General features: G+C 39.9%; 1 protein-coding gene, 1 long non-coding RNA gene and 1 other non-coding gene across 3 annotated transcripts; 2 read left to right on the top strand and 1 right to left on the bottom strand.

Moving 5' to 3' along the window:
- Positions 1-23,966: 23,966 nt before the first annotated feature.
- On the bottom strand, positions 23,967-75,254 carry LOC105479391 (uncharacterized). The gene is made up of 3 exons (XR_985866.3): positions 75,174-75,254; positions 26,111-26,216; positions 23,967-25,361 (listed from the first exon to the last, which is right to left on the bottom strand). It is a non-coding gene; the product is annotated as an uncharacterized lncRNA (long non-coding RNA).
- Positions 74,620-87,748, top strand: LOC105479390 (arrestin domain containing 4). Its single transcript, XM_011737327.2, has 8 exons — positions 74,620-75,086; positions 79,538-79,604; positions 79,832-79,979; positions 81,963-82,065; positions 83,071-83,327; positions 83,812-83,974; positions 84,513-84,667; positions 85,057-87,748. Exons 1-8 carry the CDS (start codon positions 74,780-74,782, stop codon positions 85,111-85,113), a joined length of 1,257 nt encoding a protein of 418 aa, XP_011735629.2. The 5' UTR covers positions 74,620-74,779; the 3' UTR covers positions 85,114-87,748.
- Positions 87,749-140,350: 52,602 nt separating this feature from the next.
- On the top strand, positions 140,351-140,456 carry LOC112426272 (U6 spliceosomal RNA). Its single transcript, XR_003017547.2, has one exon. It is a non-coding gene; the product is annotated as a U6 spliceosomal RNA (small nuclear RNA).
- The last annotated feature ends 3,723 nt before the right edge of the window (positions 140,457-144,179 follow it).

Raw genomic sequence — 144,179 nt, 5'->3', positions numbered from 1 at the left:
TTCCAGCTCATTGTATTGAATTTACACATTTGTTACATATACTATGGGCCTACCATATACAAAGTAGCCATCAGAATCAGTGTTACAAGTGAAAACTAAACTATCTGATTTTGGATAAGCAAGCCAATTGTTTGGCATTAGCATAGATGCATCAATTCTTTTTAATGGCTTGGATTTGTGACTTTTCTGTATGTCACCTCACCACCACCCACAAACACTCATTAATACATGGGTCAAATTACCCTTGTTTTATTTCTATCAGGGTATTTCACTACAGATGTCTTCTGAAAACCTATTGGTTAACCAGAATTCCTCACTCATATTCACACTGTCTCCGCCCCTCCCGCCTGATTTCAGTACACTTCCAATTTGTTTGGCATTCGTCTTCTCCAAATTTCTGAAGTTAGTCCTGGCTTTCTCCAGATGAAAAAGCCTCAAATACTTAGTTTCACTTATTAATAACAAAGTTTGATTCATTCAATCAACTGGTGCATAATCATTTACACAGTGAAAAGTATTAGCCTGACTGCTTATAGTACAGCTGATACTGTTTGACCCTGTTCAAGATAAAACCCTTTGCAGGTATGACATCTACCATAGACTTAGCTCATTTGCCAGGTAATCAAATGGCTATTAATTTTTCTATTAACTGAATTTAATACCAGAGGGACACTGTAATGAGACCTAGCAAATAATTTGGGAACATTAGGATCCCACGGATGCTACTAATAAAAGCTGTGATTTCTCTACTCTTGGTACTGCTTTTCCTTACTAGGAAATTGTAACACAATAAAATTTTAAATTCTGTGTTTATTTCATTCACGGTGAGTTGGACCCTGATCTTGCCAACCCATTGGGGACCATTTGGCCTTAGTGCTTGGCTTGAGATTAAAATTTTCTCAAAACTGAGGAATCAGATTTTTCATATGTATCATGGTGAATTTTTTTTAAAGCACATTATTTTCCAGAAGACTAAAAGTTGTGTGGAAATAACCAAAGACCACCAAAACAAGAACATGCAAACACTATTTTTTCAGAGCTTGCTACAACAAGAGCATCAGCCACCATCATTCATGTTTGGCAGAGACTCAAGGGCAGGTACAGGGGTGAGAAAGCTCATAGCGGAAGGAAAGGGGGAGGCTTTGATGTGCCCTGAATGGAAGCTGTGGTCGTGTAGGAAGCTGGAAACAGGCTCGCTAGAAGTCAGATATCCTATAGGATTGGTTAGGAATGAGGAGTTGGGTTTCTCCAGTTGGCCCTAAATTGGAAGGCGGGACAAATATTAAGAAAGCACTATTATTGGTTAAACCCTGGCCATCTTGGACTAATGACTATAGGGGTTTATATTTGGCTTCATGAACTGGCTGCTTCAGGTTGTAGGTTAGAGTTCTATTTTTATACACGATCTGGCCATTGTCTGTTTGTATATTCAGTCTCTCAACTGATACACACTGAAAAGTCTCACTTAAAGGAAATGTCTGTGCAATACTAAAAATAGCACTGCCATCCAATTTGCTGGTTTGGCATTTCTTTTCTGTGACTAGAAAGTAAAACCTAGTTAGTGTATGTTATTTGGAGAAAGAAAAACACACACACACACACACACACACAAATAAAACAATCACCAAATATCTCACCATGTTTAAAAGATAGCCCTGATAACATTTTGGAATATACATATATTCACTGCTCTTTCTGTATACAAAATTTACAAAACCAGTATAGAACTGAGCATAATCATTTCTAAACCATTCTCTAAACCAACAATAAGCCAACAATCATGAACATTCTCTGCCTGATCATTTAGCAACTTTCCCTGTCATGATTTTAATGACTATATTATTTTAATGACTTCACATGTTAAAAGTTCCTATAATAGATGCAACACTCTGCTCTTTGGGGATATTCATGGTGTTTCTTATTTTTATTACAATACAAAAATATTGCACTGAGCATTCTTTCAGGTAACTCTTAGCACACAGCTCTGAACTCTAGATGCTAAAGAAAAAAAATGGAAAAGGGATGGTGTTGAGTACTAACCAAGAGGCAACAGAATAGGGTAGGAAGACCGATGGGGGGCTGGTAGGTGTTTTTGGTTATACTGGTTCCACCATCACTCACTTTTTTTTCTTTTTTTTCTTTTTTTTTCTTTTTTTTTTTTTTTTTTTTTGAGGCAGGGTCTCTCTCTGTCACACAGGCTGGAGTGCAATGACACGATCTTGGCTCACTGAGACCTCTGCCTCCCAGGTTCAAGCAATTCTCCTGCCTCAGCCTCCTAAGTAGCTGGCATTACAGGCATGCACCATCACACCCAGCTAATTTTCGTATTTTTAGTAGAGATGAAGCTTCACCATGTTGTCCAGGCTGGCCTCAAACTCCTGACTTCAGATGATCCACTCACCTTGGCCTCCCAAAGAGCTGGTGGGATTACAGAAGTGAGCCACCGCACCTGGCCCCACCATCACTTCTTCTGTCACTAAACCCCTTATTTCTTTTCCTGGGCCTGAGTTTTCTCAGGAGAGAAAAGAGAAAGGGCCGTCAAGGATGCAGCAACAACATTTTGCAATTCTGCCCACCTGCTTCTGCTCTTCACGAGATCATGACAGCTGGTGACTTGGGCAGAGGCTCGCAGGACTTTCTCCTAGATGGGGCAGGCAGAGCCCTTCAGCCTGGGAGGTCTGGATATCCTGGTGAGGGTGGGACAGTGGCTGCCCTTATGCTGCCTGGTTTTCACTGGTATCTTGCTGATGATGTTACAAAGCTCTCAAAAGCCCTATTTCTGGGCCTCTTTAAACTTCAAAGGGTGCCATGCCACAGCCTGCCTTTAAGCCCTGGGGCGATGCAAGCGACCCTAGAACAGGTGGACTGATTGGCACAGGTTAACTTCCTGCTGTGTATAGCAGTCTCTCTCTCTGGGTAACCCCCATTTTCATGTTGTTAACTGTCAAGTTCAAACATTTGAACCAAATCATAAAATGTGTATGAGACACAAAGTTGTCCAGACAGAAACGAGCTCTGCTTCAGTGGTACAGAAACAAGCACATTTAAACACTGTGACCAGAGTTAGATCCAGCTGGAGGCCCTGAAGCTTATACAATTTGGGGGTGCCCTGTAAGAAAGAGAATAAAAAGTTACAGTATAACACTAGCTACAGAGCCTTGGAAGGGGCCTTGCATAGGAGAGTAGTGAGGCTCAAGTTTGTTCTAAAATTCCCTGGGGGCTTGGTCAACCCTAGATGCTGACATCATTCCCAGAGCTTCAGTTCAAGTGAGCATGACGAGGGACTGGGAAATTTCTAACAAGTTGTTGGGCAGCAACAAAGCTGCTGGTCCACACAGAGCACCCATACCTTGAGAACCACAGATTTATACAAAGGTGGGTCACGGTCTCTTTAGGAAAAAGAATACACATTCTTTTTCACATTTTACAAAATCTTCTTAGTATCCCACATTTTACCAAAAATACACAGGATAGCATGACAGTCTCTCCCAGGGCTGTCGAAAGGCCCCAGGGAGTGAGAAACACAGAGGCCGAAGCTTCACTTGCTTTGCAGACAGGCCATGGCTGGGGAGGCCACTTCACCATTCAGCAGAACCCTAAGAGATCGCATTTCTGTGATGAAACCACTGTGTCAACTCTCCTCGAAACAGAACACTATGTCTTGCCTGGATGACCAGATGCTGGTTATCTGTATTGCTACCAGAGTAGGACAGTGTGTAATATCTGTTACTGTAAAGCTAGATTAAAGAATTCAAATCATGGACTTGCCATGGACTGTGTGTCCTTAATCAAGTTACTAATCTTTCTGTGCATCAGTTTCCTTGTCTCAAAAGTGGAGATGGTAATGGTACCTCCTTCACAGTATAGTTACGAGGATTCAGCACTCAGTAAATGACTAGCTGGTAGCAGCAGCAGCAGTGTAATGTGGCTTATGGCATTGACTCTAGAAGCTGACAGTGTGGATTCAAATCCTGGCCCCATCGCTCCAGAGCAGCACAACCATAAGTAAGGAAATAATCTCCCTGAGCCTTTATTTCTTCATCTATGAAACAGAAATAATCATAACATTTATCTAGCTAGAGTTCTTTAAGAGTTAAATGAGATAATGCATACAAACATGCTCCATGCCCAGCACATAGTAAGGTTCCACAACTGTCAGCTGCTGCTAATGTTGTTACTATTGTCTCCACATTTGATGATCTTATGTTAATCCTTATTGGCTCAGAAAGCACAGAGGAAGTCCCCGGACCCTCTTGTTCCATTGCTGAGCACATGGTAAGAAGTCAACACATGTCTTCTGTATTGAAACCAAAAATGGAATTGAATGCCTTTGTCTCATCATCATCAACATCAACATCAGAATGTATCATTCATTTTGACATGAGTTAGTAAAAGTAATTCTATGCAAATCAAGGTGCAATTGGTCTGGTGGTGGAGGGGATGTAGAAGCTGGTTTCTTAGGAGTAAACCAAATTTCCCTTTTGGGTTGAATAATTGATTGGTCTACTCATATCTATTGAGAGCTCAGTGATTTAATTGTTTGTGTGGCTGACTTTGAATATACAGAACATTAAAACTATCAGGAGTAGAAGAAAGGCGCAGTTCTGGGGACTGTCATTTCATTGGCTCCCAGGAAAAATGACTATGGTGGAGTTTCTAAGGCCACTCCGCAGACAGTGGACTATTGCCAGTGGGCCTGTTGGGGGCCATCTGTAAAGGGGCTTCAACTACAAAATGTAAAGGTTGAGAGACAATGAAGAACCCTGGCCAGAAAGCCTAGAACCAGCAGCAGAGACCACCCTTTGGTGAAGAAAAAGAGGCTAATTCTACCCTTATCCTTCCTTCCCTGCCTAAGCTCCTCCAAGAGGGGACTGGTGAGAGAGCAATGCTGAAATCCTCAATTGGAGGCTTTAGTTAAATGATGTTGTGGCTGTATTCCACTATCAGGTGTCGGAACCTATCATTTATACAGAAAATGAGCAAAAATATGATGACTCACTAAAGCTTTCCAAAATGCTGATTCATTCATTCAAAAGCATGTACAGCATCTATTGTGAACCATAACGTGGTTTCAACACCAGGATAGGAAGTAAAGTGTCTATTCATCATTTCTATGATCACGCCAGTTCCAGATGCCATAGAAACTTGTGTTCCCTATCGTGCAAGGCTTATAGTCCATATTCAATTAACTCTGGTTCAATTAAAATACACAAGGGAATAGGCTTCTGGTATCACAGATTAGAACTATATAGTCTGCAAACATCATCATGTTTACCACGGAAGATATGATACCCTGTTGTGTGCCTCCTCCTATATGAGTACGTCCTGTCTGTACAAGGAGACAACCAGAAATGCCTCTAAGAGAGGGGTCATGTAGTAACCAGCATGTGCCCTGCTAGCACCTGTCACAGGGCCTGTCTTTGCTAATGAAAGTGGTCATCAACAACCTCCATATAGCAGCAATTGTTTATTGTGCACCAATCATTTTTCCTGTAAAGCATGCCCAGCTTATGTGGGCAAAGTGTCCTGGGAACACAGCATAGGGAGCCTGCTTTCTGCTGAGAATTTCCAGGAAGGCATCTCAAAGAACAGACGTTAAATTCAGTCAGTCCTTGAGATATGAATAGGACTTTGGTGGTGGTGACAGTAGGGAATGGGAGAAAGAATATTTCAAGTAGAATGAACAAATAGCATATAGACTATATAGGACATTCAGGCCAGCAGCTATGGCTCACGCCTGTAATCCCAGCACTTTTGGAGGCCGAGGCGGGTGGATCACCCGAGGTCAGGAGTTTGAGATCAGTCTGGCCAACATGGTGAAACCCCATCTCTATTAAAAATACAAAAATTAGCTGGGCATGGTGGCATGCGCCTATAATCCCATCTACTCAAGAGGCTGAAGCAAGAAAGTCACTTGAACCCAGGAAGTGGAGATTGCAGTGAGCCGAGATCGTGCCATTGCACTCCATCTGGGGCAACACTACAAGACTCCATCTCAAAAAAAAAAAAAAAAAAATATATATATATATATATATATATGTATATATATATATAGAGAGAGAGAGAGAGAGAACATTCAAAGTAGGAGGGATGGAAGGAAATGCAAATCAGAGTATACTTTCAAAAGAATTGAGGCACTCAAACATATCTGAGGATCCATGTTCATAGCAGCATTATTCAAATTGTCAAAAGGTAGATGCAACTCAAGTGTCCATAGACAGATGAATGCATAAATAAGGCACTTTATAGATAAATAATGGACTATCATTCAGCCTTAGAAAACAAGAGAATTCTGGCACGTGCTACAACATGCATGAACCTTGAGGACATTATGCTAAGTGAAATAAACTGGTCACACACACAAAAAAAAACCCTAAATACTGCATGATTCCACTTACATGAGATACCTAGAGGAGTATATTCATAGAGACAGAAAGTAGAATGATAGTTGCCAGGGGTTGAGAGGAGGGAGGAATTGAGAGGTATCATTTAACGGGTACAGAGTTTCAGTTTTACTAGATGAAAGATCTGGAGATGGATGGCAGTTATGGTTGCACAACCATGTGAATGGTGAATGTACTTAATGCCACTGAGCTGTACCTTGAAAAATGGTTAAGATAAATTTTGTATTATGTGTATTTTACCACAATGAAAAAAGTCTTTAAAAGAAAAAGGGAAAAACCAACAATCATTACAATTGTGCCCTGAGTGAAAAGTTCAACTTCTAAATACTTAGATACTTGTACCCTCAAAAGTACTATGCATTTACATTTTATGCAAATTTCTAATGTGCAAATTTGAGATAGACACAATTAAAATATTCATAAATATCACATTTTACCAAAAAAGAGAAACATGAATCTTTTCCTAAACTTTTTTACTTAACCAAGAAGCATATAATTGTAGTGATCTAAAGCCAGGTGAATTGTAAACTGTGTTTAAGAAAAGGTACATGGAAGCTTTAACTGAAACAGCAAAAATTTCTGTCATCCTTGCCAGTGACTTCTGAACTGCACAGCACAAGATTTTAGTGAATATTGAGTTATGATGTTTAAATACACTCCAATAAACTTAAATTTTCCCCTATGCTATTGTTCTTGAAATTCAAGCTCTTCTATGGCAGTACTACCACGAACACTGAAAAAACACAATGGAAAAGAACGAACTTGGGCCGGGCGCGGTGGCTCAAGCCTGTAATCCCAGCACTTTGGGAGGCCGAGACGGGCGGATCACGAGGTCAGGAGATCAAGACCATCCTGGCTAACACGGTGAAACCCCGTCTCTACTAAAAAATACAAAAAACTAGCCGGGCGAGGTGGCGGGCGCCTGTAGTCCCAGCTACTCGGGAGGCTGAGGCAGGAGAATGGAGGGAACCCGGGAGGCGGAGCTTGCAGTGAGCCGAGATCCCGCCACTGCACTCCAGCCCGGGCGACAGAGCGAGACTCCGTCTCACAAAAAAAAAAAAAAAGAACGAACTTTGGAACACGAGTTAGAAATGCCAGAATCTTAAAGAGCAAGTCAATCATTGATTAATAATCCTTAGGCTAAAAGGCATATTTAAATTGTTCTTAAATGTCCCTATATTCTTCCACTTGTGTGTTCTGAGAACACATCCTCACAACTCAAAATTACGTACGTCTATACAAATGCATTTTGCACACGAAATGCAAATGCTTTGTGTAATGGAAGTCCAATTTTCCTTTGGAAATGCTGGACTGTCAGCAAATGTCTAGTGTCTGCTGGCCTGCAGTCCTCCTTTGCTACCCCATGATTGCAATAATCCCATTGCCACACTCTGCTTCTGCAGAATCTGCTTCCAGGCACTGAGCCCCATTTGCTCAAAGCTGTCCATGCATGTGAGAAGCAGACCTGAAGGCAGCCGCAGGCCAGCATGTGCACTTGTCTGGCTCCCCAGCACCTAAATCTCAGAGGCCTTTCCTTAATGGGGAGAGGCTGCCTCTCAAATGGTGGGAAACCATCTCAACTCCTGCACAGATTTTCACCTAAAGCCAGTCCTGAAAACTTGTAGCGTGGGACCTCTGGTCATCTGAAGCTCCAAAAAGTATCAGAATAATTCAATAATTTTCCCACTAAATAATGGAATAACTTGAACTCATAAGCATATATGGTCCTAACTGAAGATATGAGTGTGAGAGGATATATATATATATGAGATAAAACATCTCAGGACACACAGGTCTGTCAAATTATAAGAAAACTGTAGGTTGGAAAAATATCACCAAACATATTGGAGCCCCATAAAACATTAAGCCTCTTATCGAATACACGTTTTTGTTCTGTGATCCTTCCAACAGGGACAGGCAGTCTGTCTTTATACCCAGGCCAAAGTTCATCTGTGAAAACGCAGCTGTAACAGAGGGAAGTTCCCTACCACCCTTTTAAAACCTAAAAAGAGGCCAACTGTGATGTGAGGAAGGAAACATCTAGTGGGGTTGTCACTTTTGTCACCACCTCCAAGTCCAGCTCGCAGCCCCCGATGGCAGTATTAAAGGGCCTCCTTATCCTGAATGTACAGGAATTTGGTTTTCTGAAAGGTAGCTTCACATTTCAGCCCAAGTCTCTAGGGTAATAGGTATACAGGCAGCTGCAGGGAACCATTCAGGTGTCACACCCTCACATCCCTGAGAAAAGACTCTCAGTCAGTGCTCAAAGGCTTATCCCTTTCCCCCAACACACACACACACACACACACACATAGAGACCCACACACAGAGACACACACACACAGACACACAGAGACACACACAGACACACAGAGACACACAGAGACACACACACACAGATGCACTCACACACACACACACACACACACACACAGAGGTAACCTTCCCAGCAAGGATAGGATGGCAAGAATTAAATGGAGTAAAATTGGAATGTTAAAGAAGCCCTTCTGCAATGAAGGTATATCCGAAAATCAATCCAAAGAATCTGCCGAGATTTCTGCTCCCTGAGGTGGTTGTAGTGGAGGCTAAACAGTGGAATATCTGGATCTTGACTGTAATTGATAGAAAGAAAGAAAAAAATACATTGTGTTTCTAACTCAGTTCTTCTAAGATTTTATTTTTGATGCCGGGTCTCCTTTTCTATTTTTCAATCACACAACATGGTACTTATTAATAAGCTCTCAAATTACATAAAGAGAGATCTGAAGCACAGGAACACTAATATGCCCCGTGGCATTGTGGCTTTGAGTGCAGAACGGCATTTGTGTGCAATTGAGGAGGACTGGCCGCAGCTATGGAAACTAGAGCCAGACAAGAAGGAAGATGGCGCCTGCAACACGAGGTGTGAGCTGCAAAAAGGAGAAAACCCCAGAAAGGGAGACACATGGCATCGCTAAACACACACACACACAGTCCCAGGTACTGGTACCTTAAGTGATGCAACTCTCATATCCCAATCATCTTTTATAAAATATATATATATATATAATATACATATTTTATAGTTCTAGCTTACCAAATAAAATCAAGTATTTCTGCAAGATATAAAAGTGCGGATTCTTCAGTCCATTAAGATCATCCTCTGTATGTTCCGCCTCCAGTCCAGATGGGACCAATTAAGAGTAAGACCCCCAGTCCTAACAGATGTTAACCAAATAAGCCAAATCTGAAGCTTTAATGAATGAAGTCAGTCACATTTACTATACCCAAGAGAAGCAAAAATAAATATAATGTATACGGTAGGCCACCTGGGTTAACTTTAGATGACTAGGGCTTTGACCCATGGCTGTGATTAGTTTCAACTTTTCCCACGTATTTGTAATTAGCATATCAGAGGCCGCGATGGTGTTTAACACAACCCGAACCTTGGAATTCTTTACCTCGACTTACCTTTCCTTAATATTGTTTGAAGAGGCAATTTCCACTTCTAAAATACTTTTCATTGCTTCTATTGAAATGGGAAGCAAGGCTTTGTAACATTCTAAATCAATAATGATTAGTAACTCAGTGTGCAGCTTGTTCTGTGTCAATAAAATATGTCGCTTTCCAGCTCTCTCCGCTAGCTGTGACAGGCTTGGCTGGCATCACTTCTGTAACTTGTGCCTCACTGAATTCCATGTAGGATGGCGTGCAGACTAGAGACGCACCTCAGGCAGGCCGACCATCTCCCGGGGCCCGGTCCGAGCCCTAATATTTTCCTGAACAACAGGTGGCGGTAAAGAGACATTCCGCAGAAGCTCATTAAAGAGGTTTTCTGTTTCAGGCCGGGTTGTAGAAAGGCTGCTTAAGAGAAAGGATTGGGTAGTAAAAAACAAAACCTGATTCAAGTTTCTCTGCGCACAATGTTCTGTTCCTACATATGTCACACCTAGCTCGGAGATTCTCCGCCCACCACCCCCGTCTTTAAATAACTCACCTTGTGATATAAATACTTTCCTTATTGTGGAGACCTCAGCTTTTTAATGAACAGACCTCTAACCACTGACTCCCCTCACAACCCCCCCCACACACACACGCACGCACACACACGCTGACACATCTAAAAGAGCTTGAGCTTTCAAAAGCACAGATTCCAAAGCAGCAAAGCCAAGGGGTGCTTTGCGAGAAAGCTGCCATATTATGGGAACATTTGGTTTCTGAACTGCCTTAAAACAGTGACCTTTTTTCTATTGCCAAATAAACATTCTGCAAGCTGCACTGGTGTAGAACAAAAGTATCATCCAATAGTTGATCATGCTGATCAAAGAGTTGCCTTTTAGGTTCTTTTGTCATTTTGACCAGAAAAGGGATTTGTTTGAATTCTGAGCAGAAACCGGCCCACTTTGCTTTAAATGTACATGAACAAAAAATTTGCAGGAGCACACAGCACACAGCTCTCCTCTGAAAAGACAGAGAGAGAGAAATTGAGAGACTGATTTAATAAAACATTAAGTCTCAGGGAATCTACATGACTAATTTTGTATTAAAAGATCCTGAAGATGTCTGTCCCAGTGGGAGCTGTCCCCAACAATCAGTAATTGCAAACATTAGTCACAGAGGCATGGGAAATACAATCTGTAGCTCATCTAGTACATTTTGCCCAAAAATACAATCTATGGAGCTGGGTATTACCCATTTTGTTGCAGCATGCCGTCCAATGATGCAGTCCAATTCACAAGGCTAATCTGCCAAGTTTTACTGATTCATTCCATTGGCTGGGCAACTCTCTGGAAGCAGCCACTGCCACACCAAGCAGGATCATATGGCCGGCCCTCTTTTTCCTATACTCCCTGTATTTAGCCTGTCAGCTCATGGGTACCCTTTGCTTAGGATACCATGGATTCCAACAAAAGAAAAGGAAAGCTTTAAAGGGCCATACTGGACTTGTGAGTTACTTAATAACTCAGCCCCCAACCCCTACTCTTTTGTTTCTTGTTTCCTGGAAACTAGAGGTGACTATTTTTCATTGATCAATGTCAAATCTCCCAAGAGATGTTCACAGAGAATAAACATATTGAAGTGTTCCCAACATCCATCATGACCTAGTCCTTCAATTCTTCCAAAAGTGGCTACTTTGAAGATCCAGACCTAAATAGCCACCTGGGTACAGCGAGTCATGTGCCACGTAAGAAATCTAGGACTCAACTTAAATTCCTGCCTCTACCTTTTCCCAGCAAATCAAATAATGACCAGTGAGTCTTGCCTCACCCTTCTAAATATATCATCTGGCTAAGTAATATCTCCAGATGTAGGATTTATTTTAAATGCAGGAGAGGGAGGGAGGTTTTGTCCCTCCCACCCTCTCTACCCTGCACCTAAGTTAAACCCTACATCTGTGTCTGTGTATTTTCACAATCCCCTGTGCCCAATTCTATCAGGGCAAAGTCAAAATTTAAGATAATTGTCTCGTTACATGCTTGTTTTCTCTAGGAGACTATGAGTTCCTTGAAGAATATAACTATCTTTGCTCACTCTCTTCTCAATATATGCCTGACCCGGGTGTTTAGCAGATGGATGAAGGAATGCATGTGTGGGTGGAGGATCAGTGAGGAGCACTCCTGAGAGGAGAACCCTACCTTGCCCTTGCCTGCAGGTTCACTGTGGACACAAGTTCAAATCACCTCAATCAGAAGGAAATTCTTAGCCTCATTACTTAAGATGGTTCTTAAGAACAAACTATTTTTAAAGAAAAATCAATTTACATTCAAAGACAGTAAGTCCCTAAACACTAACTTTGGGAGGAAACCTCAAAGAAACAGCTCTAAATAATGAAAGGCTTGTCTTAGAGATTTTGGAATTGTTTAAATTCCAAATCAAACAGGCGGCTATCCCGACCCTATTTCCATTTCTTTATGCGGCCACAATGTAGCTCTGCTACAGACTAAAAGGCCTGGTTTCAATTCTTCCAGGTGGAATATGCCTGCCTAAATAATTAAAGGCACTTGATCTACCAAGATTAAAGCCTCTTTTTGAACCTGGAAAAATGTAAGTCCCAAGAAAAGGCGGTAAACTTTCACCGGCAGAAATCCTCTGTATCTCATCACACTCTCCTGAACACATAAAATACCAGCTATCAATTCAGGTTGCTGACTTACACAGGATCCAGGGAGATTTACCACATAAAACACAGGCTACACAGTTAAATTTATTTCAGACAAACCATAACTAATTTTTGTATTTGTATGCCCATGAAATATCTGGGACATACTTATTCTGAAAAATGTCCATTATTTATCTAAAATCCAAATTTCACTGAATCTCCTATATTTTATTTACTGTCTCTGGCAACCATAATTCCAGGGTGCAGGGCCAAGTGATTCTGATTCTCAGATTCATCTGAGATTCTTGTGAAAGTAGATAGTTCACTGTGAGTTAAAATAAAAGTTCTATCCTTTGGCTGGATACTGCCATGTGGAAAATACTTGCTTTTAGTGCTCAGTCCAAGCTGGTCATCCCTAATGGAGCTACAGCTCTTCCTGCCCTCCTAGCCCCATTCCAAAGCCGGCTTGAGCTCATAAAATCAGAACGTGTTGCCGATGTATTCTCCAGGAATTCTCTCAACTCTGTCGATCAGATAATTACTAAAATAGAAAATCGTAACACTGATCCCATGCACAGCAATGCGAATGGAGAAACCCCAGGAGAATGAAGGCATTGTCCAGAGGAGCCTTTCCTTTTCTAGAATCATCTTGGGGCTTGTGACAGCAGTTCCAGCAGTCACACATCAGTTTCTAGACATCTTTCATGCTTATTTCCTTCTCTTTGGCTCCAGGTGCAAATAGGCAGGGTGTGCAGGAGAGTGAGGCGAAAGATACACCCGGGCTGCAAAGTTTCCAGAGACTTGAAGTCTCAGAGCAGAGCAAACATGCAGTCAGCACCTAAGAGAAAGTGTTGCATCCCAGGTGCCTCATTCCCCTCACCTTAGTCCTGGCCCTGCAAAAACAGGTTATTTCCTTTTCAACCAGAATGGTTTGTGAGACAAGAGTTTGGCCTTTCTAACTGGTTTCATATCATTTCTGGGTGGAAACAATTCAGATTTATGAGGAAAGAGATTGCAATCTTTTAGCAAATGCATAACACAGTCCCTCACAGACAGAGGATAGTCATCACTGTGATGTCCTTAGCACATGAGTCTGACTCTGTCCTCATCAACTTGGCAAGCCAGTAGAGCATGCACTCATTTCCTAGGGTGTTGTAATAAAGCACTGCAGGCTGGGTGGGTTAAACACAGGAATTTGGCGTCTCACAATTTTGGAGCCTAGTAGTCTAAAAGCACGGTGTGTCAGCAGGGATGGTTCCTTCTTAAGGGCTATGAGGGAGAATCTGCTCCAGGTCTCTCTCCTGGTGGGTCACTGGCCATCTTTGCTGTTCCCCGGCTGGCAAATGCCTGCCTTCATCTCCACGTGGTGTTCTCCCTGTGTGCATGTTTTTATCCACATTTCCCTTTATTAGGATGCTAGTCAGATTGGATTAAAGCCCACACTAATGGCCTCGTTTTAATTTAATTACCTTTGTAAAGATCCTACGTCCAAATAGGGTCACATTTTGAGGTACTAGGGGTTAGGAATTCCACACATGGAATTTGGAGGAACACAATTCAACCCGTAATAGAGCACCTCTACACTGACTGGAGAGGGACACGCTTGTGGACTCTCAAGGCCCCCTGGACAGGTGACTGTTTCCCTCCAATTTCATTTCTGTAAGTGCATATCTTTTTGCCCTCCCTCTAACCAATCCTGGTTCTGATGTCCACACTGGTAAGTCACGCTGGACAAAACTCTTAAACACTCTGGCTCCCCGCTTATTATCCTGCACTGCCAGAACTAAGTGGACTTCAAAGACCCTTCCTGCTCTACATTATTATTTTTCTACTTGCTTCATTAAAAGCATCACTATGGGGGAAAATGGCATTAAAGGACTAAAGCATTGCAAATTTCAGGAGGGTTCTTTATTTCTCATAAGCAATAAGCTACAGGTCACAGGTGGAGAATGATGGAAATCGGTGCCTGCAATTGGTTGGGGCCTATCAAGGAGACTAAGGAGAGTGGTTGGGGGCTGAGGCAGTAGTCTGAATGGGTCAACTGGGGTTCCTTCCCAACAATGCACCATGTGGCATCTAAAGCAGGAGCATCTACAGGAGAGCAGGACAAGATGTAAAGGTGGGAGGAGGAAATGAAATGGTGGCGGAGCGGGGGAAGGATGCAGGGGGGCACATTGGACTCCTGAAAAACACCATTGTACTGAGGAATCAGCCAGTAATAAGTTTGAGATCTTGTTCTTTTTAGAACTGCTGTGTGACCTTGGGCAAAATCCTTAACCTATCTGAACCTCATTTTCCCCCATTTAAAAATGGGATCATGATACCTGCCTCACAAGCCTGTTGGAAGATTAAACACGTAATGCGCCACAACCTGGCACACCTACCCTATCCGAGAGAAGTGGATTCTCACTGTCAATTTCCTTTCTGGCTTCCCGGAAGAACTTTTAAAATGTGACTCCATCCTGGCAGAAGTGTCCAGGCAGAGCCAGCAGAGAGACAGTGGGAGGACTGAGGGGAGGAAAGCGCTGCAGTTAGGCGCGGCAGTTCAGCTGGTCCCAGGCTGCTGTCCATGGTCGTGATGGTCTTGGGACTGCAGGAAGAAGAAACTGAATAAAGGTGGCCTGTCGGTTCAACGAGGACTCAGGGGCCAAGATACGAGATGCTCACTCAGGGACCCTTTCCAGAGAGGTCAGGAACTGTGGACAATTAAGACCAAGGATGCTGAGAAGAGCTCTCTGGTTTCTGGCAACAGACGTCACCCAGACCCGGTGATTTCCTAAACCCCCAGGAAACGAGGCACTGAGCAAGCCAGACACCCGGCCCTGCCGACGCGAGGTGGCGCCGCACAGCCAGAAAGCCCGAGGCGGCGTCTGGGCTCCCAGAGCCTGGCAGTGGGAGGTTTCCACCGGACCTCATCCCAGGCAGCCGGCTCTGCTCAGCCCATAGGTTCTTTCTGCCTTCCTATTCGCGTTTGCTGAGTAACACACCACCTTTTATTTTTTCACACTCACACCCCTCAGAGATGTATAGGCACGTTTTGATGACAAGACTATTTGACGCCTCTATTAGTTTTTCCTTAGTTAAAAGGGGTTTGAAGGACTGGTAAGGAGGAACCTGAAGAAACAAAATTATTCTAAACCTTGTGGCTCGCGCCCACGGGTGAGGTCTGAGTTCAACAACGAGCATTTACAAAGTGATCATGTAGAAAGAGAGGAGGAGGAGGAGGGCTAGCTAAAAACAAAACAAAACAAACAAAAAATCCCATAAGACAGTTTCTAATGAAATTCAGCACACTCCACCCAGTGACATGGAAATTCCACTGTTAGGAAGGAGTGCTGACCGCCACAACACGTGCACAAGAATGCTCAAAGCAGCTTTATTCCTAATCGCCCCAAACTGGAAACAATCCAAATGTTTATAAATAGGAAAACGGATGGACAAACTGTGGTATATTCACACTATGGAATTGCTTTCAGCAATTAAAAGGAATGAGTTGCTGGCCCGGCAGGGTGGTTCGCGCCTGTAATCTCAGCAAATTGAGAGGCCAAGGCAGGCGGATCACTTGAGGTCAGGAGTTCGAGACCAGCCTGGCCAACATGGTGAAACCTCCTCTCTACTAGAAATACAAAAATTAGCTAGGCGGTGGCAAGTGCCTGTAATCTCAGCTACTTGGGAGGCTGAGGCAGGAGAATGGCTTGAACATGGGAGGCAGAGGTTGCAGTGAGCCGAGATTGTGCCACTGCACTCCAGCCTGGGCGACACAGTGAGACTGTCTAGAATAAATAAATAAATAAATAAATAAATAAATAAATAAATAAAATCAAGGGAATGAGCTGCTGAAAAGAGCAACAGCATGGCTTTTGGTTAAATGAAAGCTGCTGATACAAAAGACTACGCTATGCACTGTGTTATTCGGGTTCCATTTGGATGAAGTTCTGGGACAGGCAAATGAAGAGCGACAGAAAATAGCTCAGTGGTTGCCTCTGGGGTGCTGATTGCCTGGAAAGGGACACGGGGAACTTTCTGGAGTAATGGAAATGTGTTCATTCTTAATTTGCATGGTGGCTGCACATGTGTGTGCAGATGTAAAAATTCATGGAGCTGTACGTTTAGATTGGCAAAACTAGTTGAGCTTCTAGTGTTCCACGATAGTACCGTAGATTTCAAACCATTCTAACTTTCTGTTCTTATATCCTTTTGAAAGATTTCTCTTAGCAAGGTTTTTTCCGCTAATGTGAAGAATATGACCTATTTCTGGCGTCTGTCTCTCCTGTTCATTTTTTTTGTTTTGTTTTGTTTGGAAAATGTAGCTAAAGACTTCATTAGCTTTTTTAAATGCTTAGGCTTCCAACTAATGAATTGTCCAAATCCTCATCATAAGACTTCAGTTTCACTCATTAGAACCTTAATTGTCAAGCAGCGGAAATGATTCTTATTGTTTATCCTAATTGCTGTTAGGAAGGAGTACCGGAATTATTTGTAATTTATTAGTCACATAAAAATAATGAGGAATAAATAAAGTTATTTTCCCTGAAGTTATTTTCAAGGTACAGATGCAAGGAGGGGCATGTTTAAGGAAATCCATACCAGGCTTCTCTGGGAGGGAGCAGAAGTCTGTCTCTGGGAATCTACTTGCTGTGCTAATCCTCAGAATCACTCCTTTTCAACCCTGTTCAAGCACTTGGGGTCTTGAAGAGTGATTCCGAGGATAAACACAGCAAGTAGAGATTCCCAGATCCTTGGCGCCTCGAGGGATTGCTTCCTCTTGCCCCCATCAGAACCCACTCTTGGAAAAGATCTTGTGCTGGTCAATTTCACCGCCTTCCCAATGGGACACACACTTGTTACTTGTCCTTCCTGGTGTCAGGGACCCAAGCACTGGAGAGATGGAGTTGCCATATTCCAGGACCAGGAGCCAGGAATCTGGAGGACATGATCAATGACTTCTGATTGGCAATGGTGTGCAAGGGGTGCACTGAACAAGATGCCTGGCTGAAGGGACACATGGGGGCCAACTCCAAAGCCACAGACCCTAGAGTCTAGGGTACCTTTTCCTTCACCTAGAGGGAGAGCATTTCCTTTTGCCTGTCACATACATCCAGAGGGACCATCTATTTGTAATAAGCACAATTCACCAATGAGGTTAACAGTGGCCCTAAATTTATCTTCTAGAAAACCAAATTGCCATTATGATCGATGTGCCTATTTTCACACCCAGTTATGAAGAATACAGAAAGGATGTGGACCTCCCACAAAGAATTTACATGCTAACCAAGAAGTGGAAAATGATGACAGGAAGCTAGACCTCCTTCCCCATCCTACCCTCTTCACTTAGCCCATTCCTGTTTGGTCTTTCCTCCCCTCTTTGATTCTCTTAGTTTGAGTTGAGTGTCATGGCCAGGTGCTTCAGGACACCAGCACTTAAATCAATTCTCATCACCATTACAAATGGCGTCAGAGATGGGGCACAGTAGCTCACACCTGTAATTCCAGCACTTTGGGAGGCCAAGGCAGGTGGATCGCTTGAGCCCAGGAGTTTGAGACCAGCCTAGGCAATGTGGCAAAACCCAATCTCTCCAAAAAAACTACAAAAATGAGCTGGGCATGGTGGTGTGTGCTTGTAGTCCCAGCTACTTGGGAAGCTGAGGTGGGAGGATTACCTGAGCCCAAAGAGGTCAAGGCTGCAGTGAGCCATGATTGTGCCACTGTACTCCAGCCCGGGTGACAAAGTGAGACCATGTCTAAAAAAAACAAAACAAAAACAAAAAACAAAACAAAACAAAACAAAAAACATGGTGCCAGAATTTACACACACACATTCATTATATATATATATATATATATATATCTCCTCACAATGACTTACTAAGGTCATAGCCTGTTTCCTTGTCTATATAATGGAGATAACAAAGGTCCCTACCTCCAAGGATTGCTGCAAAGATTAAACAGAAAAATGCACTCTTTTATTTGTTTAATGCCCCTGTGATATTCCACTGATAGCTGAGGAACTGAGGCAGGACTTCCACAGGTGCACACTAATAACTGGGGAGCTCTAGAAAGAGAGGGAAGCACCCAGACGTCAGGCCAGTCACCAGCCTATCTTCTTTCCTATCTTCCTTCCCAATAATAGAGCCTGTTTTAGTTGGGGTGGTATTGTTTCCAGGACTATTTCCTGGCCTAGCTTTCAGCTAGGTACATCCACAAAACTAAGTTCTCACTGATGAGATATAAGCTGACATTATTGGAGAGGGTTATGAGAAATCTCTTTAAAAGGTTGAAGAATGGCTGTGCAAACTCCTTTTGTCCTTCTCTTCTTCATTTTTCTGTCTGGATCATGGATGTAATGTCTTGAGCTCTGGCAGCTGTCTTGGACCATGAGGCAACCTTAAGGATGAAAGCCAAGTGATAAGAATGCAGAGCAGCAACATAGAGGAAGCCTGGTTTTCCAGTGAACTTTTGGAGCCCTCACACCAGCTCTGACATGTTTTCCTCTAGACTGTGATATGTGAGAAAAACATCCTTTCATCACATTCTGTTTAGTTTCTGCTCTTAGTAGTCAAACACAATGTCTAACAGATATAGCAGACATGACCAAGATACCCTCATCTTTACAGAGCTTGCAATCTCATTGGTTGGAACCAACACAATATGAGAAATTTGGGATACTGGATTACAGGAGACATAAATTCAGGAAACCTGGAAGATGCAGGAAAATTTCCCCAGAGAAGACAAACCTAGGATTGGCATTAAGGATTGGTCAAATTTAGCCCCATAGAGAAGAGAGAGAAGCGTGTTCCAAGAGAACAGCATGCAGAAGGGCCCAGAAGCAGCAGAGGAAGCACAGCCTGCTTATGTTAATAAATATGAATTTGATTACAAGAGTTACAGAGACTACCAAAGGCTTTTATGCAAAAACAAAAAAACAAAAAAAAAAAGTCATAGAAAAAAAAAATTCCAGGGCCAGACATGGTGGCTTACTCTTGTAATCCTAGCACTTTGTGAAGCTGAGATGGGAGGATCGCTTAAGACCAGGCATTCAAAACCATTCTGGGCAGCACAGTGAGACCCTGTCTCTACCAAAAAGAAAAGTAAATTAGCCTGGCGTGGTGGGACACCTATAGTCCCAGTTACTTGAGAGGCTGAGTCAAGAGGAGCACTTGAGCCCAGGAGTTCAAGGCTGCAGTGAGCTACAATCACTCTACTGCACTCCAGCCTGGGAAACAGAACAAGACTCTTCCATTTACTAAAAAATAAAAAATAAATACTTCTCACTTCTAAGCAGAGAAGAGACTAAAAAGTAAGTCTGAAAGCTTACTTTCAGATAGGTGAAAGTAGAGATAGGTGGAGGCTCATGCAGAAATCGAGGTAAGATACCAATGCACCTAGAACTGGCAGGGTGCTGGCAGTGGGAGGAGGGATGGATGGATTTGAGTGATACTTGACAAATAGAATTGGTAGGACATGGAAAGTAAGGGAATACGGTCAAGAGAGGCTCTCAATGTGTGCTGGCTTGAACAAATTTCAAAACAGGAGAATGAGCTCAGCCTGCCACATTGCACCAACACCACTGCAGAAAAGTCTCGTTTTGTAGCAAGAGATTGGTTCTCTAGCCTCCCTTGTGGACATGTCTATGGGTCAGCCCCAGCCCAGCCATTCATTACTACTGGAAATATGTAAGAAAAACTGTTTTCATTTACAAAGTAACATTATATATAAGATTAAAATGCGACAGGTATTAACTTGCAGAGAAATATTTCAAAGTTTCGTGTGAACGTAAAAAGTGGTAGGTAGTTTTTTATATAGATAAGTGCATGACAACTAGCTTACAGAAAAATGATCCCAACTATTCTTAGAGTACAAATTCTATGGTTCTTTTACAACAATGTCGTCAGTCTCAACTCTCACAGATGACTTGGGGAAGGGTTCTGAGATTTAGTATATGAAAATGCGGGGCATCAAGAAAGAACGTCCTAGGAATAAAGAGAAACCAACTCACTTCAAAGAGAGCAGTCTCTCATTGAATCGCCCAGTACAGTTCCGAGGACCAACATTAACAGGGTAGAAGTAACCATGCAGGTGCAGTTAAAGTGACTGCCATAGGAGGGCAGCCTAACACGGTTCCTGCAGGAATCGGGGCTGCTCAAGGCTGAGATGTATAGATTGCCTAGGGCTTCAATGTGACCAACACAATCCCACTTAGAGAATTCTCTCATTGTAGAAGTAGTGCAAAATATGGGGTGAAGGAACACATCCTTAAGAAAAGTGATTTCAGTGTAATAAGTAGGAGAGGAAAACTGGAAGCAACCTGAATATCTAACACTAAAGAAATGGCCAAGGAAATTATGATATATGCAGAATATCATGCTTTTTTCATCAAAAATGATAAGGAATGAAACAATAATGTTGCATTTTCAATGAAAGAAACAATGTGCTAGATATGAAAATGAAACATATTTAAATATACTATTAAAAGCTAAATTACTATGGGAAATATGAGCAGGAAAGGGTAAATGTTATAATAAGCCTTGATAATATTTTTTAAAAGACTTAATCATCAAACAAGAAGTGTAAGTCAGGAAAGACGTATAAATTAGAAAGGAAAAAGTCAACCATCTAGAAAATTCTAAACTGTCTCTTAAGTAATTCTTGTTTTGTTTTTTAAGTCAGAACAGCAAGAAAAAATGTGTTTTTTAGACTCATGGCATTAAAACCTACATAATTAAATAAGAAAAAGTTAATGACTTAAACATTCAATTCAAAATGTTAAGTAAAACAAAAATAAAATAAACTCACATAACACATGGAAGAAGATAATAAAGGTGAGGACAGGAATGAAAGAAATACAAAACAGAAAAAAAGTAGAGCATTTTCAAGGAAAATACAAGGTACAAAATTGACCCCAGAAGAGGGAGAAAACATAAATAAAACAAGAAAAGTGAAAAAAATCAAAAAGAAATAGTAAATAGCAGTAGCATTCATGAATAGAGTTGCTTCCCTACAATAGAAAACGTTATTTATTAAAAGGATAAAGGTCCTTAGAATCAGCTGATATTAAGGTAACTTTTTTTAAAAGGAAAATGCAAGATTTAGCATAGCAGGTATTCTGTGACCTCCTTGTGTAATATGTATGTATGTATGTAGACAGAGTTTTTGCTCTGTTGCCCAGGCTGGAGTGCAATGGCACGATCTCAGCTCACTGCATCATCTGCCTCCTGGGTTCAAGTGATTCTCCTGCCTCAGCCTCCCGAGTAGCTGGGATTACAGGTGCCCACCACCACGCCTGGCTAATTTTTTTATTTTGAGTAGAGACGGGGTTTCACCATGTCGGCCAGGCTGGTCTCAAACTCTTGACCTCAAGTGATCCACCCACCTCTGCCTCCCAAAGTGCTAGGATTACAGGGATAAGCCACTATGTCTAGCCCCTTGTGTGATATTTAAAGATCCATGTAGACATATGGTATTAGATAAGTTTGTGATATTAAGGACCTATTGTAATCGGGGCAGCATTGTGCACTAGGTAATACTGAGAATCAGGAGCCAGATTCTCTGGATTTGAATCCCGGCTTTACCACTTTCTAGCTGTGTGATTGTCAACAGTCTCCTTAGCTTCTCTGTGCCTTAGCTTTTTCATCAGTGAAATGGTAACAACAATAGACCCTAACTCATAGAGCTGTGGGAATTAAATGGGCTAATTCTTACAAAGTAATTTAGAACAGTGTCTGATAGTAACATAATAAATGCCTACTAAATATTAGCTGTGGTGAATATATATATACACACACACGCTGTTTTCCCCCCTAAAAGCATTACTAGCAACTGTCCTCAGGAAATTGGGTGAAGGGTGCTTAGAGGCAAAATGAGCAAAGTCTCCATTTTTCTCTATTCCTTTCTGAACTTCTTGCATTTCCTAGGCATCCACATTATTAAATAGGACTGTGCGGACACTGGAATTATGGGATACTTTGGTTTTCCTCTTCATCTTTTTCTATATTTATTTTATATACATATATATACACTTATCTGTATTCAAATATAATTATATATAATATTTTAAATGTTGTGTTTGTGCTTAGCACAACTATGTAAAAATAGAAACAAATGGAAAATTATTAGAAGGAAAACCTTAAAAATCATAGGACTTTTGTTAGTATAAGAAAATTCAGAATCTTATTTCCCCCTTCATTTTAAACAAGTCTTTTATTTATTTATTTATTTATTTATTTATTTTTGAGATGAAATCTGGCTTTGTCGCCCAGGCTGGAGTGCATTGGCACAATCTTGGCTCACTGCAAGCTCTGCCTCCTGGGTTCACACCATTCTCCTGCCTCAGCCTCCTGAGTAGCTGGGACTACAGGCGCCCACCACCACACCCAGCACATTTATTTTTAAATACACTAGCTTCAGATGATATATTTTGTAAAATATTTAAGTGTAAGTCAAAAATACTTCCTGGCCTTTTCCATGCCTAGCCCCTCCAGGGTGGGCATCTTCTCTCTGCATTAACATAGACACATACATAGTTGTAAAAATGTGTAATTGTGTTGTTTTCAGCAATATAAATGCTGTCATACTTCATGTATTGTGCTGCAACTTGCTTTTTTCAATGAAAAATATGTCTTGGAAAAAGGAATTTCTATGCCAATATACAAATATCTACCTATTTAATAGCTGCATAGATTTCTGTGATGTGTTTGTGGCAACAGTTTATGTAACTGTTTCACTATTGATGAGTGTTTAGTTTGTTCCCAAATTTTACCTCTTGCCATCAGAATTGCAACACACATACTTCTGCACACCTATTTCTCTAATTTTTTCTATTTTATATACCTTTATGACATATTGCTTTTATAATTTTCAAACTAATAAGAGTATGGATAAGAGGAATATTAGTTTGCTTTCCAAACCCAAGAATGTTCACTGTGATCTCTTACTTTTTGAGACAGAGTCTCACTCTGTCACCCAGGCTGGAGTGAAATGGTACAATCTCTGCTCACTGCACCCTCCGCCTCCCAGGTTCAAGAGATTCTCCTGCCTCAGACTCCTGAGTAGCTGGGATTACAGGTGCCCACCACCATGCCCAGTTAATTTTTGTACTTTTGGTAGAGACGGGGTTTCACCATGTTGGCCAGGCTGGTCTCAAACTCCTGACCTCAGGTGATCTGCCAACCTCAGCCTCCAAAGTGCTGGGATCCAGACATAGGCCACTGTGTATGATCTCTATGATCCTAAGTATGATCCATTTCTTAAAGCTTAGCATACCAGGGAGAATCAGAACATCTATAAGTGTATAGTAAAGCCAGACAAAACCCCACAAACAATAAAAAATGTGTCATTTTCCTCAGGAGGTAGTAGAAATTACAAACATAAACCTGCAGTTGAGCAAATGCATAGGTGTTACAGCATTAATTGTTCAGTGGGATGTTTAGGGATAAACAACTTTTAATGGAAACATCGTGAAGACCAATCACGTCTCCTGGTGCAAGTGCCAATGACAGGCTACTGGACTAGATGGATCAAGAGCCAGCCTGATGTGATCAATCCTGTGTCCTTACGGTCACCATTACCAACCAATGACAAGCCTTTGCAAAGATCTTTCCATAATTTATTATCTTGTCTCTCTTCTAATAGGTTTACTGTTTCATGAGAAAAGGCCCACAAATCAATTAAGTAAAGCTGATTATTTTAGATAAGGAAAGTGAAATATCCTCTTTCTACTTCCCATTTTTCTTTCTCTGAATTTGCATGTAAGGTACAACAAGCTTATGTCATTTATCACAGCCAAGCCCCATTGCAGCAACAGAAATCGCTGGGAACAAAAAAAGAAAAAAAAAATGTGACAGACCCTCTCGAGACCTCTCAAAGGGGGAAAAATGTTCCTCAGTAAGCTCTCTTGTCAGTGAAGCAGAGAGACGGTGAGGCTGAGCTTCGCCCTGTTAAATATCGGAGCAGAACGTGTTATTTTGTTTAATAGAACCACAACGTGCTCCTCTTCAGAACAGACAGTTTGATTTAGGAGAAAAAAGAAAGAAAGAAAGCAATTTGGCCAGTCTTGTTCAAATTGACACACTCACTGAAGAAGAAAATAAAATAATGTGTTCTGCTTAACCCCGTGGTTGCAGGGTAAAAATCTCAATATGAATATTTGGGAAAGAAAAAAAAGTACAAGCACAAATTCAAAAAGAAAAGTTTATGAACTTTATACAAGACTATTTGGGAAAGTGTTAAGACCAAAAGGAAAGGTCAACTAAATTTCAAATCATTACTCCATTTGATCTGAGTTTTCAGGTGGTCTGGAAAAGAAACAATAATATTGCATTGTTCTAGCAGATTAATCTTAAAATCACATTTTAACATGTGACCCTTTTATCAAAATGCATGTGATTCCACTGCTCACATCAGGAGGTTTTTAGTTTCTTTCTGCCTTCCAAGTCCTCCCTCCCTCCCTCCCCGCTACCTTCCTGCACAGTATACATGGATCGCTCATGAGTGCCTTCCTTTTTTCCCATATTCTCATCTGATTTCTGTGCCTTCTCTTACCACATTTGTTTTGTTGATTTCACTATGTGTGCCATTAAAAATTAAAGCACAAGATGATAAGGATGCGTGATGATTTATGAAGCTCTTCTTTGAAAAGCAGTTGCCAAATTAAAGCTTAATTTATGGTTTTATGTCACACTAAAGCAAGTTTCTTTCTAAAGTGTTAGTCTTTGTTCCTCCTGCACCAGAAGACCTTGTGATGAAGAGTTTCTGCTTGAACACAGCTGAATGGTCAAGTCCTTCCACAAGCATAAGCACTCAGCATGCTGTTAGCCTTTGGCGGATGGCAGATTCAAAATCCAATCCAATCTCCTTTCCTTTTCCATTTACTACTACAGTGTCTGCAAAAAAAAAAAAAAAAAAAAATCAACACCCCTACCTTTGCTACAGATAGGAATTGCCAGGTGACTCAGTTCTGACCTATGAGATATAAAGGAATGCTGCTTGTCTCTTCAGAACCCTATTCCTATCTGCCTGGAATGCAGAGAAAGGCTGGCTGGGCAGCTACCACCTTGTGACCAAGACGGCAATGCCAAGACAATTTTGGAGATTTAGTCTAGGCATTGCTGAGCTGCTGAACCAATGACTTCAGCTGCCTCCTAACCAAAGCTTCTTATGATGTAAGGGAAGCAAACTCCCTGGTAAAGTTACCTTAAGGCAGATTTCTGTTGCTTACAGGCAAATGCATCCCTAAACTAGATGATATGGGCTATAGAGATGACAGTCTAGATCTAAAGAGTTTGTAAAATCTTAAGAGAGAAAGGTATCCAACTAATTAACTAAAACATTAAACAATATGAAAATCAGTAAGTTGAGGTAAGCAAAGTTCCACAACACGGAAGCAAAAAGAGAATTTTTTTGTTACCACTGTGACATGGGAAGCCCTCACAGAAAAGATGGAGAAGACATTGGAGCCAAGATTTGCAAAATGAGATTTCTCCCAGCCAAGAAGGGCTGAAAACCCCACATTAAGGATACAGCAAGAAGAAATGAATGATGGCCAAAGACATCTGCGATTAGTGGACTGTGCTTAGTGAGTTGGTCTCATGCCTGATCTTGATGCATTACAGAACGGTTTTCTCAGCCTTACCTTCTCCTAAACCATTTCCCACTCCCATCATTTCTGTACTCAGTATCAGTCTCCATCACATACATCTTCACAACAAGAAACTAGGTACAAAGCACTGGCTGCTACCCTGCAAAAAGAAAAAAAATAAAACCATAGTTTCCAACAGTTGATAATACGAAAATCTAATGATTCCTTTTATACAAGTGGTACTCAACCAAAAGTGATCTTCTTCCTGGGGGACATTTGGCAATTTCTAAAGGCATTTTGGATTTTCACAATTTCAGGGGAGGGTTGCCACTGGAATCTAGTAAGTAGAGGCCGGGGATGCTGCTAAACATCCCAGAGTGCACATAGGGTACAGCCAGCGCCCTACAGCAAAGAAGTATCTGGTCTAAAGTGGCAATAGTGCTGAGCTTGAAAAACCCTGTTCTTTTATTATTTGATGTGGGCCGGTGACTTCCTATGTGTGGCTTCATATCACCAGATAAGCTCATCAGAGAGAAATGAGTAAAGGTCAGCATTGCCTTAAGAAAAGACAAGTGAATTGTTGTGCTATGTGCTATTATGTTTTCTTTTTAATACTGAGCAAAACTACATTGACTGAAGCAACATCATAATGTCATTTAATACTTTTAGATTCCCTTATACATGGAAATTCCTCTAACAGAATGCTTGGTAATAAACATTTGTTTACTAGATGAATGCAGAAACAAAGGCCCATCTCACAGAATTCAAAATATACTTCTTTTACAGTGAGGCTTTCTGGGAGGGTGCTAGAACAAGGGTCTAGTTTATTAGCTGTTCAGAATGTTAAGCCCTTGCATGCAATAACAACAACAACAACAAATCATTAGAACAGTTGTAAAAGCCATATTTACTATTTCATTCAAAAGATACTCCATGCCAAGAATAATAGTATGTTACAAAAGTAGTTTTCTTAGAAAAACTTTTTTAAAAATCATATTGAACTACAATGGGATTCAGCCTTTGCTAAGAACTGTGTTCAGATCACAGATGGAATATTGAGAACTGTGCTAAATCACAGATGGTATATTTTTTCCTATATTTCACAAAACAGGCCATTTCTACCACTTTTTTTTCTTTTACATTTTGCTCTTGGTAATCCTGTAGCTTGAAAAAAAAACGAAACTAAAAAGAAACACGGAAACATTTACTTTTAGTGCGGTTTATAATCTTACTCTTTAGTGGATGGATACATCACTGAATATTCTGTGGCATAATTTACTAAAAAAAAAAAACTTAGTGTGTAATTCATTTTAGGTGAGCAATTTGTTTTATGAGCCGTGTATGTTTATTTGGGGTTGTGCTGTTCTTTTATTGAGTGCAATAAAGACACTTCTTATCAATTGATTTGTTGTATCAGCAATGGGCTTCTTTCCAGATTGAAACATGGCAGCTTTTCTGAGGACATTATCCAGCATATAATTTCACCACAGATATGAATCTGGGTTCATTAGGGCCCACTTGCACTGCCTGTTATGACCTAATTTCTAGGATTCCTGCTTGATGCTGGCATTATCCTTCTCTGCACACAGTGCATAACATGGTTGTCAAATGGGTTCTTCCTCTTTGATGGTTCATCACATACACAAACTTTTAATTTTGCCAACTTTTATACCAACTGATAAAATCAGAAGTTCAAAAGTTCACTTCCAATTCCATATGACATAGAAACTTTAAGTATTATAAAGCTTACACCTCTTGTGAATAATTAATTGCAATGCAGGGCAGAAACTAGAGGTATTACATTACTATTTTGATGGTGTCAATACACTACCAGGAAGTAATTCTTAAGCCAGATGTGGATAAGCACATTTCAGTGGTACATGATGCAAGCCACCAACCTTCTATCTAGCCTGGGTGTGATGAACACTGTTCTTTTGGGCGCCATTGACTTACCACGACTCTCAGACCACGGGACACCTTGCAAGACCTGTTATTAGCACTCTCATGTCGACACATGATCCAATTTATTTGCACCTTTCGAGAGTGAGAAAATCATGCCTTGAGAACAAAATTACGCCGATGCAGATATCACACAAGTACGTATCACAATGTCCTGGGGAACACTCCTTTGCACTTCAGTAATGTCATGCATGAAGCAGAACATAAGTGATATACACCCATAGAAAGTAGAGCCAAGAGATTTAACAGCTGTGCAAACGGGCTTGAGAACGTAAAATCAGGAAGCTATGTCTTTAGAAAAGTATTTTTTTAATCCCCAAATATCACATCTGGTTGCATTAAGTTGTCATTATGACATAGTATTTAAGATGATTTAATGGGTTATTGCAGAATAAGAATCTTGGAGTTTATTTAACTACTGTGCATTAACAGAATGTAGCTATTTAAATGATGTTCTGACAAAGCAGATGAAAAGCTGTTCTTGATGGTGAATGACTTTATTATATACTTTTTTACTGTAGTCGTATAAATATAGATATTCAAACATAAGCACAATATATAGAAATACAAGAGTGGAAGTGGGACTTTGTGATAGAAATTCAGATCAAGCAGTGCATACTAAAATGTAGGCAACTATTCACCCTAGATTTATGAGGTGCATTGGCCATGTGCACGAATATGGGGGTGTCACAATACAAATGTATCACTTCTTGGCTGTTTCTTATTTGTCAATCCCCTGACTGGGCATCTGCAAGCGAACAGGCCAGTCCTCAAATTGACAGCTGGGTATCTCGGATCTGGAAACCTCCTGACCTGTTCTCACTCATGTCCTCACCATCTTCCACCTTCCCCTGTTGACCTAAACCTCTTACCACCTCTTGTCAGACATATACATCGTTTTTAATAGAAAATTGAGGTTCTATGTAGTTAGAACAATTTCAAATAACTTATTAGGGCCTAAACTAAAATCTGGCTTCCCAGTTTCCCAATATGTTGCTCTGTCACATCATCCCATCCTTGCTGCCACTTACGGGACATCAACATTGCAAGCTTTTCCAACCTGGCAAAGTATACAAAAGTCTTTCTAATGCCTCCCTATCCCTAAAGTGAATGTGTTTTGTTTTGGCTTCCTCCTAATCTGCTAAGAATTTCTAACGAGGAGGGTTAAATAAACAAAGCATTATGGCAAACGGCAAACTTCCAGCAGATTGCAATGGCTATATAACGGTGTCCTAAACAAATAGAAGGTTAATCAGGGGCTAGAACAGAGCCCTGCTCAATAATATTTTCAAGGACATAAGCTCCTCCAGCTTACTGTTTCATCATTCTCATGGCAGGTCCATGTTCCAGGCAGCAGAATTCAGGAAAAGAACAAGAGGAAGAGCAGCAAACAGCTTACACCAATTGCCTCCTAAGAATGATTTGCAGAAATTTCCACACAACACTACAGTTTACATCCCACTGGCCAAAACTTATACTTAGTGGCTATATCCAGCCGCAAAAAAATAAAAAATAAAAATAAAAATTAAAAATAAAAATAAATAAAAAAACAGACCAAAAAGTTTAGTTTGATTGTGAGGAACCAGGTATCCAGGCAAAACTTCACTATTATGAAAGAAGAGAACAATATGGTTGCTGATGGTGACATGAGCATTTGCCCATGGACATTAAACCATTTACAAGACTGTTTTTTACGCACTGCTTCTTCCATCAGTTCAAGACTCTAAAGTAAAGCACTAAAGTAGCATATAGGTTTTAAAGCCAACACTGATTAATCGGCAATGACTGCTTGAGAAGGCCATTTCAGACAAAGTGTGGTCTCAGGGACAAAGATCTCAACAATCTATTAGTGATGTCTGTAATGGATACAGGAAAAGAGAGTGGGGGTGAAGATGCTTTCTTTTATATTTCTATTCTCGCACTCTCATTTGACATTGACTTTCAAATTAAAGTAAGGGTTCTACAAGTCCAGCAGCATAATAATAATGAAAGCTGCTAACACATCTATGATACATTACCCGAAACAATCTATGCATGCAGACACTATTTCCATCCTGACAGTTCTATCATGAGATAATTACGTATTTTTATAATCCCCAATTTGGAGATGAAGAGGTTAAGTTTTAAGCAGAGCAATGTGTTTCCACTAAGGTCACCTAATCATAAGTGGCAGATCCAGAATCTGAATTTAATTCTTTCAGCAACATCAGATGTTCTTTCCACTCCCTGTAGAATAATACTATTCCAAAAAGAAAAAGAAAAGAAAAGAAAGAAAGAATTAAGTTGTTCTCCTGGTAGATTTTCTTGGATCTTTAAACTATTTTGGTCCAATATATTAAAAGTGGAAAGAAACAGAGCAATTATATATTATCTACTGATATTATCCCTTAAAGTTTTGGGTCTTCTCTGCTAATGAATTTCCTGTGGTACTCAACAAGACCAACTGAAATAGTCATTCAACAAACACAAAATTCAAACAAAAACCTTACTGAAACAAAGCCTATTAGGAACTGGGCAAGAGATACTCATGAAAAAGTAGTTTCTAATGGCCTTTAGCCCACAGATGTGCAAACAAATGAACTGCGGTGTGCTAAGAGCTGTAATAAAGGCAAGCACAAGGACCCATGGTGGCACAAAGGAGCCAACTGCTGCCATTCCAGGTGTGGACAAGCAGTTGGTATGTCAGAGCCACTTCACAGAAGGAGAGATGGGTGAGTCCCAAAGGGTGGGTGGGTAATCACCAAGCACACACAGGGAACACCTAATCATTCAGGGAGGAGCAGATGCCAGGACTGGATGTGCAGAATGGCATGGCCAGTTCAGAATGGCATGGCCAGTTTAGAAAAGCTGGGCACAGTATGTGCATGGCTGGAATAACCAGAATGAAGTGGGGAACCAGCAGGGGAGGTGGTCAAGAGGCTAACCTTGAGAGGGGCACCTGGACGAGGCTGTGCTTTATGGATTTTAGCGTGTACGCACAGAAAAGCCAGTGAAAGATTCTCTTGTCGATCTTTGAAAGAGAATCACATCGATCTTTGAAAGAGACCCCTAATGAAGTTGGGCTGCCATTACCAAAGCCACAGGCAGTGAAATCTGGTAAGAAACGAGCAGAGCTGAAACTGAGAGTACTTCCCCTGGAACCCACACATTTTGAAGGGTTTTTGAAAGGCCTGGAATGATACGATCCAAATGTAGGACTACGTATTTCTCTGAGGAAAAGCTCTGTGCCTTTCCCAGGTTCTCAGTGAAGCCCACAAGCAGAGGGACAATAACAACCTATAGGTTAAAAATGTGTGACCTAAGCTCAGACCACTGCAATGGAACAAAAAACAGTTATATCGGAGTAGTATATAAAATGAATAGGAATGAAATGCATGTATTTGCATTTAATTTTTAAAAAACAAAAGAGCAAAATTCTTAACAATGGGCTGACTATCTTTTGTTTATATTTCATATACACAAAGTTAAGGAATTCAGGTGTATATGTACACAGGGGCCTTGCCACAGACATCCCAGGATGGACCACGTTGTCAACATCCCATCTTCTTACACCTTGTTGATATTACAGGTACTCTTTTACTTGTTGGACTATATATCCCAAAGTTTGGTTGAAAAGTAAATTATCTAAAAAATCAAGCTCCTGAGAAGGTGGTCATACTTCTAATAGCTTTTGCGGGGAGAGGGCAATGTTGAGAGGCATTAAATCTCAAAGTTCTTGCTACAGAAACTTAAGCAGAAATGGAGCCATTGCCAGGCAACAAAGTAATTACGTGGGAAAAATCTAGATCAGTTGTTCTTAATTATTTTTGGTGTCACAGAACCTTTGAGATGTTGCTGAGCTATATAAACATTCTCAAAAAGATTCATAAATGTGTCTTCTTACAAAATTTTACATAAATTTCCAGAGGTTTATAAAACTCTCAGAGTCCAAAAACATTGAGGTGACACTGGATGGCATGTCAAGAACCTTTAGTTTCAAAAATTCTCCTTTCTCTCAACAAAAATTTATAGATTTTCATCTAAATTAGCCTCACTAATATTTTCTTTATCTCATTTTTACGGATACTATTTGCTCTGCAATTAATTTCACCTTTCTCGCATGCATATACTCTCCATCAGTGGTAAAATCACAAAGTCTGAGAAAAGGAGAGTGATTCCAGTTTTCACTATATTGAACTGTTGCCCAAATGACAAACTCCCAAATGTATCTACAAACCTAGATTAGAAAACACTGTGCTATGCTTTCACTCCCCAAAAATTGCCTTCCCCTCTCAATGCTAGTATCTGTCTTAAAACCAGGTATTTGAATTCTGGTCTACTACATTGTTGCGTATATATTCTTTAACATTCATTCTACTACAAACATCAATACCTTTATTTGAAAATTATATTAACTTTCTTCCAGAATAAATAGAAACCCAGCAATGGTCTTATTTTCTTAATGGGCTACAGAGCAGAATAATTTTAAGGGGGAAAAAAAATACCACAAATTCTATAGTATTCCTTCTTTCTCCCACATTGCAATTACTTCAAACCTTTGATTAGCCCTCTAAAAAAGACCACACATTCCATAATTTGAAGCAAAAGGTTAATGGTGTTATTACAACTAATATCTCTTTTAAAATCATTATCCTTTTTTTTTATGGCTATATTACCTTCACCTTTCCATGAACCCACTTTACCAGCTGTTTCCCTCTGTCATAAACTTTGCTGAACATCATCATAGAAATAGGATAAATGCCATGTTTTATCAATCAAGCCTAAGGGGATTTGAGGATTCTTATAACTACAACTGTAAAGGGAGTTTATTGCAAGTTTCTGTTTTGATTTGTAAATTGTCCTTAAGTAAAAAACACACCTGATGCAAACGTCGAGGATGTTAAAATGCAAGACGGTATGCTACAAAAATCTGCATCATAAAATTTGCTAGGTTGACAAATGAGAAAACTAAAGACTATTGAGAAACACATGCAGGTGTGTTTCCTGTGTGAGTTGACACCTGCTGGCACTGCCATCCGTACCCATACCTAAGTTCCATCACTCCTAACTCCACCCACCTCGGCACTCCAGCACTCCAAGGAATATGTGGAACATAGGAAAGGTGCTTTTAACTTACACAGACTACTTAGAAAGTCTCAACACAATTCAAAAATTAATTAAATTAACTTCATAGTAATATTGCAATAAAATTTAAAATTTACAATAAAAGTCCCAAAATATCATCATATGTTGGAGACTAATAAACACACTTCTAAATTATAAGACATCGTGAAATATTTATAACTAAATCACAGAAACTATTAAAACTTTTAAGTTACAGCTAAACTAGTACTTTAGGAAATTTTGCAGCTTTAATAAAAATTTTTTAGGATTGAAAATGAATGAAATATTTAACTGAAGTAGACATAAAAAAAGAGCAAGAAAAATCTAAATTAGGTAGTGGAAAAGAAACAACTAAAAGAATAGCATTGAATACATTTAAAAAATAGAAATGAACAACAAAATCAAACTCTAGTTTCTTAAAAAGATGAGTACTATTTATAAATTTCTGACGAAAGTGATCAAGAGAAAAGCAGGAAAGCCACAAATCAGCATAATTAGAAATGAAAAAAAAATGTAACTATAGATAAGTTACAACTTATGTTAATACTATGAACAATCTTTCCAATACATTTGAAAACATGTGAAATGTAAGATCTTCTAAAAAAAAAAGTTTAATTACCAAAATGACTAAAAATCAAACACATTCTGAATAGACAGGCAACCATTAAATAATTTCAATCAGCAGTCAAAAAAATCTTTCCCAACCAACTACACAGAATAATTGTATTAAATTCACAAAACCCCGATCTCTATTTTTAACAAATATTTTTCATGAAAAAAATTAAGAAAAGCATTCCTTCTTACAACATCATTAGAACGATATGCCAAATCAGTCTGATAGTGCAAAAGTAATTTTAAAATCTAACTCATTTATAAGCATAAATGCAAGCACAATAATATAGTAGTAAATCAAATCCAATACTGTATAAAAATAATTCATCATGAATGAGTTGGATTTATATTAGTAAGACAAAGATATTTCAAAATTATAAAATTGATCAACACTAAGAATAAAGGTCAAAATGGTGATTCTCTATGGGGCAAAACAGTTTAAATAATACTTTTATTATAAAAGCATTTGGCCACGTTGTAATAAAGATAAATTTTCTTGACCTAAAGATGACATCATTCTTAACATTAAAATTTGTAATGAATCCCAATAAATCCTGGAAAAAGGCAAGAATCCTCACTATTGGCACCACTGTATAATACTATACTAGAAATCCTAGCCTATGAAATATGATAAGAAAAAGAATCAAGAGGCTTGCTTAATGGATGGCTTTAAAACAAAAATAATAAAATTATTATTTACATCAAGTCTCTGCAAAATAAGACTCATGGGCCAAATAAGGTCCTATTGTAGGCCAAATTCAGCTACCCCCATTTTTGTTTTACATGCTGTCTATGGCTGCTTTTATCTTAAAAGTCAGAGTCGAGTAGTTGCAACAGACCCTCAAAGAAAAAAAACATTTACCACCTAGCCTGCTCCCAAAAAATGTTTGAATACCTCTGTTCTACATAATAGGCCAAACAGAATCCATAAACAAACAAGTTGAATGAATAAAAGGACTTAGCAGTTTGTGGTCACAGGATCAATGTAAAATAAAAGTCAAGAACTTTATACAGCAGTGTAATCTACTAGAGAGCTATGTTAAAAACACAGCTACAATTGACAATTAATAAACTATAAGGCATTTAAAAATATACCACACCTTCACAAAACAATTTTTGAATGAAATAAAAAATGGAATAAAATGGAATATACCATTTACTAGATGTGAAGGTACAATACTCCATTAGCAGAGGATGGTTATGATTCATCAACAAAGATACAATACCATGTAAAACAACATCAGCAACAACAACTGTATCTAGTACTTATTGTATGCTAGAGTCTACTCAAAGATAGATGGATAGACAGATAAAGAGATAGATAATATCCAAAATATATTTTAATAAGAAGAATGATGTAGAAAGCCTTTTCTTGCCAAAAACTGATATATGTTAAAAAGGTATTATAATTATGACAATGTGGACTTGGTCCAATAATAGATAATTAGACAAAGGAACTAGAATACAGCACTTAGACACACAAATACCTGGAAATTTCATATATGGTAAATGTGATAGTAAAGATCAGTAGGAAGAGGATAGAAAATTCTGAAATAGTGCTGGTATAATTAGTTATCTGTCATGCTGGTTATTTATTACTGCCTCTTAAATCCAAATTCATTCTTTTTGCCCACTCTGCAAAAAAAGATCTGGGCCTGTTAAATATTTTTGCTGTCAGATGGCACAATATTAAGTTTTGTCAGTAGACGTCACACAAGAGAAATTGCAAGAAGAAGAAGTTTTGGTTTCTGGTCCCAGAGTGTCCACTGGGTATGCTCCAAGGGCTTGACTTCTCTATCACCAGGTACCTGCAGCAAAGGCAGCTTCCCAGTGCACAGTCTCTTGTACTGTTTGGAAATAAATGCCTATAAACCAGGGAAATCAATAAACAAATGTTGGCTTAGGCATACTATGCATTATTCTACAATTGTTAAAATGAATGAATGAACTATTTCTGTGTGTATCAACAAGAATAAGTCTTACAGTGTTAGAAAAATAATTGTGTAATAATAGTGTGTATACAGAATAATGACTTATGTACATTTAATGGAATTACGTATGTATATACATATACACACATATTGTTATATATGTGTGAAATAGAAGGGTATATAACTTTTTAAAATTTGTTTTTCATTAAAATTTTTATTGAGGTAATTATAGATTCACATACATTTGTAAGACTTAATACAGAGAGATTCCTGTGTGTTTTCTGAGTATATCCTTTCTGGTAAATCCTTTCCAGCAGGCTTTCAGTTCATTTTACCCAGATTCTTCAGAAGAATCACTCTCTATGGTAGCTATGACCATATAGCATATATTTCTTAAATAATAAGACTTTGAAGTTGAAATTACTTCTTGATCCATGGGCTGAAGAATGGAAGTTGTGTACTTCTATACACATGCCCACATGTACAAGAGAAACTGGGGGATCTGAATAAATTTTGTACAATTTATTACGTGTGTAGGTTAACGTATCTACCACCAGAGTCAAAATGCTCAACAGGTCCAAACTCACAAGGATTCCTGGTATTGCCCTTTTAGAAACACACTCATTTCTCTTTCACTCCTGTCTCTTCATTCTGAAGCCCTGGTAACCACTAATCTGTTCTACTTTTCTAAAAATCTGTATTTTTCAAAAGTGTTGTACAAAGGAACTATACAGTACTTAATCTTTAGAGACTGGCTTTTTTGTCACTCAGCATAATTTCTTATGCTTATTATATATATCAATACTTTTTATAAACTTTTTACAAAACTTATGACATATATCAATAATTTATTTCTTTTCATTGCAGAATAGTACTCCATGGTATTTGTGTGACAATTTGTTAATCATTCATTGCTTGAAGGACACTGGAACTATTCCTAGTTTGGGGCTATTACAAAAAACAACTGCCACAAACATTTATGTACAGGTTTTTGTGTGACCATAAGTTTACCCTTCTCTGGAATATACACCCAAGAGTGTATTGGTAGGTAGTACAGTAATTACACATTTTGTTTTAGAAGAAACTGCCAAACTGTTTTTAAGAGTACTTACATCATTTTGCATTCCCACCCACAATGTACAAATAACCTAGTTTCTACACATCTTCACGAGCATTTGTTGTTGTCACTACTTTTAATTTTAGCCATTCTGTTAAGTGTATGGTAGTATCTCATTGTGTCTTTATTTGGATTTTCCTAATGGCAATAATATTAAACATCTTTTCATATACTTATGATCATCTACATATCATTTTCATTAAAACATCTGTGTAACTTCTTGTCTATTTTTTAATTGGAATATATCACAATAAAGTGAGTGACACAAAATTTTATTATTTCACATAGCATATAAAATTATGTTTATACTATACTGTAGTATATTAAGTGTGCAGTTCCATCATGTCTAAAACTGCATATACTTTAATTTAAAATATTTTATGGCTAAAAATGCAAACAATCATCTCAGCCTTCAGCCTTTTTTGTTGGTGCAGTGTCTTCCCTCCATGTTGATGGCTGCAGACTGATTAGGATAATAATTCCTGAAGGTTCAGGTGGCTGTGGCAATTTCTTAAAATAAGACAACAATGAAGTTTGCATCATCAATTGACTCTTTCTTTTGTGAAAAATTTACCTGCAGCATGTGATGTTGTTTGGCAGCATTTTACCCACAGCAGAACTTCTTTCAAATGTGGAGTCGATCCTCTCAGAATCTGCCAATGCTTTGTCAACTACATTTATCTAATATTCTAAATCCTTTGTTGTCCTGTCAACAATGTTTATAGCATCCTCACAAGGAGTAGGCTCCTTTTGAAAAAAAATACTTTTTTTTCATCCTTAAGGAGAAACTTCATCCATTCAGGTTTTATCATGAGGTGGCATCAATTCAGCCACATCTTCAAGTTCCATTTCTAATTCTAGTTCTCTTGCTATTTCCAAACATCTGTAGTTACTTCCTCCACTAACATCTTGAACCTCTCTAAGTCATTCATAAGGGTTAGATTCAACTTCTTCCAAACGCCTGTCAATATTGTGTCTTCCTCCCATGAATCATAAATGTTCTTAATGGCATTCAGATAGAATGATAAATCCTTTCCAGCAGGTTTTCAGTTCCTTTTACCCAGATCCATTCAGAAGAATCACTATCTATGGTAGCTATGACCTTATGGCATATATTTCTTAAATAATAAGACTTTGAATTTGAAATTACTTCTGGATCCATGCACCGAAGAGTGGAAATTGTGTTATCAGACATGAAAACAGCATTAATCTCCTTGTACATGTCCATCAGAGCTCTTGGGTGACTAAGTACATTGTCAATAAGCAGTAATACTTTTAAAGGAATCTTTTTTCTGAGCAGTAGGTCTTAACGATGGGCTTAAAATGTTCAGCAAACCATGATGTAACAGATGTACTGTCATTCAGACTTTGTTGTTTCATTTATAGAGTACAGGGAGAAAAGATTTCACATAATTCTTAAGGGACCTAGAAATTTCAGAACAGTAAATGAGCATTGACTTCAATAAAGTCACCAGATGAATTAGCTCCTAACAAGAGAGTCAATTTGCCCTTTGAATCCAGGCATCAACTTCTCCTCTCTAGCTATGAAAGTTCTAGATGGCATCTTCTTCCAATAGAAAGCTGTAGTGTCTACATGAAAAATCTGCTGTTTAGTGTAGCCACCTCCATCAGGTATCTTAGCTAGATTTTTCTGAATACTTGCTGTAGCTTCTACGTCAGCACTTGCTGCCTTGTCTTGCACTTTTATGTCATGGAAACAGCTTCTTTCCTTAAACCTCATAAACTAATTTCTGCTGTCTTTAAACTTTCCTTCTACAGCTTTTTCACCTCTTTCAACCTTCACAGAATTGAAAAGAGTTAGGGCCTTCCTCTGGATTAAGCTATGACTTAATGGAACGTTGTGACTGGTTTCATCTTCTATGAGAACACTCACAGCTTATCCATATCAGCAACAAAGATGTTTTGCTTTCACACCACTTGTGTGTTTACTTTTAATGTTCCTGAATAACTTTTCCTTTATATTCACAACTTGGCTAACTGTTCTGTGTAGGAAGCCTTGGGTTCATCCTATCTCAGCTTTCAACATGCCTTCCTCACTAAACTTAATCATTTCTAGTTTTTGCTTTAAATTGAGAGACATGTGGTTTTTTTTTTTTTTAACTTGAACACTGAGGGGCCATTGTAGGATTATTAATATTAATTGTAATCCTATAATTAGGTCACTGATTTCAATATTGTTTTGTCCCGGGGAATAGGGAAGCCCAAAGAGAGGGAGAAAGATGGGAAAATGACTAGTCAGTTCAACAGTCAGAACATATGTGTTTATTGATTGAGTTTGCCATATTATAGGGACACAGTTCATGGCACCCCAAAGCAATTAAACAATGATCACTAATCACAGATCACCATGAAAATATCATAATAATGAAAAAGTTTGAAATACTGTAAGAATTACCAAAAGAAACGCAGAGGCACCAAGTGAGCCCTTGCTGTTGGAAAAATGGTGCTGACTTGCTCGACACAGGGTTGCCATAAACCTTGAATTTGTACAAAGCACAGTATCTGTAAAGTGCAATAAAGTGAAGCACAAAAAACGCAAGGTGTGCCAGTAAATATTTTTCTCTTAATGTCTTTGTCTAATATGAATACAGTCATTCCAATCTTCTTATGCTTACTGTTGTATGGTATTTGTTTTGTCTACCTATTTATTTTGAGTTATCCATGTTCTTATACTTAAAGCATGCCTATTGTATACAAAATATAATTAGGCCTCACTTTTTTATCCAATCTGACAATCTCTGTCTTTTAATTGCAGTGTTTCAACCACTTACATTTAAACAATGAATATTTTTAATTTAGTCTTTCATTTTACATTTTTTCCTGTTTGTTACTTCTATTTTTGTTTCTTTGTTCTTCTGGTTCCTCCTTTTTGCTGCATTTTCAATTGTCTGCTTTACAATAATTTCATTTTAATCTCTGTATTGACTTTCAAATTTCAGATCATTCCCAACTTATAGTGATTGAACTTTTAATGGTCCAACTTCATGATGAGTTTACTGGGGCATAACTCCATCATAAATTGAGGAGCTCCTTTTGATGTATGCTGAGGTTATGGTTTCTTTTAAATGCATGTAACTTTCTGTTTGTTTGTTTGTTTGTTTGTTTGAGACAGGGTCTCACTCTGTTGCCCAAGATGGAGTTCAATAGTGCAATTGTAGCCACTGCAACTGGAACTCCTGGGCTCAAGTAATCCTCTCACCTCAGCCTTCCAAGTAGCTGGCACTATAGGCACATGCCACTATGTGTGGCTAATTTTTTTTATTTTTAGTAGAGACAAGGCCACTCTATGTTGCCTAGACTGGTCTCAATCTTCTGGACTCAAGTGATCATCACACTTCCTAAAGTCCTGGGATTATAGACACAAGCCACTGTGTCTGGTGCATGTAATATTTGCACCATCTTAAAGTAAAAAAATCTTAAGTTGCATCATTAGAATTAAGAAACTATGCTGTTTTGCAAGCATTAAATGTATTTTCAGCTTACAATATTTTTGACTTATTATGGATTTATCAGAATGTAACCCCATCATAAGTCAAGGAACATCTCTCTATATTTTTGCTTTTCTAGTAGTTGTTATAGAAATGAAAATAGATATCCTTAACACTTCAGTCTGTTAGAGTTAATGTTGTTCCACTTCACATAAAATGTACAAAGCTTGCCACAGAATAGGTCCTCTCATCCCCTTCTCTATCCATTATGCTATAGGTTTTATATGTATTATATCTGCATATATTTTGAACCCCAAAAGACAATTTTTGCCTCACAGTGATATATATTTTTAAACATAAGAACAAAAACAGTCTTATATTCATTCTCACATATCTGGTGCTCTTTATTCTTTCCCAATTATTTAAGTTTCCAATTTCCCCCCTTCAGTCATAAGACCTTTCTTGAATGTTTCATGTATAGGTCTGCTGGTGAAAAGCTTTCATATATTTTTTTTCTCTTAAAAGAATTCTTAAACAAAGCTGAATATAGAATTCTGAGTTAACAGGTTTTTTTTTTTCTTCCCCAAGTGCTTTAATGACATTTTTCCATTGTCTTCTGCTCTCCACTGTTTATAATGAAAAGTCAGGTGTCATGCCCACCATTGTTCTCCTGTGTATAGTGGATCTTTTATCTCTGAATGCTTTCAAGCTTTTTATCTTTGATCTTAAACATGCTACTTTGTGAGCCTAGGCTGATTTGCTTGAATATGTAGGTCTATATCTTTCATTAAATATGTGGAAAGATTTAAGTTATTATTTATTCAAATATTTTTGTGCCTTTATTTTCTCTTACTCTCCTAGGACTCCAATTACATGGATGTTAGATCATTTCCATTCCCCACATATCTATAAAGATTTGTCCTTTTCCCACTAATCCTTTTTCTCCTTTATTCTTCACATTGAATAGTTTCTGTTAGTTTATTTACAAGTCAACCAACTATTTCTCCTGTCTCCTTCTTTCTACTATTAATCCCATTCACTACTTTTTCCAGAAAATCTATTTTTCAGTTCTAAAACTTTTTAAGTATTTTCCATTTCTCTGCTGAGACTTCCTATCTTTTCATTGACTATAACTAGTTATATATAACTATTGATTATATACAAGCACAATTACAATAGCTGCTTTTAAACTCTTGTTTGCTATTAAAATCTTTGTTTGATAATTAAATATTCTGATAAAAAAATTTGAAATGTTCCAGAAATTCTGAATGATACATATTAGAGGGTATGGATTCCAATATATTTATCCAGAAAACATCTTTGTTTTTTTTGTTTTATCTAACTGTTAATGTAACTAAGCTGAAACTACAAACTCTGTCTTCTCTGCATTGTTCAGCAACTGAAATCTCAGTCCATTTTTTTAGCCTCATTTGAACTGCTTAGAATCAACCCTAGGCGTGTGTGGCTCAGGGGTGAGCCAAAGATCAAAAAGGTTATAAGTTTATATACAGAATTTGGAGCTCCTTCTCTCTATTTTTTCTCCTTTCCTGGATTTCTACCTCAATTGCTAGCTTCTGAGTTTGCCCCTAGGCATGTGCCCTGATTACTCAAGACAATTGAACTATGAGTTTTCTTTCCAGATTTTGAAAAGCTCTCCAACATGTCCCAAACTGGAACCTACCCTCAAACTAGACAGGGCAAAAACATGGAATACTCACTTAGTGCCTTTCTGTTCTTCTACATGTCAATTCTGCTAAAGTTTTTGCATGCTTGTATGATCTCTCCAGAGTCTGCACAGAGTTTTTAAAACATTTTATTGAGAATTTATAGTTGTGTTCTACAGGATGATTCACATAATAAAAGTTACATCCCACCTTGCCACTATCAGAAAGAGAATTTCCATAAAACAAAATATAACCTAAACTCATTTGGTGATTAATCTGACCTATATTCCTATAAGACTTTCATAGTCTTTACCACTATATCTCAATAAATAAATATTAATGGTTTTGATAATAAAATATTTCCCTAAACCTCAATAGAAGTGTTTGGTGATAATCAGCACATTCATGGTATGATACTATTTAAAATATGGAGAATCAACAACTATGAATCACATCTGTGCCCAAGTGATAAACAGACAAGTAACTGAAAAATTATACCTGTCTCATAGAACATATTTAGAAAAAATAACATATATAAAAAGGAATAACCTAGTATATAATTTACAAAAGGTACACAGTAAGCCATAATGTTCTTACCCCATTTGAAAATGATCAGGAAGGCAATGATACCAGTTGGAACAAGACAAATACAGTGTATGTTTATTCTTCTTATCAGATTAAAATGTTTGTTTCTTTGTCAGACTGTCCAATCACAACATATTCATTAATTGTTGAGTCTCAGATTGTTAAATTTCCATTGCTAAGCTGCCCAGTGACTATTTTGGTTATTTATGTATTTCCCAACGTAATTTTATATAGATAATAATAGATTTGTTGGATGTTATTATATTCAGCATGTACAGAACAAATAAAGGGTGAAAAGTGGAAAGGTGAGAAAGAAAGCAAATTCAACAACCATATTTTAATTTATTATGATAGTCATCAAAACATTTACTAAATTTAAATTTAAAATTACTGAATATCTATAATATGCTATACTCTGAAATAGGAATGTAATGTGCCTGTATTTTTCACTACAATCTTATGAGGAAGATATAATTATTATTTTAAATTTATTAAATATATATGGAGAAACTGAGCCTTGGAGAGGTTGGTGCCTTTCACAAATTACACAGCTAAGCATTAGGTGCAGATCCCAACTCAGGCAATTTATTGCCAGAGCCTGCTCTCTTAATCCTCACCCCCGTGAAATAGATATTATTTTTCTCATTACTACACATATTATTATTATCCTCATTATCCAAAGATGTGAAAACAGAAGCTTGGGGCTATTAAGTGACTTGACTAAATCCATAAGCCTAAGAAGTGGTGAAGTTAGTATTCAAATTAGGATGTTGTTAAAGTTCCTATCATTGCTACTACACCAACTATGATCCAAAACTTGAGTGATGCCAGTAGTGGGAAATAAAAAAAGCTTTAAAAATTAATTATTCTGCAAAAAAAATATGATTTTGGGTGGAACAAACCTTCATAAATGTCAATAGACTATACATTATTAATTAATGTGTCAAAGTCAAAATTTCAAATATTTAAACATTTCTACTATTGAAACGTTAAGTACCAACTACCACAATCACTAAAATTATTGAAAATACATTAAATTTCTACTCCTCACTAATAAAGTATGGTCTCAGTTGATCCAGTTCTAATAATTTTATATAGAAAAACAGGTTGGGAGATCTCTAGAGAGATGTTACAAGCAAAGGGGCTATCCAGGTTACTGATCGTTAATATATGAAGTTTCTTCCTCCACCTGTTGCATTATTTTTGAGTATCCTTGCATTCTGTTGAGATAAAATTTAATTCTTGGCAATAATAGTTCAAAGTAAGTATTGGCCTCCTATTTGCTTTAAAAGATAATACATTTGTATTGTATATTTTTTAAAAAGAGAGATAATACTTTGACAATACTAACATCCCTAGGTAGCTATTCTTGACCATGGAGTACATTTTAAAAATTGAAACAATTCTCCAACAACTGCTATAAAATTGCCTCAGTCAGGAGACTTGTTTGGACCTCAGCAATGCGCCATCAAATAATCTGGCATTTTGTTTGGAAAAGGCTGAGTTGAAATGTAGAAAGAAAATTTGACCTCCAAAGATAGTAATTAGCAATTCGAATTACTATGTATAAATCTTATATCCAATGTCCAATGGGACCAATTCAAAGAGCAAGGTCAGAGTTTCCAAAGCTTCTGGCCTGGGTTCAAAGCCAAAAAATGGAGTTGTCTGCTCAAGTGATTGTAGAGATTATGACATAATCCCAGGCAGCTGATGGAAATACTAGGACAGATCTGAAGCCTCCAGAGAAAGGTATCTATCAAGGGTTGGTAGTAGATTTTGGGCACTGTTCTAGCAGGTGAAATTTCAAAGCCAGCTCCAGGCAAGGATTAATCACATATACACCCAGTTATTGGTATATTACCACTGAAAGCTCAGTGAAGAACCTGAATTTCAAGACTCACCCAAAACTTGAGGGAGGAAAGTAACTCTTGAATATGTCAAATGGTCTGGTCTCATTCAGAGTTCTGATCTAGCCAGCGTTGGATCTCTAGGCTCAGTAACTGGGTAGGACTGAAACTGCAGGTTGAATATTCTTTGCACTTTGAGATGAGCAATACTAACACAAATAATAAGATCCCGTTGACACATGGTAAGTAGTGGGAATGACTCAGCTTTGCTGTATTTCCAAATTCTCAAAGTTGTTTATCAAGTAAGCAGGGATGTTTAATCAGACAGGTTAAGGTTGCCTCAGTAGGAGTTGGTTAAAAACCGATCACTGAGCTTCTCATTCAATATGGTAAACAACACGCTTAGAAAGTTATCAGTTTATCGCCGGGCACGGTGGCTCACGCCTGTAATCCCAGCGCTTTGGGAGGCCGAGGCGGGCGGATCACGAGGTCAGGAGATCGCGACCATCCTGGCTAACACGGTGAAACCCCATCTCTACTAAAAATACAAAAAATTAGCCGGGCGAGGTGGCGGGCGCCTGTAGTCCCAGCTACTCGGGAGGCTGAGGCAGGAGAATGGCGTGAACCCGGGAGGCGGAGCTTGCAGTGAGCCGAGATCGCGCCACTGCACTCCAGCCTGGGCGACAGAGCGAGACTCCGTCTCAAAAAAAAAAAAAAAAAGAAAGAAAGAAAGTTATCAGTTTATCCCACAAAAATTCCACTGAGATGACAAGAGCAAAATTATTAGTAATTTGATGAAAGCACTGGAAACACAAGAAGTTTTCCACCATAAGACAAGAAACATTATAAACGTCTACAGGACGTAAAACAGGTAGGACAGGACTGAAGTTGACATCACACTGAGTTGTTACTTGATCCAGGCAAACAAGGAGGTGGTTGAAAGAATGAATAATAAATTTTGCAAGACAGTCTCCCAAATCTTTAAATACAGAGTCAGCAGGTTCAGGTAGCAGGAGCAGGCTATGGGTTTGTGGTGGACTCTTGGCATGGGAATTAGAGCCAGAAAGAGAAGCTGAGCTGTTTCCAGGCAACTTCAGGCATGCACAGCAGATGTGAGCCTCTGTACCTTAAAATAAGATGTTGCCATGCACATGTATGTTTATTGCAGCACTATTCACAATAGCAAAGACTTGGAATCAACCCAAATGTCCATCAGTGACAGACTGGATTAAGAAAATGTGGTACATATACACCATGGAATACTATGCAGCCATAAAAAAGGATGAGTTCATGTCCTTTGTAGGGACATGGATGCAGCTGGAAACCATCATTCTCAGCAAACTATCGCAAAAACAGAAAACTAAACACCGCATGTTCTCACTCATAGGTGGGAATTGAACAAAGAGATCACTTGGACACAGGAAGGGGAACATCACACACGGGGTCCTATTGTGGGGAGGGGGGAGAAGGGAGGGATAGCATTAGGAGATATACCTAATGTAAATGACAAGTTAATGGGTGCAGCACACCAACATGGCACATGTATACATATGTAACAAACCTGCACGTTGTGCACATGTACCCTAGAATTTAAAGCATAAAAAAAAAAAAAAATTGGCAACACCCCCAGCTGTCCTATAGAGGCCTCCAATTGGCTACATCCTATTGTCCCACGACCAATCAGAGGCTGAAGTGGAGGCAGCTCGTGGCCAATCAGAGGCTGAAGTGGAGACAGTCTTGTTATTTCAGGAGGCAGGCTGTGGCCTGAGTGCTGCCTGATCCTGCCCAGAACTGGCTGCACCTGCTGTTCTTTTACTTCTGCCTTATCCCTTGCTTACCGTCATTCCCTATTCTCCTGCCTCTCATGGGCCTCTTTTCCTCATCTTTAAAGTGGGGATAATAATAGTGCCTACCTCACCAGATTGTCAGGAGACCGCAATCAAGTAGGTTGGCATATGTAATATACATACGTTTGGTACACAAGACATGCCTAGTTATTATGACTACCTGTGCATTCTAAAATAGAAGAGAATCTTCATTCTTTACCTTTCAGCAATAAAGAATACAGAATCATTAATGCAAAAAAATTAAAAGTAAAAATAAGATGTTTCAAATCGTCTCATCCTACTAAGACTCTACAGACAACACTTCCATTCATGGCTAGGGGAAGAGGGACCCACCATTGCTGAGTAGCTCTTTATCAGCTACTCATGCTGACTACTCTAGATATTAATATATAAACAATATAGAAAGAGATGAATAAAAATCACCAGGCATTTAAAGAAAACAGCATGGAAGATAGAAGGCACCCTATACAAGCAAAACAAATGCTTTCCCAGGGAAGCAACATGAACGCAAGGAAGAGAAGAAAATGTTGCCAAAAACCTGAGTATCTTTTGCAATATTGAAAGTAATGCTGCATATGTATAAATGCATGCTGGTAAAAATGGATAGCCAGAAACTTTTAAAAATTCTTAGAAAAGTAAAATATCCCTACTATAATATAAAATTCAATGAGAGACAATTTTAAAAGTTCATGCATGCAACTACCAAAGCAGTCATTTTGAAAGTCCAATTTGAGAAAGTAAAGCAAAAAACAAATAGGATGTATTTGAGAAGTGCTATTTGAGAAATACTTGAATTTTCAGAATAAAAGTGCCACCTAAGCACTAAAAAGGAAAACTAAAATAAGAAATTAGTATACATATATCCTGGTATTTCTAAATTCAAAGGTTAATCGTAAAAAATATTGAGAACTTCTGGAATGCTTAAACAAGTTCATTAAAAAGGAAAGAGAAACAAATATATGCTGAATTTGTTGTACAAAATGCTAAGAACTAGAACTTGATGAAGATATATCTATATTGTTCTAAAAAGAATACAGTGAAGCTTTAATGCTTTAACAAGCCAAATTATCATTCATACATGAAGTCAAACTAAGCATTTCTTAAGTTGCTCAAGGATTCAGAAAATATACTGGCAAAATTATAACTTTTATAAAAATATTAATCATATACTCCACTCAAATAAAACAAGTATATGTGTATATCTAAAAAGGAGGTAGACCTTAGCCATAAAACACACTGGAGAAAAGCAACAGATAAAAACCAAGAACTGCATCAAAATAAGGGTGACAGTATACTTCTAGAGTGTAATGCAACTGTTCAGAATAGATACTTTTAAAAACAAGAGACACAAGGAACTTTTAAAATCACATTTTTAAAAATTTGTAACCAAAATGTAAGAATTACAGATATTATCAAAACCCAGGTCTTGTAGCACAGAAGAGGATGAATACAAATGTTTAGAAAAGCTAAAGTTTTTATTTTCTTTATGGATTATACATACTGATGAAATAGAAAGTAGAGGCTCAAAAATGCTTATCGAGATTTAGGGCTATCTTTGAGGAAGGAACAGCAACTGAAGAACAAGAGGAAGTCTTCTAGGGTACTGATTACATAGTGTGCACACTTTCTAAAAATTCCTCATGCTATAGAATTTTGATGTGAGCAATTTTCTTTAAGTATGTTATACTTCAATTTCAAACTTCTTAAGTATGATCTTAGTGACTGGAAACAAGATTAGAAACTCTAAATTGTTGTAGATAAAAGAGAACAAACAAAATTTTGTCAACCAATCAAAAGTGGAGAAAGAATTTAACTAAACAATAGAAAGATGTAATTAGTGTATTAGTGCATTCTCACACTGCTATGAAGAAATGCCCGAGACTGGGTAATTTATGAAGGAAAGAGGTTTAGTTTACTCACAGTTTGCACTGCTGGGGAGGCCAGCAATCAAGGCAGAAGGCAAAGGAGAAGCAGGCACCTTCTTCACAGGTGACAGGACGGAGTGAGTGCAAGCAGGGGAAATGCCAGACGCTTATAAAACCATCAGATCTCATGAGACTCACTCACTATCATGGGAACAGCATGGGGGAACCCACTCCCATGATCCAATCACTTCACACCGAGTCCCTCCCACTACATGTGGGGATTATGGGAACTACAATTCAAGATGAGATTTGAGTGAGGACACAGCCAAACCATATCATTCCACCCATGGTCCCTCCCAAATCTCATGTCCTCATATTTCAAAACACAGTCATGCCTTCCCAGCAGTCCCCCAAAGTCTTAACTCATTCCAGCATGAACTCAAAAGTCCAAGTCCAAAGTCTCATCTGAGACAAGGCAAGTCCCTTCCATCTATGAGCTGGTAAAATCAAACACAAGTTCATTCCTTCCAAGATACAATGGAGGTACAGGCATTGGGTAAATACACCTATTCCAAGTAGAAAAAAATGCCCCAAAAAAAAGGAAGCTACAGGCCCTATGCAAATCAAAAATCCAACAGGGCAGTCATTAAATCTTAAAACTCCCAAATAATCTCATTTGACTCCATGTCTCAAATTCAGGTCATGTTAATGCAGAAAATGGGCTCCCATGGCCTTGGCAGCTCTGCCCCTGTGGCTTTGCAGGGTACAGCTCCCTTCCCAGATTCTTTCATGGACTGGCATTTAGTGTCTGTGACTTTTCCAGGTACACAGTGCAAGTGTCAGTGGATCTACCATTCTGGAGTCTGGAGGATGGTGTCCCTCTCCTTACAACTCCATGAAGCAGTGCCCCAGTGGGGACTCTGTGTGGGAGCTCTGACCCCACATTTCCCTTCCACACTGCTCTAGCACAGGTTCTACATGGGAGCCCCGCCCCTGCAGCACACCTCTGCCTGGACATCCAGGTGTTTCCATACATATTCTGAAATCTAAGTGAGAGTTCCCAAACCTCAATTATTGACATCTGTGCACCTGCTGTCCCAACACCACTTTTAAGCCCCCAGTACTTGGAGCTTGCACCCTCTGAAGCAATGGTCTGAGCTGTACATTAGCCCCTTTTAGCCATGGCTAGGACACAGGGCACCAAGTCCTGTGACGGCAAAAAGAAGCAAGTCCCAGGACCCAGCCTATGCAAACATTTATTCCTCCTAGGCCTCTGGGCCTGTGAAGTTAGAAGCTGCCAGGAAGACCTCTGACATTCCCTGGAGACATTTTGTCCATTGTCTTGGTTATTAACATTTGGCTCCTTGTTACTTATGCAAATTTCTGCAGCCATCTTGAATTCCTCCTTAGAAAATGGGTTTTTCTTTTCTATCACATTGATAGGCTGCAAATTTTCCAAACTTTTATGCTCTGTCACCTCTTGAATGCTTTGCTGCTTAGAAGTTTCTTCTCCCAGATACCCAAATTCATCTCTCTCAAGTTAAACATTCCACAGATCTCTAGGGCAGAGGCAAAATGCCACTAGTTTCTTTGCTAAAACATACCAAGAATGACCTTCACTCCGGTTCCCAACAAGTTCCTCATCTCCATCTGAGACCACCTCAGCATGGACTCCATTGTCCATGTAACTATCAACATTTTGGTTAAAGCCATTCGACAAGTCTCTAGGTAGTTCCAAACTTGCCCACCTTTTTCTCTCTTCTTCTAAGCCCTCCAAACTGTTCCAACCTCTGCCTGTTACCCAGTTCCAAAGTTGCCTCCACATTTTCAGATATCTTTACAGCAGCACCCCACCTTGGTATACCTTGGTACCAATGTACTGTATTAGTACATTCTCAAACTGCTATGAAGAAATACCTGAGACTGGGTAATTTATTTTTTTAAAAAAAGCCTTAATTGAGTCACATTCTGCATTGTTGGGGAGGCCTCAGGAAACTTACAATCATGGCAGAAGGCAAAGGAGAAGCAGGCACCTTCTTCACAGGGTGGCAGGATGGAGTGACTGCAAGCAAGATAAATGCCAGACACTTATAAAACCATCAGATGTTGTGAAACTCACTCACTATCACAAGAAAAGCACAGAGGAAACTGCCTCCATGATTCAATCACTTCCCAATGAGTCCCTCTGACAACACAAGGGGATTATGGGAACTACAATTCAAGATGAGATTTGGGTGGGGACACAGTCAAAGAGTATCAATTAGAAAGTCATGAGATTAAAAGGTAATCACAATAAATGCAAAAGGATTAACATGACCTTTTAAAAAGTAAAAAATCCTCTCCAATTAAGCAAAATTTAAAACCAAATGCTATGGTATTCAAGAAAAGCACTAAAACAAAAGAGGCTTAACACTTGAAAATAAAGAATAGATGAAGATATGCCAGAATATGACCCAAAAAAGGCAAAATCAATATCAGACTATGTCAGCAAGCAAGAGATGGTGTTTTATCTAGGGTCTAAGTAGGAAAACAGAAATTAGTTCAAGTATTTTTAGTAGAGGAAATTTAATGCAGAGAACTATTTACAGATATGGAGAAACTGACTTAACAAAAACAGTAAAGGATGAGGTGATGCTAAGCTAGAGAGACAAAAGAATAAGGTACATCTCTGGTGTCCGGGGTGACAGGGTCGCTGAAATCACTGTAGGCCTGTAGTTGGGGGGCAGTTATAAGGAGATGCACCCAGAGAGAAGGATGAAAGGAAGGAGGAATAAGTACCCTGAGTTTCCCACTCCTCCTACTATTAACCCCTTTCACAAGTGCCCCTACTGACCCACCTGAAAGCCGACAAGGGAGCCCAGAATCCTGAAAACACACATGCACATGTCACCCTCCCCATAATACAGTGCAGAACAGAGGTGGACAAGGAATGAATATGGGACAAACAGGCCAAAAACAGACAAAGAAAATTGAAAAGGAATGCATTTAATATTGATAAATGGTATGACTACCAATGTCATATAATAATCATGAATCTCTTTGCACTAAACAATATAGCTCTAAAAATTATAAAGTGAGAACCAATAATGGGACAAGTGGGAAGAAACTTTGGGGGACAGAAACATTTAATACAAAATTTCAATGTAAACCCTTCTTCCACGCCCCCATGCCCGTATAGAATCATAAGTCTAATGTTCATTAGTACTTTTGTGTGACTCCTCTCTTTGAAGGGAACCCCCAAAAATATTGAACTTCACATTGGGTCAATATAGAAGAGTAGAGAGGCATGCAGTAAAGTCATAAGACCTAGAGCAGGAAGACACATAAAAGAGTGGGTCCAAAGTATTAAAAAGATTCCTGGAAAGGTTTGAGGCTTCCACAAGCCATAGAATGATATACTCAAGGCTATGTAGATTGCACAGTGTGTGTGTCCGCATATTTGCATGCATACATGGTTCTAAAAGCAAGGTAAAAATCTATTGAAGGATTCAGAGCAAACTCCTGACAGAGGTTACCTTGTGGAAGCAGTATAAATGGATGTGTGACATCAGTCAGGGAACAGTTTGATGACAGATATGCAATAGGTATTTTAAGGAATTTAATATGAAAATGTATTAACTAAGTATAAGGTTGTTAACTAGGTACTTGAGGGGGAAAAAAGACAATTGTGAGGTATTAGAGAGGAGCAACTTGCAGGAAACAGCTCAGAGATAGGGCCTCATGGGCCTGGGACCCAGACATTTCAGAAGAAAAGCTGACAGATAGTGATTTTGAGGATGCCACGAAGTTTGTTTTGCACACATCAGAAAAAAAAAAAAAAGCAAACTAATCAACTGCTACTTCTAGAGTGGAAAAAGGAACCAGATACAAATCCAGAGGAGTAAAATGAAGGAACCAGTGAAGTCTCCCTCTATCAGCCTTGCAGGCTGCCTCCAGGACCCCAGACTGGCAGAAGCTCAGCATGAAGGCAGCTAGTATAAAAGGAATGTAATTTGTAGAGTCCCAGTCCTGACATCACAAAGCAAGAGTATAGACAGCTGAATACTCACAATTAAACTTGAAAAATGTTTTCTTATTTGAATACAGTCAAACTATTATACTTTTCAATATTATTTAGATTTCTGCTTTTATAGATGTAAGCTGTCTTATCTATAATTTATTTTTATTTTAGTTACCCAAATTATCACAATTTTTCCAGTGGAAGTCATGTTTAATATGGTTTCTGAAAATTTTCTCTACCATCTCTAAACATGTAAAAGTATTTTTACTTTTGTGGACAAAAAATGTCCCAGGCTCACCTTGTAAACTTACTACTTCTTTCTAAGCAATCAGATAGCTTATAGTGAGAAGAGTATTAGAACCCAAACCTGAGGCTAAGGATGTAAATAGCATTGTTCGTTTGCAGTACATGTGACATATACCCATCTAGTGACAAAAGATGCAAATGATATGTAAATTTTAAATTGTGAGTTCAAACTGATATTTTAAATATACTGTAAAACATTTTCCTATTGCATGCCACTTTGAATTTTTAACTCCTTACTTAACATATTCCAAACTGGTAACTAAAATCTCAATTAAAACAAATACATTTATTTCTCAAACAACAAAATATGTCAAAAATTTACTAATTTAACACTTTGATATGTGAGATTTAACACTAAAGCATTCATGACAATGTGAACAATCATCTCAATTTTCGTGACAATTTTTAAATTTCCCTAATGTTTTAAAACAAACAATTTATTTTGCCATTATTTGTAAAAATTTGTCTTCCACTGAACTTATTTAAAAAAACAAATGCATACTTTCATCCAACAACTTAAGTTCATTTTAAACACAACTCTTGGTCTTCTAATGATTGATAGTTTTGGCTTTGGAAAATATTCACTCACCTTTTGTTTATTTAATAAATATTTATTGAGCTATTAGTGATACAGCAATAAATATAACAAAAATCCATGTCTTCCAGAAAGTCACATTCTGTTTTGCAGACAAACAACAACAAAAGATAAGTGAAATAAATAGTATGTCAGATGACCATAAGTGACATTGAGGTAATATTAAGACCGCTAGTAAGATGTTAGGGGAGGGATAACTAATAATTTTGATGGGGTGACTAGGGAAGATACCAAGGACAAGTTGATAGGGAGGGAATAAGAATGAGATGAAGATGCTATTCCAAAGAATATCCACAGAATGAGAGCATTCCAGGCAAAGGTGACAAGAAAGACTTAGGCAAAGCATGCCCGACATAAGAGAAGGTTAAGTTGCTTTTCTCAATTCAAAACCATCACTTCTTCAATTCACAATTTTTTTTTTCTCAAATGTTAGCTTTGGGAAAGTCTTGCATGTAAAACATACACTGAATACATACATACACACACTCACACCAAATTTGTTTAATTTTATATCTTATTATTATAGGAGTAAGTACACTTTTTGCCATTTTGTCTCTTTTATCAATATAGAGGTTATTTTAGTTTTATTTTTAAATATAATGTTACGGTTATTATAGAAACAAAATTAATGATTAAATTATAATTGCATTTTAATGTAACTGTTAGGAATTTATCTTTAATAATGATTATAACTTTCATTTTCAAAAGACACATGTTAATTAATTCAAACAGATTTTAAATAAGTTGATTGTGTTTACACTTTTTGCCAATGTAAGTTTAATATTTTCTTTTTTTTTTTTTTTAGACGGAGTCTCGCTCTGTCACCCAGGCTGGAATGCAGTGACCAGATCTCAGCTCACTGCAAGCTCCGCCTCCCGGGTTCACGCCATTCTCCTGCCTCAGCCTCCCGAGTAGCTGGGACTACAGGCGCCCGCCACCTCGCCCGGCTAATTTTTTGTATTTTTAGTAGAGATGGGGTTTCACCGTGTTAGCCAGGATGGTCGCGATCTCCTGACCTCGTGATCCGCCCGTCTCGGCCTCCCAAAGTGCTGGGATTACAGGCGTGAGGCACCGCGCCCGGCAAGTTTAATATTTTCAATTAAATATTTTAACTGGTTGCTCATAAGGTACCTTTTCAAAAGAACTTGCGATCTCCAAACACCATCTTAAAATTCAATTAGTTTATAATACATTTGAATAAATTATAGTTTTCAAGACAGCTCTTTCAGAAGGCCAAATAAGATAAACAATTAAAATACTGTTACTCTATATTGCCAATGTGAATACAAACTTTTTTTATTATTATGAAATATTTCAGTGTCCTATAGAATGTAACTAATACAGAGCTATAGGGTATAAAAATAATTTTTAAAGTACTCATTAACGTTTCCAAAGACAAATAGAACATCAGCATTACTGTTGAAGCCTCCATGTGTTGTACCTCCTTTCCTCTGTGTACCAGGCACCTTCCACCTACCTAAAGTTAATTAGTCTTCTAAAACTTGTGTTCATTTTCTTGCTTACAGTCATAGTGTGTGAATCCTAGACAATATATTATTTATATATTAAATGCCATTGAGTTGCACTTAAGTGGTACTATGTTGTATGGTTTTACTGCAACTTGTTATTTTACTTAACACTACGTTCATGAGACTTATCTATATTGAAATTTACAAAGTTATAGTAAACTCTTTTTCACTGCTAAACAGGATTCTGTTGTATTAATATGCCACAATCCATTTATTCTTCTACCAATGGATTTTTTGTTTATTTTTAAAATTTTACTATCAGAAATATAGCTACTATGAAGACTCTTGAACAAATCTCAGGGCATTAGGAATATCCTTAAGGATGGGTTGTAAAGTATATGCATCTTAATTTTTAAAAAATAATAACAAATTGGTTTATAATATTGTTGCATGAACTTATACTTTCAGCAGCAATGTGTATAATTATGGTCGCTTGATCTTTTTCATAATATTTTGACAAAATGATCGATTTTGCCCAAATTTTTAACGCAGTGAAGCAACATTTTTAAAGTAATGAAAGAAAAATCTCTCAACCCAGAACTCTGTAACTAATAAAGATACATTCCAAAAATTGAAGGCAAATTTTCTTTAAAAATCAACCTAGAATTTTATATCCAATAAAAATATCTTTCAAACACTGAATGCAAAATCAGGACTTTGTCAACTTTGCAAAAGATAAAAGAATTCATCACTGAAAGACCCTTTCTACAGAATATGCAAAGGGAAGTCCTTCAAGAAGGGGGAAAATAATGGATTCAATCTATTGCTATTTTGCCCTTCCACCTTCTGCCATGTGAGAACACAGCAACAAGGCCCTCAGCAGATCAGATGGACTGATCTTGGACTTGCCAGCCTCCAGACTAAGTTTCTGTTTATTATAAACTGCCCAGTCTCGGATATTTTGTTATAGCAGCACAGATTAAGACAGATATCTTAACTTGGTGGGTAAGAAAGACCATTACCTAACTCAAGAGAGTATGTTGAAAATGAGAAGGAATTGAATAATAATTTTTTTATAAGCCTCTCTGTATGGTTTGACCACTCATTTTCTAATTAAATATTTTCTAGAGAGAAAAAAAAAAAAAAAAAAAAAAAAAAACAGGCCAGGCGTGGTGACTCACATCTGTCATCCCAGCACTTTGGGAGGCCAAGGTGAGTGGATCACTTGAGTCCAGGAGTTAGAGACTATCCTGGGCAACATGATGAAACTTTGTCTCTACAAAAAATACAAAAATTAGCCAGGCATGATGGCATACACTTGTAGTTCTGGCTACTCAGGAGGCTGAGGTGGGAGGATCACCTAGGCCTGGGAGGCAGAGGCTGCAGTGAGCCATGATTGTGCCACAGCACTCCAGCCTGGGTGGCAGAGTGAGACCCTGTCTCAAAATAAAAAGAAGAAAAACAATAAAGTTTCTTTCATGACTAGTCTCTGCGAACAGAGAAGAAAAAAGTATAGTTAATTCATACAACTTTTTCAAATAATGACAGTGTCATTAAACTTCCTAATTTGTGTCTTTAGCAAAACAAATTCCTGTTCATATTAAAAATTAAGTTTACATTTCAGAGGGCCATGGGAAAATTAAAATATAATCTGCAGAAAACTGACTAAGAAGGCATTTGTAAAAGTCTTGCCTTGCCAATCATCCATGAAATTAATTTCCATGATTCTTACTTCTTTCCAATTTATTCTGAACTCAAAAACAGTTGCATTTTTCATTGTTCATTATATAGCAAAAAATTCCAGTTGTTGACAAACTGGATATTGGTTCTTCTGATTGTGGCACAGGATTAAACCTGCATATGGTTTAATTTGTTTAATTTATTGTCTAAGCCAAGACTTTCTGATTGAAAAGGAACCCTATTAATAATAGTCTTCCCTTCTCCGTAGTCTGGTTTTCCACTAGTGTTTCCTTAGACCTCAGGTCCTAAGAATTCCAAATTATTGACAGTCTTTAATATATGCCATGCTGCTCATACCTTCAAGGCTTTGCACATTCAAAGACTTCAGGATAGAATTCCACTGAGTACTTCAGAAACTCTTCTTGGGCTTTTCAAACTCACCTTAGGGGGTTAGGCATCTCTTAGGAGAATCCAGTGCTAATGTCCTTCACATCTTGACCATTCTCTTCATTTATAAAGGATTCTGCCACTGACCACATGTACAGTGCCCTATGCCACAGAGCTACTAAAGATAAACATGCCCTTTATGCTCTGGGAGCTTAACATCTGTGAAAACTCTGAACCTTGAAAATGCTTCTATTGTAATTATTTTACTGTATTACAACTACCTGTCCCATCCCCTTACAGAGCTGCTAGCCCCCTGAAGACAGACATTTTAGCTGACCACCGTATCTGACAGTGCCCTGACTCTGTTCTGGAGAATTAGCCCTCCAGCATTGCACAATCTTACTAGGTGTATAAATTAACTATTGCTGCTTAACAAACCATACTAAAACCGTGTGGCTTAAAACATTCATTGGGCTCATGGATCTTCAGGCGATCTGGGAAGTTTTGCTGCTGTGGACTGGCCTGGTTGATCTTGGGGCTTATATATACACCTATCGTCACCTGGAGGCTTGACTGGAGGCTGGCTCATTGTAGTGGTTTAAAAATGTCTGAAAATTTTATTGCATTCCTCCTTTCAGACAGTGAGGGAAATTTTTAAAAAGAGACAAAAAGTAGAGCCTAAATCCCCTGCCCTTGATTGCAAGCCAAACTTGGTGACTCATTTCTAATAAAATAAAACATGGCAGGCTAGCTGCAATGGCTCACACTTGTGATCCCAGCACTTTGAGAGGCCAAGGTGAATGGATCACTTGAGGTCAGGAGTTCAAAACCAGCCTCGCCAAGTGGAGAAACCCAGTCCCTGCTAAAAATACAATAATTAGCCGGGTGTGGGGTTGCATGCTTGTAGTCCCAGCTACTTTGGAGGCTGAGGCAGGAGAATCACTTGAATGCAGGAGGCAGAGGAAAAGAAAAAAAAATAGAACATGGCAGAGAGGCATTTCCATTTTCCACTTGCTCTCTTAAATTGCTTGCTTTGTGGGAGTTAGCATCATGCTGAAGCAGCCTGTAGAGAAGAGCCCTCATAGAGAATAACTGAAACCTCCAGCCAATCACCAACTTGTCAGTCTTGAAAGTGAATCCTACCACCTCAGAATATTACAGCCTGGCCAACATCTTCTCAGAAACCTCATAAGAGGCCCCAAGTCAGAACCTCTCAGCTAAAACTACAATGGATTTCTGATCTTCAAAAACTGTGTGAGATAAGAAATTTTATTATTATTTTAAGTTACTACATTTTTGCAGCAATCTGACATGCATAATGAATGATGGATACACTGCCTATGATAACCTCAGCTGAAATAACTCATCACTGCTCTACACAGCCTCTGATCTTCCATCATGCTAGTCCAGATCTGTTCTCAGGGCTTTACAAGTGTTTTGGTCAGGGCTCTCCAGAGAAACAGACCCAATGGGATACATATGTGCTAGGGTTTGGACGTTTCCCCTAAAAAGCATGTATTGGAAACTGAATCCTCAATGCAACAGTGTTGGGATATGGGGCCTAATGAGAGGTGATGAGGCCATGAGGGTGAAGTACATGAATCTATGATGTTATTGCCAGAGTGAGTTTCCCATAATAGGAGTATGGACCTCTTTACTCTTTCTTTCATCCCCTTTTCCCTTTTGCCTTGGAATGACACTGCAAGAAGGCACTCACCAGATGCCAGCCCCTCAATATTAGATGTCACAGCTTCCATAACTGTGAGTCAATAAATTTCTATTCATTATAAGTTGCCCAGGCTTACATATTCTGTGATAGCAGAACAAAAGGGACTAAGACAGGTGCATATGTATTTGTGTGTGTATACAGAGAGAGAGAAAGAAGGAAGGGAAGAAATTTACTATAGAAACAGGCTCATGTGATTAGAGAGGCTGAGAAGTTCCCACAGTCTTTTCTGGAGACCCAGGAAAACTGGTGATGTAATTCATTCCACACCTCAATGTCCAAGAACCAGGGTAGTCAATGATATAACTCCCAGTCTAAGACCAAAGGCCTGAGAACATAAAGGCAGGGGCAGTGGTGGCAATATGAGCCCCAAAGTCTGAAGGCCTGAGAACCAGGGACTCCAGTCTCCAAGGGCAGGAGAAGATGGATATCCTAGGTCAAAAAAAGGAAGTGAATTCACCCTTCCTCTGCCTTGTTGTTCTATTGGGGCCCTCAACAGATTGGATGATGTCTGATCACATTGGTAAGGCCTGATCTTCTTCACTCAGTCAACAGATTCAAATACTGAACTCCTTCAAAACACCCACACAGACACATCCAGAAATAATGTTTTACCAGCTATTTGGGCATCCTTTAGCCCAGTGAAGTTGAAATATAAAATTAACCATCACAACAAGGTTTAGTGAAAGCATATGATTACAGGGCACCCTGAGACCCATGCTCAGAAATGGCATGTCACCTATACCATTGGCTAAAGTGAGCACCAGTCCAGCCCCAGTTCAAGGATGGGGAGATAAATGCCTCCCCTTGAGGGGAAAAGCTTCAAAGTCACATGCCAAGGAGCAAGGATTACAAGAGGAAAATATCTGAGGTCACTTTTGTAATCCATCTACCACAGTTGAGTTTTTCAATCAAAGTGTTTCCTCTCCTTTGTCCCAAGGGTGGGTTTTCCATCCAAGCAAGGGCAGCCAAGTGCTCTCTACCTCAGGAGTCTGGGATGGAGGACCTCAAGGGGGAAAATGAATGGTTTTATCCTGATGATGAGCGGTTTGAAGAGGTGGAGCATTTGTTCTTGCTGCTACATTTCTGTAGCTGTCCTACTTTCTGTTCTGTATGGTTCTTTAGCTAGTCCTTTCTGTAAACTGCCATGTGCTTTCCAACAAACACCACTCTTTTCTAGTCAAGTTAGCCAGAGTCAGTTTCTGTGACTTGCCACCAAAGAAACCTACATTCCCAGTCACTATCCCTGTGCCTGAGACCTTGGCAGCACAGAGCATGTGTCTGCATGATTTCCTTAGGAAGTACTTCTAATAAGCACCAGTGTCCTTTACAAAAGGTACAAGCCAGAAAAGTCATAAATAAAACACTGAGAAATCCCTGAGAACATTACTGGCATTTAAAAAATAGCTTTTAGAACTCTTTAAACTTCCTTAAGGACAAACATAATACAAATGCGAAGCAATAGCAATGAATGCGACAACAACTACCCTGAAATGTTATTTTCCGCAAAGGCTGCATTGTCTAGCAGCACTTCCATGTGGCACTGCTGCTGTCTGCCATGGTTATTGCATTCCAGAGGAGGCCAAAGATTTTGGCAATTGCACCAAATATCCATATTTAGGCTATGAAGGCAACTGTCTGCTGCCTCCTGCTTTCCACTGACATATGGCAGCTTCAGGCCGCTGTTCTATTTGCTTGTCTATAGCAATTGAGTTTTACAATCTCTCCAGGCATGAAATACTTAATAAATTCTGCTTTCCACTGGTCACGTTCCCTTACTATACTACATGGTCATGTTTTCCACTGCACCAATTGGGGATGACAGAAGGTATCAACTCCCTTTTCGGGTATTTAAACTTTGAGCAGTCATCTGTATTCAGAAAGAGTGCCCATGAACTTCTGAGAGCTTGGCTTATGCAGACCTGAGAGTGTGAATGATGCACAATCAGATCCTCCCAAAGATATTTCCCAGTCTACGATCAGCAGCTTCTAAAATAAACTCATCAGTACATCTTTCGGCTGGATTGTTCATCAGGGATGGGCTTGGGGACCTGACAATAGAGACAGTGTGTCCTAGTGATTAAGGGCACAGCCTTTTAGCCCCAAAACCATGAGTTCCTGTCCGGGCTCTACTTCTTACTATCTGAGCAATCTTGGACAAACTACTTAACCCTTCTCTGGGCCTCAGTTGCCTCATGGGGAAAACTGTGTCAAAAATAGAAGCTGCCTCATCATGTTCTTCTGATAATTAATGTAACAATATATGTAATCCACTTAGCACAGAGCTTGGAACATAGGAAGCACTCAAATGGAATTGCTACTGCTTTTATTATTATAATTACTAATACTGCTACTGCTAATAATAATTTAACATGCCAGCAGCTTCCAGACTGGAACAGCAAGACAAGGTACATTTGACTCACCAAGCCTCAGCAGCAGACTAGTGCTAGGATCCACTAGGATCCACCCAGGATTCGCATCAGTCCCCAAGCGCAGCCACCTGAGAAGGTAGGGCTGGAGCTCAGAGTCTGAGGTCAACACCAGATGCTGTCAGCATTTCACCTCCACACTCTATCCAGGTTAGACCAAGAGTGTCAGTAGAGTCAGAGCTCAGAAGAAAGGTGAAAATACATCTAAGTTTCAGAGCTGGGCTCCAATCTCAGCAGAGAACTGAAGTAGATGCCTGGACTTTTGCTGCGGGCTGATGTCCATCGAACACCCAGAGCTCTGTTTATGATGTGCTGGCTTGGACAGTGGGAACTCTCCACACCCATTCCATCAGCAGAAAGGAGAAGCTTCTGCAGTGCTGCCAAGACTGGCTCTCCATCAGACTGAAGGCAGTGCCTTAATGTGAGCTGGTCCTTGTGTGTAGGGATAATACCATCTCACTCTCTGAGCTGAAGGAAGAAATACACCTGACAAGGAAAGGGAAAAACAGAGAGCCCACAGTGATGGCACATCTGACACAAACACTGAGTGCTCCAGGAGAGAGCAGGGCTGATTACCTAAAACAGGAGGCAGTAACTGGCATGTCAGATACCTAAGGCTTCAAGGCTAATCTGTCCCCTCTTCAAAAAACCCCAGCGCTGCTGCAGGCTGCCAGCTGCACAGACATTCCCAACAGATCCTCTAGGATTATCTAGAGGATTCTTCACGATTATCATGAAGCCTATAAAAATACTAATAGAAGCCGAGTTTAACCAACACCTGTCAGTAAGTTATGAATCTTTGCCTCTGCCCCTCCCCACCATGTACAAAGGTCACTCACAAGCAGGGTGGGGAAAGCCTCTGACCACTCCCACAATGCCTTCCCGTGCTTGTGCTTGTGAAGCTGCAGGTGAGTCACTTGGTGTTTAGTAATCAGATGCCCACCCATAAGTTCACTTCTGACCTTTATGCGCACATCACTTACAGGCATTTTAAGAGGAAATGGGTTTTTCCAGTCAACCCTTGAAGTAAGTTACTTCTTTGAAAATCACTGGGCAATGTATTTATTGGATATTGGATATTGATGGATACTGGATATTGGCAACAAAGGAGATACATCATTTAACTGGCAGTCTTAAAGCTCAACTTGGAAAACAATTCATTACTTCTCATGGCTTCTTTACCAAAAATGCTCCTAGCTTTTTTCAAGGACAGAATGAATGCTTGCCACATCTTGGTGAGTGGTTAATATCTGGCTTCTCTTCTAGCATGTTCAAATCAGCCTCTGCTTGGGTACACAACCTATCAGGATATGATGCTTTGGAAAAAAACAAAAAGTGTTGCAGCAAAGAGGTTTTCCTTCAATAAAATGTTTGTTGTTACACTACAACACACCGTGTCCAATTGTAAAGAACTTCTAGTTCAGACTCTAAGTTATGATAATCAATTAATCTTCTTTATTAACAATAATTTAAACGCCTCTCCTACCCCAGCCTAAATGCAATGACCAAACGAGAAGGATTATTTCTATCTTGCTAGTAAGAGCAAAGGAATATTTGGCCTAATACAACTGATATATCTCCATTGTTTCGCTAAGTAATCCATAGTCTTGGGGCTTGAAGCAAGAAATCAAGGCTTTTCCCTTGACTTTTAAGTTCAGGGGTATATGTGCTTTTTGGATATGGATCTTGTATCTCAGCAGTTAGTGGTCTACATCTGTTAGAAGACAGGGCTTGGACACAAAGTTTCCTAAGGTCCTAGTAGATCACAGGCTAATGGGGAAAATAAGGCATTAAAATGATATGGTATTAAAATGATAAATCCACTCGTAACTTCTAAATTTTAGCTTCCCTTTCTCCTCTGAACCGTTTGGCTTTACACGTGAACAGTATCAGGCTCAACAGATACATGTTGTTACATAGGTAAATTTGTGTCATGGGGGTTTGTTGTACAGATGGTTTTGTCACCTAGATATTAAGCCTGGTACTCCTTAGTTGTTTTTTCCTGATCCTTTCCCTCCTCCCAACCTCCACCCTTCGATAGGCCCCAGTGTGTGTTGTTCTCCTCCGTGTGTCCATGTGTTCTCATTTAGCTCCCACTTAATAGGAACAATATGCAGTATTTGGTTTTCTCTTCCTGCTTTAGTTTGTTAAGGATAATGACCTCTAGCTCCATCCGTGTTCCTGCAAAGGACATGATCTTGTTCTTTTTTATGGCTACATAGTGTTCCATGATGTATATGTATCACATTTTCTTTATCCAGAGTACCATTAATGGGCATGTAGATTGATTCCATGTCTTTGCTATTGTGAGTAGTGCAGCAATGAGCGTACATATGCACAAGTCTTTATAATAGAATGATTCAAATTCCTTTGGGTATATGCCCAGTAATGGGATTGCTGGATCAAATGGCATTTCTGTTTTTAGGTCTTTGAATAGCCACACTGTCTTCCACAATGGTTGAACTAATTTACACTCCCATCAACAGTGTATGTGTTCCTTTTTCTGTGCAACTTCACCAGAATCTGTTACATTTTGACTTTTTAATAATAGCCATTCTAACTTGTGTGAGATGGTATCTCATTATGGTTTTCATTGCATTTCTCTAATGATCAGTAATGTTGAGCTTTTTTTATATGCTTGTTGGCTGCATGTATGTGTTCTTTTGAAAAGTGTCTGTTCATGTCCTTTGTCCACTTTTTAGATGGTGTTATTTGTTTCAGGCTTGCAAATTCGTTTATGTCCCCTGTAGATGCTGGATATTAGACCTTTGTCAGATGCACAGATTGCAAAAATTTCCTCCTACTATGTAGGTTGTCTGTTCACTCTGTTGATAGTTTTCTTTTTCATACAGAAGTTCTTTAGTTTAATTAGATCCCATTTGTCAATTTGCTTTTGTTGAAATTGCTTTTGAAACCACGGCTTTAAGTCAAAGTCTCATATGTCTTTGAAAAGCAGTGTTCCAGGATGTTCAGTTTCATGAGAGAAGTGAGACACCTGGTTTTGAGTGAATGCTTGGTTGATTACCTGGTATCCTTATTACATATCTTTATGGAAAATAGCCTAGCTGAGAACATCCTTAAAATGCACACTAATCCAGTAACTCAAAATCCTGAAATTTTTCACAGGATGCAAATGATATCTGAGGCTCCTTTTACATGTTGTGATTACAAAATGTGCTTTTAATGTGAGCTAATAGAATACATTTCTTCTCTCTATCTCAATGAAGACATCTTTTCTTATGCAGAGAAAGAAAGCAGACAGCCAGAAATGACATGATTACCAGCTACAGTTACATGAAATATACATACATGGACATACATGTTTTTACTTAATAATTTATGACCAGCCCGACTTTGAGGAAACTGAGGCTTAAAGAATTCAAGTGGCTTGTCCCAGGTCACGCCGTCAGGAAGTGGTAGAGCTCTGACTCCAGATCAGACCTGTCAGACTCAAAGTCCACCTCAGCCATGATCACCTTGTCAACAACAACAAAGACCTCAATTTATTGAGCATTTTCTGTTGACCAGGCATCTTCTATGTAATATTTCACTTACCATAATAGGCCCACAATAAAGACGTCGTTAACATCTGAAGCCTAGAAAGTTCGTCCCTCCTCAATTTTATACAGCAAGTGCTAAAAATAAGGCTTGCACCCAGGAACCAAAGCCCCTGATCTTTTTACTGTCTCTGGGCTTTCATATGCAGCACAGACCTACCTGCCTTCCACATACCTCTAAACCTCACGCAACATACCATGCTCAACAGCATGTAGTTCCGTAGCTGATGCTAAAGGCTAACAGTGTCTCCAGCCTGTCAAGGAACAAGGGAAGCTGGAAGGTTCTCTGTCGAGCCTGATACTGTTCACTTGTAAAGCCAAACAGTTCCGAAGACACAGGAAAGTTAAAATTTATAAGATAGAAGTGGGTTTATCATTTTAACACTATATCATTTTAACACCTTATTTCCCCATTAGCTTGTGATCTACTAGAACCTTAGGAAACTTTATGTCCAAGCCCTGTATTCTAACAGATATAGTCCCCCAAGTGCTGAGGTACAAGATCCATATCCCAAAAGCCACAGGTTTCCTCTGCACTAGCAATCACCAACCCAAAAATGTCAAGGAGAAAAAAAAAATCCCGTTCATGTAAAACAGTGGGGAAAACGCTTATTATAAAATAAATCTAACCAAAAATGTGCAAGACTTATATGAAGAAAAATGTAAAATGTCACTGAAGAACACATAAATAAATTCCTGGATGAGAAAACTCATTTAAAAATGCTCATTCTCTGTAATTTAATGAATAAATTCAATATTTTCCCAATGCTATTTCACTCTACCAGACTTTTTATAAAAATCTAGCAAGTGAGTCCTACCTTCTTTTCTGAATGACAAAATATTTTTAAATAGCCAAAATAAAAAGTGTAAAGAAAAGAATTCTGGTAGTCCTTGCCCTACTAGTTATCAAAACATACTACAAAGAAACCTGCAATGAACAAAAAATATTGTTTTGTTGCAGAAACAGACAGTAGATCTGTTCAAGAGAAAATAAACATAGACTGATGGATTTATATCAATTAATTATGTAATAAAATGAATATTCCATTCAATGGATAAAAAGATTATTCAATAAATTACTTTAGAGGAATTTACTATCTTTGTGGTGGAAAATGACTAAACATTTTTCTTTTCTTTTCTTAAGAGACAAAGAGTTTCGCTTTTGTTGCCCAGGCTGGAGAGCACTGGCATGATCTCAGCTCACTGCAACCTCTGCCTCCGGGGTTCAAGCGATTCTCCTGCCTCAGACTCCCAAGTAGCTGGGATTACAGGCGCTCGCCACCACACACAGCTAAATTTTGTGCTTTTTTTTTTTTAGTGGAGATGGGGTTTCACCATATTGGCCAAGCTAGTCTCAAAATCTTGACCTCAGGAGATCTGCCTGCCTCGGCCTCCCAAAGTGCTGGGATTACAGATGTGAGCCACTGTGCCCAGCCACTAAATATTTTTCTTGACAAACTACTCAGCTTATGATTTTAAAAAATCACAAAAGTACTAGAAGAAAATATAGGTAAAGTCTTTATAATCCTTGGGGAGAGAAGACCTTCCTATGATTTTTTAAAATGATTCCGTAATGGAAATGATTGATAAACATGACTATATTAAATGAATGTATATTTAATTCAACTTAAATTAAAAGCATCTGCAAGATAAAAGGCTGAATGATGAGAACACATGGACACATGGTAGGGAACAAAACACACTTGGGCTTGTTGGAAAGGGAGGTTGGAGGAGTGAGAGCATCAGGAATAATAGCTAATGGATGTTGGGCTTCACAACTAGGTGATGGGATGATCTATGCAGCAAACCACCATGGCACATGTTTACCTATGTAACAAACCTGCACATCATGCACACGTACCCCTGAATTTACAACAAAAGTTGGAAATAAAAAAGAACAAAAATGTACAAGATGAGAGAAAATGTTTTTAGTATATAACACCAAGTTTTAATATCCAGAATACATTTAAAAATGTATAAATCAGTGAGAAAAAGGAAAAATAACACAATGGAAAAAAGAGCAAGAAAGATAAATTGCCATTTCTTAGAAGAAACATGCCATTATGAATGTATTCTCAACTTCAATAATATTCTCTCATATTCTTAAAAAAGTAAACTTAAGCTGGGGGCGGTGGCTCATGCCTGTAATCCCAGCACTTTGGGAGGCTGAGGCAGGTGGATTGCTTGAGGTCAGGAGTTTGAGACCAACCTGACCAACATAGTGAAATCCCATCTCTACTACAAATACAAAAATTAGCTGGGCATGGTGGCGGGCACCTATAATCCCAATTACTCGGGAGGCTGAGGTAGGAGAATTGCTTGAACCTGGGAGGCAGAGGTTGTAGTGAGCCAAGACTGTGCCATTGCAGTCTAGCCTGGGAGACAGAGCAAGACTCCATCTCAAAAACAAACAACAACAACAACAACAACAACAAACAAAAGTAAATTTAAACCACAATGAAATACCATTTTTTATCAATTTAACTAGCAAAAATCTCAGACTAGTTATATCCAATGCTGGCAATTAAAAAACAATCTCACTCACTGCACTTGAGAATGAAATCTTTGAGAGGGCAGATATACCATTAGGTTCCTATGCTAGGGGAAACAGATATATGCAAGGGTGTTCAGCATTATTATTATTAATAACCCTAAATCTAAAGTAACATAAATGCCTATTAGTGAGGCTAAGATTTTTTTTTTTTTTTTGAGATGATGTCTCACTGTCACCCAGGCTGGAGTGCAGTGGCATGAACTCAGCTCACTGCAACCTCTGCTTCCCAGGTTCAAGCAATCCTCCTTCCTCCCTCCTGAGTAGCTGAGACTACAGGTGCTTACCACTGTGCCCAACTAATTCTTGTCTTTTTAGTAGAGACAGAGTTTCATCATGTTGTTCAGGCTGGTCTTGAACTCCTGACCTTAAGTGATCCATCCACCACTGCCTCCCAAAGTGTTGGGATTACAAGCGTGAGCCACCGCACCAGCCAAGGCTAAGATTATATAAAGAATGGTGCAGTCACACAATGGAATCCTATGTTACTCATGAAAACTGTGAAGCAGACCACAGAGTTTGAAATGAAGAAAAGCAAGGTGCAGTTTCCTCAAGAAAGGTGTGATTTTCAGTGTGTGTGCATGTGTATGTAAGGCAAATATATACAGCTATATAAGATAGGTTTTATGTCACATAAAAAATATGTCCGTATGTTCCTAAATGCACATGTGTTTGCAACTGCATATACAAAGTGAATATTGCTTCAGACCAGGGGAGAAGTGTGCTGGTAGTGGAAGGGTCTGCACAGGACCAAAACACTAGCATGGGTCTCACTCACACTCACATACTCTTTGCCATGAGTCTGTTGGAAAACACAGTGTCTTAATTCTCTGGACTTCAGTTCAAAACGTAATTTTTTTAAAGCTGTTATAATTTCCACCATTTTCATAATCATTTTATTATTTAATTCAATTAGAATACTTCACGAGCCACTAAATATTTACAAGCAGGTTTTTTTTTTAAATCAATCATAGTCAGTTATCGCAGGGCAATTTCAATTGGAACTGACCTTCTTGGGGGAAAAGAGATATTAAAGGGCAATCATGTAGAACAAATAATGTTTCGTCACAGATGAGCTTTTCCCATTGATTCTGTATTCAATATAAATCTAATTATATTTATTGAAAACCCGCAATTATTACTCATCTTATGTGTCTTGATTTCATACTTGCTTGCTCGGTTTTAGTAATGGCAATGCAATCTACTATTAGTTCATTCATGGAAACTCTTTCCTCATTCTGTTCATTCTGTTGTAATTGCAACACAACTACATTATGTATGTGTAAACCATGACATAAGAAGGCAGGACCTTTTCTGCTATTCAGAGTAAGATACCTTTAGCAAAAGGATCCTGAGTCCTTATAGTAACCTGTCTCTTCATCAAAATAAGAACTGAAACAAAAACTGTCTTCAATGCTTTCATATTTTTTTGTTTTGTTTGTTTGTTTGTTTTATTGTCCTGTTCTTAGTTGTCTTCTTCCCCACACCCTTTTTTCCTTCAAACTTTCCTTCAAGTAAAAAAGCTCTGTTATTTCTTCCTCAGCTGCCAGAGTCATTTTGGGGAGATGGGGGAGAGTAAATTTAGGCATGAGGATACATGGAGTGCTCTAGTACAGGGATAACCATTTCCAGTAAAGTATTAGTAACTCAGAGGACAGTACCTCAGTGTCAACAGTGCAAATAACCATGATGGCAAAGAACTCACACAGGAACTGGTGAACATCTGTCCTGTCTACTGATTAAAATAAGTCCATCTTCTTCCCTTCCTCCTTTTCCTTCCATCCTTCTTCCCTTCCTTCTGTTTTCTTTCCCCTTTAACCTCGAAGGCAGTATAGTGAAAACAAGACAGGTAGCCTTTGGTTTGTGGAAAATGACTTACTGGCTGTGGAAAATGAAGCAAGACACATGGCCCATCTTTCTGAACCTTGGGAGCCTTGTCTGTTAATTCACACCTCTATCCCAAGATGCACTTCCAGAGCTTTTTACGAGTTGGAATAGGATTGTTTATGTTGAACATCTGAACTGGAGTTCAGTGGGTGCTTAATAAAGATTAGGTCTTCTCCTTTCTACAGATATTTTCTTTGCAAACTATCTCCAACTGTGAAATTGTGAAACTGGAATTTGGGCCATAATGAATTTCCAACATCGATAAGCATACAGATATAGTCCCCCAATTAAAACTGAAGTGTGTGCGAACACAAATTTACAAGATAAAAAAAAATCTAAGCAATAGTAAGATGAATGCATGCACCACGCAAAAAGATAATGAATAAGCATTGGTATAATACTTATGCTGTGATTCAATTACCTTCATAAAATCTCAAGGGTCTGAAAAGATAAACTGGAACTTCTGGTATTGGAAAATACAGAGTTAAAACATTACAGTCTATCTCTCCTAGTGATCATAACCAGGATTCTGAAAATAATAATCATAAAAGCAATTATCTCAGCACCAATAACATTAGCAGGTGGTTTGGGGAGGGAGGTCAAAATCTGAAGTGCAAACTGTAACAAGAGTAAATGTTGTGTAGGGTTTTCTCTTTTATTACCTCCTGGCTTTGAACCAAGGGCGGTCCCAGTGGGGAACTACCAGAGGGCACAAGCAGCAAAAGCTTAGAGACAAATCTATCTTTCATCCAGAGTAAGAGGAAAAAATGGTATCTACAAGCAGGAGAGTTTGGGGAAGTAGGTCTGATTGTTGTTTAATAAATTTTACCTTGGAAAAATTTTATATTTTCAGAAAAGTTGCAAAGATAGTACAGAGAGATCTTGTACACATTCACTCAGTTTCCCCCATTATTTACATCTTACATTACCATAGTTCGTGTGTTGAAGCTAAGAGACCTATATGGGTACATTACTGATATGGATTGGCTGTGTCCTCACCCAAATCTCATCTTGAATTGTAGCTCCCATAATTTCCTCATGTTGTGGGAGGGCCATAATTGAAGATAATTGAATCATGGGGTGGTTTCTTCCATACTGTTCTTGTGGTAGTGAATAAGTCTCATGAGATCTGAGGGTTTTATAAGGAGTTTCCCCTTTTGCTTGGCTCTCATTCTCTCTTGACTGCTGCCATGTAAGACATGCCTTTCTCCTTCCATCATAGTTTTGAGGCCTCCTCAGCCACGTGGAACTGTGAGTCCATTAAATCTCTTTTTCTTCATAAATTACTCAGTCTCAGGTATATCTTTATCAGCAATGTGAAACAGACTAATACCAATAACTGTTAACTAAACTAGGCTTTATTTGGATTCACTAGTTTTTCCACTGAAGTTCTTATTCTGTTCCAGGATCCAATCTAGGATGCCATAGTGCATTTAGTCATCACATCAGCTTAGTCTTTTCTGCTCAATGGCAGTTTCTCAGTCTTTCCTTATTTTCCACGCCCTTGAGAATTTTGAGGCGTATGCATTGAATATTTTGTAGAATGTCCTTCAAATTGGATTTTTCTGATGTTTTGCTCATGCTTAGACTGGACTTACGGTTTGAGGGTAAAATATCAAAGAAGTGAAGTGCCCTTTACCTAACATCATATGAGAGGTACACGCTATCAACAGAACTTATCACTGGTGATGTTAGTCTTCATCACCTGGTCCAAAGAGTGTTTGTTGGGTTGAAAGCAAGTCACTAGGTCTAGCACCCACTCAAAGTGAGTAGGAGGTGAATCTATATAAATTACTTGGGATTCTGCTGTAAGGAAGATTTGTCTCTTTTCCCCCATGTTTATGTTTATGCCTTGAGAGTAGCATAAACATAAAATGTAAAATTGTCTGGTGGGTTTTCTGAGGTTCGTACAAATGTAAATTTTAATGTATGTGGATATAATACACATGACAGCTATAGCATAAAAGGGGAAGGGCAGTCATTCCTACAGCAACTGCTAAAAATATATATTAAGTAAAAAAAAAAGATAAATTTAAACGGATTACTAAAAGATGTTCAAACAATCAAAATGAAGGCACGAAAAAAAGAATAAAAAAACACAGACACACCGATGAAGTCACAACCAAAGCAAATAATAAAATGACACATATAAAACCAACTGTCTTAGTCTGTTCAGGCTGTTATAACAAAATGCCATAAAACAAGGTGCCTTATAAACAACAAATATTTATTTCTCATAGTTTAGAGACTACAGAGTCAAAAGATCAAGGCACCAGAAGATCTGGTGTCCCATGAGGACCTGTGTTTTCATCTGGCGGTGATTGTTGTTTTGTTTTGTTTTGAGATAGTGTGTCACTTTGTGACCAAGGCTGGAGTACAGTGCCACAATCTTGGCTCACTGCAGCCTCGACCTCCTGGGTTCAAGCAGTCCTCCTACCTCAGCTTCCCAAGTGGCTGGGACTACAGGCACATGCCACCATGCCTGGCTAGTTTTTACATCTTTTGTAGAGACAGGGTTTTGTCATATTGCCCATGCTGGTCTCCAACTCCTGAGCTCAAGCAATCTGCCCACCTTGGCCTCCCAGTGTGATGAGATTACAGGCATGAGCCACCACACCCAGGGTCTTAGTCTATTTAGTGCTGCTAAATAAACAGAATCCCTGAGGCTAGGTTTTATATATATATATATATATATATATAAAATATATATGTATAGAGGTTAATTTAACTCACGATTCTGGTGGCCAAAAAGTTTTAAGATTGGGCAGCTGCATCTGGTAAGGAACTCAGACCGCTTCCACTCACCACAGAAAGCAGAAGGGGAGCAGGCATGCACAAAGAGATCATATGTGGAAAGAAGAAATAAGAGAGAAATAGATGACACTCATTTTACCAACCTGCTCGAGTGAGAACCAGTCCAGTCCCATGAGGGCAAGAACTCACTCACTCTTGCCAGAGGGTGTTAAGCTATTCATGAGGGATCCACTCCAATGACCCAAACACCTTCCACTAGGTCCCACCTCCCAACTCTGCCACATTGGGTATCAAATCTCAATATGAGTTTTGGTGTGGACAAACCATATATAAGCCACAGCAGCCTGCGTCTTCATAGATGGTGCCTTCTACATCCTCACATGGTGGAAGGAGCGAGGGTTCTCTCTCCGGCCTCTTGTAAGGGCACTAATCCCACTCATGAGGGCCCTGGCATTCACGGCCTAATCACCTCCCAAAGGCCCTACATCCTAATACCATCATCTTGGGCGTTAGGATTTCAGCATATAAATTTTGGGAACACAAGTTGTAGCACCAACGTTGTTAAAGATCACATTACATGTAAATGGTAAACATGCCAATTAAAAGAGATTGTCAGATCGGATTTTTTTAACTGTCATATGCTGCTATATTAATAATAGCTGAACTTGAATATTCATTGTAATGTATACACAACAAAAATGGAATTTTATCTGTGAATGAGTTGAGTCACCATATAAATTACCTTCTCTCTGGTTATAGAAGATTTTTTATTTAAATATCCTCTTAAGGTCTGGCTGGGGCAGCTCTGCTCTATAGCAAATTTGGCCAGACCCACTTAAGCCACTCGAATGGCTCGACAATGTTGACTGCTCGACAGCCATTTGCCCCTCTTCCTTGTTAACAGAGCTCTGATTGTGTTCAGCACCCAGAGAAGAATCACTGGCCTAAGTGAATTGTAAATATCCTATTTATTTTCGCCAGTCAATAATCTATAGGTGTACATATGACTCAGTTTTGGCCAATGAATCTAGGATATAAATATATCTTCTTTCTGAGAGAAGAGAGAATTTTTGTTTGTTTGCAGATCCTCCCTTGCTTTATGTCTTGAACTCTGTTGTTAAGGAAGAGAAGGAGACACTTAGAGTTGTGGTAATTCTCTACTACCATGAAGGCAGCAGAGTACGTCAAGGAGAAAGATAAAAGGATTCTGATGAATCAGCCCGAAGGGTCCATACTCTACTATTGATCTTTTCGTCTAGTAAACAAGAAATATTTTTAAAGGCAGAATGTGTGGTTTTTTTTGTTTGTTTGAGACGGAGTCTCACTTTCTCACCCAGGATGGAGTGCAGTGGTGCAATCTCGACTCACTGCAACCTCTGCCTCCCGGGTTCAAGAGATTCTCCTGCCTCAGCCTCCCAAGTAGCTGGGACTACAGGTGCCAGCCACCATACCCAGCTAATTTTTGTATTTTTAGTAGAGACGGGGCTTCACCATGTTGGCCAGGGTGGTCTCGATCTCTTGACCTCGTGCTCTGCCCACCTCGGCCTCCCGAAGTGCTGGCATTACAGGCGTGAGCCACCGCGCCTGGCCAGCCAAAACTGTTATTAACTGAAATGAGAACAATGAGTCTGGTCTTTCCCAATACGGAATGCAAAATCTGCCATTTTGTCCTTTCGTCACTGTTAGGGCCATTGTCCTTTTCTCCCTCTCCCAGCCACTTAATTTGGAGGGAACCATTGGCTGGAGACAGTGAAAGTTTAGTAGAATAAGAGGCAGAGCACTATTCATGTATTGCAGAGCCAATAATACTACAAGGTTCGGATACATCATTCAATCCAAGTTCTGTGTTTCAAATGAGTGGAATGGATAATACACAGATAAATATGTAAGGTCAGGTTCTGTTATTTAAAAAAGTAGGCAGAGTAAGAGCATGTTGGGAGTTATTCTAGATGAAATGGTCAGAGAAGAACCACTATTTCAGAACTTTATACAGAGCCTAATTTGGGACTTTTTCACTTTCTCTGAGAGGTAATAAGGAAATTTTGAACTTATAGAACTTTATTAAAGCTCCACATTAATAATCTAAACTCAACGAGGGTAGTAGAGCAACCTTTAAACCTTTGAGGTTTTTTTGCTTTAGGAAAATTGTTAAATTTCATTGTGAGATTAATCAATACATAACAGCTCACAAACGTGGCATGTCAATAAGGGGACAACTTAAAAGTTAAGAAAATGATGGCCAGCTAATGACAAGCTATGCAAGATGGTAAAAAACAGAACAGAGAAAAAAACTGTAAAGTTAAAAAGGGAAATGTAACAGGACAAGCCAGAGGAACCGCGGGCGTGGGGAACAAGTCATCAAGGCAATTGGAAATTTTTGTGGATATGATACTGATGTCAGGAAACTTTGGGTGGGGCAGAAACTTGAGTGACAGATGTTGTTCAAAAACAATGTGATTCATGACCTTATTTACAGCAGGAAGAATCAGAGTTCCAGCTATTCCTAACAGCGATACTGCGGAGCTTAGGAAGAGAACTCCTTAGGGGACATATCAGGTTTAAAACCACAACCCTCATTTTTCTTATCTATGGCTCTTACGTAGTCTGGGAATTCTGAAACCTGGGAGAGGCGGGGATCAAAAATCTGGAGGTTAGAAGATTCCGAGTCATTCATTAAAGTCCCGATGCGGCCGGCCCCCAAGATCTCAAAAGGAAATATTGCCGAGTTCCATTTCGCAGAGCATCTATTTCCTCTTGAGTATTGCAGATGTAATCATAAACACAAGCCAGTTACAGCCACAACTTCATGCTCTAGGGAGAACCCAGTGGCTCCTCCAAAGTCCTTACGCTGCTAGAAACCCCGCCCCCATTCGTAACCATGGGAACGGCTGACACGCTGAGAGCCGGAGATAACCCTGTTCCGCCCCCTCCCTGACAGATATTGTTTCCCACTGTCTGTCCACATGGGCGCACCGCCTCGCTATTGGCCTGGGCTCCAGGACTGTGCCTGGCCTCAGCCAGTAAACGGCCTGTACACGTGCACGCCGGAGCCTCCCGATTGGCCAACACTGCTTGATCACGCACGGCCTTCCTGCGCCAACCCACGCGTGGGAGCGCCAATGAAATGACTCAGTGACCATCTACAACAAATCAGCAAGAAGCAGGGCTCGCAACTGACCTATGGCCGCCCGCCGGGGGTGGGCTGTCCCGGCCCTTTTCCAGCCCCAACTGGGTTTGTTAAAGCGACAGGCCCCTCGGCGAGCCGGTGCTCCATCGGGTACCGCACGGCTGCTGCGGCGGCCTGAGTCTGCCGCGAGCGCCTGTGACAGCGGTGCCGCTGTGCTCGCGACCCCGGCTCCGGGTCTCTGCCGACCTCAGGGGCAGGGACGAGTCGCCCGGCGGGATGGGCGGCGAGGCTGGGTGCGCGGCGGCCGTGGGTGCCGAGGGCCGCGTAAAGAGCCTGGGTCTGGTGTTCGAGGACGAGCGCAAGGGCTGCTACTCCAGTGGCGAGACGGTGGCCGGGCACGTGCTGCTGGAGGCGTCCGAGCCGGTGGCCCTGCACGCGCTGCGCCTGGAGGCCCAGGGCCGCGCCACCGCCGCCTGGGGCCCGAGCGCCGGCCCCCGCGCCTCGGCCAGCGCCTCAGCCCTGGCTGTCTTCTCGGAGGTGGAGTACCTGAACGTGCGCCTCAGCCTGCGGGAGCCCCCGGCCGGTAAGCGCAGGCGAGCGCCTGGGGTTCCCCCGCCAGGCTACGGGGCCGGGGAGGGGCCGGGAGGCCGCGTGCCGGCGGGATGCCCACCTGGAAGGTGAGATCAGGGCGGGCTTCCGGGGGTGGGGTCCGGCCTAGCCTCGCGGGTAAGGAGAGACCGCACGTCCTGGGTGCGCAGCTCTACCTGGCGCCCCGCCCCTTGCCCGCCGGGCCAGACCGGGACCAGTGGCTCGGGATTTTCTAGGACCGCGAGAGGAGGGGGCCATTGGGTGCGGTGGGAACCTGTGATTGGACAGTGGGGGATCCAAAAATCTGGGTCCTGTTCTTAGTGGTCGAGGAAGGGACGGTGGAACCGGCGGCTATGAGGTTACATTCTGCGGTGCCCGTGTCTTATGGCTTCCACTCCTCCCTATCCTGGACACGTTCTTGGTTCATGATGAATTAGCAGAAATTTGGTGTTGGGAATAGGGAAGTAGTTCCTGAGGGGTAGGAGTTCAAAGAAGTGTTTTCTAGACTTGACCATCATGCTTGGTTTCCCTCTTCTGGGGAGCAGGGCCACTTAGTAAGAGTTGTGCCTGTACCTGATACTGCTGCTGTTTCTTCTGCATCCTCTTCCTCCCCATCCTCCTCCTCCCTTCCTACCCACTTCTTCCCCTCTCCTCCACTTCTCTCCACTCAAAATGCCTTTAGAGACAAGGCCATCTGGGCATGTCTGGATTTCCCTTCCTGCTCACTTTGGTGAGGTCCAGTTCATAGTGTAGACTTTTCCAGAAGTACCCATGTGGGGACACATTACATGAGTGTTTTATTAATATTAGATACCAAAAATTGGATCCCTTTAGTCATGAAAATACTAAGAACCATGAGTCTTACTCGTATTTCATGGATGAAAACTAGTTTAAACTTTTACCTTTATGCCACGAACTTTTATCTATCAAGTAAAACGATAGTATGTACCTCCTCTCCTTGAAGAGCGAACGCATTATATTTATATACTATGTCTTATACAAAATATAATAGAATATGTGGTTTTGCCTTATCCTACTGTGGACACAGCGAAGTCCTCAAGGTAAATGATCATCTGAGTGATCCCAAAATTGTAGTGAGGAAAACCGTATTTGGAATCAAAACTGCCTTTTGGATCAATGGCGACAGTGTGTTAGTGCTAGTTCTTACTCCTTCATGCCCTTTCCTCAGTATTGCTTCCAGGATCAACCCAGGCCCCAGTGGAAGCAGACAACACAATTTGCAAGATGGCTGAATGGAGTCAAGGACATTGGGAGAGAGATATACATTCATTTTTGTCCGGGACTTTGGACTCTATCCCTGGGCCTGTAACTGCTGAGTAAATAGATGTAAAATTAAAAACAGTTGAACCTGGGATTAGCAATAAAAAACTGCTTTGGTAAAATCTGGGCTAACAAATAGTTTTTAATTCACAAGTCAGATGTTTATTCCTCACATGCACGCACATATATACATATGGAACAGAATGTAAAAGCTAGACAATTTGAAAATCTTAAACTTGTTTTAGAATGTATCATAGCACATATTGGCACAATTACATTTTGCTTAAGACCATAGTACAAGCTGAGGAAAAAAAATAAGTCACCCCTAATATCTTTAGCTTGGAAGAAGTTAGCATCTTGACACAGTCTGTATTCTGGGGTCATTTCATTACAAAACCTGGCTGTGTTTCAATCACCTAAGGAGATTTTTAGAAATCCATGTTATGTAGCACTGGGATCTGTTTTCACAAATGCTCTCCAGATAATTATTTGACATCCTTAATCTAATTCAACTACTTGCTATCATTGTGATTGCTTTTGTTCATATTTTTGTTGAGAAATTGTAGTAGAAAGACAAGACAGTATCAGAGAGTTGGTTTCAGTTCTCCGTCACCCACCAGCAGTGTGACGTTATGCAAGTCGCTCTTCCTGAGCCCCAGTCTCTGCCTCTGTAATGGTCTTCTGCATCCCACGGCTCACCAAAACCTTTAATTATGAGCTTTGGCTGTAAGACCACTAGTGATTGAAACATCTTTCTGTGACTTTGTAGGGCTCAGTAAACAAGACAGAAATAATGAGCGGTTGGTGCAGAGCAGAAATGGGCACATGGTTCAACTTGTGAACCTTTTACATTAAAAAAAAAAAAAATTGAGAAAGAGGAAAAGAAAACAAAGATTGAATTCCAAATATTATAACCCATTTTTATCAGTTTTTCCATTTCTTTTTCCTGTTTATGTTTTGAGATAGTTGAAAGTCTCATTTTAAATGATATGTCTCCTATGTCGATTTGTTTCTTAATGAAAGGGGAACTTCATCTCTCATTCTCTTCAGCATCCTGGGTAACTCTGTTCCCCACACATGCCTGCTATGCTCTTCCTCATGCTATTCTTTATCTAAATTTCCCTTCCTACCTGTCTCCATTCCAGCCCTCAGGTCCTGAAGATGTTGGGCCCACCCCTGTTCCTTTGTAAATGCTCTAGGTTCTAGCACTCTATAGTAATTACTTGTGTACAAGCATGTAATCTCCTTTCCTCCCCTAGTCTATTTGAGGATTATCCACAGTGCCTGAAATCTAAGCACTATGCATTTTAAACTTAAATGAAATACATACTTCAAAACATTTGTAAATACTTGGTCATGTTCTGTACTCTAATAATTTCAAATTAGAACTTCAGCCCAGCTCCTTTAGGAGCACTGGGGTTGCCTTGAGCCTTTCACTCCACAGCCATCAGGTTGAGATGCTTCCCTGGTCCCTGGTACTGTAGCTCTGCTGCAACCTTCCTGAGCACACCTCAGCCACTGGGACTCGCCCTGCCACTGAATTTAACATGATCTCATGCCCCTGTGACTTGTTCTTCACTTTGCCTCCACTCACCCACCTGTGGAGTATTCAAATTGACTTAAGTGGCAGGTGTGTCACTTTTTTATCGCCCTTGATGTCAACACATTAAAAATTGGGCATAGATTCAGAAGACTTAATGGGTCAGTAATGTGTTCCTGTTTTCCAAAAGTACAAAGTTGAAATGTCAGCTGACTTGGTTAAGGTCATAAAATAAAACTCTGTTTTTTTATTTAAGGGATAAAAAATTCCCATTTCACTACTGATTTCTTTAATTTTTTTTTTAGTGAATGGATAAAGTAGAAATCTTCATTTTAGTGTCAGATGACCAGGCAAATCTCAGAGTTCTCTCTGTTCCCATTTCTTCATCTTATTTATCCTACCCACAATAAGGGAGTTCAATATTAAATCTGAGCATGAAATGAAAGGAGAGTGTATAAGTCTTTCAAGAGAGCCTCCTGACCAACCGTGAAAGCCACGAAGTCTACTTTGGATCTGAATTAAACAGATTGTCTTGGTACCTTCATCACAGGTTTCAGTGTTGCCTCTGGCCTTACAAAGTCCCTCCACACCCTGCATTTTGGCCTTCTCACAATCCAATGATAAGCTTCTTCATGAAATAAAATGGAGCTGGTAACCCAAAGCTGAGAAAAGGGCCCTGGCCATGCTTGGTAAAGCCCTTTCTGTGTTCACAAGTTAGCCACCAAGAAACTCTTTGTTAGTCAGGAGAGCTCAAGGATACATACATGACTTGCTTAATAGCTTGTCTTGTTGGTTTGGCTGTTTTGTGTTATACCCAATATTAACAATATTCATAAAGTTTTCACTCCCTTTTCCATTTCTGCTCAAAGAATACTCAATGTGATGTTTCTGGTATACCCAGAATAAATCTGTCTTGCTAAATTCGTTTTTGGTCCAATTTAATATTGGTATTTCCCATTAGTATAATAGAATGGGGGTAAGCAGTTGTGATTTTTACATATACACACACACACACACACAAATATACATATCCATATACACATATATATGTATGTTGGAGTTCTAAGCCTTAGCACTTTAGTAATTGGCCTATTTGAGAATGGAATATATGTGTGTATGTACGTGTGAGTGTTATGGTACTTGGTAAAAACTGGCCAAGTACAGTAGCTCACCCCTATAAGCTTAGTGCTTTGGGAGTCCTAGGTAGGAGAATCATTTGAGGCCAGGAGTTTGAGACCAGCTTGGGCAATATAGCAAGACCCCATCTCTGGAAAGAATTACTAAAAATTAGTCAAGAACCATGGCACATGCCTGTAGTCCCAGCTCCTTGGGAGTCTGAGGCAGGAAGATTGCTTAAGCCCAGGAGTTCAAGGCCATAGCACTCTGGCCTGGGCAATAAGCAAGACCCCGTCGCTCAAACACATACACACACATACACACACATACACACACACACACACACACACACACACTCAAATTTAATTCTGTACATTTGTTTAATAAACTTTTGGAGTATGGTGCATTTTGTAGCAAGAAAAACTTCCTTCAAAAAATTATTTACATTGTGAAAACTCTTGATCTAATACTAACCATCCTTCATTAAAGTAAAATACAATCTCTTATAGGTGAAGGCATCATTTTATTACAGCCTGGAAAACATGAATTTCCATTTCGCTTTCAACTTCCATCTGAGTAAGTGAAACTGTATAATTTTGTGGTTATCTTTCTCTGCAATATGTCCATCCGAATGTATCACTGCTAGGTATCTTCTGATTCTCAAGTATGCATGTTTATACTGAATAGTCCCTAAATAGACTTACTCATTTTTTATTTCCAACCTAAAACATTTTAAACCATGCTTTTTTTGGCTATGTTTAACTGAAAGTAAACTCATAATTAATGTCTTTGGTTGGTTTCAGACCTTTGGTCACCTCGTTTACTGGGAAATATGGAAGCATTCAGTACTGTGTCCGGGCAGTGTTGGAACGACCCAAGGTACCTGATCAGAGTGTAAAGAGGGAACTGCAGGTTGTTAGTCATGTCGATGTCAACACACCAGCATTACTAGTAAGTTCTTCCTTTTTCTCTTCCTCCTTCTCTTCCTCCTTCCCTCCCTTCCTCCTTCCTTTCAACAGTGGGATCTATATTTAGCCAGTTTACTGGTAGTCGGTCCTGTCACTTTCTGATGGCTTGGAAAACACAATCTTGTAACCCAAAGGCATTCACTATAAATATATGATTCTAGGTTGGACAAATTACAAATTGTGTGTGTTAATACTATTGATTATGTCCCTGCTGTTCAGGGCTTCTTTTGCCAAAAAGTTACACAGGCTTGAAATGCATTAATAAGGCTTAATAACAATAATGCACACATAGAGAGTAGTTACTTTTACCAGAGTGGTCACATTTACAGGACTGGGGTATTCTAAACTCCTCAATAATAGCAGGTTGAGGAACAGTAATTATGGAAGAGTATTAATCATGCTCAGCCTGTTATTGAAGCTCAGGCCATTATGCTATGTATCCTTCCATTTTGCATGTCATTTTCTAACATTAAGTAAGTGCATGCAGCTGCCGCCGAGATCCTTTCACTTATCATTTCCTTATGACAGATTTGGCCACATTAAAGCATTGAACTTCTAATAATCACCAGAAATACTGTAGACTGATAAGAAAGATCAGGCTATAAGTAACAACAGAATAGGCAAGATGGGAGCTAATGAGCTAGATTCTTTTATCTAAACCCATATTATCAAAATAATATAAAATTATACCTTGTACTTTCATGATAGCTACTAGGACCTAATGGTTCTTCATTTAAATATGAATGAATGATTTTTTTTACTTCATAGAAAATACTGAGATAATTTAAACTTTCCATCACGATACTGATGTGACAAAGATGTATTTTTCGTGTTGGAGGTTTTTCTAGCCTGTGTTTTTGAAAGACAAGGAAAAAGCTAGCAGTTAAAAAGTTGTTGTTTAAGTCTTATTTTCGCATGAAAGAGAAATAGAATTTAATGTTCACCTTTAGATTATGAAAAGATAGCAGATATGCCGTGGTTACATGGCCTCTTGTGGTCAGAATCATAAAATAGCCGGCACCCAGCTGGCCTGGCTTATAGCTATGACTTTTAACAGCTGCTTTAAAACCATTTTTGAAAATTGGTGATGCTAAGTAACTTGTATTTTTTAAAACTACTTAGAATTGGCAGGTTAAATATTCTTAAAGTTTTTATGACCATTGCAGGAATTGATTTAAAGGGATTTATCTTTGCTAAAAACAGACACTGTTGATCCCTTACTATTCTTTGTATAAATAAAGAAAAAATATTGCAAGTAACTGGGTTTTACAGAAAGCTTTGGTGTGTGTAACTTGTAAACTGAACATTGTAAATCTTGTGGTAACTTCTCTTGACACTATAGAATAGCATACTATCGTGAGATAGTATATTTAATAAGCTTTTCAGATCTGTTAACACTACACGTCATTGCACTATTACACAAAACCCCAAAACCATTCCAAATTAAGAACACATGAAATTTCTGCCTGATAATGCATTTTGAAGTAAGTGATGGGAAAAGGCTGTTTGATTATTCCACTTATTAAATGCCAAAATAAATATAATGTTCTGATTATTTTTTATTTTTATTTTTTATTTTTATATCATTTGTCCTTCCACCTGACTTTTGTATATAAAGTCTTAAAAATAATTCTGTCATGTTTATAAGTACTAATACAGCTTTTGATTTTTTTAAAAAAACATGGTATATTATTTCCTGGAAACATAATTACTTCAGGGTAAAATAAAATGGTGTCATGCTAATTTTTGAATCTGAAAATTCACTGTGATTTTCCTAAAAGGGGGAGTCTTAACACCCTGTGTTTTTGTGCATATTTGGCCTAATATGTTACATAAGGATAAGAAAGTTTTATTCATTTTTTGGTGTCTCTTTACTACCATTCTGTGAAGAAAGACATAATTTTAAGTTATATGAGTTCTCTAGAGTGGCCTAATTAAGGTTGTTTTATTGTTTGAAATTTTCAAGACCCCTGTATTGAAAACTCAAGAGAAAATGGTTGGCTGTTGGTTTTTCACTTCTGGTCCAGTCTCGCTGAGTGCCAAAATTGAAAGAAAGGGATACTGTAATGGTAAGCAAAATGCTTGAAAGTCCAAATGAAAGATTTCATTCATCTTCTTAGCTAATTTTAAGTGATTTTAAATAGTGTTTTTTGTAATTGTATGACATGTATAGTATTTTAAAACATGAGTAGTGATACATTTTTAATATAAATAATTGATATTTAAGTATTTTTAAATGGAGGAATTGTTTCCAGTCAAACTCCTGTTTTTTTCTGACTTCGATCCTGTTACTTTAGTAACAAAGAATATAACTAGAGGAATGAGAAAATGCCAGCATCTGATTTTAATGTTGCAAAAGAATCTCCAGGGTTGTATTGCTAAGAAGAGAACTATTGGAGTATAAAATGCTATTAGACATTCTGATTCCTTGCTGGCTTGATATATGCAAATACTTGGGACTGGAATGTAGTATATTAACAAACTTAACAATCAGATTGTTACTGGAACTGCCAATAGTGAAGGGCCCATTTCCAGCAGTGGATTTGGCCCCTGCTTCAGGATTCGAACTTGTTAGAAAGGAATTCAGTATGGAATGGTATGATGTGGAGCCATAATGTTATAAAACTTGCCTAGTCCATCCGTTGATTCTTTCTGTGCCTTAACATTATTAATTCCTTAAAAGCAAAGGCTTTGTTCTCCTCTTGGGCAGATTTTAATTTGATAAGCACTAATGAGTTTGTTAGTGATCTTTTATACTTAACATAGTCCTGAATCATTTATTTGTATGCCTTATCCTAATTTATATAGACACTGGTCATTTACATATCTTTAGAATTGCTAATGCAATATTGCTACATTAGAAAAGTCAATAATGCAATAATTAGAAAATAAGATCTACCACAACCTGCAGTGAATTTTTATTTCTCTGGCTTGAATTTACAATATGTTTTCCATCAAAGCTTCTCAATTTGTTAAAGTGATGTTGGAACATTTCAGCTATATGGCCCTAATCCACTGTGGTGAGAAGTTTTTAAAGAGTCTCTGAATCCTCCCTGGTTTTGTTTTCTTTTTAGGAGAAGCTATTCCAATCTATGCAGAAATAGAGAATTGTTCCTCTCGTCTGATTGTTCCAAAGGCTGCTATTTTCCAAACCCAGACGTATTTGGCTAGTGGAAAAACAAAGACCATTCGACACATGGTTGCCAATGTGCGAGGAAACCACATCGCTTCCGGGAGCACGGACACATGGAATGGGAAAACGCTCAAAATTCCACCTGTCACTCCATCCATCCTGAATTGCTGCATTATCAGAGTGGACTATTCCTTAGCTGTAAGCAAAGCTCTTTAAAAAAAAAAAAGTGTATGATGGACAATAACTGATGTCATGTTACTATGCATATTCAGCATTAACACCAATTGGGGATTGTATGAAGATTGGCCCTTGTTTTTCATAAAAAACTATTCCCCACAAGGGATTTAATAGAATGCCATGAAAGAATTGAGGTGCATTAAAGGGTGTTTGTTATATTGAAGACATATCCTTAATTTTCTATAATTAATATATAAGCCATGCAAACCTACCGTGATGCATGTTAAGGACACAGTTCTCTGTCACAGAGCATTCACTATGTTTTGTGTACTCTTCATTTTGTTTAATCAAGACAGTTGAGAATTGTGATGAGGGTGGTGGCAGCTGACAAAAGCATTTGTTTCTATGAAAAAAGAAATTAATTGGGCTACCTACTGGAGGTGTAACTTACATTTGTTCCTTTCTCTCTCTCTCTCTTTTTTTTTTTTTTTTTTTGGCTTATTAGGTGTACATTCACATTCCTGGTGCTAAAAAATTGATGCTTGAACTGCCATTAGTGATTGGTACAATTCCATATAATGGTTTTGGCAGCAGAAACTCCAGCATTGCCAGCCAGTTCAGTATGGATATGAGCTGGTTGACACTGACCCTGCCAGAACAGCCTGAAGGTAAAATATTTTGGTGTTCTTTCATAATGAAATTTTACCTAGAAAATAGCTAAGAACAGAATATATAAGCTATGAAGTGCTCACATGTTGATTAGTACTGCTACTCTTGGTATCTTTATTCCTACTACTAAAAAATCATAAAGCGTTAGTCCTGGGAGCGGCTTTGAACGTTTAGCTTTATCTAGGATGCAAAGCTGCTGATAGCAGATTGAGGAATAAGATGTACATTTCCTAATTCCTATTTGTACTAGGAAAACAATGAAAAATAGTCAAATGTGTGGTGTGTTACGTATTTTCTGTAGTCATAGTTCAGTGATATTTGTTTACCTATATCTCAAGAGACTAGAATATAATCTATTAGTAGTAGTTTAATAAAGGGAGAAACTATTTTTTATTGTAATGTGCATAAAACCTTGCTGATTAGAGGGAAAGAATGCCATATTATCTTCAAATTTAACTGTTTCTTGTTTTTGTAACAGTTAAGAATTGAGATTAATTTTTGAGTGGATTTCTTACTCCAACTTCATTTCTATTTCAGCACCACCAAATTATGCAGATGTGGTATCAGAGGAAGAATTCTCTAGACACATTCCTTCTTACCCTCAGCCCCCTAACTGTGAGGGAGAAGTGTGCTGTCCTATGTTTGCCTGTATACAGGAATTCCGGTTTCAACCCCCACCTCTTTATGCAGAGGTAAGCAAAGCAAAAGAAAATTAGACTTTTACTGTATTATTTTCAAATCCTTTTTTGTCATCTATTTATTAGAGTATCTGTTGCTGACTCATAATTAGTAAGGGATACATTTAAATTTGTTTATACAGTGGTAATAGATTATCACTGATTCTTTTGCCAGATTTTTTTACTATTTTCCTCGTGATCTGTGGCATCATATACAGTATTGTGGATTGCCTCTAAGGTCTGTTATTTGGCTATGGAATATAGAGAACTTAAGCACCTTCTGGGACTTACTAATAGCAGGCTCTGACCAACTTGGCATATAACCATCATGTAATTAGAAATAGGTACTAGAATCATTTTAAATAATGCTACAACACTAATCTCAGTCTGCTCTTTTTTTGCAGGTTGATCCACATCCTAGCGATGTAGAAGAGACCCAGCCTGTTTCCTTCATTCTCTGAACATATTTCAGAAATCACTGTGTTCATCATCAAATTAGAACGTTGGTTCTTTTCCTTCTGCCTTTTTGGGAAAGAGACAGGAAAGATTCACTTGAAAACATGAATGAATATCAAGACTGAAGGCAACAGGAATTAAAGAATGTGAGAAATTTCTAGTGGGCCGACAGGATTGCTGCACAAGTTTGTATGGTGGTCATATATATATCCCTGTTAAAAACTGGGATGAAGATGTGCAAAGTCACAGAATGTAATGGAAGTCCTGATGGGTATAGAGTAAGTGAAAGGGTGCCTGCGATGACCTGAGAGAAAGGAATCTGTCAGCAGTGGAAACACTGTGGGAGTTTCCCATGGCGTTTTAAAGAGTGGAATGAAGGCGATATGAACTGAAGCGGGGAAGACATGATTTTGGAGAGGGTAACAAAACAAGGGTGTGCATGAATAGGAAAATGGCCCACTCCAAATACAACGTGAGACCCTGAGGTTTTGGGTGCTTCATGATTTCCTATCATATTCAGGCCTAGAGACATTGAAAGTATCTTTTCTTGAGATCATGGTCATACGAGGTCCTAATGAAGTACTACAGTTTTCATTCTTTCAAGGGTAGACTAAAACGTAGTTTATAAATTGGCAGTACAGTATTATGAAAACAAGAAAGGGTTTCTTGAAAAGCTTGTCGGTTCAAAGGGGAAAGATGAATTTCGTGCGAAAACACATTTTGTTGAAGGCTGTACTTTTTACCCCCTTTAAGTGCTTTAACAGGATATATGTTTGATTTTCCTCATATCTTATTTACCTAGGAGCATGTCAGAGAAAGAAGTGAGAGAAAAGGTTGCATCTGCAGGATGCCTTGATAACTACACAGTCCAAAATAAAAGGCCTTTTTCTAACCTACCTCTAATGGGGTTATCAGATATGTTTTTAAATCTCTCGCCTTGAGTACTCTTCTTTGGAGTTACTGCTGTTTACAGCAACTATCACTAAATATGAAACTGGGCCAAGGGGAAAATTCAGTAAGTTAGCATTAAATGGAAGTAAATATATGTATACCTAAGAGAATGTCAAAATAAACACCAAACCAAAAGAAGGTAGGAGTGCCATTTTTTAAAAAAGACACAACTTTAATTCCTGTCAAGAGACCTAGGTCTACTGATGGCAGTCACTTCATTGTACATTATTCCAGTTCTTCAGTAATTCTGTTTAAACTGTGATTTTTTCTTTATTGTGTTGGTGCAATATTTTATTATCCTTTAACCTCAGGATATTCAGACCAACAGGATTGTGTTTCTGCTAAAAGTCTGAGCAGTGTTTTACTGTCCCCAGCTCCCCTCCTACATGGTCACATGTTCACTTGCTTTTCCCTCCATCTGTTGGCTTTGTGAGCTGAGAGCATCTCTGGACACATGGAAGGGAGCCAGGGATTCCTGTGAACGAGATTTTGAACTAGCAGAGTACTTTGGTTTTCTTCATGTCCTAAGGGTTTGATCTAGAAACCCTGGTGCTTCCCCTGCAGAATATTGTACTTCATTTAACAGAATGATTGATTTTTCTTTCAATCAATGTTCACCAAAAATAGAAAAGTTCTTCTAAGGTTAAATTTTGTATTTAAAAGTTAGTTGGCCATTTGATCAGGGAATTTTCTACACACAATAGGCAAATGTATGCTTTTCACCCTCTGGGCTTACCTCTCTTCTCTGCAATCATGGAAGCCTCCTGCATAGTTCTTTCATTGTAAGCCACTATACCACAATGCAAAACTGTTAGACCAGTAATTGTGCTAGTGAAATTGTCACAAAACGTTATTCCTTGATTTGGTTTTTGAATTTTGCTCTTTTGTGTGTGTATCTTTAAACAGGTAATGTGTATTTAAGTGTTGTCTAAACAGTTGATTTTTACTTTACAAAAGATCATCTTCAACTGTTCATTGACTTCTAAGTTGTAGTTCATGCCTTGTCAAAGCATTGTTCGACTCCATGATACTAAAACGTAATGAAAGAAACAAACTCCAGTATGGAGAGAGAGAAAGTTTAATTATTTGGCTCCATCTAGAAAAGCAACTACTTAAAGGAATCCTTCACTAGGATTGTTTTGTCACCTTTTTAGATAAATCTTGAAGTGACCCTGTGAAATTGAAGTGAAACTATCTCTGTAGGACTTAAGAGAATAGCTAAAAGGTGTGACTTGCCTTATCAAACTGATACTGGCATATCTGACCGTAAGCAGTAGGTTGAAGATATCATTTTATGAATGTGGAGAATTCTACATTGAAACAGAAAATACCTGGGAATGAAGATTAAAAATTTAGCTGCTGTTATTTGCTTGTTTATTCCCCTCTTGCCCTTCTTTAGTTTGAAAAAACAAAAACGTGGCCTTGGAATTTTCATTTTGATGCAGAAATTTTGAAATTGAAAATGTGCATGTTTTGGTGCACAAAATCCTTCTGTGGGCAAAACTCTTTGTTTTTGTTTTGCACAATAAGAAACAATAGGCAAGGGTTATGTTTTTGGTAAGTTAACTATGAAAACTTTCTTATTTTTATTATTAAAAGTGTAACAATTTAACCCACAGGAAAAAAAATACTTTGTATACTTGTTTGAATCCTATGGGTTCGTTTTATTAATAAAATTATTACACTAATGCTATGAGTTGCTAGTTCTTTTTTTTTTTCAAATATAAATTATTATAGACTTTAGGGAACTCAATACCAAAAAAAAAAAAAAAAAAAAAAAAAAAAAAAAAAAAATGTTGCTGCAGTTAAAATCCTTTTCTCTAGGCGTGTTATCATGAGGGAGGAACAGCCCTAGAACCTGACTTTGTTTTTACAGTGGGCTCAGTTTCCCAAGGTAGTTCTATTTTAGCATTCCATGAAGAAAAGTACTTGAAACAAGTAAGGAAACTAAAGCTATATTGGTTATAAAAAGCATATCATCATTTATTCCCAAATAATAAGGGTTAGAGCCTCCTGAGTTTGAGTGTTTGTTCTGAATCTCCCCAGGGTCGATTTAGCAGATCTCATGGGCAGTCAACGGGTCCTTACTGGGACACACTGATGCCACCCCTTTCTACGCAGACACTCCAGTAGATATCAGTAGATATGAGCACTATATTCTATACAAGGAGGATGTAACGATACGTCATTTCAAAGAAACCGCCCAGACCCTCTGTCCTGGAAAATTACCACCTGATCTAAGGAGTAAGAATTAGTCCAGTTGGTTTGCTCTCCAGTTATTTTTAATAGACGGTGTTACATAACAAATGGGTTCTTTCTGTATCCACATTTATAATCAACATAAGTTGAAATATTTGTCTTATGCAATACTGAGGCAAAATTTATGATTACCATTACCATTTCTGTAGTTTATGTGTAGTATGAAATTTAGAACTAGGCAAGACACTGCAAAGAAACTAGGACAAAGCCCTCACATTACAAATCAGGATATCAAAACAGAGAGTTGTAACCTGAGAGCATGGACCCTGCTTGCTCTGAAATTTCCTGATTCTACAACCTTCATAAAAGAAATGGGAACAATTAATTGTTTTCAGTTATACAGTCTAAGAGTTGCAGTCCTGGTTACCTGGATACTAAACATATGCTAAATCAGGGGTCTTCAGTGTTTACACTTAAGGGCTCTGCCTCCTGAAAGGACACCAGTCTTTGACTAAATTGCTTCCAAGTGTGTTTAGTTGCCAGAAGTTTTTCTTCAACAGAGATTTATGTTTCTACCTTTATATAATGAAATAATTACAGACTCACAAGAAGTTGCAATAATAGTACAAGGAAGTCTCATGTACTCATCACCCGGTCTTCCGCAATGATAACTACAGTACATTAGCAAAACCAGGACATTGAGAATACAATTTAACTAGAGCTTAGACCTTACTTGGATTTTGCCAGCCTTTGCATGCAGTCATTTTTCTTGTGTATGTTTTTGTGTACAGCTCTATGACATTTTACCTCCTGTAGAAATGCATATCGTCACCACCACCATCAAGACACAGAACTGCTCCATTACTGCAAAGAAACTCCCTTGAGTTGTCCATTTATAGTCACTGCCTCCCTCTCGCCATCTCCTTCCCTCACTCCAGCCTTCCCATCCGTTTTTCATCTTGGTAATTTTGTCATTTTGAGAATGCTAGAAAAATGGAATCATTCAGTATGTACCTTTTGAGACTGGCAGTTTTTTACTCAGCAGAACACCTCTTAAGATCCATGCAAATTGCCCTGTGCATCAATAGTTTGTTTCTTTGTATTTTAATGGAGACATTTTACAGCAAACAGAATCGACTACTTCTGAAATTTTCATTATGCACTTTGCAAAGAAAATGTGTGACATCGATAAGCACATGATACCTTTGTAAATATTTTGATTTTGAGTTTGAGAACTTTTTATGTAGAAAATATATAAATGCAGATTGATACACATTTTTAGGGCTAATGTTTAGCTTGTCAAATACTTGAAGTATTTTGCCTTTAAACAGAAAGAAATTACATTATCAATGAGCCAGATAGACCTGCGATGACATTAGACAACAAGGAGAAACTATATTGGGCTATTTTTCACATCAGCTTCTGAGTCTGATAAATTTTAACACAAATTATCCAGGAAAGAGACTACAGTTGCCTGGTGTGATTGTGTATTACATTTTGTGAATTATTTTCCTTCTTTTCTGTTTCTTCTTTAATTCCTTCGTTCATACTCCCACTTCTTAATATTTGATGAAATGGAAAGACCACTCAGAAGCTGAGAAAAGTTTTTAATTACAATATATGTGTTTATTCCTAATGAAACAATACTATAAAACATGGGCTTAATTGCTAAGACTATTAAATTTTTCTAGAAAGGAGAGCCCTTATTTTACAGAAGCCATTACACAGTAATGTTTCCCAAAAACTAGACATGAGTTTGTTGGTGATGAGAAGCAACAGCAAAAGAAAGACACTGAGACAGGGTGGAGGTGGATAGAAAGGGTTGACGGGTGTCAACTTCTAGAATGTCACTATAACTGAATTCACCATGAACTGTCTCTTTGGTGGAGCTTTCTGTGTTCGTTGATGGAGATTTCACCATCCCTGACGAATTTTCAGGGAACCGAGATGTCTTGCTGAACAGCAAGAGACATGCTTTAGGCAGCTTCTCCCACTGGAAACAAGGAAAGCATAGGTGCTTCCCATGTGTTTGCAAACACCTGCCACATACGTGCACACACACACATGTGCACTCACAAACACTGTTATTTCTTCCTCTCCTCCACACCCTTTACCTCCACAGCTGGGGTCTATTTCAGGTAAGAATTTAAGCTCCATTATAAAAGGAAGAAACAGATAATACCTTCCTACTTCCACAGGAATTTATTGGAAGAGGAGACTTTTGCCCCCAGCTTCTTACTAGTTTGCCCCCAAACAGCACGAGACTAGTAGAAAGGTATCAGGGAATTGTAATTAAATGAGAAAATGGTGGGAAATAGATGCCCTAAGTTTATGTTTTTCTTTTTTTAAAAAAAAGTCACTGCATGGTATAATAGTCATTTCTCCATGCTGCCCCAGTCTCATAGATCCTAATTTTAATGACTAAAGGACATAAAGTGTTCCAGACCAAAATAATAATGACTACATTATTTACAGCTCACACATCTAGTATTGACTGTGTTCTTTACAAATATGCAGTCACTTTCCCATAACATGAAGGTTTCCGTGGTATTTTTTTATTTTGCTTTTTAAATCTTAGATGACAGAATCCATCTGATTGTCCACATGGCAAGTGTTCTATATGTGATCGCTTATTCGTATTTGCTACCACTGCAAATATTTGGACTTGCCAGAACTGGTTGATTGAGTTGATTCAGTAACATCTAAAGATTTAGTGTCTACAGTTTAATTAGCTTCTTTCAAAACACAGCACACGAATGCACACACACGGACACACAAGGCATGCACTCATGTGCACACAGACATGCACTCACACACAGATAGATGCTCTGTTTTTTGGCTGGAGATTTCACCCCTTGGGCAAGAAAACTCATCAAAAATTTCATTGTTTATACACCTGGGAATCAAGAGAGGGCATGTTATCAACATTGATTCATCTCACTACTGGAAGAACACAGAGCTCTAGCCTTATTTTTAGTAGTTGCTGTATTGGTGGGTGGTAAACAGATAAGGAATAAGGAAGAGTCCAACAAAACAATTCCATATTTCACACACCTTCTAAATCACTGCAGCACAGGAAGCCAGATTCAATACCCTACTATTAAACTGGAATAGCAAGGTGTAAGATGGATCTAGGATCACATGTGAGCACATTTGAGAAACTGCACTGAGGGTTCACAGTTTCTGAGTTTTGCTACAGATCTGTTCTAATACTTCCAACAAAGCTCAGATTATGGAAAAACAGCTTAGGAACATAAACACTTTCCTAACTTCTTTCTCCTGCTTAAATTAAAACAAAGATGTATATGTACATGTGTATACACATGGGAGGAGTGTGATATTGAGCTTAGTCTCTAGTTTCCTTTATCTTCCTTAGTGAAGTGGCATCGTTCATCTGGGATAATACCTGAGGTTCGTTGCCTCACGCCAAGGAAATCAAGGACACAGACACACAAGGAGTGAGGTTAAGAGCAGAGGTTTAACAGGTGAAAGAAAGAGAAAAGCTCTCTCTGCTGTAGAGACAGAGGAGCTCCCGAGTAGGTCTTCCAGTTCTGTGGTGAAATGCATGGGATTTTATACAGGAGCTTGAGGAGGCGGTGTCTGATTTACATAGGGTATGAGAGATTGGTCAGACCAGGTGTGTCATTTGCATAGTGCAAGAAGTTGGCCAGCCCACCGTAATCTTCTATTATGCAGCTAGGTTCTCTACCTGGCCAGCGCCATATTGCCTGCTTCGTTACTGTACATGTGGTTGACAAAGAAAAGGGAAGATAGAGCCTCCGTGTTGAACATGCCTGGCCCCCAGGTAGCCTTTTCCCATTGGCACGGCTACCGGCATTCACCCATGCAAGCTTCTATCTTGCTTTTCTATGTCAGCAGCTTGATTTTTCAGGCTGCTCTTTGTTAGAAAAGAAATGATTTGGGGGCTGCTTTTTCTTAAAAAGGAAACCTTGACAAAGGCTCTCTTACCCTCACTAACTGCCTAAATAATTTCTTTATAGCTCCTGCATCATTAGGAGAGGACAAAGCCAAAGATTCATGGTAAACCTCTCTTAAGAGAACCTCTGTGTCCAGAGGTGGATTTAAAAGCAAATTTCAATATGTGTTATTTCATCCTTAATTCAACCATCTGGCCCTCTTATATAAAAGTGGAATACTGCTTATCAGGGGAAACTGTAGCAGCAAATACTTACTTTTATCTCATCTGACATAACAAAAAAGCTTGGTCATTATGTCAAAAGATAACTGATCTCAAACGTGTGGCTGCAAACACCAACAGCTGTTCCTGTAAGAGAGTGACAGGATTATGTCAGATAAATGCAGTGTTTTTAAGAAAATTCATAAAGCCTTTTTAAGACAACCAGAATTATCCACCCAAGAACAAAACAAAAATAATTCCCTTTGCTAATGGGAAGATGTTTAAAACAGTATCTACATTGAATAGGGAGACTTCTAATGGTCTCAGACTTGTTGCTAAACACAACAGGGAAGTCTCCTGGGGAGAACTACGTTGGTGGAAGCCAGGAAACCCACATGTTAACCTTCTTTCTCCAGCCTTGGCCAGCCAGAGACACTGGGTCTTTGAACTTTAGCATTGCCTGACTGGCTCCAAGATAAACACTACCTTCACTGACTCCTTGGCAGCTGCTGGAAAGAGCTGGAATGTGTCATCTTGCCCCAAGTCTGGTCTAAGCCTGGACACTTAGGCACTTGCCTTGCTCACCCATTGCCTCCCCTGGGCTGGGTGACCCACACAGAGGACTGGGCCTGTACTAGGAAGAAGCCCTTACCAGACCAACCCGCTCAGTGGAGACCCAAAGCTTCAATTCCAACACTGGGAACCCCAGAGGAAGGAAGATGTAAGAAATTTCTTACAGCAAGGAATAAATCAGAAATGGCTGCTATCAGCAGAAATGAGGGCTGCATACATTAAATAAGTTCACTAAGAGGAAATTGTCTTTTTTGTAGGTTTGTGTGCCTGTGTGTGTGCATGTGTTAAATTGTCTTTTTTGTAGGTTTGTGTTCCCATGTGTGTGCATGTGTGTTAAAGGAGGGAGGACTGAGGTTTTCTTTGAATCTGATTTTTGTGAAGGAGCTTTATGCCTTAAGACCTAAACAGTTCTGAACTTGGCATCTCTCTTCTTGCCCAGCCAGGGCCCTGATGCCCTGCACAGCGATTCCCTGGCCTTCCCCAGAGGACCCGCTTGTCCTGGTTTGCCCAGGGTTTCCCCAGGTTTAGCACTGAAAGCCCCCATCCCAGGACCCCTCAATTTGAGGTAAAAGGGTATGGTTGATCACCTTCCCCTCATTCCTTCCACTGGGGCAACCCTGCTCCCCACATCTGCCGACACCAGCTATTGTCCTCCAAGAAGCTTCCATCACCTGCTGCCTTCTAGCACTCAATTCCTCCTGCTGTCACTAAACAGTCCCTATGCAGAGTGTCTTCCCAGAAATGAACAAGGACACTGGGATGGGGCCAGAAACCTCAGGCCCCTTTGGCCATTGGCATTTGGATGGCATCCCCCACAAAGACCAGTAGTACAGCTGGTTCAGTCCCCATCTCCCCTGATTCTAGTGACCTCTCCCTCCCCATTCTGTGCGGAGGCCTGGCCTGCCCCGGGCCTGCCCACAGGAGCTGCCAGAGACCGAGGCCTGGCTCTGGATTAGAGGTCACCAGACCATGCGTGATTTGTACACCATTTCCTTTCAGGACTTGTATTCTGTGCACAGGTGTCCATGGTCAGAGGCCACAGACATGTTTCTCAGGCTGTCTTTGATTTTCTGCTCTCTCTCTCTCTCTCTGGACTACAAGTAAATGAGGACCTGATTTCCCAGGAGATCTGGATCTCTTTCTTCTTCCTGTGGCTCTGTCAACAGTGACCTGTGGCCAGTGAAAGCAGGCCCTTCTCACTGTCTAATCCCAGGACCGGCTGGTATGCTCATCATATGAGGAGTAAGTGCAGAGGAGGGTGACACGAATGTGCTCAAAGGATGCCCAGAGCACTCTCGAAATGACCCTCAGAGCCTGTGGCTTTGTCTTCTTATATCTTCACTGGTGAAGAGTCTTTATCCTTTGAGGTTAAAGGATGATGCCTTTGATAATACCTAAAGCTCATTCAGAAACAAGCCTGGAGAGTAAAGTTGAAGGCTGGGCTAGGTGTGACACTGATGAAACCGGGCAGAGCAGAGGTGAAAGACAGCAGCAGAAGTGAGAAACACATCTGACAGGTAATACTGAACTCATGCTTCACCTTGCCTGGGTGTTTCCGGGCATCGTCAGGCTGAGGAGGTGAATTGGGTTCATTAAAAACAAGATCCCCATGTTGCTAACTCTTACCCCAACTTGATCTTGAAAAATCTTAGCTTCTCGCAAAGTCTGTCTTCTACTCCCAAGAATTTCCTAAAAGTCTCCAGGAATAAGTCAATTCCCACTACTTCCTAGCATCACCTCTAATGTCTTGAAGTCTTCACAACCCCAGGTTGGGACTGATTTGGGGAAAGTGAAGAATGATTTGTTTCATTTTATATTTTCTGGGGTTTTGTTTGTTTGTTTGTTTGTTTGTTTTTAAGACAGAGTCTCTCTCTGTAGCCCGGGCTGGAGTGCAGTGGTGCGATCTTGACTCACTGCAACCTCTGCCTTCTGGGTTCAAGCAATTCTCATGCTTCAGCCTCCCTGAGTAGCTGGGATTACAGGCATCCACCATCACAACCGGCTGATTCTGAACTCCTGGCCTCAAGCAATCCACTGGCCTCAGGCTCCTCCCAAAGTGTTGGGGTTACAGGCGTGAGCCACGGCAGCCGGCAGATTTTATATTTTGTTTTGTAAAGGCTCCCCACAAAAAAAACAGCTTCTTGTGCCCCATCCTATTACCTTGTTTTTAGAGAAACTGCTGTTTTCACTTTTTTGTTTGCAGATTTTCCTCTGGGTAAGACTCAGACGTACAATCTTAGGACTGGGCTGCTGAAAAAATCAGGTGATCCAGAGTCTCACCTCCCTTCTGAACACTAAAGCTCTGGAACTGAGCCAAGCTTAGCTTCCCTGGCACCCTCTTACCTTAGGATGGGTCTTCCCAGACCCCACAGGCCTCCAGATGCTTTCCAGGCATCAACATACATCACTGAGCCCTGGCTCAGAGTCAAGCTGGGGCCACCTCCATCTACACCCCGATGGCCAGAGAGTCATGGAAAAGTGACTGCAGGAGGGGCCTACCACCAGCCCTCAGAGAGGCCCCTAGCTCGGACAGCTGGTGGCCCTTGCTGAGTGGGAGGCTGGGCAGAGGAGCACTCAGGCCATCCTTGTGTTTCTATCTGAAACACTCAGGGCCTGTGGGCCAGGGGACAGGGGGCTGATATATCTTGCTAAGGAGGAAGAGCATCTTAGCTGTGGATCACTGCATTGTGAGGGCAGGTCCAGGGGAAGTCATGATGGGAGTCCTCAGGCCACTAAGGAAAAGCACAAGGTCACCTGCCCAACCTGCCCAGGTGTCAACAGGGAGGAAACTGGGCACTAAATGTGCCCCTGTGCTTGCTTTGAACTTTGCCTCACTTCTCACTGCCAATTCTGTAGCCATCTGGGCTACAGACCCCTACTTGGACAGAACAGTGTTAGGAATGCAGTGTGCTTGTAGTCAATCTGGCCAATACAACTTTTCCTGTCTCCTTATCACCTATAATTTGGTTGGGGTTGAGGGGCTTAATCTCTAAATGAGCTTTTCCTATAAAAAGCCTCCATGTGTGCTTAGTATGGAGACTCGGAAGCCCAGGGAATTTTTATATTTATTACAGAGAGGCGGGCATCCATTCTGTGTGTTTCCATTAACACAGACTGGCAATTAATGTGTTTGGTTCAAAAGACTTCAAACATTTGTACATCCATTTGCACGTTTAAATGGCTCTGTATAACAGTCAAGCAGGTGGTTAACTATATGTATATTAAATTCATAGAGAAACTGGTAATTTTCAATTATAATTGTCAGTTCACAGTTTACATGATAAGAATTTTTTGAATAGACCCATTAGCTGATTTTAGTTAGCCAGGGTTTTTATAAATCATGGTTTATTTGCTTATTCTACTTATAAAAGAGAAATTTTCAGTATTCTCACATGAATCAATAAATATTTACTTTGGTCTTTATTCTGCTCAAATGCCAAGTTTGACAATGGATGAAATATCATTGGGTTTCCTTAAACAGCTGTTTGAATGCGCCTGTTTTATTAGTTGTTTTGTTTAGTATTATTACCCGGATAATGGTTTAAAAGTTTTATTCATTTGCTATTAATTTGTTTTTTTATAAATAAAGTCAAAATAGGACTGAATTGCAGTTCCTTATAATTTTACAATGTATTGTACTTTCCTGGTAATATGTTTTGACAATAGAAACTTCCAAGCCAATGAAAAGCTGTCCCATTTTTCTAAATTATATCCTCTAAAGCAAAACTCCTAAATATATAGCACTAACTTGTGCATAATAAAATTTGATGTTTTGTTACTGTGGATAATATTTCTCTTTCCTAGGCAACAGAAATAATTTAAATGCCTCTCATTTGGCTTTTACAGCACAAAAGGCAGTGTGAGACACCAAATCTCTGGAGGAGAATGCTGAACTGGTGTTGAGAAGAGGAATAGCATTTTGAGAAATACTTTCAACATTCTCCACCTTGTAACTCCCTCGGGTCTTTTCCTGGATTTCTCCTTTTCAAAAACGATCAAGCAGGGCCGGGCATCACACCTGTAATTCCAGCACTTTGAGAGGCTGAGCTGGATCACTCTCCAGTGTAGATCACTTGAGGTCACGAGTTCGAGACCAGTCTGGCCAACATGATGAAACCCCATCTCTACTAAAAATACAATAGAAATTAGCTGGGTGTGGTGGTGCATGCCTGCAATCCCAGCTACTCGGGAGACTGAGGCGTGAGAATCACTTGAACCTGGGAGGCAGAGGTTGCAGTGAGCCGAGATCACACCACTGCACTTCAGCCTGGGTGACAGAGTGAGATGCCCATCTTGAAAGAAAGAAAGAAAGAAAGAAAGAAAGAAAGAAAGAAAGAAAGAAAGAAAGAAAGAAAGAAAGAAAGAAAGAAAGAAAGAAAGAAAGAAGGAAAACGAGCTAGTGGACGTTTTCAGGTAGTTTCCAAAACCTCAGAACTCCACCTGATCTCCGTGGAAGCCACCATATCTGTAACTGGGAGCTGCACCATCCTTGACACCCTTCTTCTCCAGTCCTCTCTGTCCTAGCCATCTGGGCAAGGACTCCTCAAACAATGTAAGGAACAGAAGCCATTTGCTTGAGTCCCTCAACCCATTTCCTGTGAGTCCAGCCAGGCCTAAGTGACTGAACATGGCTGGCCCCCACTACCACAACTGATGCCTTTAAGATGGTCACTCAGAGGCAAGACCTGGAGAAGAATCTCTCTGTGTTACTCAGCTACAGATGAAGATATAATGAAAGACAACGTTTGAAAGAAGTATTTTATCTCAGATCATAAGAAACTATTAGAAACCACTTAACATCCCATCATAAGCTACCACATATTTTGAAGAAATATGAACTTGTTAATATCCTCATTTAAAGGTAATCATATCATGATTTGCTCCTATTAATGCCTCAGTAAAATGCACATGATGAGTGTCAGAAAGTTCTGACCCTGACTTAGCACTGATTGCCTACTCTACTTACGAAGGTTTAAGTGATTAAAAAGGGTTCTGTCTTTATTTGAGTCTATTGATGTTATCAAACGGGACATTGCAGGAAAAAGTGCAGTGCTATTCTCAAAATAAATGTTTACAGGCAACTGAAGAACATTTCCTAGAAAGAGAAATAGGGATTTGTTATTTAACAGAGAAAAGCAGATCAAATTGGAGAATTTAAGAGGTGACACCAAACAGAATGAGAGACTTGGCTGTAACTCTTGGCCACCCATGTTATACAACCTCAGGCATGTCATTTAACTTCTCTAAGCTTTGGTTTCCTTGTCTGAAAAATGGAAATAACTATACAATCTCTGGCTGGGCATAGTGACTCACCCCTGTAATCCTAGTACTTTGGGAGGCTGAGGCAGACGAATCACTTGAGGTACAAGAGTTCAAGACCAGTCTGCCCAACATGGTGAAACCCTGTCTCTATTAAAAATACAAAAATTAGCCAAGAGTGGTGGTGCATGCCTGTAGTCCCAGCTACTCAAGAAGCTGAGGCAGAAGAATTACTCAAACCCAGGAGGCGGAGGTTGCAGTGAGCTGAGATTGCACCACTGCACTCCAGCCTGGATGACAGAGTGAGACTCCGTCCCCCCCCCCCAAAAAAAAATACAATTTCAGTGGTTGTTTAGAGAAATAATGGAGTAACATCTGCAAAGCCTAGATCCCCTAAACCATGAAGCCATAATATGTGTTCAGTAAATGTTAGAGGAAACCTGGAAACGTTACATCATTCATCACTTCAACAATGAGATGAGTTAAATTTCACCTCAGAGAGATTTAACTTCTACGCCCCTTCTCTGTCCATCCCTGATCTTCCCCACTACTAAACAATTCCCAAAACTAACCTTCTCTTCTTCCCCCACAGCAGTTCTGAAGGTCCTGTATGTCTACTCCATAGGACCTTAGTGGTAGACTTCTACCAACCAGCCACATCAGTACTGTCCAGGAGAGAAGGTAGGGGAGAAACGCTGGGGAAAGCTGCTTTTCTGTATTTCTATAAAAGGCTTCAGTATCTATCATTGAAGGTCAAGGCATTGACAGCAGGTGATATGCTATTCGTGCAGGGTAGAAAAGAAAAAATGGCACAATGGTCACCCTACAGAAAGAAGCATTTCTGAAGGCAAAATTTGTGCCTTTTAAATGGCATTTTCATAATCATATCACTTTAAATATGATTCTGTACAGGTCAACAAAGGCCATACCCCATTCCTCTTGAGCTTATTGCTAGAAAGTTCTGGGAATAAATATCTGAACATAAGTCAATTCTTTGCATTTTTGGGTCATAGAAATTTTACATTTCTTTTAATTTTTAAAGCTATGAAGTTATTACTAATTTCAAAAATAAGAATAAAATAAAAACACTCATTTACCACCTAGTTTTTAATCATCCATATTTTGCTTAATCTAACTTAGATGTGTCTCAATATAAAAACAAAACTTTGGCTGGGCGCAGTGGCTCACACCTGTAATCCCAGCACTTTGGAAGGCCAATGCAGGTGCATCACGTGAGGTCAGAAGTTCGAGACCAGCCTGGCCAACATGGTGAAACCTCACCTCTTCTAAAAAGACAAAAATTAGCTAGGCGTGGTGACAGGCATGTGTAATTCCAGCTATTCGGGAGACTGAGGCATGAGAATCACTTGAATCTGGGAGGCGGAGGTTGCAGTGAGCCAAGATCACACCACTGCACTCCCGGCTGACAGTGAGACTCCATCTCAAAAATAAAAAATAAATAAAAAATAAAACCTTTAGGTAAAGCCAAAGATCTGGTTGCAGCTCTCTTGATTCCTTCCTCTCTCATTCCTTCCCAAGAGAGACCATGGTACCCATGTTATGTGACTCCCTCTTGTTTACATTTTTACAATCTTATTATGTCTCCCCCCACCCAGAAACAATATAGGGTACTGATATAGTTTGGCTGTGTCCCCACCCAAATCTCAGTTTGAATTGTATCTCCCAGAATTGCCACATGTTGTAGGAGGGACCCAGGGGGAGGTAATTGAATCATGGGGGCCAGTCTTTCCCATCCTGTTCTCATGATAGTGAAAAAGTATCACAAGATCTGATGGGTTTATCAGGGTTTTCCGCTGTTGCTTCTTCCTCATTTTTCTCTTGCTGCTGCCATGTAAGAAGTTCCTTTTTATCTCCTGCCATGATTTTGAGGCCTTCCCAGCCATGTGGAACTATAAGTCCAATTAGACCTCTTTTCCTTCCCAGTCTTGGGTATGTCTTTATCAGCAGCAAGAAAACAGACTAAAACAGTAAATTGGTACCAGGAGAACGGGGTGTTGCTGCAGAGATACCTGAAAAAGTGGCAGCAACGTAGGAACTGAGTAATAGGCAGGGGTGGGAACAGTTTGGAGGGCTCAGGAGAAGACAGGAAAATGAGGGAAAGTGTGGAACTTCCTAGAGACTTGTTGAATGGCTTTGCCCAAAATGCTGATAGTGATATGGACAATAAGGTCCAGGCTGAGGAGAACTCAGATGGAGATGAGAAACTTGTTGGGAACTGGACTAAAGGTGACTCTTGTTATGTTTTAGCAAAGAGACTGGCAGTATTTTGTCCCTGACCTAGAGATTTGTGGAACTTTGAACTTGAGAAAGATGATTTAGGATAGGCCTGTTGGAAGAAATTTCTAAGCCGCAAAGCATTCAAGAGGTGACTTGAGTACTGTTAAAGGCATTTAGTTTTATAAGGGAAGCAGAGCATGTAAGTTTGGAAAATTTGCAGCCTGACTATGCAATAGAAAAGACAAACCCATTTTCTGGGGAGAAATCCAAGCCAGCCACAGAAATTTGAATAAGGAGCAAGGAGCCTAATATTAATCCCCAAGACCATGGAGAAAATGTCTCCAGGCCATGTCAGTGGTCTTCACAGTAGCCCCTCCCATCACAGGCCTGGAGGCCCAGGAGGAAAAAGTGGTTTCCTGGGCCAGGCCCAGGGTCCCTGCCACATTTTCAGCCTAGGGACTTCATGCCCTCTGTCCCAGCCACTCCAGCTGTGGCTGAAAGGGGCCAACATACAGCTCTGGCTATGGCTTCAGAGGGTGGAAGCCCCAAGCCTTGGCAGTTTTCACATGGTGTTGAGCATGTGGGTGCACAGAAGTCAAGAACTGCGGTTTGGGAACCTCTGCCTAGATTTCAGAAGATGTATGGAAACGTCTGGATGCCCAGGCAAAAGTTTGCTGCAGGTATGGGGTCCTCATGGAGAACCTCTGCTAGGCCAGTGCAGAAGGGAAATGTGGGGTCAAAGCCCCTACACAGAGTCCCCACTGTGGTACTACCTGTGAGAACAGGACCACTGTCCTCTAGACCCTAGAATGGTAAATCCACCGACAGCTTGCACCATGCACCTGGAAAAGCCACAGACACTCAATGCCAGCCCCTGAAAGCAGCCGGGAGGGAGGTCATACCCTGTAAAGTCGCAGGGGTAGAGCTGTCCATGACCTGGGATCCCACCTCTTTCATCAGCATGACCTGGATGTGAGAGCTTGAATCAAAGGATATCATTTTGGAGCTGTAGAATTTGACTGCTCCACTAGATTTCAGACTTACATGGGCCCTGTAACCCCTTTGTTTTGGCCAATTTCTCCCATTTGGAAAGTCTGTATTTATCCAATACCTGTACCTCCATTGGATCTAGGAAGTAACTAGCTTGCTTTTGATTTTATAGGCTTATAGGCAGAAGGGACTTGCCTTGTCTCAGAGAAGACTTTGGATTGTGGACTTTTGGGTTAATGCTGAAATGAGTTAAGACTTTGAGGGACTGTTGGGAAGGCATGATTGGTTTTGAAATCATGAGGACATGAGATTTGGAAGGACCAGGGACAGAATGACATGATTTGGCTGTGTCCCCACCCAAATCTCAATTTGAATTGTATCTCCCAGAATTCCCATGTGTTGCGGGAGGGACCAGGGGAAGTAATTGAATCATGGGGGCCGATCTTTCCCATGCTGCTCTCATAATAGTGAATAAGTCTCATGAGACCTGATGGGTTTATCAGAGTTTTCCACTTTTGCTTCTTCATTTTTCTCTTGGCCACTGCCATGTAAGAAGTGCCTTTTGTCTCCTGCCATGATTCTGAGGCCTCCCCAGTCAAGTGGAACTGTAAGTTCAATTAAACCTCTTTTTCTTCCCAGTCTCGGGTGTGTCTTTATCAGCAGGGTGAAAGCAGACTAATACAGGTATGGTCATGTGTATGTGTATGTGTATGTGTATGTGTGTGTATGGGTTGATGCTATATAGAAATGCCATCACACTGTTCTATACCTCTGCAAGTAACCTTCATCATTTTCTGTTGTTTTCTGAATTTATTCCTGTTGGTACAGGTAGATCAGATGCATTATTCTCATGCATTTTTGTATTTACTTGTAGGGATCTACTTTGATCAATTTGAAACCTAAAGTTTTGAATGCTCATTTCTTACATCATTACTACTACTAAGTACTTCCACAGTGTTCAGTTTATGAAATGCTATCTTATTATTTTAGTTTTCATTTCCATAATTACTAGTAAGGTTGAACAACATTTCATATATTTATTGGCCATTTGGGTTTTATTTTCTGTGAAATCTCCTGTTCCTGCCCTTTGTCCTTTTTTGTAATTAGTTCTTTTTATCTTATTGATTCATATGATTTTTATATATTTTATATCTTAATTCTCTTTTCAGTTATATGAGCTCAAATATCTTACTGGAGAAAGATTTTCAAAAAGTTTTATTTCAGAAAGATTCATTAGCTGGCATGCCCCCGTTAGGTCCTTACATATAGAAATATTTATTGCTAGCAAAATCTTTTATTAATACATTATATATTCATTCACTAATTCATTTCATAAAAAATTTTTTACTACTACGTATCATATAGGCAATCAACTGTGCCAGGCTTTAGGACAAAATAAAGATAAATAAGATGTTTACTTTCCATATAATAACAACACAGATATCTAAAATACATGATACAATGTAATATGGGCCATAACAGAGAGTCCAACTGAGGGAGCACTTGCTTTTGGACATTTCATGACAAAAATTGCATGAAACCCCGACTTTGAAAGTTGAGTAGAAGTTGGACTGCAAGAATAGGGTTCATGACGTGCACCTGAAGGAGATTTCATGAGAAAATATCAATCCATTTTCAAAGCAAACAAGTTACATAATTTACCTCCTTTTAGCCTTAAGACAATTCAGCAAAGTGATTACCATCGTCTTTTCATACATCAGAGAGCTTAGGAAACTTGGCAAAGTTCTCAAAACCAGTTAATGTTGGGATTTCAGGTAAAACAGACGTAAAACCCACGTTTCACCACTGACTTCACAGCTTTGCTCTTAACATCATGCTATACCACCTCCCAAGGCCTCAAGGGTTTCAATGAGAGGAACAAGCAGATCACAGCAACAAGCTGTTTGTTGAGCCAAGTCACTTGCTGCCTGGGCATGTGGGAAGCTACAATAGGAACAAGGGAGGCAGCTCAGATGGCAAGGGGCTCAAGGCCAGCACAAAGAGTGTGGACTGCACCTGGTGGTATACAGGGAGCTGTTCATTAGACCTCTGGAGAACAAAGGTAAACTCTGTGTCAGATTAGTCATGCCAGAGTGAGGGTTTTAGCAGTGTGACCTTGTAAGGAGGTAAGCCAAAAAACTAGCACAACTGGGTGGTGGTGGTGTTATTTTCTTTAGAAGATGGAAGATGAGACAGCGAGCAGAACTCTGAAACTTCTCAATAAATATATGTTGAACGAGTACATAAATAACGGGCAGAAAGAATAAAAATATATATACAACATGGTAAGCAGCCCTACGAAGGTATTTTACCAAAAGGAAAAGCAGATAAGGTCACTATTGTTTTCTTTTAAACCTCTTTTCTTTCTCATGACTGTTTACCTGTGTTTGCATGTAGAATCAAGTAAAAAGGCCATAACCTTCCTTTTCTGTTCTTACACACTTGAGCCTCTTCCTGGCTGTTCTCAGGGCATTGAACAGTGTCACCCTTTACCTCCAGCAGGGACTTCCAAGCTGATACAGAAGGAACCTAACAGATGATTGAAACTGATTTACTCATGTCGTGGAGGAGGAAAGCAAACTCCACAAATGCCTTAGAATTCAGACATTTGCCCAAGGTCACTGTGCATGTTCCTCCTATCTGGCCATTTCCTACTGCTCATATTAGAGTTTACCTTTAGTTCTTTAGAGCTGAGATATACAGAACGTGCATATATTGAGAAAAACAAGCAAACATGCTTCAGTGTCTCATAGATCTTGAGCATTGACTCTTCCTAAAAGAAATAGACTACAAAATTGAGAAGTGAGGGTTGTGCCACATGAGGTAGAAGATTGGACTGATTAAGTCAAAGAGACACACAATAATCCTATTCAACCCTTAAGAGGTAATAAACCCCTTGGAATCCATTGTTTCAACTGGGTGACCTACCCAAAGACAGCCCACCCATTTACAGATGAAGCCCACAGATAGTGAATGTCCCACAGATAGTGAATGTGGAGCCAAAGTTTTTTTTTTTGTTTGTTTGTTTGTTTTTGAGATGGAGTCTCGCTCTGTCACCCAGGCTGGAGTGCAGTGGCTGGATCTCAGCTCACTGCAAGCTCTGCCTCCCGGGTTCACGCCATTCTCCTGCCTCAGCCTCCCGAGTAGCTGGGACTACAGGCGCCTGCCACCTCGCCCGGCTAAGTTTTTGTATTTTTAGTAGAGACGGGGTTTCACTGTGTTACCCAAGATGGTCTCGATCTCCTGACCTCGTGATCCGCCCGTCTCGGCCTCCCAAAGTGCTGGGATTACAGGCTTGGGCCACCGCGCCCGGCCGGAGCCAAAGTTTATACCTAATTCTTGTGATTCCAATTAAAGTCTTCCCAATGTTCTTCAGGTGAGAAGACCTAGACAGACAGGGAGGAGAAAGGAACATGTCCCAGTCACCATCAATGAATACAATGTTCATTCATTTATTTATTCATTCCATTAGTTTTATTGAGAGCTTACTTTGTGGCAGATACCACACCAACCATGTAGAGGTGTCTAACCTCAAGAAGCGTGTAGAGGTGCCTAACCTTACGAATGCTTTGATGCATTTTCTACAGTCTTTTTATATAAACAATGAGACTCTTGACCATCTCTTCTATCTTCCAAGTTAAAATGAGACCAAATTGCCCTCTTGAAAATTCATTCTCATCTCTCAAGAACACCAAAATATATTTCATAAGGCCTATTTAATGTGTCAGCACCCGAGGCTCTTTCTCAACTATCTATGGACAGAGTTTCTTATTACTGCATTAGGGCCACTACCTGCCAGTCAAATCATCCATATTATCTAGCTAATCATCTAGCAATATTGGCTAATCATCTAGTAATACTGAGGGTCTGTTAGGAAAACATGCAAATATACATGAAGAAGTAAAACATAATACTTTTTATACCCTAACAGGCATTCTAGCTATTCCTCCAACATACTTGATCATAATAATCCTCCAGGATAATTGTTAAAAGTAGAAATTCTGGCCGGGCTCAGTGGCTTACGCCTGTAATCCCAGCAATTTGGGAGGCCAAGGCAGGCAGATCACCTGAGGTCAGGAGTTTGAGACCAGCCTGGCCAACATAGTGAAACCACATCTCTACTAAAAATACAAAAGTTAGCCGGGCATGGTGGCAGGCACCTGTAATCCCAGCTACTTGGAAGGCTGAGGCAGGGGAATCGATTGAACCCAGGAGGCAGAGGTTACAGTGAACCGAGATCATGCCATCACACTCCAGCCTGGAGAACAAGAGTGAGGCTTCATCTCAAAAAAAAAATTTTAAAAAGTAGAGATTCTAGGACACTGCAGGAATCTTCTTTTATTTCAATCTGTCACCCAGGATAGCATACAGTGGTTCAATCTTGGCTCACTGCAAGCTCTGCCTCACCATTTCAAGAGATTCTTGTGCCTCAGCCTGCCGAGTAGCTGGAATGACAGGTGTGCACCACCACACCCGGCTAATTTTTGTATTTAGTAGAGACATGGTTTCACCATGTTGGCCAGGCTGGTCTCGAACTCCTGACCTCAAGTGATCTGCCCGCGTTGACCTCCCAAAGTGCTGAGATTACAGGCATAAGCCACCATGCCAAGCCAGTGCATGATCTTCTGATTCAGACCTGCCAAGAGAGGGAGTCTCTGGCAAGTCCAGAAAAGCCTGGAAAATCTACCTTAGACCATGTCTACCATTATAGAAATCAGAAAGGAGAACTCCAGGTATTCAACTCAGGATCCTCAATTTTGAGGAATATTTGGAAGCAGGAAACACCACAAGGTGTTTGAAGTTTATAAGTCAGGTGGATGATGGGCCTGGACAGGGCGTCAAGGCAAGACAGGGTGAGAGATGAGGAGAGGGTCTTGTGAATGAGGCAGGGAATGGGAAGGACCAAGGAGGACTCAATGAGGATGTGGATGTCCTCGTTGATTCATTGAATGTTCTAATGGATTCAGGGAGCTGGGAGGCCAGGCAAGAGGTCCATAGCTCTGGAGCAAGCAGTTCAGTTGGCCCACAACCACTTTACTCATATACATATTTACTGACCTAATGAAAAGTCAGGTAGTCCAAGCCCACCTGACCTTGAGCTGCTCGTAAACAGAAGGGCTGGCTTCATGCCCACTGTTGGCACCACCAGGAACAAAGTCAGCCCTTGGTAATACAGGGAAGGCCATTCAGAGTTTGTCAGGAAACCTAAGCTCCTTTGTGGCCCTCTCACAAGCCTGTTCCTTTTGTGGCAACTGTGAGGAAAACTGGTTGGAAGGTGTTTACGAAGGCTCTTGTCAATAATTCCAAGGCTCCCTTGCCTGCTTCTTGCACCTATAAAGATATCAGAAATCCTCATTGTCTCAGCCCTGAAACAGACTTTTTGGTTTTTAAAGGAACCCTCAATGCTTTGGTTTGATATTATCCAATAGTCACAGCTGACTTAGGAATTCTGAAGCTTTGCAACCTTGACAAATCTATAAAAATGGAGTATATCTCATTTTAAGAACAAAAGCAGGGAATAATTTTAATTAATCAACTTAAAAAAAAAACGCACGTGCATGCCTGTAAGACTGCAAAGTAAAATCTCAGAATATGAAAGAAGGAAGTAAATCTCTTCATGGATTCCCCAAATACTCCCAATGTATTTATATCCCTTCGCATTAAATCATCTGAAAATTACTTTCACGTTAAGAAGCTCACTTAAAAATGAGGTAGAACTCATTATTCCCAATTTACAGAAGATGAAACTGCAGTTCAGAGTGGTTATGTAACCAGAGTGGCAGATAGGACGATTTGAGCTCAAAGAAAGAGGTACCCCATGTGACATAACTTGCAGGATTTCCCAGAAATACTGAGAGTGTTCTGATAACTGCTGTCTCCAACTTGATCATGAAAGTAAGCAACTTCTCTTATGTATCTTTGCCTGCCTAACAGTGAGCTCTGAAAATGGTGACTGAATAAATGATTTTAATGATTGTATCCTTAGCCAGTCTCTGAAAGTCACTCCTTTGTTTTAAGGCTTTTGGTTGATCCTCCCAGACAGTCTCTTCTCAGGGCTTCACTCCCACCAAATCACTTGCTACCAGAGAGGAATCCAGTGAGCCCTCTTCTCTCTTTCCCACATATGACTCAATTCAGCAATATCTAATCTTTCAAAATATCTCGCGTGGCATCTCAGAGGCATGCCCTTTGAGATATGAATAGTCAAGTAAGTCAGGCCACCAGAATGTTGTAATACTATGGCATTGACAAGTAGGCAATTAGACGAGTCACTGGGCCATTATTGTGTGATGTCCGAGCTCCTTTGCCCAATCATTGGGTCCCGGATGGGTGGTAGTTATGCATAACTGAAAGTCAGCTGCAAGATAACTTCTTGGCTTGCCTGTAAGAAATCCCTTCCTGTTGGATGGGTCCATGAAGCTGCTTCTGTATGTGAAACCTGGCGAAAGAGAGAGATATGATCTCAGTTCCTTCCTTCAGGGGCTGGAGGACACCATTCATAGTCAGGCAAACTGCTCCTGAAGGAGCTTCCCTTACGAGGGACTCTGTAGCTGCAGTCCAACACCTGGGCTTATTTCTGTCAGTTTCCAGCTTTGTCACTTTTGTTGAGTCATAGCAATTTTCTAAGCTTCAGTTTCCACATGTACTTAAGAAAAAAAAAAGAGGAATTCTAATGCCACTTTTATCATTGGGTTGCCATGAAATTTAAAGGAAAGAGTTTGTGTGGAAAGGCTGATAGCCCAGTGCTTGACACATTATATGCTTTTGACAAATGTCATTTATTATGGATTTTTTCAAATTTAATGGATTATCTGGTAAAGATGTGCTACTTAGGCCGGGTACAGTGGCTCACACCTGTAATCTCAGCACTTTGGAAGGCCAAGGCTGGCAGATCACTTGAGGCCAGGAGTTCAAAAGCAGCCTGGTCAACAGGGCAAAACCCTGTCTCTCCTAAAAATACAAAAAGTATCTGGGTGCGGTGGTGCACACCTGTAATCCCAGCTGCTTGGGAAGCTGAGGCAGGAGAATTGCTTGAACCCGGGAGGCAGAGGTTGCAGTGAGCTGAGATCGCACCATTGCACTCCAGCCCGGGCAACAGAATGAGACACTATCTCAGAAAAAAAATCTGCTATTTATCAGTTAGACAACATTAAGTAGCGTGTGTGAGACATTTTTGCTCTTTCCAGGCTCATAGAACCTGAACTCCAGGAGTAACCTCAGAGAACCCCCAGAGAGCACGTTTTCCCTAAGAGGAAGCAGAGGTCCAGAGGGGTGGCACTGTCCAAGTCACATCAGTGACACACCAGGATTAGCATTTGGCTTTCCTCATACCTCATCCCCATTTGTTCTCCCACACCATCTTCTCCTTTCATGGTTCACACTGTTTAGTTTCTAAGGAAATACCTCTTTGGAACCTAAAAACTTTGTTGCTAGCAATGAAAACTGTCAAAGAATAATTTCTTATATGCTGTTACTCTTATAAATCTAAGAACTAAACTCTTTAAGAGTTTTAGCACAGATTTCAGATAGGCAAACCATAAAAAAATCATAAAGTGGGGGGGGGGCATACCAGGAATGTTTGAGGATAGAGAATGCACACGTCTCAACTTTCCATTGAGACATATTGTTTAATCATATTTTAATCCAATATTTCAAACCAAGGAGATGTATGACTTCATGACATTGTTGGGAGTGTGAGGGGGGTGGTGATTACTTTGTAGAAATGCTTCACTGGGACAGGTGTGAGCATTAGAACATTAAGATGTCACAGTGCCTTCTCTCATACTGCAGCATGACCTGAAGTGCAACTGTCCTGCAGAGAGGAACCTCAGCTGTAGACCTCAGGGCTTGCAGGTCCTCTCTGCCCTTGTGTGGAGATAGTGCCTCCATGGGGATAGGGGTTATGCCTGGCTTTTCTACTACTGCATTTCCACAGCCTAAAGCAGTGTTGTCTGATAGTGAGTGGTCAAAAATAATTGCTGCTGTTGTTGCTGAGAGGCAAGTTTTAGGATAGAAGACACTTCTTAAACATTTGGTCTCATCATAGAACTTAATAGGTCAACAAGAACAAAAACAGCAACAGCAAAACAAACAGAAGAAAACTTGGTTCACCAAGTCTGGACTCTGTCCTCCATTCTCCAGGCTGCTGGGTTTGTCTGCCTGCCTTGGCAGATCTAGGTAGCATAATTGTTTGGGTGTGTCACTCCAGCCTGTTTCTGGGTGTCACGCTATCTTCTAGGAATTCACACAATGAACAGGTTTTGGAAGAACACCAGCTTGTTCTCAGACTTCCTTTTCTCATGTTGTTTTTCAGAATTCAGGTCAGTTTCTATCTCCACATCTTCCTATCACCTGTTACTGGATTTCAGCTTTGGTTTTCTCCATGGGACACAGCACAGACATTGTCATTGGGTCACCATCTGATTTAAATCACTTCTTGTCTCATTGTGAAAGGTGATCAGTTTGACTTACACAACAGAAGCGATTGGTGTGGAGTCAAGAAACCTGAGCACAGGCCCCTTTGGGAAAGGGGTTAAGTCTTTAAAAAGGAAAACGAGGGAAGAGAACTCGATGGCAGGCAGTAGCACATTGTTTACATGAAACATGGATTCCATTTTTTTAAAAATCTGTTTGTTGGTGTCACAGTGATTTTTGTCTTTATGTTCATGGAGAAAACCAATCCTGTGGTCAAGATGGCTGGGAAAAAAGCCTTTCAGTTTCAGCCTTCAGGTGGGTTGGGGAACAAGGTGTCGAAGAAATTAGTCGGAATTTCTAGATACTTAAAAGGTGGTCTTGTTCTTAAGCTTCCTGACAATGATGTTTTGGTTTCATTATCTCCCAGCTCACTGCTTCAAGCTCACCCTTTCTGGCTGCAGCCTGAATGTTTTGGAACAAAGTTATTCTCATGACTTCTGGAGCCAAGTTCCTCATTCAAAAATATTTTTGAGTGTCTTGTATATGCCAGGTACTGTTCTAATTGCTGCAGGGACCAAAACAACCCCGGAGCTTTCAGTCTCTTCAGGAGGAGACAGACAATGAATAGATGAACAAACAAATGAATGGGAAAAAGACAGACAATAAGTAGATGAACAAACAAGTAAATATTGCAAGTAGTGCCTGACACAGTGAAGAAGATACACAAGGAAAGGGGAAGGGAGTGGCAGGTTGAGGGTGGTCTCCTTTGAAGAGGACCAGGGAAGGCCTCGTCAAAGGATAGCATATGAGCTGAGATAGGGATGAGGCAAGAAGCCAGCCACCAGAGGGCCAGGGAGACAGTCTTCCCTGCAAAAAGCAGGTGCAAAGATTCAAGATGCAAAAGAGCTTGGCAGAGTACACTGGACAATAGGAAATGAGGAGGAGAGGTGAGGGGAGGAGCCTGAAGAGAAGCAAGGAGCCCATTCATCAGCCAGCTGGGCCCTGCGCAGAAGGAGGGCCCAATGCTCCTCTAACTCAGACCCGCCCCTGAAAATTCTATCTGAGAAGATGGCCCCTCACATGTAAACATGTCATAGAAGATGACTGGCTGGTGAGGTCTTGAGAGAGAGACAGACAGATAGAGAGAAAATAAAGTCTAGAAATGTCTTAGCTTTGTTTTGTTGTTTACAGAAATTAAAAATTGTTTGTGGCCAGGCATAGTGGCTCACTCCTATAATCCCAACACTTTGGGAGGCTGAGGCTGGTGGATCACCTGAGCTCAGTAGTTCAAGACCAGCTTGGCCAACATGGTGAAACCCCATCTCTACTAAAAATACAAAAATTAACTAGGCATGATGACATGCACCTGTAGTCCCAGCTACTTGGGAGGCTGAACAGCGAATTGCTGGAACCCAGAAGGCAGAGGTTGCAGTGAGCCGAGATCACGCCACTGCCTGGACGACAGAGCAAGACTCTGTCTCAAAAAAATATATATTGTTTGAACCCCAAAACGGCAACAATCCTCCCCCAAATCTTATGTATCTTAAGATTCTGGTGAGTGGCTAAGTAGAGATGTCTTACTAAAATTAGTGGAATACAAAGCTGAGCCTGGAATAAAAGAATTTGACTTTTTAATGCTCCTCTGAAGTGGCAAGATAGTGCCATAGGAAAAGCAGCTTGGCCATGTTCTGCCTTTTAACTGCAGTGTGGCCTTGAATAAACTACTTAACCTCTCTGAGCTTGTTTCCTCTTTTGTAAAATCCTCACATGGTTATTATGTGCAATTCCATGATATAATAGTGGATGCTCTGGTAACATTAGTTTTGGTTCCTCCGTCATCCCTTCTCTGCCATGTAGACAACAGGAGAGTGAAGCTCAAAGAGAAGACTGATACTATTTAACAGAGAGAGAAAAAGGTGGAAATGAAGGCAGGGATTTTGTCCTTGCCCAGAGCTGTGCCTGGAATATAGTATTTGTTCAATAAATATTCCCTGGGTGAATGTATTCTTAAACAGCCAGAACGCTCTACAGGAAGGACTAAGGGGGTTTCACTGGTGTGGGCTCATTCCCAGTGGGTTTGGTTTGTGGCTTGTGTCACTTTTTCTGGTTTAAGATATAGCCAGGGAGTGATAGGAGGGCAGTGTGGGGAGGAGAAAGAAGGAAAGATGCAAATATTTGCCCTGAGAGAGACCTAACCTCCAGAGGTTATCCTCAAGGCCAGAGAATTATTCGATACTTGGCTCGGTGGACTTGTTACTTTACAAATAATTCAATAACTTTCATTGTTTATGTAACATGCAGAAAATAAAGTAAAATGAAAAAATCAACAATCCTCCACTCAGAGATAAATTGCCATATTCATATTTTGTTTGTTTAAACATCATTGAGATCCCCATGTGATCTCAGTCATGTAACCTGCCTTTTTCAATCACTATGCTGGAATCTGGAAGGTTCTTCATCAACACAATCTTTATGGCAATGTAATAGTTCAGGCTATGAATGTAGAATAATGAATTTCACTAGCACCCTCAGGGTGGACATTCCAGTTGTATCCAGTTTTCTTATCACAGACCATTTGCTTTTTTAACATCACATTATGAGCCTGGGGAAAGATATGAAAGAGTAGATATGTATGTAGATGTGAAATTGTGTATTTAAGAATCCAGGATGAGCTCCACCAGCCCCCTCCAAGCAGCAGGCATCTCTTGGTCAGGGCTGCTACTCTGCAAGAGCTGCCTTCATGAAAGACCGTACCTGAGACCAAGCCAAGGACCATTGTCCTGACCGATATTGGAATTCCCAGACTCCTAATGGGATAAAGGGAGAGTGAGTGGGAAAAGGGAATCCAGAGTGAGGTTGCCGACTCAACATCTGCACAGGTGACCTATGTGTCCTGATCGAGCGTTGCTTTCTCCAAGACTAGAGTATGCAGGTAGCCCACCTCTCCTCTGCACTGGGGCTAGACACCTGGGACCTGCAGTTTTGTCCACCACTCTCTTATTTGATATCAAAATGCACTCAAGCTTAGTTCCATAAACGTGGAGTTTCACAAGAGCTGAAAGTACAAAAAAAAAAAAAAATCTATCTGTAGAATGGCTGCTGTCAAGGTTGGGCAGAAGGTTGATTTAGTGTAACAGCACACACTGTTCCCTCCCACCTCTTTCTGGCCCTCTCTCCATGCCAGAGAAAGAAAGGAGCACTATAATATTCTTTGCTCCACTTCAGCTCCAGACAGGGTGTGCTACTATGATGATATTGGTCACACTGGACACCTGTACCTATGTTATGTATCTATGGCTTGGGGACTAGAGTTGCTATGTTCCTCTTTACTTACCTAGGGCTTAGCATATTTCTGGGACCAGAGAAGGTTCTCAAAAACTCTTTGCTCCTCTTTATTTGCAAAGGGGAAAAGAATTAAAGCTGATTTTAAAAAAGTGAACACCATGTAAATAAAGTTAGTGCTATGTCCTTTAGAGGTTACACAATTCCTGCAGGCCCATTGATTGACATTGTTCACAAACAGTTTTTCCAAACCATCTCTTGGAATTATCTTCAGAGGCAGCACGAAAACAAATGTGATGACTCAGTGGAATCTCCTTTTTGACGACTGCAGAATAACTCAGTCTGATCCCTCATTCTTCACTCGATTTGGCTCTGCACAATGACCAGTGCTGTCTAAAAGCTAAAGTTTAAGAATTTGTTGGCATGTAAGTTATTCTGCTGCAGGGCTTTCCGGGAATTCCCAAAGTGTTTGGAGCACTAGCAGCAGGGCTGGGTTAATGGGAAATTTCCCATCCAATCTGCTGGGAAGGAGTCCAGGTCCATATGCCTGGAACAGGTTGGGAGGCTTGGTGATCATGTCACTCCCATAACACACACGATTTGCCTGCAACTTAAAAACCACTTTCTAACATTCCCCAAATAATTCACCATCAACTTCCACCTAACCTATTCATTCTATAAAGTATAACAGAATTTAATGGGCAACTGCTCTGTCTTTGTTGAGCTAAACAAGACAGCACAATTATACTCTGTCCCCAGGGCCACACCATGAAAAGTAGAGAGAGACACAGACTTATTGCTCTTAATGAAACCCAAGGGAGGTGTCTGGGAAACTCCCTTGGGAAAGAATGACTTTGACAGGAAGTGGCTTCTATGGAAAATAATTCCTCTCTAATTTAAAGCTTCTTTTCTTCTGATAAAAACAAAGCCTTTAACAAAATTGTAGGAGGAATAATTCATGGGCTGTTATGGACTAAGTTGTGCCCACCTCCCCATACTTTTTATGTGGAAGTCCTAACCCCCAGTGCCTCAGAATGTGACCGTATTTGGAGGTAAGGTCTTTAAAATTAAAACGAGGTTTTATTTATTTATTTATTTTATATATTTTTTTGAGATGGAGTCTCACTCTGTCGCCCAGGCTGCAGTGCAGTGGTGTGATCTCAGCTCACTGCAACCTCTGCCTCCTGGGTTCAAGCACTTCTCATGCCTCAGCCTCCCAAGTAGCTGGGATTACAGGCGCCCACCACCTCGCCTGGCTAATTTTTGTATTTTTAGTAGAGACGGGGTTCTCACCATATTGGCCAGGCTGGTCTCAAACTCCTGACCTCAAGTGATCCGCCTATCTCGGCCTCCCAAAGTTCTGGGATTACATAAAATGAGGTCTTTAGTGTGGGTTCTAATCCAACATAATTGGTGTTCTTATAAGAAGAGGATATTTGACACAGACACGCACCGAGGAAAGACATGTAGAAGACCACCATTTGCAAGCCAAGGAGACAGAATCAGGAGAACCTGCCCTGCTGACACCTTGATCTCAGCCTTCCAGCTTCCAGAGCTGTGAGTAAGTGAACTTCTGTTGTTTCAGCCACCCAATCTGTGGTACTTTGTGATGGAAGTCCTAGAAAACTAATATACCAGTTCTTCTAAATGGCATGTTTGGGTGATAAAAAATTCAGAAGCTCTTTCTTCCTCAATGCAAGCTAAAATAGAAGACAGCCAGCAGGGCTGGACGCGGTGGTTCATGCCTGTAATCTCAGCACTTTGGGAGGCCGAGGTGGGCAGATCACGATGTCAGGAGATCAAGACCATCCTGGCCAATATGGTGAAATCCCATCCCTACTAAAATACAAAAAAATTAGCCAGGTGTGGCAGCGGGTGCCTGTAGTCCCAGCTACTCAGGAGGCTGAGGCGGGGGGATCACTTGAACCCAGGTGGCGGAGGTTGCAGTGAGCAGAGATCACGCCACTGCACTCCAGCCTAGCGACAGAGTAAGACTCTGTCTCAAAAAAAAAAAAAAAAAAAAAAGACAGCCATAAGCATTTTCCAGGTTGACTCCAATTTGCCCCCTTGTTTTGAAGGGAACATTTTGTTTTGAAGTGACCATGGTCAACAGACAAACCCAGCACAGAGGGAGGCCGGGAGCTCCCATGCCCTAGCATGGCTGGACCCAGCTCCACAGATTAATTTATGCCTGCAGCTGTGGGTTTTAAAATCCACATGGGATCCCATCCTTCACCTAAATGTAGGAGGAAGAACACAGCACCTTCCTTTGGCTGTTCCTGGAACACTCAGGAGGAGCATGAGGAACGTCTTAGAATCAATGATACAAACCAGTCATAGATTGGTTTATTCCAGCCAATTCCCCTATTACAGAGCATAGGAATATTACTTGGACTCTGTTTCTCGAACTCAATGAAGTGATAAAATCCATTATCTTTATTCAAATACAAAAGAAACCTTGAGATTTTACGACTCCATAACTACTTTTACGACTCCTGGCATAAGAGTCACTTTGGAAATCAGTCTCATGCTCCAGCCTCCCTGACCTGTGGCAGACTCTACTGCATTCCTACAACCAAGTGGCCAGTGAAGATGAAAGCGATTCTTTTGTCTGAGGAGCTGGTCATGGGAGCGTATCAGCCACAGACATGCCCTCAAGTAGGAGTGGCGCTGCCAAAGCATTGTAAATGTGTGTGTGGCATGTGTGGCATGCAGGTGTGGTGTGGTATGTGTGTGAGGGGGTATGTGAGTGGTATAGGGTGTATGTGATATGTGTGTGTGTTGTGTGTGTGGTATAGTGTGTGTGGCTTGTATGAATAGCATGTGTGTAGAGTGTGGGTGTGTGATTATGTGGGGAGCTGAGTGGGTGTGTGGTGTGTGTGAATGTGGTGTGTGTGAGTGTGATGTGTGTGGTGTGTGTCATGTGTGGCGTAGGGTGTGTGCAGTGTACATGAGGTGTGTGAGTGGTGTGGGTGATGTGTGTGGTGCAGGATGCGTGTGATGTAGTATGTGTGGTGTATGTATGTGAGGTATGGGTGTGTGATATGTATGTGTGTGTGGTGTATATGGAGTATGTGTTTGTGTGGTGTGTATGTGTGTGTGGTGTGTGTGTGTGGTATATGTGTGTGTGATGTATGTGTGCTGAGTGTGTGGTGTGTATATTGTGCACACATCCACATATGTGCACAATAGGTGACTCACTTGTGAGTCAGGAGGACACAGGCATGCTTTTCTTGCCTATATACACCACATACATGTGTGTATATAGCCTCTGAAGGGCAGCAGCCAGCTCACACCCCATGCCCTGGATGGCCAGAAGGCACGGGAGACCACAGAGCATACACATATGTGATGTGTGTATGTGGTGTGCATGGTGTACATGTGGTGTATATAGGAGGGAAGTGTATGTACTGTGTGTGCTGTGTATACTGTGGGTGGTATATGTGATATATGTGTATGTGGTGTGTGTGGAGTATATTGGGTGTGCGATATGTATGGTATATATTGGGTGTGTGTGTGGTGTGTGTGGTATACATTGGATGTCTGTGTGGTGTGTGGTGTATATAATGTGTAGTGTATGCAATGTGTGTGTATGTGGTGTGTTTGGTGTACATTAGGTGTATGTGTGGTGTGTGTGGTGTCTGGTGTATGTAATGTGTGGTGTATGTGATGTCTGTATATGTGGTGTGTGTGTATATACTGGATGTGTGTGTAGCATGTGTGGTATATGTTACATGTGTGGTGTATGTGATGTGTATTTGTGGTGTGCATGGTGTACATTGGGTATGTGTGTGCTGTGTGGTGTATGTGATGCATGTGCATGTGGTGTGTGTGATATGTGGTGTGTGGTATATATTGGGTGCGTGTGGTGTGTGGTGTGTGGTGTATGTAACATGAGTGGTGGTGTATGTGATGCATGTGTATGTGGTGTGTGTTGTATGTGGTGTGTGATATATATTGTGTGTGCGTGGTGTGTGGTGTATGTAACATGAGTGGTGGTGTATGTGATGCATGTGTATGTGGTGTGTGTGGTATGTGGTGTGTGGTATATAATTGGGTGTGTGTGGTGTGGGGTGTATGTAACATGTGTGGTGTATGTGATGCATGTGTATGTGGTGTGTGTGGTATGTGGTGTGTGGTATACATTGGGTGTGTGTGGTGTGGGGTGTATGTAACATGTGTGGTGTATGGTGTGTATGTGGTGTGTGTGGTATGTGGTGTGTGGTATACATTGTGTGTGCATGGTGTGTGGTGTATGTAACATGAGTGGTGGTGTATGTGATGCGTGTTTATGTGGTGTGTGTGGTATGTGGAATATATTGGGTGTGTGTGGTGTGTGGCGTATGTAACGCGTGGTGTATGTAATGCGTATGTATGTGATGGGTGTGTGGTGTGTGTGTGTGGTAAGGGGGTAGCTGCTCACACTCAGAAGCTGTCTGCTGTCCCCTTCCTAAGGAGGGCTGTACACCAGTTGTCCAGGGCAACTTTCTGGGTGCCCCCCAAATCCTGCACTTTCCCTCAGCTGGGAAGCATAAGGCAGGAAGGGGAGGGGAGGTGGGAAGAACCTGGGACACAAAGGGCCTCTGTTGCCCTTCCTCACTCAGGCACAGTCTGGGGAAGACTTTGGCCACAGCCCACACTAGAAGGCTGTTTCCCAAGCCTGCTGGAGCCTCTGAAGGGCAGCAGCCAGCTCACACCCCATGCCCTGGATGGCCAGAAGGCACGGGAGACCACAGAGCATACAAACAGGGCAAGAGGAAACCATCTATCAATGACCAGGGACCAGAGGAAGCAAAGTTCCAGCATCTTGCTCACGCTCTCCAAGGCGCGGAGGTGAGTCTCCCTTTGCTGTGCTCAGCATTGGATCTGGGTTCCAGGGAAAGTTGTGGATCATCTCAAGCCTCAACTCCATACCCTGATGACTTCACCTCATGATAAGTTCAAGGGCTGTGCAAATAAAAGGGACAGACTTGTTGACACGGATCTGATCAGAATGTGTTACCATGGGAATCAAAACCAGATCAGTTCAACAAACACTCTGTGAGTCTCTACTAAGCATCAGGCACTGGGTCAGGTGCTAGGTACTCAGGAACAAATAAGACAAGGTCACTGCCCAAGAAAATTTCACAAGAAGATGGGTGCATAATCTCCAGATTAGTGTTAATGTGGAATAATGCCCAGGGTGCCTGGGGATTAACCCAGGAGTTTAAGAAAAGCTTCCTGGAGAGTATCATGTCTGAATTCATACCTGAAAGATGAGTAAGACCCGGCCTGATGATGACAGGTAAAGAGGAGAATCCCAGGAGGAGGCAGGGTTGTAAATAAAGGCATGGAAACCTAGAGCCCCATAGCGTGTGGGGAATTTCAGCAGCTTGGTCTTACAGGAGCACAGTACGTGAGGTGGACAAATAAAGGGGCTGTGGAGTCAATAGACGGGTCAGAGCATGGGGAGGAGTGTTCAGAGTTGCAACTTAGGGTATTGGTAAGACTGAACTGTGGCAGGTAAGAAGACCACCTGGAAGGCATGGGAACTTTCTGGGTGACAAAGGTAGCAAACCTGCTCAGGTTCACCTGGATACAATGGAGCACTAGACTGCAAGAACTGATGCCTCAGTTTGGATGTTCCTGGAACAAGGGATCAAGTGCATGATTGTCCCCACTGCCTTGGGGAAGAAACTCCGCGAGAGGCATGATGCATGACATCCTCTAAGCTGTAACTGTACAGACTCCAGACACTTCCATTACTCACCCACAAAGATTGGTTCAACTACTGTGTGGGAGAGAACTGCCTGATCACAGGGCCTATTGCAAATTAGCCAACAGAGGCATCGTTCCCATTTAGAACAGGCAGAGAGGAAGGCTCACTTTAAGCCAAGGGGAAAGGCTGACATTAGAGAGGGGATTAATGGTATCTCATAAACATAACAATATCTCCATGATGTGAGAAGGAATCAAAGAACTCCTCAGTTAGGCAATTCCCCATTGCCAAAAGCATCCCTCTGGAAAGCCTCAAATATTAATAGAATATTTCTCCTCTCTTTCTCTGTGAGTCCACCCTCCTCTCCATTTGAGATGCCTGAGTATTGGCCCTAATGCTTGAAGAGTGATACATACCACTAGCTGATGCAGGGACATTACTCTGAGCCATTTTTTTCACCTGCTTTTTCTTTATGTTTCTGGAATGACTCTGGAATCCCCTGCAGCTTCTCTCTTAATCCCCCAGGAAATACTGAACTTATCTCTCAGTCTCTATTTTCACTACTTAGTCAAAAGTAGGCCAGCTTTTCTTCTTCTTTTTTTTTTTCTTTTTCCAAATTTATTCCAGTGGAAAATGAACATGTAACAAGGGATAAGTGTTTATAGTCATGTCAACCAAGTCAATAGGAGACAAGAAAAATGCCAGTGTTTGGTAATGTTGCTAAAGAAATGATGACACCAATACAAAGAGGTGTCTAAAACACCCACCTTTCATCCAGGTAAAACAACAACCCCAATCATCGATTGTCTACCTGAATGAAAAAGTTACTGATTCATTAGTATAGTTCAGTCAGTTGGTGCACTACATACACGACCTAACCCTCTCTGCCTAGCCTTTGTCTTGTGACTCCTTAGTGACATTCAACAGAAGACCAAGTGGCTTTGACTATGTGAGACTCTGAGCACCTTCAGAGAGGGGGCAGACCCAGAGATTAAGGCCATGACAGAGTCAATGGGTGTGAAGCCAAATTAGTCACTGATAGTTTGGTTGTGTCCCCACCCAAATCTCGAATTGTAGCTCCCATAATTCCACTGTGTTGTGGGAGTGACCAGGTGGGAGGTAATTGAATCATGGGGGCAGGTCTTTCCTGTGCTGTTCTCCTGAGAGTGAAAAAGTCTCACGAGATCTGATGGTTTTATAAAGGGGAGCTGCCCTGCACATGCACTTCTTGCCTGCTGCCATGTAAAATATGCCTTTGCTTCTCCTCTGCCTTCTGCCATGATTGTGAGGCCTCCTCAGCCATGTGAAACTGTGAGTCCATTAAACCTCTTTCCTTTATAAATTACCCAGTCTCTGGTATGTCTTTATTAGCAGCATGAGAGCAGACTAACACAGTTATCAAGAATGCCACCACTTAGAATCCTTCAGGGAGCCTCATGTCATCATGGCAAAGTTGCCATTTTCTGCTTGCCACCTCCATCCTTACTCAAGTTTCACTGTCCATCATTTGAGTGACAATATTAGAGGCTTGTAAGGAAGTGCCAGGCATTTTCTAGTCATGGAATCTTGAATTCAGGGCCCTGCAGTTTTAAAAATCAGTATAGAGTTTGAAAAGTCAATCACGTTACTTTTCTGGGGAACATCCAATATCTTCTTGTGGCTATGTGGAGCGTGAAAGAAGCTGAGCATATGTGGCACTGTGAGACACCATAACCATGAGAATAATTGCACCTGTTTTCTGGGCTCCTCCACGTGTCAAACACCACCCTGAGGTTTATATTTATTAGCTTGTTTGACCCTCATCACAGCCCAACAACAATTATATTATTATTTTCTTCACTTTATAGACTAGGAAACCGAGTTGCAGAAAAGTTGAGAAACATGCTAAGCCTACACCTTAGTCAGTGGTGAAGCAGGGATTCAAAACCCCACAGTCATGCTCTCAACCAGCCCTGGTTTATCTGCTGCATCTGCCATTCTCCAGGTGTCACCTTGAGAAATGTTCTTCATCGTTTCAAGCCTCTATTTGCTCATTAACATCACTGGATAATTAAATTTCCCTCATTGATCAGTTGTTAGGATTGGAGGGGATTATGCATGCTTGGCGCAGGGGGCACCCCCATATTGACCCCCCAATACATTACCTGTTTCTATCACTGTCTCTAGCTGCCCTTTCCAGAGTGCCCAGGCACATCATGGTTAAGGTGAATCACAGGTATGAATCGTCCTGACTCCACGCAGCAGGGTCACAGTGCCTGCTGTCCATGGGTTTTGGTCCTGTGACTTCCAATCCCAGCATGAGTATGAAACCACTGGGCATTTCCTCTCTCCTGGCCCAGCTTAGGGTTCACACCAGCCTCTAGCGATGTCTTAGTGGCAATGGAGGTGACTGCCTGTCCTTTAAGGGGCTTCTTTAAAAAACCTGAAAAAATGTGGGGGTTATGTTTCAAAGCCTATAATTTTAAGTTAGATGGTCTCAAAACTCAATTTCTGAATTTAATAAATTGTTTTCCTCAGTACCAGCTGCTCTGAAATGACTCCCATGCCTCCTGATATAATTTCTGGCTCACTAGATAGCCTAAATATTGAAGTACATCTATACCTCTAATACTCCCCAGATTTACTGAGAATCCATCCAGTCATTTGTGGATGATGATAAAATATTTATTTATATGAATAAGTTATTTATATAAATATGTAAGATAAGCACCTTAAAATTTTTCTCAGTAGGCTTAGTAGAGATGAACAGAGAGAGTTGGTGACAGAGCCTTGTATAAATTCTGTAATGAAGTTTATAAAGACCCAACATTGGTTCTTCCAAAAACAATTATTTAAAAATAACATGTTTTTCCCATAGGCATCTTTTCCTTCCCATTTTTTGTCACTGTAATTATTTATACTCCACTCCCTTTAAAAACAGCACTCTGCTTCTTGGTGGATACCAATGCACTTTGAGAAGAAGCAGGAACACATGTATTTCTAAATAATGAACTTTGGAGAAATTAACAGGCAAAGGATCAAGTACTACTAATATAAAAATGAAAAGTGAAATTAAACCCAAAGAGAAATGGCTACTTGGCTGGTCTGCCTAAAAGGGAATCAGTCTCACTTTAAATCAGATCACTCATTTTTTCTTCAATATGTTAAAATGTAAAAATTTAAGATACAAATTCAAAGAAGTAAATCCATCTACATTTTCAACATCCCACTTATATCTTAGCCTATTTTAAACTTACTTCTAACTCTTTACAATTTTTTTTAAATTATGCTTTCTTACTTAAACAAATACACATAACTAAAAGAATTCAGACAATTATGGAAAAATACATACATAGATAAAAGTGAAAAAAATATTCCTTCTCTTAGAATTGGCCACCATGAACCTTTAGGAGGTCACTAAGCACGTCAGAAAAGAGCAGGAGCCAGGCAGGAGCCAGCCTGACTGCTTCTGGGTCTCTCCTGGTCCAGTCACGTGTGTCCAGGCAGGACACAACGATGTCTCAGTTTCCTCATCTGTAAATGAAGATGATGATGATAGTATTTACACCACAGGGGTTACTGTCATGAGCCAACCCACGTAAAACACCTAGGATATATGTGACAGAAATGTTAAATATTATTACTATTTTTAATATTATTGTGACTGCAGGTATCTTTCTATGCATATGCAGAGCTAAAAGGATAGCGAGTTAGGAAAACTGTTCTAAATATTAGACCATTCTATAGATTGTATTTTTATCAAAATTATTGTATTAATTTTAGCTGAATTTGAATTGAAGTTGAAAATGAAAGGACTAACTAGAGAGGCACTTCCCTTTGAAATAAATGTCTCTTTACCACAGAAGTGTTATTTCCAAAAAGACGTTTCTAAAGTAAAAAATGAAGATTAAGGAAAACAAAGTAACAGTCAGATCCATTTAAAGCAAATCTTTATGCTTCAGTTTTAGACGTGGGCTCGTAGCAATTCTGCCAAGATCCAATTGTTTGTTATTTTAGAACATTTTTAAATAATTTTTCAGGCACATCATGTCTGCAAGATGATCTGAACCCATAATTCTTATGATTATTAATAACAAGTTTTATACTTAAATGGATTCAATCCTTACTACAAAGCCATTTAATATATTTTCTCCTGCTCACTTTACTTTTTTAAAAAACCCTTTGGTTAGATGAGACTTACACAGAGCTATTTGTTGTTTGTTTTGGTTTTTATTTTTATTTATTTTTAAAAATTGTTCATTTATTTATTTTTATTGAGACAGAGTCTCTCTCAGTGCCCAGGCTGGGGTGCAGTAGTGCCATCTTGTTTCACTGCAACCTCTGCCTCCCGGGTTCAAGCAATTCTCCTACCTCAGACTCTTGAGTAGCTGGGACTATGGGCAGGCACCATCATGCCCGGCTAATATTTGTGTGTTTTATACAGACGGGGTTTCATCATACTGCCTAGGCTGGTCTCGAACTGGACTCAAGCAATCCACTCACCTCAGCCTCCCAAAGTGCTGGGATTACAGGCATGAGCCACTATGCCCTGCCTTGTTTGTTTTTTAATTTCCAAAGTGGTTCCAAGATGTTCACTTGAGTTCTTTCATGTTTAACAATGTTTCCTTATTACTTTTTGATTTTGAAGGCACCTTGACTATGAATAACCAAGTGACTCTTTTAGGGGTCTTTTTGTCTTAAGACTTCGTATTTTTTTGGTACAAGCAATCAGTGTAGAAAAGCCTGAGGCCAGTTGAATTTTTTTCTTTGTAGTAAAAATTTTACTTTTCTGCCTGGATTCATGGGAAAAAAGAGTACTTATAAAACACAATAGCTTAAGTAGTTAAGTGTCTAAGTATTAAGAATTCTGGAACGATTTTTTAAAAATATGGTCGTTATTTGTTCTTTCAGAAAACGTTAAATATCAAATATATTTTTCCATTTGTAGGGTTTTTTGTTTTGTTTCAGAGACATCACTTTACCTTATGTTGAATGGTATGCAAACATATTAGTTTCTCTCCTATTTTAATATTTTTGCCTTTATCATTTACATTACTCAGTGACATTTATTAGGTCTTTTCTTCACATCACTAATATGATATTTTAGACTTTTCCCTGTTCTTTGGTGTTTCTAATTTATTTTTTTAAATTATTTTTCATTTTCTTATTAAGGCATTATTTACATGCCATAAATTCACCCTTTTAATGCAGAGTTCTTTACGTTGATAAGCAGTCACGTAACCACGACTGCAATCAACATATAGAACAATCATTCATCTTCAGAATATTTGCTCACACCCTTTTGTGGGCCCTGGCAACCACCAATCTGTTTTCTGTCTGTATCATTTTGCCTTTTCCAAAATATTATATAAATGTGATCGTATATTATGTAGACTTTGGCTTCTTTCATTTAGTGTACACATTTGATATCCATTCATGTTGTTGCCAGCACCAGTAACTTGTTCTTTTTATTGCTCTATACTATTACATTTTATGGATGTACCACAGTGTGTTTATCCATTCCTCTCTTGAGAGACATTTGAGTTATTTCCAGTTTGGGTTGATTGCAAATAAAGCTACTATAAACATTTGGCTGTAAGTTTTTGTGTGAACACAGTTTTCATTTCACTTTGGTAAATCTTTTGCCTCTTTTACAATTGGATTTCTTGTTTTCTTATGCAATTTTGAGTACTCTTTACATATTCTGAATATAAGTTCTTTACCGCAGAAATGATTTGCAAGTATTTTCTCCCAGTCTGCAGTTATCTTTTCATATTTTTAACCAAGTTTATGTTTGAGTTCAGTAACAACTGGGTTTTTGCTTATGTCCTGCGATCTGAAAGTTCTCTTCTATTTAACTGCCTTTGATCATTTTATCTTGAGCTAACCCGAATGTTCATTCTTACTAAATCGCTCTGTAACATAAAACGATTGCTAATAATTTCCTTTCATCCCATGTTTTCTTCTAGCTTGGCTTCCTCTAATTTTTCACACCATATTCCTGTGGTCCCCACCCCCACATACATGGTACTTTTGCACCTAAAAGAGGTTGACTTGGTCATCATATTGCATTTTCCATCTGGCTTATGTTTGCCCAACTCTGATTAGGCACGTTGTTTGTTCTGATAAAGTCTTGGTTACTGTTTTCTCAGTGATCTATAATTTTCAGATGAGTGAATATATCATAGTCCACTCATTTTCTCTACCCCAAGAACATGTTAGAAGTTCAGGGAATGCTAAATGAATGCTGCTTTTTAATTTTCCTTTCTTTCTTCTTTTAAAAAGAATGCCTGCATTCAGCTCTCCTTTGAAGCATTTGTTAAATATTCTTTACCAGGACTCATTTCATCTGGTTGGTATGGGAGTAGGGGGTGGTCCTACTCCCACTGAGAATACCCCCAATTCCTTGTGTAGCTGCCATGTCCTCTCTTTGGATAAAGAGAGTGACTGCTCTGTTGATCACATGTCTAGTTTCACATCTGTCTCTCCAACAGCCATCTCCACTTATCTGTCAGATAAAGAGCTCCTTTTCTTTATGTGGTACACATAAAGAAAGATGTGGGTACTCAGTGAGAATTTTAAGGGTTCTGTCAGCTTAGTGTGGCTTCTGAGGGTGGAGAGGGGTTATTCGGAACCATCCCCACTGAGGTCTCCCTGTCCTCTCCAAGACTTTCTGTTTTTTGCCTTTGCCATCAAGCTTTGGACCTTGTGGCTCCAGGTTAAGCTTTACTTCATTTGGTTACTGTTGGTCCAAAACTTCAAAATGATTTTTATTACTCATTTGTGCCTTTTATTAGACTTAGGAAAGGAAAATTGCAATTCACTCCTTACTTCTGGCATTAATAAATTCAAGCCAATGCTTAAAATATTAAAATACTTCTGCACCTATTGGAAATAGTCACTGTGCTAACCCCACCCATGCAACCCCCAGAATCCTTCTCCATAGCCTTGGCTGCCCTGGCTTTTGCCCCCTAGAAATTCCCTACCTCACCTTCTGTTGATCCAGCTCCCAAAGGGCTGATGCCTGGACCATCAAAGGACTTCTAGGGCCCTGTACCAGTACTGCTGGTCACTGATGAGTGTGCCTGCATTGGCTGGTACACAAGTGAGACTACATGCTAAACATTTTCAGTGTCACCCCTACCTGTGATTACCTCTCTCATGACACTCTTTTACCCAATTCTGTCATCACACCTTTGGCTGTCTGTCTTCTCACAGTCTGGAATATGAGTTCCTTGAGGGTAACACTTCAAGTAGAAAAAATTTATTTAACCTCTTTTACATGCCATGTTCATCTTCCATTTAACTTTTCCCAAGTTATAGCAAAGTTGGTATCCTTACCCCATTTTACAGATGAAAAGCCTGAGGGCCAGTGAGTTTTGGCAGCCTGTGCAAAGTTATTTTGCTAATAAGGGCCTAAAACAAGATTTAGATTCAGCCATGTTCCATCAATTGCCTAGGAAAGATATTTCCAGTGGAATGTTTTTATAAATAATACTATGGAATAGGAGCAGCCTCCATATGATAAACAGGGTGACATTAATTTCTTACAACATGCATGCACCTGAGACTTTTTTTGAGGACTTAAAAAAAGTCTTTATATCTGTTAGAACATAGCAGACTGCATGGTTCCTAGTTGGCTCAAATAAATGATTGTAAAATTAAGGCAAGCAAGGATGAATGAATGGATGGATTAACTGATTGATTAGTTGATTAATTACTGTTTCAGAAGGCACATTATTGGGAATATGCAAAGGCAGTGTAGTTGAATTGAGAGGCAGTATGTACAGCATTTTAGAGCATAGACTATGGACTTTCCCATAGTGTGAATAAAATAGAATTTATTTGATAATTCTCTATTAATAGACACTTAAGTTGTTTCCATTTTATATTATTCAATTAATAATGATGAATATCTTGTATATATTTTGGGAAGCATGTGTAGATGTTCACATAGGTTACATTTCTAGAAACAGAATCATTTGCTCAAAGGCATATGCAAGTTGAACACACTTTGATACTTTCAATTTCCTTCCAAAGTGTCTCCTACCATTTTATACTGCTGCAAACAATTTGTGAAAGAGCCATTTACCCACATCTTTACCAAGGATGGTTACATTTTATCTGTAATTTTTTGTTAAAAATATCAGTGCTTCTTATACCAGTCAGAATGACTAGTAATAAAAAGTTCAAAAATAACAGATGCTGGCAAGGTTACAGAGAAAAGGGAACACTTGTACACTGTTGGTGGGAGTATAATAAATTAGTTCAATCATTGTGGAAAACAGTATGGCGATTCCCCACACAGCTAAAAGCAGAACTGCTATTCAACCCAGCAATCCCACTACTAGGTATATACCCAGAGGAATATAAATCATTCTACCATAAAGACACATGCACGTAAATGTTCATTGCAGCACTATTCACAATAGCAAAGACATGGAATCAACTTAAATGCTCTTCAATAACAGACAGGATTAAGAAAATGTGGTATATATACACCATAGAATACCACACAGCCATAAAAAGCAACAAGATCATATGTTTGCTTGAACATGGATGGAACTGGATGTTTTTATCCTTAGCAAACTAACACAGGAACAGAAAGTCAAATACTGCATATTATCACCTATAAGTGAGAGCTAAATTATGAGAACTCATGTAAACAAAGAAGAGAACAACAGACCCGGGGGCCTACTTTAGGGTGGAGGGCGGGAAGAGAGAGAGAAGCAGAAAAAAAATAACTGTTCGGTGGGTACCAGGCTTAATACCTGGGTGATGAAATAATATGTACAACAAACTCCCATGACATGAGTCTACCTATATAATAAAATAAACTTTTATTTTATTACCTATATAACAAAATAAAACTCAAAATATACCTATGTATAATAAATATATGTATATTATATATAATATATGTATATTATATCTACATATGTTATATAATATATGCTGTCTATATATTATATATAATATTCTACATAGCTAATATATTTCTACATAACTAAATATATACTATACATATGATCATATATTTATATATAATACATATGATTATATACATTTATATATAATATAAATATACATTATATATAATATGTTATATAATATATAATCTATAACATGTATATTATATATACACACATATATTCATGCCTTATAGCATTAATTTACATTTTCTGGCTTACCAGTGAGGCTGAACAAAATTACCACTATTAATATTCTTCTTTTTTTCTGTTAATTGCCTATTTATACCTTTTGTTCATTTTTAACTCAGTTGTTTATCATTTTATTAATTTATATTATGGATGTTAATCAGTTGCAACCAATACGTTGACCCAATGATGCCCCTGATTATTCCTGTTATTTTACTTTGTTAAAAAAAGTAAACAATTTTAATCTAATGATTGTTTTAGGGTGCAGAAGTTTTTGGTATTTTTTTTTTGTAGCCAGTTGATCAGTTTTTTCCCTTGTGGCCTCTGAGAAAAATAGTGATTATAAAAGTATTCTTTTAAATTTTCTCCTAATAGTTTCATAGTTTTGGCTTTCATATTTAGATCTTAAATCCATCAACATCTTTCTTTGTGAGTGTGTATGTAATGAGAGCAAGAGAAAAGAGAAGAAACAGAAATAGATGTGTATTAATATCTAACTTTATTTTCTAACTTGTTCCAACACTGTATACAGGTACTTTTGCTTAGAAAAAAAAATCAAGAAACCACTGAAAACTAACGGGAACCTTCTTTTTTTTGAGATGGAGTCTTGCTCTGTCACCCAGGCTGGAGTGCAGTAGCGCAAGCTCAGTTCACTGCAACCTCTGCCTCCCAGGTTCAAGAAATTCTCCTGCCTCATCCTTCCGAGTAGCAGAGACTACAGTCATGTGCCACCTTGCCGGCTAATTTTTCTATTTTTAGCAGAGACAGGGTTTCATCATGTTTAGCCGGGTTGGTCTTGAACTTTTGAGCTCAGGTGATCCGCCTGCCTCAGCCTCCCAAGGTGTTGAGATTACAGGCGTGAACCACCGTGCCTCGCCCTAACTAGAACTGTCTAACAAGAGGGTTTTTAATGTAGCTAAATATAAAAGGCTTTCATTAAGTAGTCATAAGCAATCTGTAATTAATGAGAGTGTTATCTCTGTCCAGTATCTAATTATTTTTTGTTTTTGTTTTGTTTTGTTTTTTGAGGTAGAGTTTCACTCTTTTTGCCTAGGCTGGAGCTAATTGTTATCTTTGTAAATCTTGACTTACTGCCTTGAGCAAGGCTCAGTGCAATATTAAACAGCAGCACTGGTAGTGTACCTTTGGTTTATTCCCCATGGATGATAAGGCTTCTGTTATCTCATCAGTACATACGATATTTGTTGTAGCTCACTGATTAATAACCTTCCCCCAGTTAAGAAAGTTCTATTCGATTCCTCTAAGGACTCTAAATTCAGAGAGCCCTAGTCCTGACTAACTATTAAATCATACATCTACACTGGCCTCTCTGAAAATGGAAGAATAAAACAGTTTTCTCATAAGTCTTCAGTTAATTGCCTATTGAAGACCTACTCTCTCCCAGGGCCTCCCTGAAATCTGGGATAGGAATTAATCAGAGGTTCTGCAGGAGGGCTTTACTCCCACCTGTAGGGCTCATGTGTCCTCGGCTTTGCTGTTTTGTGTTCCACCTTCCCTTTATGGCTTCCAGCTTCAGAGATTCCTCACTGTTCTCATCTGCAGGGAACATACCTCACAGCTTTTGGCATGGCATGACTGTGTATTTATTTTTACTCCTACGTTGCTTCTGTGACAAATGGTGGAGTATGATTCAACAGTTTTATATATTGTAAAAATGTAACAAAGTATTCTAGATCTCCCTCTTCTCACAGTGTATCTCAGAAATCTAACTACATAAGAGCTGCCTTGTTCTTTTTAATGACTGCATAGTATTCCCTTGTATAGCTGTCTCATAATTTATAATAAAACCAGCCTCCTACTGAGAGATCACCTTTAGGTTTCCTCCAATATTTTGCTATTACAATCAATCCTGCCACAAAGATTCCTGGGTAAACATTATTTCACACATGTAGAAGTTTATTTGTAAGAAAATATCTATAATGAAATTTCTAGGAAAAAGGCATATGCATTTTTAAGTTTAAAAGATATTGCCAGACTGTCTTCCATGTAAGTCATACCACTTTATAATGCCTATCTGGGAACATTTTTCATTTTCCCCTTTAGGTTGTCTTTATCTTATTGATCTGTAAAAGCTTCATATATTTTTGAAATTAGCTCTTTATTGATCTTATGAATTATAGACATTTCCCCTGTATTTTTTAATGTTTCGATTATTTTTAGCTATGTGGAATTTTTCTACTTGTATGAAGTTGAATTTATCAGCATTTTCATTTGGGGTCCCTGCTTTTGTGTCATGCTCCAGAAGGTCTTCCACACCCCAAGATTGCTTTTAAAATTTAAAATTTCTTCTGTGCTTTACCACAAAACCTTTATAATTTTACCCTTTAACATTTAAATTTAATACATCTGGAATTCACTGTAATATAAAGTACAAAGCATGAATCCAACATTTTCTCATTCCCTGAGGGACAGCCCCGATACATTTATTTTGAATGCTTATAAGCCACTCTTACCAGCCCCTCCCTTAGCCAGGTGATCTCCATTTACAGGAGTTCTTGAACAACCCCAATTCCTCTTCCTTAACACATGCAGTGCCTGCTAATTAGTCCAACATGTGAATGATCTAAGGTATCACTCCTACGTCACCAGTGTGTCTTTCTCTCCAGAATGAATTCTATCAGCATGAAAAATGTGGTCATATTGCCCACTAAAACACAAACACATTTAAATGAACTCTGCCACCACCCGCCCCCTACCCACCCCAGGTTTCCTCTGATTGTCCACTCACCTTTATAAGATGACTCTTTGAAAGAGTTGCCTATTGTCTGCACTGGGCTGTCTGTGATTCCTCTCCTCTGACTACACTCTGTCTCCCGAACCTGGAATCAAAACAGGGCTTGGCAAGGCCACCAATGACCTCTCTAGGCTAATGGTCTCCAGTGGCTGGGTCTCGGTGGTCTCCACACTACTTGATCTATTGGAAGATCAGCAGCATAAATCTCTCCTGTAGAAATGCTTCTTGACCTGATTGTAGGTCATGGCTCTCCCTTAGCCCTCTTTCTCTTGCCTGCTGTTCCTTCTCAGTCTCCTCTCCCAGTTTCTCCTCATCTGCCTGTTAATTATCTATGCTCCAGGGCTGAGTCCTCAGACCCTCTCCCTCTTCTATCCCTTCTCTCTCCCTTGATGAGCTCATCTAACCTCCTGGTTTTAAACAGCATTTAAATGCTAAGGACCCTCAGGGTGATGTCTCCATCCCAGACCTCAACACTCAGCACCAGACTCCTGTATAATTGTCTATTTGGCATCTCCACTGTGTGTCTAATTGAACATCTCAAATTAACACTTTCAAAAATGAATCTCTATCTCCAGCTCCCAAACCTGCTCCCTCCTTTCTTCCTCCACCTAAATCAATGCCAACTTCATCCTGGCAGCTGTTCAGGAAAAACCCTCGGAGCCATCCTTGGCGTTTGTCTTTGTCTCACATCTCATATTCAATCAATCACCAATCCTATTGTGTCTACCCTGAGAATGGATTCAGAAACTGACCACTGCTCACCATGCCTGTCCTAGGCCCCAGGCCCCAGCCTCCAAATTGGTCTCCTGCTTCTGTCCTTCCCCACGGCCAGAATGTGGTCCTTTGCAGGCAGGTCCCAACCTGTCACGGCTCTGGGAATGGCTCCCTCCAGTGGGTCCCATGCAATTCGCATGGCCTCTAGGGCTCTTGAGGGCGTATCTCAGACATCTCTATTCTCACCTCCCATCATCCTCCCCCTGCTCCCTCTGCAGCCACCACACGGGACTTCTCCACACTCCTTGGAAATATCGAACACCTCCCTGCAGCAGTGCCTTTGCACCTGCCGTTTTCTTATCCTGGAATGCTCTCCTGAGGTGGCCACATGACTCACTCCCTCACTTCCCTTATACAAAATCCCTGATCTCTGCTCAGCATCAGATTCGAGTGGCCTTCCCTCATCTTTCTAAAGAAGTAGCCTCCGCTCCAACACAGGGTATCCCCTCCCCAGCTCACTTCTCTCCATAGCACCTAGTCCCTTCTGTATCATGTTCCGGTCTGATTTCTGTAACTCCACGCCCTAGATGTGAGCTTCTTGAGAGTTGAACTTCCACAGCTGAATTCCTAGTATCTCAAGCATGCCTGGCTCAGAGGAGGCATTCATAAACATGCGCTGAATAAGGGAAGGAATTCTGTCCAAGGAGCATCTGGTATATATCCTGCCTTCTAAGGCACAGTGAGTAGATGTACAGTCAAAGGGACTCAACTTTTCACAGCTCAGTTAAAGGAACTCTGTGCTAGAGCAAATAAAACTCCATTATATTCCCATATTTGGTATAACCAGGTGGAAGCCTTGGATAAGTCCATTTATTGAGTGTCCAAAATTCCTTGCCAGAAGACGAACTTCAACCTGCAATCATACCCAGTTCACTGGAATTTGGGTAGAAAGTGTGGGAAAGTACATATTATAAAAGCAGACTTTTCAACTCTCCCCTGACCCTAATCCTCCTTTTAGTCTCACTACTTTGTGAATGGTGCCTGGATGGGTACAGCGACCCAGACACCCTTCTCCATGCCTCTCCAGCATCCAAGAAGTCACCAATAGAAGCTCCTTCATTTCTCTCAATTCTATTTTCTTCCCACTTTTCCGGGTACCTCTGTCTTAGAGCAGCCTCATTTGTGCAGATTGCTGACAGAGCTCCATAATTAGCCTCCTAACCTCCAGTGGTGCTTCCTTTCTGTTGATGCTTCACCCTGGAGTGCAAATACATCCCAGTCCCTCCCTTGCTTAGAATCCATCAAATGTTCTTGCCTTTACGTCAGGTTCAGTCTCCATGAATGATCATACAAGACCCTCCATGTGGCTGAAGCTTCACTGTGCTCACGTCCTGGCCTCATTACCTACGTTTCTCAAAACCCATGGTGCAATTCCAGACCTCAGTGCCTCAGCCTGTGCCACTCTTTTTTCCCAAAGCAACCCAGCTTGTCCCACCTCCCTCTAATGTCTGCCTTTGCTATCCCCTAGCTCCTGTATTTCCTTCTCTCAAAGCCCTTTCCAGAAGGCTATAATGCTAGCTGAAGTGTCTACCTCCCCAAGCTAGGCTCTCAAAGGAAATAGCTCTTTCTACTCCCAGCCCTGCAACCAACCATTATGGGCACTCGATAGCTGTAAAATGGGCCAGTGAAGGTGTGGAAGCACTTTGAAATGTTTATAAAAAACACTCCCCAGGTACCACTAAGGTATTGTTACTGCAGTGTGGAAGACTATGCAGAGGAAAGGTGCCTGGGAAAGATTGGTATGTGTGCCTTCAGTGCTATGCCTCGCGTGCTTCCAGCCAAAGTCACAGTATCCATTTTGCACTTATCACCTCGTTTCATTTCACGACTGCCCCTTTGCCAAAATATCCCCAGGATGCTCTCTGCAAATCACAAAAGTGGTTATTCAGCTTATTTTGGGAAGACAAACAGAAGCCCATTTAATTTCACTGTTCAAATAAACATTCTACCTACTGGACTTTGATTCCAGCTGGAAATGGACCAGGTAGCTATGTATTCTCTCATGTTTGCAAAAGAGGAAGTTGCTGGCCTTGCCATTTACTCCTTTAGGTCAGCCAAGGACCAGGACAAATGTACATTACACACTGAGTATATATCTGGAAAAAGCAAATATCAGAAGAAAACGCTGTGACCTTAAGAGCAATCCAAAGCACAGAGCTCCTTGCAATTTGGTTTTTTTCCAACAGAGCGACACATTAAGTTGGACCATTAACCCAAATGAAAGGTTTCAGATTTATTTCATTGGCAGATGGAAATTAAGTTGCAGAAACATATCCAGCACAGGCTAGAGTATATTTAATTTCATTTATTTTTAATTATGCAAGTAATACATGAATATATTGTCACTATAAAAATTCAAACAACACAGATAAAGTTAATGTTGCTCTTGACCACTACTCCACTCATTCCTCTGCCTGAGAGTTACTGCTGCTATCAATTTGAAGTGTCATGAGACACACACAGTACACACACACATTCACACACCAAGATATGAAAAATAGCTATTTAATCTTAGCTTTGGCTGAGGTCCCAACATAATCAACACTATATTCTAAAGTAAAACACAAGATCATTATGGAGGGCACCAATGGAAGTGGCCAAAAATAGTTATGTGACTCTTAATTCCTGAACTATGTCAAGGACCTGAAAGGACTTTGAGAAGGATATTAAGTGGAGAAAGGTTTTGATGAAAGCATCAGCCCTTCACCTCCATGGAGGCAGTGAGAGATGACGCATTTTTGTTCTGCTCAAACCAAGAAAAGCTTCAATAGGACAATTCTGAGAACTTGATGCATGTCCCTAACATGGTTATATTTGGCCATCTTTTACTGTATAAGTTTTGCATTTTTGTTTCTCAATAATTCCTTTCTTATTCTCAAGGTCAGAAATATACTCTATTTTACTGACGTTTTTATTTTTAGGCATTTGATTTGCCTAGCTTTTTGTTTTCGTGGTGTGATAAAGTGACCTAACTTCACTTTTTGCCAAAGGGATAACAAATTATTTCAACATCGTTTATTAAGTAAGTAGCCCTTCATTACACTCTGGTTTGGAGACCACTTTTATCGGATACTAAAATTCCAAATATTCACTGGTCACTTTCTGAATTGTGTTCCACAGCATTGATCTACTTGTCTATTCCTTTAAGAGTGCATTCGTTACAATTCAATTGTGCTTCCTTTTCTAGAGGTTGAGAACAGCACAAAAAATAATGTTCTACTTATCACTGTGTGCTTTCCAGATGATACCAGACAAAGTAAAACCTGGGTTGTGGTGATGGCAGCACCGGTGTCTGACGTCTGATGTAGACCGTTCCATGAAGGCAGGACACAGACTTGCTCTCACCCTCAGCCCCTCTGCATATAATTCTCAGTTTCTCCAGAAAGCATTTTCCCTGTGCTTCAGAGGGACTATTTGTCTCACAAAGACATTTGCCATTTTCCACTCCTTCTTTAGCCTCCCTAGGAGATGCCCGGTGGTACGTCTATGAAGCTAACATGGTGCACCCACGCCTGCACCCCTGTCCCTGTCCTGCCACATGGCTGCCTCTTTTGAGGACTCCACATCGGTCATTGAATATACTCTGGAGGGCATAGTGATCTAGCCTTCCCATTGTTTCTTACTTCTTTTTGCAGCACTGTCTTCCTTAGAATCAGGCATAAAATCATGGGACTCCAATGGAAGACTCAGGGGACCCTGGCCCATGGCCCATCAGACAGTCCCTCATGGGCCCAGATACCCCTTCATCCGTATGAACTGAGGACTGTAAGATATCCACAGCTTCAGTTCTCATAGCTGGGACCTCTGCTTTATGTCATAAAGTTTACCAGGAAACAAGCATTTGTTCACTCTTCTGGGCAGTGGGCACAATGCGGCATCTTTATGAGAGTTTTGTGAGGACTAAAGAGACACTATATGCTCAGTTCATTGTAAGGGCTTAGCAGGTGCCACTGACCTTTCCTCCTCACCGAATCAGGCTGACACCCAGAGGAAGCACTGCCTCTCCTCTGAAGCTTCCACTACTGCAATCTCTGTGCTCATTGCAAGGATCTCTCTGTACTGACTTATATTTGTTTCTGTTCTTATATTTTTTCTCTATGGACAGACTTCTATTTTCAGAAGATATTTAAGTCACAATATTCTGGACTCTGGCTTAGTTAGACCAACCATCTCTTGATTGTCTGTGGAAACTGAATCAGGAACACCCCAGAGAGCTGTCCCTGGACATAATTCACAGCTTCATTTAATTATTATCATCAAAGTTAATGAAGGCCATAAACTGTTTCATAACATACCAATGGGCAGTATGATTGGAGGGAAACCTCACCATAAAACTTGCACAGCAGAAAGCGCTCAACTAAACAAAACCTTCTTATGAAGAAAAAGACAATGAAACCATATTCAGTTTAGTGAACCTTTCACACTTGGTAACATGAATGTTAAGTCAAAAGAACAATGGAGGTGTGAGCTTTTTTAATCAAATTTTTATTTCAGGTCAAATAAGCAATTTTGTTTGTTTGTTGTTAAGTGTAAAGAGAGTTTTTGGTTAGCTTTTTAGTTATAACTTTATCTTACCCACTTCTAAAAAAGCTTTGAGGCTACTTGAAGTAAAGTCCTGTAGACGAGAGAACCTAACATTAAAAGATAGAAAGAAAACTTAGAAAGATGATAGAAGAGAAATAATTGCACTAGAAACCTGGCCAATAACATGAACAGGCTCCATATAGGGACTCCTCTATATAAATCTCTGTGTGAGTGGATAATATATTCAATAAATGTATTATCTGAACTGCTTTTAAAGTTTTACTCTTGGATTCCTGAAATACTATCTCTATGGATTTGCCTATTCTGGATGCTTCATATAAATGGAATCATTCATTACGCAACCCTTTGTGTCTGGCTTCTTTAATTTAGCATGATGCTTTCCAGGTTCATCCATATCATAACAAGTATCAGTATTTTATTCCATTTTAAAGTTCTGTAATAGTTACTATCTAACTATCTATTTGATATACATATATGTATATGTTAATTTTGCTTATCCATTTATTCATTTGTGAACATTTGGATTGTTTCTACCTTTTCGAATTGTAAATCGTGCTGCTATGAACATGGGCGTACACATACCTGCTTGAGACTCTGCTTTCAATCCTTTTGGGTACATACATTGGGATGGAATTACTGGATCATATTGGTAACTCTATGTTTAACATTTTAGAAAGTGTTTTCCCCACTCTGGGTGGAAAAAACACAAACACAAACTGTGGAAAAAACAAACTTATTTTCCTCTGCTCCCAAACCACAACAATTACACAGAAGACTTCTGTGTCCAAATGTATGTGTGGTTTTGTATTACACACCAACAAAGCAATCAGTTCTGCAGCAGACACTAGCTGGGTATCCTCTAATTCAATTCAATACTGACACTATCTACATCGAGTTAGCATAGCTCCCACAAATTAAGGGCTCAGTCCTACAAAACTGCTTCCACCCCACTTCTGATACCAATCACAAGCACAGGTTGTTTTGCCCATGCTTCTGAACTGCTGGCTATAAATCAACAGTCACACGATCCCCTCCTTAAATTCGAGTAATATGCTAGAGTGGCTCACAGAACTAAGGGAAACACTCATATTCACCAGTTTACCTTTAATATAAATGATATTACAAAGGATACAGATGAAGAGATATATAGGTCAAGGTATCAGGGAAGGGGCACAGAGCTTCCATGCCTTCCCTGAGCATGCTGCCCTTCTAGAACCTCCACATGTTCAGCTATCTAGAAGCTCCCCAAAGTCAGTCATTTTGAGATTTTATGATTAAGTAAACCATTGGACGCTGGTGATCAACTTAGCCTTCAACCCTTTCCCCTCCCCAGAGGTTGGGAGATGGGGATGAAAATCTAGCACTCTAATCATTTCTTGTTCTTTCTGGGGGCCAGCCCCCATGATATGGTTTGGCTGTGTCCCCACCCCCCCAAATCTCATCTTGAATTGTAGCTCCCATAATCCCCACATGTCATGGGAGGGACCAGGTGGGAGGTCATTGAATCATGGGGACAAGTTTTTCCTGTGCTGCTCTCATGATAGTGAGTAAGTCTCATGAGATCCGATGGTTTTATAAAGGACAGCTCCCCTGCACATACTCTCTTGCCTGCTGCCATGTAACATGTACCTTTGCTCCTCATTCACCTTCTGCCATGGTTGGCGGGCCTCCCCAGCCACGTGCAACTGTGAGTTCATTAAGCCTCTTTTTCTGTATAAATTACCCAATCTTAGGTGTGTGTTAATTAGCAGCATGAGAATGGACTAATACACCCCATTTGAAGCTATCTGGGGGCTGTCTGCCACCAGTCATCTCATTAGCACACAAAAAGACATTATTTTGGAGATTTTAAGGATTTTAGAAGTTGTATGTCAGAAAACAGGTCAAAGATCAAATATATATTTTACAGTATCACACCTACAATAAATGCCTAACAGGCAATTAATCATAAAACAAAAGTATGGAAAAACAAAAGTTTATAAGTAAATGTATGTCACACACACACAGGCTGCCATCTGCCATGTTTTTTTTTTAATTTTTTTTTTGAGACAGGGTCTCGCTCTGTTACCCAGGCTGGAGTGCAATGGCATGATCTCAGCTTACTGCAACCTCCACCTTCTGGAGAATCCAAGCGATTCTCCTGCCTCAGCCTCCCAAGTAGCTGAGACTATAGGCACGTGCCACCATGCCCAGCTAATTTTTCTATTTTTAGTAGAGATGGGTTTCACCATGTTGACCAGGCTGGTCTTGAACTCCTGACCTCAAGTGATCCGCCCACTTTGGCCTCCCAAAGTGCTGGGATTACAGGCATGAGCCACCACGCCCAGCTTGCCATCTGCCATTCTAAATGCCCATGATGGTGACAAGTCCCCCTGGTGTTCTAAGTATAGCACACTCCAGCAAAAGGAACAATAGGGATGGTCTGTTTCACCAACCTTTCATTCCCTCCCAGGCACATGTGATACCAAACTTGGGTTTTTGATGATAAGAGGCATGTACTGATTTTCCCTGCTGCCTCGAGTTTAGCCAAGAGTAAACTCCAACTCCCTTCATTGCTTCCTACTAACTAAGGGATGAAATGTACAGCATGCTTTCATAGGAGACTGGCATGCTTCCCAGGGTCATTCTAAATGGTAGCCTTCTAGATATGCAGACACCTAAAAAGAAATGGCAGGGGTTTCTCAGGCCAAGGGTTCTAGGTTGGCATGTGACCTCACCCAGAGGGCTGGGCCCCCTATGCAGGCTGCATCCAGGTCACAGGGTCAGACAGAGTTCCCTGTGAAGCAAGCTGATGAGGAACGTGTTGGGGAGTCCTGAAGAGTCTGCCGACGCCTCCACAATCAGGCCACTAACTTTGCTGACTCAGGGAACATTTTAATTACAATAAATATTCTTCCACTTAATATATTTTGGGAGTTTCTTTCAGCAAATCTATTAGAGACAAAATGAAAATCACAGTCTTGAGAGAAGAGAATTAGTCATATACAAAATTTTGATCCTCATTCTTAAGCCGCTGGGCTTATACAGTTGGAGGAAAAGCATGAAGTGTCAGATGGAGAACCCCCTGCCTGGGTCAGCATGATCAACAAGAACTGGATGTGTCCAGTAGCCAGAAATCACTAATATTTCTATCCCTCCCTTTTTCCTATTTCCTGCATAGCTAACTTCCTGCTCCACAGGCATCTTAAGAAAAGTAGACCCTCCCTCAAAAACCACTGTGATTCCTCATTAAGAAAGACTAAAGGTAGTTGAGTCATCTTAGAATCTCATTACAATAAGATAAAGAATCTTAACCTTAGTTCCCCTAATATATTTTTGTGTATTAGAAAGTAAATTTTGAAATGTGAGAGTTATTGTCCTTACTTTTTTTTTTTTTTACATAAATGCAAGCTCTTGTCTTTCTCAAAAAAGCAAGTACATAGACAGGTGATTTCTGGATCTCAGAATATACCAACAGAGAAAATAATTAGAGAGAAAAATAATTAGAATCAAAGTTTGATGGACAGGTTATTTAAATTAAGTGTCCTTCCTCTGACTCCAGGCACTGTGTAGACTCACAGTGGAGAAGCTGATCTTACAGCTGTTACAACATTGGCCAGCCCATTTCACAGAGCCTGGCCTAGTTTTTATAGGAAACAAAGCAGGTGAATGTCAGTGTTTAGGAGCCAAGACTCCATTGTTCTCTTCTGTTGGGAAAATCTCTGAGGCATTATTTAACCATATGCAAAGTGGAATTTCTTTCTGATTGAGTCATTCTTTTGTTGAGTCCAGGAAATTAAAGAGAACAACATTATTCCTGTGCTGAAAATGCACAGTACATAGTGATTACATGATACATGAGGAGGCTTTGAATTTGTTGATGTGACGGTAACAGATCACCATATTAATGTGATGTAGTTACAAGTAAATACAACGCAGAGAGCTAAGGCTATTTGGGATATACAGGTAAGCTTCGAGGACCCAGCCAGGAACCTTAGAGACCTCATAGATTCCCCTAGAAGAACAAATGACAGACTCTGACCAGCTTGCCTTAGATACCATGTAGGAGACATATCTCCATCTCTGACATGCTATCCAGACTTTTCTACTTTGCCACATTCACCTTTTTATAAAGAGATTGTTTTTTTCTCAGATCTTGGAAAGTTGGGGGGAGTAAGTGATGGATTCAATGCACTGTTGCCTGCATTCTTCCCTTTCCCCTCCACATCCCTGTGGGACTGATTTTCCAATCTCTACTGCAGAACTCTTGTATTTTTGATGTGATGATATACCCATAAGAAGCAGTGTTGTGCTAACTTCGGCAGCACATATACTAAAATTGGAATGGTAAGAGAAAATTAGCATGGCCCCTGTGCAAGGCTGACATGAAAATGTATAAAGCATTCCATTTTTTAAAATAAAATAAAAACTTAAAAAACAGCAGTGTTGATTAGAGAAAACAAGTACTAGTAACAGTAGCCATGATACAAAATAACTGTACAAAAATCAGTAACATTCCTATACAACAACAACATCCAACTGGAGTGTCAAACCAGGAACACAATCCCATTCACAATAGCCATTAAAAGAATAAAATACCCAGAAATACAGCTAACCACAGAGGCGAAAGATCTCTACAACAAGAATTTCAAAACACTGCACAAAGAAACCAGAGTTGACACAAACAAAGGAAAAAGCATTCCGTGCTCACAGAGAGGAAGAATTAGTATCGTTAAAAATCACCATACTGCCCAATGTAATTTACAGATTCAATGCTATTCCTTTAAAACTACCAACGGCATTCTTCACGGAATTAGAAAAAACTATTTTATGACATGGAACCAAAAAAGAGCCAGAATAGCCAAGGCAATCCTAAGGAAAAAGAACACAGCTGGAAGCATCACATTACTAGACTTCAAACTAGATTACAAGGTTACAGTAACCAAATCATCATGGTACTGGTACCAAAACAGACACATAGATCAATGGAACCGAATACAGAGTCCAGAAATCATGCTGCACACCTACAACCAACAGATCTTCGACAAACTTGACAAAAATAAGCAATGGGGAAGGGGCCAACCGTTCAATGAATGGTGCTGGGATAACTGTTTAACCATATGCAGAAGATTGAAACTGGACCCCTTCATTACATCATATACCAAAATCAACTCAAGATGGATTAAAGACTGAAACGTAATATCACAAACTATAAAAACCATGGAAGATAACCTAGGCAATACCATTCTGGACATAGGACCTGACAAAGATTTTGTGATAAAGATGCCAAAAGTAACTGCAAAAAATAAATTAATAAACAAATGGGACTTAATTAAACTAAAGAGCTTCTGCACAGCAAATAAATTGTCAACAGAGTAAACAGGCAACCTACAGAACGGGAGAAAATATTTGCAAACTATGCATCTGACAAAGGTCTAATATGTTTTCAGAATCTGTAAGGAGCTTAAACAAATTTACAAGCAAAAACAACACTGAAAAAGTGGGCAAAGGACATGAACAGACACTTCAGAAGAAGACATACACATGAAATACACAACAAACATATGAAAAAATGCCCAACATCACTAATCATCAGATAAATGTAATTCAAAACCACAAAGAGATACTGTCTCATGCCAGTGAGAATGGCTATTACTAAAAAGTCAAAAAATATTCTGCACCAGAAGGTAACTAGAAGCTAAGTACAATGCTGTCAATATAAGCATATAAAGCTGCACCATTGAAAACTACTTCATGAACTACTGCCACACCACATATGAAAATAGTGCTCCATTTGAAGCCTCTCTTTTATTAATTGTCCTCTATTTATCAGAGATGTTTTAGTGAACCTAGAAATTCATTTATACTAATGTCTTAAGGACTGAATGTAAATGATTATTTTTGCAATTATTGGAGGATATTCAGAAAGTCAGTTCCAATGTGTCTTGCAGTCTGAATCTGGCTAGTGGTGCCAGTGAGCATGTCTTGTATATACTGGATGTATCAGAGATTACTTAATTTAATCTTCAAAACACACTGTTCAGATGAGGAATCAAAGGTTCAAACAGGCTAAGTAACTCACCACTGGTCACATCAGTAATAAATGATAGAGTCAGTCTTTCCACCCACACCTAGAGGAGCAGTCCTCTCTTCAAGGCTGGCTGAGAAGCCCTTCTCTGAGTTTTAGCTAGCTCTCAGAGACCCTCTTTGCCAACCCCAAAGCCAAGAGGTTAAGCAAAGCTTGCATTTGGGGTCCTGTTGGAGTCTGACTTCCAAAAAGCAGCTATTGGCTCTCCCTGACTAAAAGCTTCTCATTTTCTAAGATCAACTTATTTGGGTTTCATTGCAAAGATCAGCTGGGGCTAAAACAGGCAAGCTCATGCTCCACAAAAAAAATACAATCAGATTATTTAGGAAACTCAAGAAATAAGAAGAGGAGCCACATTTAACAGAGAACAATTAGCAATAACATTTGAGAAGGTCTTTGACCTGAATTTCCTAATATATCCGGACAGAACTTGGTGACTCATGACTCAGAATCATTTTCTTTGGAAAAGTAGTTCAGATTTTTTCCAGAAACATTTACTTGTTCTTTTTTTTTTTAGATGGAGTCTGGCTCTGTTGCCCAGGCTGGAGTGCAGTGGCTCATCTCGGCTCACTGCAAGCTCTGCCTCCTGAGTTCACACCATTCTCCTGCCTCAGCCTCCTGAGTAGTTGGGACTACAGGCGCCCGCCACCATGCCCGGCTAATTTTTTGTATTTTTAGTAGAGACGGGGTTTCACCATGTTAGCCAGGATGGTCTCGATCTCCTGACCTCGTGATCCGCTCGCCTCAGCCTCCTAAAGTGCTGGGATTACAGGCGTGAGCCACCGCGCCCAGCCATTTTTTTTTTCTTTTTTTATGTACTCCAAAACACATAGTTCGAGTTAATTTTAAATGTCAATATCAACTTTCCTTTGGATCTGTGGGAAAACTCCATATAACACAGGACAATAGAATGTGCTTTCTTCTCAGGATCATGGAAAGGCTTTTCTCATCAGCTTCTACATGACACACATCACAGAAAAGACATCCAACCCACTGACTCACTAGGGCTCCTTAAGCGTCAGTAGATAGCTGCCTCTTTCTTTTTATTTTTGAAAATTCTATTGTGAAATATTTCTGACATACAGAAATATGGAGGAAATAATATTATAAATGCAGGGATACTTGTCTCCAATCTTAAGAAATAAAACAGTACAAATACACTAAAGGTGCTATTTTTTTTCCATCCCATCTTCCTCGGGAAAGTCCAACATATCTATACATGTCTTTATACTTTTACCACATTTGTCTGTATATCTAAGCAATATTGAGTATTATTTTTGTACAACTCAAACGTTACATAAACAGTATATCAATGACATTGTTCACAGGTATTCTTCTAAAATTTTTTTCATTTGACAATATGCATGCAAAAATTATCTATGTTGATGTTCATTTATTTTCACTGTAGTATAGTAGTATAATACACAAATATACTTCAATTTACTTCATCATTCTCTTGTTAATATTCATTAATTTATGTGTTAGTCCATTTTCATGCTGCTATAAAGAACTGTCCTAGACTGGGTAATTTATAAAGAAAAGAGGTTTGATTGACTCACAGTTCAGCACTGCTGGGGAGGCCTCAGGAAACTTACAATCATGGCAGAAGGCAAAGGGGAAGCAAGGCACCTTTTTCACAAGGCAGCAGGAAGGAGAATGAATGCAGGAGGAAATACCTAACACTTATAAAACCATCAGATCTCATGAAAACTCACTCACTATTATGAGAACAGCATGGAGGATAATTCCACGGTCTTATGGGAGTATGGGGGGGTGGTTCTCTTATTTTATACTGGGAGAGCTAGAGGAAATATCCAAAAGAAAGTTGGGCATTGAACTATAGTCCTCCAAGTGTTAAACATTTACAAACTGTCTTTATTCATTTAGTGTTACTATAAACAAATACTTGAGGCTGGGTAATTTATAAGGAAAAGAGCATTATTCACCTCATGATTATGCTGGCTCGAAAGTTCAAATATGGGCATCTAGTGAGAGCATCAGACTGCTTCCACTCACAATGGAGGGTAAAAGGGAACCATCTGTGCAGAGA

This window comes from Macaca nemestrina, chromosome 7, assembly GCF_043159975.1.
Source record: "Macaca nemestrina isolate mMacNem1 chromosome 7, mMacNem.hap1, whole genome shotgun sequence".
Classification (NCBI taxonomy): Eukaryota; Metazoa; Chordata; class Mammalia; order Primates; family Cercopithecidae; genus Macaca; species Macaca nemestrina.
The sequence above is the reverse complement of the archived record's forward strand: the minus strand, read 5'-3'. Positions and strand labels throughout refer to the sequence as shown.

What these genes read in the sequence shown, in the direction of transcription:
- LOC105479390 (XM_011737327.2), top strand. Translation starts at nt 74,780, where the DNA reads ATGGGCGGCGAGGCTGGGTGCGCGGCGGCCGTGGGTGCCGAGGGCCGC. An exon ending in CGCTTTCAACTTCCATCTGA is followed by an intron (nt 79,605 to 79,831) that starts GTAAGTGAAACT and finishes GGTTGGTTTCAG; the next exon opens with ACCTTTGGTCACCTCGTTTA. An exon ending in CCCCACCTCTTTATGCAGAG is followed by an intron (nt 84,668 to 85,056) that starts GTAAGCAAAGCA and finishes CTTTTTTTGCAG; the next exon opens with GTTGATCCACATCCTAGCGA.